Raw genomic sequence first — 119,522 nt, 5'->3', positions numbered from 1 at the left:
CCCTGGGCTTGTCAGGCACTTCTGTAAGACCTGAAGTTCAAAGCATTTTAAGGAATGTTTTCTTGCAACATATTTTGTTTAGCACAGCCAAGCCTCAAGTGAAGGTTTCTGGCACACTCTAAGCAGAGAAAGTTTCAGCACATATAATCACTTTAAAAAAACCCCTCGTAATTACTACATATACAGACATTTATGCATGACAATGGATGGAGCTTTTCTGTATAGCGCATTAAAAACTACCTGAGTTAGGAATATTGACTGTTGGTTAAAAAATTTCGCTGCAAGCATCATAACAAATCAAGAGATTGACTAGCTTGATTTTAGGGCACCCACTTATAAATCCATTACACTTACACTTTCAAGAGGAATTCCTTAAGCCTTCCCCAAAAAATATGGGTCTCTATAGAAGCTTGTGCTATGGCAGTCATGGTGTCTGAAAGGATCCTGAGAACATTCAGTACCTACTATTTTTTAATGATATGATGGGAAACTGTTTCATGCCTGAGAAATAAATGCCTTTTCTATACCGCAGGGGAAGAATTGTGCAACCCCAAATCATTTGCCATGCCTAGGCTAGTCATTAAACACTTGGTTCCAACTATATGAGAAACTGGAGCTCCAGAAAATCATGTTCCCATCCCAACCGCATGCCTTATAAGGAGCTTCTCTTGCCTGTCACGGTTTACCAGTCATGGAGAGTTGAAGCCAATGCTTTGGCGTGCTGCAGGATGGCCTGTGGGTGCATGCTTCCATCTGAACATCAATATGCAGATAAAGCTGATTCATTGATCCTATAATGTGACAGACCTTTTATTACTCTGTGATTGCATACTAATCCAGAGCAAAACAGGTAAAGTGCAAACCTCAGCCCTCTCTGTCTCTCAGCTTACAAACATTTACAGATCAAATACTGCAAATAAAGACCTGGGGTTCTGGTTATCTTACATCAACATGAGCTTTTGAATACCAAGTTCAGATTTATGGTGCACATATTCTTGTATCTTTTACTATACTAGTTTTTATTTTGGCTTCTCCAGGAGAAGAGAGGAGCTGGGCCTGTTCAGCCTTGGAAAGAGATGACTGAAGAGGGATCTCATTAGTGCATATCTAAAGAGTGGATGCCAAGAGGAGGGAGCCAGGCTCTTCTCAGTGGTGCCAATCACCAGGACATAAGGCAAGGGGCAGAAACTGATGCACAGGAAGTTCTACCTGAATATGAGGAAAACCTTCTCTACTTGTGGGGGTGACTGAGCACTGGAACAGATTGTCCAGGGAGGTTGTGGAGTCTCCCTCCCTGGAGATACTCATGAACCATCTGGACAGAACCCTGAGCAATGTGCTGACCCTGCTAGAGAAGGTTGGACCAGATGACCCACTGCTGTCCCTTCCACCTTGACTGATTCTGTGATTGTCTGAACACAGCAACTCCCCAGCCAGTGTATAGTGTTCTTCTGACTTAAATAAAAGACATGCGTGGCTGCTCTTGTTATAAATATTGTCAACGGCTTAGCCTAAATTAAGAATTAACGAGACCAGAAGGCGCAAATCCTCTATATATAGATTTCTGTAACTCTCCAAGTTGGCCCGTGTATTTCTGGCTCCCCAGGGAATGAATGCACGGCCTTGCGCCTGTTGAAGATGAATTCATTGCGCATTGGTGTCCCCGCGGCAGCAGTGGCAGGGTCAGGGTAGGGTGGGGGCAGGGTCAGGGTAGGGTGGGGGCAGTGGCAGGGTCAGGGACAGCGGTCCCAGAGCCGCCCGTGCCCGTGTCTGTGGATGTGTCTGTGGCCGTGTCTGTGGCCGTGCCGTGCCCATTTCTGTGCCCGTGTCTGTGCCCGTGACGCCGGGCCGCAGGCAGCTCGGCCCTGGCGCCGTCCCTCCAGCCGCTCGCTGTACGCGGTGAGGCCGGGCCGTGCCGTGCCGTAGCAACCGGGCGGTCTCGGTCTCCAGGCGCACAGCAGCACCCAGGGCGGCCGGGCAGGCGGCGGTGAGGCTGCGGCTGGAGGCAGGTGAGGGCGGAGGGCGGCCCGGCACCGCGCTGGAGGAGGAGAGGAGGCGGCGCAGGCGGCGGCCCCGGTCCCGCCGCAGGGCAGCGGCAGGCGGGCCCCGGCGCTGGCGCAGGGCTGTGCCGCCGAGCCGTGGTCCTTCACCCCGGAGGTCCCGGCTGCCCTTCCCCGCCCGTTGCCATGCCGTGTATACAGGGACGCGGCCGCAGGTGTAGCGCCGGTGAGCTACATGGCCGGGGCTCGCCCTGGCTCTTGTCCCGCTCTTCCCCTCTTCCTCAGGCCCCGCTGTGGTTTTGCTATGACGCCTCTGCCCTGTTTGAGAAGGGTCCCCGTCAGTGCGTAAATATCTAAAGGGGGGCGGGCGGGGGGGGATGTGTGCCAAGAGGAGGGAGCCAGGCTCTTCTCAATGGTGCCAATCACCAGGACACGAGGCAAGGGGCAGAAACTGATGCACCCAAAGTTCCCCCTGAATAAGAGCAATAACTTCTCTACTTGTGGGGGTGAGCGAACACTGGACAGAATGTCCAGGGAAGTTGTGGAGTCTCCCTCCCTGGAGATATTAAATAACACCCTGACACAATCGTGTGCCGTGTTCTCTAGGGTAACCATGCTTGAGTGAAGATTGGACCAGATGATGCACTGTGGTGTCTTCTGACCTGACCCATTCTGTGATTCTATGATTCCATGTCCGCAGTGGGCAGCCACCAGCCTTAGCCCTCTGCAGTCCCTTTATCTGGGGTTTGGCACTTCAGGTGGTGTGGGGCAGCTTCTTGGGCTGTAAGGTGTGTGGGCTTTCCCAAGGCATTCCCATCTGTCGGGGGCAGCCCAGTGGAGTGCCCTCAGCAAACGTTGCCACCTGCACATTACACACTCTGAGCCAGTGGTGGGTTATGGCTTTAGCAGTATTTTTGCACTGGCCAGAGCTGAAAGGGTAGAGGTGATCAGATGAACTCTGGTTCACCTTTTTAAAATAACCTGTTTGGATTCAGATCTTGGGCTGAAAGTTATCCCAGCTATCATTTGTTTGGAGCTCACTGTTTCCAAGACTTGATGTAGAACTTACTGTTTCCATTGGAAGATGCTTCATCTGCTTGTAAATGCTCCTTTTCATACAGAGCTAGCATTTCATGTTCAGGTGTTGTTCAAGCAACTGGGGGTGGTGCTGGAGGCTAAGGCAAGGGAAAACCTTTGGGCATCTGGAAAATGAGACAGCACACGGGATTCATTCTCTGATGCACACTACTGACTATAATGTGTCTTAGCTATTCCCGTGAGAATACTGTGTACTTTTTCTGCATTCTGAGAGAAAAATGGCACAAGCCTTGTGGCTTGCTGTGGCCTTTCACTGTAGGCATTGTCTGCCACAGCTCCCCTGTTCCAAGCGCTTCCTTTTAATGCCCTGATGCCAAGGCTAGTCAGGGATTGTGCTGCACAGCACCCGGAGTGTTAGGGTGCAGAACAGAGTCCTGCTTTTTTTAAGTCCTCCCTGCCCTTCACACTGTTCATCTCTTTCTTCGTGAGCAGGACAAAGACTGGAGTGGTTTATATGTTTCCATGTGGGTATTTAAACCCATATAAGAGGAATAAATAGCATATTCCATTCGGCAATGAAGAGGGAGAAGGCTAAGTCTTTGTGTTAAATATTTTATCCTGTTTTTGCTTTTACAGTGGGAAAAACGTCTTGATGACAATGGCTAACAGCTGGCCTGCTAGTGATTCATAATATCCCTCATTCGTTCATCTTACTTATTATTAAAAGAAAAACGAAAACATCGATGTCTCAAAGAAATACACTCAGTCACTATATACTACCTTGCTTTGTCTGACGTTTGTCTTCTGCTTATCTGCTGTGTCCTAGTCACACTTGGGCCTTATATCACATTCACACACATAATTCCTTTTCTTTGTGACTCATCTTGTAGTCTTATAGGCAAAGTTATGAATCTCTGCACAAAGTAGCATCTCAGATACTCCCAGGTTTAGTCATAAATTGGATTATAGCAAAGGTAAGGTATACTGCAAAGCAATGATAGAATATGATACAGCTGGCTGAGAGTGTGCCAAAGCAGCACGCTCATTTTTCTAGCATACTGGCTCTTTTTAATGATAATTTGAGGTGGAGAAAGGGAAACAGTATTACCAGTTTCCTGTATTCCTTCTTTTGAGCTTGTGGATCCCTGTCAGGTCTGACTTCAGCCTTTCTTGGGATGGGCAGTAGCTATCATTTTTACTTTCTAATGTTATTTTGCTTGCAGAAAATCCTGATCTCACCCCTGCAGTTTATTATTGGTTGGGCATGTGGAGCTGGTCTCCAGTTCATACTGACCTGTGCATGGCAATATTTTAATTTTTTTAAAACAATGGTTCCTCAGGGTTTTAGAATAAAGTGAAGAGGAGCTGCAAGTCAAGAGATCTATCCATGACTGCTAATCCATCTAAGAGACTTGCCTGGAGTGACTGTGAGTATTTCATCACTATTTTTGCATAGATTCCATGTTCTGCTAGGTAGCTTCCACTTTCCTTTGGAGCACTGTGGTGTGCATGCTGGCTGTGTACAAGCAATTCTGAAGCTGTGCCACTCTCACCTGGGCTTTATATGGGGTGCTGTGCTGGCCTTTGTGTATTTTTGGGGAAGGAAACTGAAAATGACTGTTCAATTGACTATAAACAATGCCTGACTGTATTCAAAGCTTGAGCAGCTGCAAACGTTCACTTGCCTTTCTCTAGAGTTAACATCTGTCACTGCTGCTTCTGCACAGAGCAAAGGAGGGCTGGTAAAATACCAGCCTCTACAGGCATGCCAGCCCAGCATCCTGCTTGTAGGACTGATGACTATGAAAGAACCCAGGCCAGTCTACACTTTATAGAAGCCCTCTGTCACTGAAAGATGATTTCTGAAGATAAAGAGTCTTACTTCCTTTATGTAGTGTTAACTGTGGAACTGTATATCTAAGGAACCTTTGGAACCAGGTTGGTTGTTATAATGCTTGAATTTATCAGGGAGTTCTGATCATATCCCATGCTAGACTGGAGGTTGTTTTGGAGGCACTAAAGGCAGAAGTACCTTCCTTAATATTTTGGGCCAGTTCGATGCATACATTTCTGACCAGTTTATGGTATATGGGCAATGGAGGACTGGGACACAGCAGATGATGTTGGTACTGGGGAAAATGTACAGAAATTTCTAAAGTCCATAGAAAGTAAACTTGGATATAGCAAGGGTATTTAATCAACTAGAGCCAGCTTAGCTCATGCAGAGTATTTTGGGAATGAACAGGAAATACCAAAGTCCTCCTAGAACCTCTGTGCTCAGGAACAGAGGCATTATTGTTGTCATTGCTTCCATTTTTGCCTCAGCACTCTGGAGTCTGAGCTGTTGCTGCTGCCAGTGCAAGTGGAGCTAGCCTAGCAAACCATACTGCCATGCTCAGGTGTGTTCCATGTCCTGTAGAACTTAAAAGGAACCTGGATCTTCATATCCATGATTTCTTGTGCATGCACATGATCCATCACAGCCCAAAGCAGAAACTGACAGTCATTTAAAGTTGAGGCAAGTGATGTGACCGGAGGGAATTTTACCAGCCTTGCAATAAAGTCAGGTTCTTCTGGGGACAGTACTATTGCATATGGTAGGAGTTCAACATACAATTTTTAGAAAATATGTGTTTATTGCATAATGCTTCTAATGTGTATGTAGTGATGGTCTGACAATCTTTGAATGCCTGTTATGTGTTCTGATTTCCAAGACTTAGGAGAGATGTCTTAGGAGTTGGGAGAAGTGTCATTTGGCACTTGGCCATTTGGCAAACTGGACTTACATTTCAGGGCTTGAATTTCAGCATACAAGAGACATTTTCTTTAATAAATTGAAGGTAAATGTATATGGATGAATAAAAAGATGTATCAGCAAGTGGATATGTAGGACTGAGAGCAGCTTTCCAGATTAAGGACATTATTCAGTATAACATAAAGAAAACAAGAGGTGAGCTACGCATATATACAGGACCATGGAATACAGGTCCTGCAGAAAGGAGGGAATGCAGGAAAAGAAAGAATAAATTAATCTCATTTGGTTTTGAAATTGGTTAAACTATAAATGTGGTGTTTCCCTCATTTCTCTTTACAGCAGATGCCTTTGATTCAAAGCACAGACAAGATCCTGAAGATTCCCACAAGGTCCACAAGAAGGAATCAAAAGAGAAGAAAAGGAGACTGGTGGTTGGTCAGTGGAGAACAGATGTACAATCCCTTGTTTCATCTTCTAAATGGCTTCAGCGTTTTGGTCTCAAAAGAAACAAATTATCCCTGTCCCAGATTTTGTCCCAGATTGGATTTCAGCACAGAAAAGGTATAAGACAAATCAATAATAGGATAATAAATCCCCTAACTTTGAATAGTCTGGAGAGTCACACTCATTCTGTGCCCCAGCGTACACAGTGGAGATTTCCGTATTGTCTCATATGATAATGGCAGAAATGGAAGCTCTATCCACAGTTGCTGACATTGCCAGTTCAGAGAACTGAGAAACTCCTTCTCCTTTTGATATGAGAAGGACTTAAGTCTGAGAATGGCTTTCCTTACTCAACTGTACTGTTTCTTTACCTTAGGCTGGAATTCACATCCTCACCAGTATAGCTGTAGCTGGGAAATAGCTGGTGCTGCTGAGACTGTTAATCTTTTTCTTGCAAATAACACAGGATAAGATCTCTGTCTCCTTTCAGATGGCAAACATAATGTATGCCATGCCATAATCTGTGATCCAGTATTGATCCTGAGGGTTAGTAAACATGATTTGGAATAGTATGTTATTTCCAGGTATCCAGCTTTAAGGAAAAAGTTAAATTTAATTAGAATTCAGTCTGCTTTTCGTGCAAAGTCAGACTATAGAAAAATGTCCCTTTGCAGTTATCTGACAGCTGGAGGGGAAGAGTTTGCTAATAATCATTAACCACTGCCATAATGGTGCTTTGCAGAGCATGATAATATATTCTTTTCTTTGAACAGCTTGCTGCGTGAGAAGTAGGAATTGTAATGTATTGCAATAGTTTTAAATTGCATAATTTAAAGTTTTGGCTGGCTTGTGTCCATGGGGCATTCAAAGATCACTAGTGCAGTTCCTGATATTTTGTATGCTGCAGATGAAGAAGGAGCTGTTAAGCGGGGTTAAAGTTGTTATAGTGTTAGGAGCAGAATGTACTAGCTTGGCAGGGCAGCATGGTGTACAGATAGCTGCTTTATGACGTTAACTCTTCCCACCCCTAATGTTTTCCTATCAGTGGAGATCCTGGAGAAGATTTCTAGCTACTGAAAGTGCAGAGTGCAGCCTTTTCCTTAGATGCACTCACTTCTGCACCCATTGAGTTGTGTAAGAGAACTGCATTATCTGTACCAGATTTTGTATTTGGTTTGACAGACAAATATTTGCAAGTCCTGTTGTGAGGTTGCCCAAACCTCACAATAATTAAAGTCCCATGTAGCTTTTTGGCCTATAAGTAATTAGATGTGGGATTTTTCCTCACTTCTGGCTGAACTGGGAGGAAGCAGCAAAAGTAGAGCTATTCTATGGGGGAAAATGAACCAGGAGCCAAAAGGGACTGAAGCCCAGGTAGTGCCCTCACTGAACAGGATACAGTCTTGCAGCAAGGCGAGGTAATTAGCCATGTCTAGGGCCCAGCCAGGAAATGCAGCCAATGACAACATGAGATGCAGCCAGAGGTTGAGAGCCTCAGGGCCCCATCATAGATATAACCAGAAAATAAAACAAAAGTAGAGTTAGAATTTTTCTCAAATTTCTTAATGTCAAGAACTCAATACTTATGCATGTGCCTCACACATGGATGACATACACATCAGCCTAAAAAATACTTGTTTGAAGTAGTCCCAAAGATTAGCAGCTTGATCTTTTGTAAATTTTATGTAGATTATGTGACCACCTTGGGAAAACCTGTGGCTTCTCGATATGCAGATGGTCTGTTTCATCAATACAAGAGAGCACAAGATGGCAGCGTGTATAATGTAAGTGTGGCTGACGTGCTAACTTCCCTATGTGGTTAGAAGTTATTATCACTATAGCACAATGATGAGACCAAAATGTCTTCCTGTGGCATAAAATACGTGTATTCTTTGTGAGAGCTTTATCTTTTGATATTTTTTCTTCTGTTCTGTCAAACTGTTAGTGCTAACTATCAGTGGTAGAAAAGCTAGGTATCTTTTTGCCTTTCTAAGTCTTAGTCTCTTGCCTTGGTGCAGCATTGCAGTAAATCTTTTCCAGACAAGATTGCAGTTTCTAAGCAACATCCACCCTGTCTTGAAAGAAGGAACCCTTAAAGAGAAGATGCTCAGAACCAGTTAGAAAAAAAATTGTAATCAATAAAACAAATGGGGATGCTGAAATAAGAAGACATAATGTGCTGTCATTGCCAATGCAAAGCAGTGCTTTGCTTAGTGCCAGCAGGTCACAAAAGGCTCAGCCTATTCTATAGAGACAGCTAGCTGGATCTCTGCCCAGGCTCATGTTCTAAGGAATGTCTTAGCAACAGCTGCTGGCAGTCCCATTGTTAAGAGGATGTATTCCGATTGAAGAGATGTGCACATGAGTGTGGAAGGGAGAGAGTTAATTTATAAAGGATTTTACAAAAGCAAATGAATTGTAATTTTTTCTGATGACTAGAGTCACTTCTGATGGCACAAAGCTTAAAAATGGGTAAAGAGCCATTTCAGGGAGGCCTTCTCCCTCATTTTATTCCCATTAATTCAATATGAAATATCTACGTAATGTCTTTTAATCTTAGGACATGTTGTGAGCATCATGAAGGGCATTTTTGCTACTATACAAAATCTGGTCAGATATCCTTTAGGTTACTGAATACCATATCGTATACAATTACTACAGGCTTAGAAGAAGCTGTTCAAACCAGAGCAGGTACTGAGAAGAGCTGGTAGGATGAACTGCAGTGGAGTGATGATCTTGTAAGAGGGCTTGTTTGATGCTCAAATGTAATCCTGAAAGAAGACAGAAGAAGGGTAATATTATTGCCCTTGAATGCTCTAGAAAGACAAATTACAGGGATAGGGAGAAGCTGTAGTTTTTCTATGCTTAATAGCATGCTAGTTCAAAAATAAATGGGTATGAGCTGAATGAATAAAATTAGGCTGGACAGTCAGAAGTTTTCTGGCCCTCAGAGAAATGGAATTCTGCACTTGCTTACTACACGTGAGGGAGTATTCTAAGAAAAGTGCTTTATTTTAAGATGGAGTTTGGTCAATGTAGTGCAATAAACCCCTTTGTATGAATCTGACTGTCATGGAAGGAAACTGGATTTCTAAGTGCTCCTTCTCAGGCTGACATTCCTTTGGCAGACTGCCTGAGACTCTGTATGTGGGAGGCACATTACAGGGACCAAGCTGATATTAAAGAACACAGAAAAATACAAATGAGAGGGAGAAGTGTGCAGACTGACACACAAAATTTATCCCTGAGAAATGTTCTTGTTTAAAAACATTTATATTTCCAAGGTTTTGTACTTAGTCCTGGAATGGATGTTGGGGTAGAAGGCAACCAGTAAATCAGCTCACATGGGCCAGAGATGTTGGGGGAATCTGTGGTGCATTTTTAGACCCACGGGTCATGGTGAATGTGTATACACTTATTCATAGTGAAGATGTGCTGGTTTTAATTTTAATACTGCTTCTAGATTTTACTGTAAAAGATATGGGAAGTTTTAGTTATTGATTGCAGTTATCTGAACTAAATTTGCCTAAGCACCTACCCACAAATAGTTAATCTGTAATGCTGGTCATTGTTAGTGAAATAATAGTACAACAAGAAACATCTTACATTTTCCTTTCAAATGCTAAAGACAAGGTGGAGATTGAAATGCTGTAGAACCAACCGTATGCTGGCTTGTATTGCCGGAATTTTTTTTTAAAACCCAGTCATAGTTCTAGCCTGAGAAGGTACAAAGTTTCAGTGTCCTTGTTTGTTCACCCATCTGCTCTGCAGCCCTTTCTACATCCTAGCCTGTGTTCAGCTCATTCTAATTGCTCCAGTTTTGAGATAGACAAGTCAGACAACCCACTGGCACTGTCCCATGCTCACATAAAAAAGATTATGAAAAGCAATTAGGACAAAATGCAGTGCCTTTTCTTTATGGCTTAGATGCATTTGTCAAGTATTTGCTCTTGAAACTGTGGAGGGAAAATTGTTTTTTTTCACTGCTACCTTAGCTGGCATATCTGACACTTACAAACTAGCTATGCAGCTGTGCTAAGCTTGGGGCTGCATTTGTATTATTTGTTTTGATATTCAATTTCCTTCTCTCCCTTATTTGAATAAAGCTGACAGCCAGAAAAGAACTGATTCTTCATTTTGTGGATTGTCTAATTGGAGCTATTGAGCTATATAAGCAGCGAATGGAATGGTTAACCAGTGACAGCCGGCAGATATTTGGAGTGATTCAAGAACAGTGCATTGTCATTGTGTTGGATTTTGGCACTGCAGCTCCAACTGAATTTGATCTATGTCGGGATGCACTTTCTATGGTACTTGTGGAGCAGGTGATACAAATTTCCAGATTCAACCTCATTCGGTAAGCAGAAAGAGTCAGAATCATCGAATGGTTTGGGTTGGAAGGCACTTTTAAAGGTGATCCAGTCCAACATGCCTGCAAATGGGCAGAGGCACCTTCCACTACACCAAGTTGCTCAAAGCCACATCCAGCCTGAATGTTTCCAAGGGTGAGGCATCTCCCACCTCTCTGGGGGATCTGCTCATGTGTTTCAGCACTCTCACTGTAAAAAAATTCTTCCTTTTGTCTAGTCTGAATCTAGGTTCTTTTAGTTTAAAACCATCACCCCTTGTCATATTGCTACAGGCCCTATTAAAAAGACTCTCCTAATTTTTCTTCTAAGTGTCTTCAAATACTGAAAGGCCACAGTCAGGTCTCTCCAGGCTGGACAAAGAAGTCCATGTCAGCCCATTGCTCAAGAATAAAAAGGAGTTGCTTCTAATATGTGTTTGGATAAGGCACTTTCTGTGCTGGAAATTGTCATGGTTAATGTCATGCTGGTATCTGTAGATTTCCCACCAATTTTCACCCATAGTCATGCTGAACTTGCCACTTCCATTTGACAGAAGGCCACTGTTACCCTGAAGAACAGATAAAGGGTAACAAAACCCAAATGCCAACAGATGTCCTCTACAAAATCAGAAGGATTTGCAACAGCAGTAATGCCCTTCAGATATTGCAGTATTAGTGAAACAGTGAGGTTCTATCTGACCACCTATTGCATTCCTGTGTCTTTAGACATTACAGGTTTCTGCCTTGTAGCTAAAGGTGCACTCCCCCTAATGCCATAGGCACAGGCATCACCATTTCTATTTCTATAGATTTCCATGGTCACAGAACTCAATAGCAGCACTAGGAAACAAAAGTAGATTTCAATAACAAAAGAAGATTTCCAAACGCTTGTTCCCTAAGAGGAATAAATTAATTTGCTTTTAGTTAGAAAAATAGAAGCAGCTATTCAAATTTTGCCTATCCGCAAAAATTCTCATACATGCATGAGAATTTGAATGCGTAAGCTTGGGTTTGGATAGGTGAGTGGGAAAAAAACAACACACAAAATAGGTTATATTATTTTAAAATGGGGTCCACAATGTTAACTTGCAATTACATGATGATTCTTAATGTTATTTTGCCCAAGCGTTGTCGTACAGATTTGATTCAGGTCCCCGTCTTAATTCTCTAGGTTGTGGTACTAATGAGATTTGGAAAGGAGAGTAATAAAATCACAGAATGGTTTGGGTTGGAAAGGGCATTGTAGACCATCTAGTTCCAATTCCCCTGCCATGGGCAGGGACACCTTCCACTAGACCGGGTTGCTCAAAGCCCCATCCAGCATGGCTTTGAACACTTCCAGGGATGGGGAATCCACAGCTTCTCAGGGCAACCTGTTGCAATATTAGATGTTTTCCAAAGAAGGTATTTTCTAAAGCATGTAACTTCCATAGTTTTTGAGAACAGAACTGCAAAGCCAAGTGAAAATTGAAACAATAATTATGTTCATCAAATTGTTTGTTTTTGCAGGAGGGGAAACAAAAGACAATATAGCATATAAATTACTACTTTAAAAGAATCTTGGGAAATGCATTTGTCTTTTAGATTTGCAGGAAACTCTTCAAAATAGTTCTTGATGGAAATGTCACAGATACTAGAACCAGCTGGTTTCATAGTTCCTTTCTATGTACAAATGCACAGTCAAAAGTGCTCATTGGCTTTGTACTTCTGTTCTTCCATTAAGACTATGTTTTTTTGTCAATTAAAATACCAAAAAGCCTAGCATCACAAATTTTATTTTTGATGGCTAGCTGAAGATCATCTTACTACCAAAAATAAGTGTCAGTTAAACTGCTCTGACACAAAGGTCATGGAGAAAGTTGTGGAATGAGACCTGTGGAAGACACTTTTCTTTTTTATGCACATATTTTAAAAACCTGATTGAGTTTTATGATAAGGAGAGTTATGAATCAGGAACTCTTTAAAAATACTTTATCTCTCCTGACCCTACTTTGGAAACAGTTGTCTCAAAAAAACTTTATAAAATTACAGTATTTTGCTAATGGTTTAGTTTTTTCTCTGCTTCCTTTATTGCAAGTCTAGATTTAGTATCTGTGGTGCATTGTAATTCTTATTTAAGATTATAAAAGAACTGTAACAATAGCAGAGCTCCACTCTCTTGTTCTGCCAGCATGATTCTCACTGTTTCTGATTTATAGTTGATCTCATTTTCAGGGCTGCTCAGGATCTTATGAAGTGGCAACAGAAATGTACTCCTGTGTCTGAGCATACTGTAATGTCTGCAGTTACATGGCTCTGGAAGCTGGACCATATGACAGCTGTCAGCCATACCAGCTCTGCTGAAGCTCTGCTGGAAGCCATGGGTGATGAAGCGGTAAGTTCATACATCTTTTCAGAAGCCCGAGTAAATCCAAGAGTATTCAGTTCTAGGATGGCTGCAGTGATTTGCCCTGTTCAGTGTTGCAAAGATAAATATTAATGACAGCATTTGGAAAGGATTTTTTTCCCCTCAAGTTTAGCTGCATACTGTGCTTAATGATTGTCATTTTATGTAAATGTACTGTATTTTGAATGCAGAAACTTGTTTATTTTCTCTCCTAGACTACCCAGAATAAATAACATTCAGTCATTAAGGGAAAAAGAAAACATCTTCCCTTCCACTTTCTTTGCCATATAAGTTTTTCAGGGCTTCAAGTTTATGAGAAAATTCCTAGTATTGAAATTATTGAATGCAGGGAAACTATTTTTATTTTGTTATGTATCCAACTTCCTCTTGAAAAGTTATATTTAAAATTCAAAATAGTGTGTACAGAGATTTATGGAAGTATTAGTTTATGGTAGGGCTACGCAAATCCTTTTTCATCAGCCAGGTGATAGCTAGACTTTCTTCTAGGACAGAGACAAAGCATGTACAGTTATTCCTACAATTAAATGCTGTTCATTTTTAAAAGTACCATATTACTTTTTTAATTAAAGCGGAGTCACAAGCAATGAAACATATATGCCATTATTTGAGCTAGTCGCTTAAAACTTGTTATTAAATAGATATTTTATGACATTTCCTTACAATGTATATTCTTTCAGGTTCTCTAACACCTGAATTTAATGGAAAATTTGACCTAATGTCTATGGAGAGTCATTGGTTTTCACTGCTATTAACATCCTTCCCTGTGCACAGATCCAATCCTAACTCCTTTGTAAATCTGTTTGTTTAAAATTTCTTTGAAAGAGAAGGCAAATTTTGCTTGAGTTACCTTCTGGTTCCTTATGCTGCTGGATTCTCATCCAGATGAACCTTGATATTTGGAAACTAATATTAAAAAGAAACTGAGTAAGGAAAAAAATGTTCACCAGTGAGACTTTTTTCTTATGAATGGTTTTTAAAATGCCCCCCTCCATAAATTTTATTAGCATTTTCAATTTGCAGTGTAATACTGATTTCCTGATGAGTAACCATAAAATTGTACTTAGATTTCAGCATTGTCTAGATGAAAAAAGTCTTGTTGGACCTGGTGGGTCTCTGTTTGAATAAACAAATATTAAAATCTCTCAGACAGTGAAACATCTATTATTATTTTTCCAGATATTGGTGGACCAATAGACAGTCTGGGGGAGTCAGTTGTGGCAGGTGCTCAACATAAAACAACTATCAGTCCTGCTTGCTCCCAAATAAGTGGAGTCTATAACGATGGCCCCTGCCTTCCACATGGAGTGTTTTACTCCTCCTCAAGATTCAGGGGAAGTTCAAGATGACAAAATGCTGCTTCATTAGTTTGCCTGATCCAGCCCAAAATTGGGTTGCTGCTTGGGAGAGACATCTCCCAGTGTTCAGGAAGGTGCCAAAAGGTACATGAGGGAGGAAGCTTGAAATGCAGAAATTATTCAGGGAGCTGGAATACAAATCAGTATCCAAGACAGTAGTGGAAATGTATGAGCACACTTGTAGGTGATACTAAATTTGCTTTACTTCTGCATGAAATTATATGAGTGCAGAGATATTTCCTCAGTGCCATGGCAAACTCAAATAGTTGTTGTTTGTGGTGCACATCCTGGGAATCCTAGTCATATTCATAGAATCATAGAGTCACAGAATGGTTTGGGTTGAAAGGTACCATAAAGACCATTTAGTTCCACCAGCCCTGCCATGGGCATGGACATCTTTCACTTGACCAGACAGCTCAAAGCCCCATTTAACCCGGCCTTGAACACTTTCTGGGATAGGGCATTTCTAACTTCTCTGGACAATTGTTCTTGGTGCCTTACACCCTCATAGTGAAGAATTTATTCCTTGCATCTAATCTAAATCTACCATCCTTCAGTTTAAGGCTGTTTTCCCTTGTACCTGTGTAAAGTCCCTCTCCAACTTTTTCATGTAGGCCCCTTTTAGGTCCTGGAAGGCTATAAGGTCTCCCCAGAGTCTTCTCTTCTCTGGCTGAACAACCCCAGCTATCTCTGTCTTCATAGGAAAGGTGCTCCAGCCCTATGATCATCTTTGTGGCTCTCCTCTGGACTCGCTCCAGAAAATCCATGCTTTCTTATGCTGGGAGTCCCAAAGCTGGATACAATGCTCCAGGAAGGGTCTCATGGGTATAGAGTAGAGGGGCAGACACACCTCCCTTGACTTGCTGGTCATGCTGATTTTGATGCAGCCTTGGATACAGTTGGATTTCTGGGATGCAAGCACACATTGCTGGGTCATGTTGAACTTCTCATCAGCCAACATCCCCAAATCCTTCTCCTTAGAGCTGTTCTCAATCCATTCTCCACCCAGCCTGTGCTTGAACTTGGGATTGCCCTTACCTGGAAGCAGGACCTTGCACTTGGCCTTGTACTTCATGAGGTTCCCTTAGTTCCATGTCTCAAGGCTGTCCAAGTGCCTCTGGATGGCATCCTTACCCTCCAGGGCACCAGACCCCACACAGCTTTGTGGTGTTGGCAAACTTGCTGAAGGTACAGTCAGTCCCACCGCCCTTATCACTGACAAAGATGTTAAAAAGTGCCAATTCCTCTACTGACCCCTCAGGAGCACCATGGACGTTCCACTTCAACATCAAGCTGTTCGCCCCAACTCTTGGAGTGCAACATCCAGTCAATTCCTTTTCCACTGAATGGTCCATCCACCAAATCCATGTCTCTTCAATTTTAGAGACAAGGGTGTTGTGCAGAACAGTGTCAAATACTTGATGCATGTCCAGGTGGATGAGATCAGTAGCCCCGTTGTAGAAGGTTTCCAAATTTTCAGCCATGGTTTGCTCTTAGTGAAGCCATGTTGGCTTCTTACTTTCCACATGCCTTAGCATAATTTCCAGGATGATCTGCTCCATACTGGGCACAGAGGTGAGTGTATTCAAGTGCATTTTTTCAGTTAAACAGTGATTTATCAGGTGTTTATCAGCTGATATGTGCCATGGTATAGAACTGATATACTGCACATATTGTCTTGAAAGTCATAATGGAATAGTTTGTTACATTTGTTTTTAATGATGGTAAAAATTCAAAAGACCTACTTACCATGAGGATGGTTACATGGATAAGTGCAGGTAAGATAAAATTCCTCATAATGTAATATTCAAGAAATAACTAAAGGGCATTTTTTTCAGCTTCTCTCTCTTTTTGTAATAACATTTTCAGAATATAAGTGTGTATGGTTATAGTAAACATGCCAAGCTTCCTTTGCCTTGGGAACTATAAAAAATACAAATCATCTGTAAATACCAGAAATTGCATTAAAAAAAAAAATCACAGAATCACAGAATATGCTAGGTTGGAAAGGACCCACAGGATCATTGAACCCAGCTCCTGGCCCTGCATAGGACCATCCCCAAGAATCACACCATGTGCCTGAGAGTGTTGTCCAAATGCTTCTTGAACTTTGTCAGGCTGGTGGTGTGACCACTTCCCTGGCTGTTCCAATGCCCACCACACTGAACCAATTCTTCATCAGGTGAAGAATTTTTCTAATATCCTACCTAAACCGTCCCTCACACAGCTTTTGCCATTCCCACACTGGTCACCACAGAGAAGAGATCAATGCCTACCCCTCCTCTTCCCCTCATGAAGAAGTTGTAGACTGCTATGAGGTCTCCCCTTAGTCTCCTCCAGGCTGAGCAGACCAAGTGACCTCAGACACTCTTCATACAGCTTCCTGTCAAGGCCCATCTTTGTTTCTCTCTCTTGGATGCTCTCCAATAGTTTAGTGTCTTTCTTATATTGTGGTGCAATTGCACACAATATTCAAGGTGAGGTTGCACTAGTGCAGAGCAGAACAGGAAAATCACCTACCTTTATTATCATCTTTCCTAACCCCAGAATACATACTGCCAGTAAAACTATGTCTGGTATAAAGCTCCTACTTTTCAGCCCAGGCAAGGCATCAACATAGTATATCTCTTGATAAAAGTGGCATATGGCACAGAACCTTTTTCTGACTGGTGATGCAGTTGTCCTTCCTTACACCTCTCTTTGGCTTTAGTTAACTTCTGTGGAAAGAGGCTTGCATTGGGCAGAATCAGACCCAGGGACTGTGGGATAGATTATCTCACTTAAGGCAAGTGAGACAATTCTCCTTTTAATTACTAGCATAAATGAGAGGAAGAACCAAAGGTCTGAAAATCCTATAGTCCAAGTAATGCATCAATACTGAGCACAGGACAGTGCTTGAATAAGTATCAGGCATTTATATAAAACAATGTCTTCCAATTACCTTTTTTTTTCCTGTTTAATGACAGGTTGAAGCTGTTTATTACTTTGCTGTGGGGGATGTTCCAGTAGACACAAAGCAGCTACTCCTTGAAAAAGTTTCAGATGGCTCCTGTCCAGTCAACACGGTGTCTTTCAATGCTAGGGAAGATGAAACTATTATTTTTCTGAAGGAGTTGAGCCACTTGGCCTCTGGCAGGTATGACAAAGGACAGTAAAGATTTCAGTACTCATGAAGTTCTTTGCTGATAGGAATGGTATTGGGACACACTTGAGTGTAATCCATGAGGAAAATGAGACAAAGCAGTTCAGTAAGTGATCTGGGGATGAGGAAATAGTCTTAGGAGATATGGCTAGAATGAAGACCCTATTTAATGCAGCTTTTTTTCTGCATGTTTTCTCACTGGCTTGCAGAAAGGCTGTTCCTTTTTTATGCCCAAAATTGTCGGCCATCTGCCTCTCTCTTGAAGTCTGGAAAACTGTTCAGGGGGAAATAGTCACACATAAACTGAAATAAGATTTTTTTTTTGTTGTGTTGCTATGTACATTAGCAGTGTTCACAAGAACCAGAAAAAGATCTAGAGTTTTGTTGAGTCAAGTGCCATAGAGACATGTCCTGAAAAGGAAATGCCTGTCCTAAATGAGCAGCTCATGGAATAACAGAAAATTGATGTTATTAATGGGTCTTATTCTTCAGGCCTGGTTGTGTGGAAAAGCAGTTCTGTAACATGCTCTCTAGCATCCTTTTGGTATGCTTGGTGGAAATTAATATATTCCACATGGCTTGTTGACTGCTTTATCCTGGGAATCAGCCATGTGGTGAGAATCAGCCTTCAGACGAAATGGATAAGACAACTTAAATCTTTATTCTGTTATCAAAATAAGGAAAACAAATGAACAAATACAAAACCCACAAGACCAAGCTCATGCTCAACAGCATGAAGGCAGTGGGAGTCAGTAGGTGCTTCTCTGCTTAACAGAAGTCACCATACAGTTATGGACTTGTGAAATGACTGCTAGCTTTTTCTGTTTCACTGTTGTTTGTGCAAGAGTGGGAAGCCCTCCAACAGTAGAAATCTCCCAAATGACAGCAGAGCAATTGGTAAGATGGCAGCTGCTTAGCTCTTTTATAGCCATCTGTGTTTAGAAATAGCTTTTAGGAGATGGAAGCGTCTGCCAAAAACAAGACTGTGGGAAAGTGTTATGTTTGCTCTGGTCTGATGTGTGTTTAAAATGATTGTGGTAATTTAGAAGCATGGTACCTCTATGGCACCAGGTACGTTGCCAGTCACTATCCCTCACTTTCTTTTGGCAGTGTTTATACCTTCTTTATTAAAATAAAGTGAATATTTCTTGTATGGTAGAGACAGAGGCAAAAAGGGTTGTGACAGGGAGCTGAGAGGAATTGTTTTGTTTAATACTGTTCTCACTGTCGTCTTTTTGCATTAGTCTAGTTTTTGTGCAGAGACTTACAGGACCAGTTAATAACTTGCAGGTGGATATTTGCCCAATAACTGTATATAAGTTTAAGTCAGCTTTCCCACAGGAACAGCCAAGTGCATGGACTTTTCATGCCTTGAACCTGTTTCTAGTTTAGTTCTCTTTTAGAAATGCATCATTTTCCTGCTCTGAGAGCTTCTCTGTTTTGACAATGAGAATAAATGAAGTCTGCTTGTCATCCTGATTTGTATGTCCATAATGAAATAAATGTTCCTCTTAGGCTTTCAACTGGGAGGATAATCTGATAAAAAGGTGTTAGTGTCATCTTAGACATCTCAAATTACATGCCTGCTCAGCCTCTTAAAAGCATTAATTAAAAATAGATTTCCAGGAAATTGAAGACTAAGGTGCCTTGCAGTAAGTAACACCAAAATATTCTACATAATAAGACTTCAGAAAATACATAAATGTGTATAAAAAGTTTGATAATATTAATAATCTTATTGTAGTTGAAGCTTTAGATATAATTCTGTAGTTGTATGTGTGAAAAACATCTCTTTAAAATTTGAGAAATATTTATGTATTTTGTGTACTGGTGGAAACTCATTTTGTATTACAGATTCCATGCTTTTGCTGAGAAGAATGACTGTAGAGACGCTACTGCACCTGCACTAAAATATGAAGAGGATGGAAAAAGATTAATTGCCCTGAACCCTGGAAAATTAAAAGGGCGAATGCCACTAGGTAGACAGTATAAACCCCAAGATTATACTGATATTATCAATGAGATGTCAGAATAGAAATGTAGTTTAGGAATTTGATGAGTGTAAAATCAAAATAAACCTGTAGGTGTGGGTGGGGTGAAGACAGGACTGGTCTGGAAATGGAAATTCTCCGGGTGGGAAGGAGAGGGCAAGGAAAAGAGAAAAATGAAGAGAGTAGAGGATGTGCATGTGAGAATGAAAGAAAGTGAAAAAAAGGGAGAGCATAATTTATTTAGTAATATGAAAAATAGTGCTTGTATGCTCATGCCAGTGACCTTGTGGAAATGTATGGAGAAATGGTTAAAAGGAATAGTGTGGCAGTCCGTATGATACAGCAGCCAACACCAATATAGGCAAAGTTCATAGGTAATATAAGGGGATTAAATCACCATGAATTTTACTTGCTTGTCCCAAGAATTTGTCACAAAGACAGGCAAAAAGCACAGTAAAGTGTCTGTAGAGAAGGCAGTGCAAAGTGGTGGTGGGAGGATTGATAGAAAAAATACCACGAGGAAACAACCAAAATAAACGGTTTCACTGGTGGGTGGAGCTGGGCAGAAAGCTCAGTGTGTTTCATATTAGTCACAGTGCTCCTTCCTTGGATCAGTGTTCAGTGGAACTGGACTGTGGTTTCAGCCAGGGTGGGTGGAGAGGGGCTTGTGATGTGAAGTGAGGCTTTGTGTCAAATATGATGTCTTTCTCAGAAGGACAGTAAAACAAAATAAATATTTCTTTTAGACATCAGGAATCATAAGATGTCTTTAGTCTAGTGGCTCAACACACCTACCCCCTACTCTCCCTTTGTGCTGGGGGCATTAGTGTTGCCCCAAAGGTAGAACAGTGTAATCCTCTTCTCACTCTTGGGGAATGTATGGCATAAGGTGGATTTGGTGTCTCGTTTAAGGCTGTTTGTCAGTCTTGGACTGACTGGCCCATATTTGGGTTATAATGAAGTTCTTGCATACTAACCTATCCTTCAGTAGGACCATGATTATAACAGCACAAGAGAAAGAACAATTGTGGGGAGCCAGAAATAAAGGAGTGAGGTATCACCTGCTTTTTTGAGTTGTGAATGGACACTCAAGCCTCACCCATGCAGAGTTTAGAAACCAACAGCAGAGTCTGCTTCAAAACACTATCATTTCTTACTAATGCTGAGCAGTATAATAATTGCTTTCAGTCTCCTGTGAGTACTTGCTTGCTGTACCACATTTGGGGGTGTGCATGGGGGAGCTGCCTCCCTCTTCCCCTGGGGCAGTCAGCCTGTTTCAATAGATGAACCCAGAGCTCCTATATGGCTGAAATTACTTCCTCACCACTGTTTCTAAAGCTGAAAGCTGAATAGCTTTAATCGGTCAAAAGGGCAGTAATCCCCTTGAAGTGCATTGTCTGTTGGGTCTTACTGTTATTATGGAGTAGAATTTACACATTAAAAAGGAACACAATTAGCTTTCTGCATTTACTGGGTATTACAAGCCCAGTCATGACATCACTGACAGCCAATTGGAGTGTTTTAGTCATATGCAGAATCTTAAGTCTTTTCAGAAAAGAAAACACATTGAAGACATTATTCTGGTCTGTGTCTCATTTCTCTTGGTTCAGAGACTCCTTCAAGGATGTAGTAATAAGGCAATAAAAGTGTCGATTACTCACTAATGGGCTCTGAAACTGGTTCTTGGATGTATGGCATAAACTACACAAGGAAATAAACAGAGAATGAACCAGAGATTTAATCCTTCAAATGTGGTGTTTCTAAAAATTAAAGGGAGGGCCAGGAATATTTTGATTATGTTCCTTTTTCTACCACAAATGTAACAGTTTGAAGCTGAAACTCATAACCATGTTATATGGACTGGAAAAGCTGTTTTAATGATATCTGATAGTTTCTGGGTATCCACTGAATATCAGCATTTTGCAAATACTTGATATCTTTATGTTTACTCTTTTTCATCTGCTTAACCAAAACAAGTCAGAAGTGAACTATTTAAAATTTTAGACAAGAGCTCAATTCTCCCCTAGTTTTCATCTTGAACAGACATTTAGAAAGCAAGTGTGAGAAACTGACAATTTTGAATTTTTTTGCACTCATTTTGAGTGGGTGCTCGAGGTCAAAACAGGTATAAATCATTAAAGAATTAGGGTCCTTATGCTGGCAGTCTCAGATTTTTTTTATGGGAGAGAAATGCTTTTACATAAAGCCTAATTTCACCAGTGTGATAATATCTCCTCATCCAGCACTAATTTTCCTGTTATTGCTTCTGCCTACATTCTTTGTGAAGTTTATTCATCTGCAAAAAGCTGCAGAATTAAGCAATCTTGTTATGCAGTGAAAATTATAAGTGGAAAGGAGGTGACAAGTAGGAACTTCAAGACATAGAGGGCAAGGAATGGTGGAAGCTGTGGAGAAAAGATGTCTTTCTGAAAAAGGGCACATTTGTGTCATCTTCTTGGAGTAACAGGGCTGTAAGTGCTACATAGGGCTTGGAAAGCAACGGTGCTTTGAATTTGATCCTGAAATGAATAGAGGGTCCTCCATGGCCAACATAGAAACAACACATTTCTGTGTAGTGGTTTCTGTGTGGTGGAGTGGATGAGCTGGCATGTGTAAAGAAAATTCAGATGGACCGAAATCAGGAATTTACTGATGTGATAAATCCAAACAGGGAAGTGTCTGACCTCCTTGCAAACAGTATAAGGCTCTGTTGTTAGGTGTACTTGATATTTCACATTTAAGGAAATTTGATAGGGAGCATTTCAGGTTGTTGTGTGTAAAAAAGGGAAGTGTAAGACCGTCATTCTCCTGTATGACATTGAAGTCAATGAACTCTGCACTGTTTATGTACACTGACATGGGAAAGATGGAACCCTCCCTTTGGAGAGCCAGGATAATGACTGAAGAGTAGCTACTTTACCTAGAAGCTGTAGCAAAGATCGTTGCCTCTGCTTTTTTATTGTGTGCTTTGTCTAGTCTCAGCAGCCTAACCTTGCCCTGGCAAATCTCTTTGCTAATGTGTATAGAATGATGCAGATAGCTGTTCCATGATACCATACGGGTTACAAAGTTCATTTGCTTTGTCCGTTTGCCCAGTGGAAAAGGGGAAGGATTGGGCTGCAGTGAGTTTCAGTGCTGTTTGACCTGGCAGGTATGCAGGCAAAAGCTGTGGACTACCCTCTTATGCTTCTTTGTGCCTTCATTCATCACCCTCTAAAGGGAGATTTTAAAAATCAATGCATAAGGGTATATTGCTGTGTTCTGCTGCCACGTGCAGGCTGAGAAAGGGACTGGCAGTGAGAAAATCAACTTCCTCATCTTCCCTTGCCAGCAAATTAATTTTCAGATAGATCTTATTTCATTATATTTGGATTTACTTGCTTCTACAGTTTAAGTCAGATACTCAGACAAGTAAGAAATGCATCTGTTTTCCATTATTTGCTTTTGCATTGGTATTTGCTTCCCATTTCAAAGATATTGTAGATATTTTGGATATTTTGTAGGCTTTTTTAAAGTTATACAGGATTTTTTTCATGAGCAATATGCAAATCAAATAGGTTACAGTGACTTGTCAAACAGGATGAGTTTGTTTATGGGGAGGTACATGTGGAAAAGCTCCTTCTTTTGAGATTGTCTGCCAGTTAAATAACTGGGAAATGGAAATGAGTTTCCGTGTACATGTGCAAGGCTGTGTTTTGCTTAGGTCTACCATCTGGCTTCTCAATTTGTGGGTGTCAGCAAAATGCTTCTGCCCCTTGCCACAGGCTTTCCCTGCAGCTTTCCTCATCCTCTTCCTCTTTTCTAGGGCCTCCCTTCTCCAGAGCAGAAACGCCTTGACCTGCAGGCAGGGCACTCCTGGAATATTATTCAGGGTGAGGTGCTCTGCAGAGTCAGGATGGCTGCAGGGAGAGCCCAGGGAAGCTGATGGTGCTTGGCGCAGGCTGGACACCAGGGTGTGCAGCAGGGTGTTCAGGCCGGTCCCCTCGTGTGTGACTGGCAGTCACCCTCCTGCCATTGCAGTGGGGTGAGTTTTCAACCAGAACCAGGGGGATCCCCAGAGGTCTGGCTGTTACACTGCCACCCAGAGCAGCTGGAGGGCTCTTCCTCTCCCTGGAAAAAATAATCTTTTAAGACAAGATTGTCCCTGGGACTTTGGTGCCTGAATGTGTACAAGAGACAGTGGCTTGGGGCTGCTGTGAACTGCACCCTCAAGAGGGATGACTTTCTTTGGTTGGGGGTCCCCAAAAAATGGCACATCTGAGGTGTGAGCAGAGGGAGTTTAAACCGAAGTGAGGTTCATGCTTTCTTGGTCATTTACAAGAGCTGTAGCCACAGCTGTCAGCCACATCTGGAAGATACTATGCCTTGCATATCTATGTAGATTTTGATTTTGGGGGTTCAGTTTTGAAAGACACGGGGGGTTTTTTGCCGCTCCTCCTTAGCTGCAGGGTCAAAGGGGCCAAGGTAGAGGTGCAGCTGAGTTTCCTGTATACAGAGAGGATGCTGCTGTGGATGTCACTGCTTGCAAGCTTCTCTCCCAGGTGAATCCAGGAAAAATGTTGTTGGAAAGAAAGGTTTTAAGCAAGTGGAATTTCACAATGTGCAGTTCTTGGTGCTTGTCCTGTGTAGCAAGTGATATCAAACATACTTGCTTTGAAAGGGCACAAAGTTTTACTTCTCTGTACTACAAGCATAAATGAGGAAAAAATATATTCTCATGTAATACAAATTAATTCCATCTACCTTAATTGGGACAGTAACAATAATCCTGATAAACTGATGCATCCATAACAACAATTTAAAGGAAAATGAAGCAACACAATGATATAATTGTTACTGTTTTAGAGGTAGTTGAAATGTGCATATTTCTTTCAATATTTTCAAACATTACATTAAAAAATTCATAAAATTAAATTTGGATGGCAGTAATTGACAGCTTATGGAGGATATCCAGATTTAGTTGGAGACAGCACCATTGAAATTGCATTCTTAACAGCCTTAAACTTAGAACTACTTTCATGTGTGATGTGAATGCATGTGTTTGCATTTCTGGAGAGAGATTGTTAATAAAATCAAAGTTGAATTATTTCTGAAATATTTGAAGAGAATATTTTTCTTAATCTGTCTTAACAGACTGAGATTACAGACTGAGGGTTTTCTTTCTCCCTTTTGTGTTTTATATTGTGGAATGATCTGCCTTACTTCTGAAGCTTTTTGTGATTTAGGAAATGTTGTTCTTTGTCCTAATGGCTGCAACTGATGTTTTGAAGTGCAGGAAGGTCCCAGGAGATGGCAGTGTACAATAACACAAGTCAAAATATTTATTGGAAACTGAAACCATTTAGCCATTAAAATTGAGTTCTTATTTGTATAATAATAATAATAATAATAATAATAAATAGAAGAACTGGCAGCCTACTTTAGTAGACAAGTTTGCTTATCTTTCATACAGTGTACCATCATTGCATATTAGCTGAACCACTGGATGATAAGATATAGTTTGCCTTGTTCAGCATTTTTATGTGCAATTCATTAATAGGATGTGATCTGCAATAGTTTGTAACCTGTATTTGTGGTTAGGATAGCTGATGATTCAGTTTCTTTTATATTTTTACTGTAACACTGCACATGGTTTCTCTGCATTGTCCTACATTCCAATTTAAACTCTGAAAGTAATCTAACACATCTTTAATATCGATCCTACTGCTTCGGTATACAAGGTGTCTCAATTTTAGTAGTTCCTTTTATGAAATAAAGAAATATCTTTATTATTTTCATCAAGAAAGACATTTCTATTGAAATTAAGAAACCATTGTCTCATTTCCAGCTTTGGATCTTTCTAATTATTTTTTTTAAATATAGCCTAGTAGTAAATTTTTTTGGTAGCATTTATGACTGTTTAGAATTGTTGGGATAAAAGTAAATTTATCTTTAGCAAAATTTCATCAGATAGTCATCAGGGAAAGAAGACTTAAATAAAATTAATTATGCACTTTAGGAAATGGAAATAGTCAAAAATGTCTTCTCTTTAAAATGTCAAAACTAGGTTTACTATTTGGACCCAAGTTTTGCAATGAAGTCCAGGGGGCAACAAGTGAATTTCATTGTGGATTTTCCTTATTATTTTCTGAGAGTGCTAAAATATATTTGCTTCCACTGTGAGAACAATCTGTGGCCAGCTTTGGAGGTTAGTTCCAGCATACTAAGCACTTCTCACATCCTGGAGCCAGGTTTGAGCCCTTTTTTAAGTCTGTCAGGAAACAGCACTTGTCATTGCAATGGGACCTCAAGAGAACAAGGTTATATGGCAAGATCTGGATATGTTGTAATTGAGGAGTTACAAAAAGTGGCAATTGTATAAAAATGTGTGGTTCTATTTATTATTTCTCTTGCAGTAGCTGGTGTCTGTGAAGATGTGTTTTTGATCTGGAAGGAACTGGAGGAAGCCAGGAGTACAGTGAGACAAGTTCAGAAAATATTATCAGAATCTGACCAGTCTGCTTCTCAAAACGGTATCATTACTGTTTCTTTCAAGACAGCTACCATTATACTAATGATCAACATCTTTTGTGAACAGTTTTGATTGCACATCAGTTTGGGGATGATTTTCTCAAAAATGTCTCTGTGGAGGGTATAGCACCTATATGTCTATTAGAGCACCTATAATTGTTATCTAAATGTAGTATTGCTTAAAACTATCCAATACAAATATCTGTTTACTGTGGCTTAAACTTGCAAAACTTTAAAAGCTCAGGCTAAAACACACCATTTTTAGTTTACCAGTGACAAGGTTTAGAAGTTACATGGATTGTAGGATATGGAAATTATTTGGCGTTTTCTTTGTGATATCCTCCTGTCTGCCTGAACCAGTAAATCTTCAGTTTTTTCTACACAGTTGGGGAAATACCTCATCCCTCTCATATCACAGTCTTCTTGGGATAGCCTCCAACCTGGTAGCTAGTTCATTACACATAAAGGGAAGAAGCAGAGGGGTTGCATTTTTGTCAAGGGTGGAGGTTTGAAAACAATTCAGAATAAGCACTCTGGAGACAGAAGCATAGCTGGTTTCTGAAGTTCTGTTCTGGAAGGCTTTAACAAGGGACAGTGAGAAGCTACTCATTCCTGCAAAAATGGAGATGCTCTATGTAAAGCATGTGGAAGAAAGAAAACAACAGTTTTCTTTTCAAAATTGCGTGAGCACATTTGTGACACTTGTTCTAAAGACCACAGGCAATCACAAAGTAAAGGTTTCCACATGAACAGGCTCTGATTGTGCACCTGCCCTGATGTTGGCTGATCTCTGTGTGTGTAAGGGGCAGAGATGCCTCCACAGATTTATTTACAGGCTCAGGATCTCACTACTGTGGTCATTGTAACTCCACCTAAACTGACTAGGCATTTATACCACCATGGTCCACCAGAATTAAAGTGTTATGGTACCCTGCTATGGGACCCACTGCCTCATCATTTGATTTAGGTGTGGTTTATTGGGATAGTGATGAGTGAGTGTAGAGTCCTGTATCCTATTATTTTGTCTATATTATCTGTTTACTATACTGGTGTCCAGAGGTGTGCAGTGCCCTACCTTAAGATAGTCCTTGGAAAATTTGTAAAACAGTATGATATTGTAGTTTGCCTTTTACTTTAAATAGCCACCTCTAAAACAATTAATGTTAACCAATGGTCTTGACTGTATTTTCAAGTATATAATCTGTTGTTTCATTTTCTCAAATGATTCTTCTTGAAGTTAGACATCTTATTCAGGAATACTTTCTGGCATTTTGTAATTCAACTACTAAGAAAATTCCTTTTGCATGTTGATCTTCTCACTATTTATTGTCTTTGCTCCCCATCTTCTGGTGGGTTTTTTCCCCAGTTACAAAAGAATTTGTTGCAGCGAGTTGTTGGATAAGAAAACCCCTACAGACAAAGTGTAGGCTATTAAAAATCACTCAGAAATATCTGTTCACTCCAATGCTGTCAGAGCAAGCAGAACAAGTTTGAAAATTTTGATTCCAGTATCAGTCCGTTTTTGAAAACTGCTTATCCAAAATGAATCATGTTATACAGGAGATGTTGTTTGTTTATTTTCTTTATTAGCAAACAAAGGTGATCATCCAATACCAAAACATATAACTGACAGATATTTGACTTCTGAGAAGTGGTTGCAGAAGTATGGCTTGAAAGCTCAGAAGCTCACACTGTATGATGCACTTGCTGATTGTGTTTTTCGCCATGTAGATGGGCTTGTTGACATAAAAACTAAACCAGAGAATGAATGTTCACAAACTGATGCTGTGAGTATTGTTAATTTTCCCTCATGTCATGTGAGTAGTTTTTTTTTTCTTTTAAAGCTTGAAAACTTGGCTGATGGATAAATTTATGGTATAGTGTATGGCATTGTTGTTCTGTAGTTTTTGTTGAAATCAGATTATTAATTATTGAGACATAGAAGAATGTTTCAAATAGCTTTTTGAGAATGACTGCTCTAAGGACTCCTTGCTGGTTCTCATAAAATCTAAAAGGAAAATCATGTCTGGCTTAAGCACTGCCTTGGTTTTCTTTGTATTTCTATGGGGTGGGGCAAAGATTTTACAGTTATCTTTAGAGGATGTGTTAGTCTCAGCTGCTGCAGTCTTCCAGTTTCTTAAGAATGTTTTATTAGTTTGTCTTCTATTTGTTTTTCTCAAGCTTTACCACTGCACTGTTTGGTAAGTTTCTGTTCTTTGCTAGCTGCAAGAACAAAACCAATTTATACTGAATCTTTCTAGAAGCAAATTCTGTGACCACCATATCCCATGTTTATTTCTATTCCTGTTCATGTGCAACAAGCATGTAACTCTGAAGTTTGTTCCCCAGATATTAAAGACAAAATAATATGTTTTCCACATGAAATGTGTTTTTCTTTGTTGTAGGAGACAAAGAGGAAGGTAATTCATGCAAGATACTGTGACAAGTTTGTACAAACCCTCTGGAAAGATGGATCTGTAGTTCATGTATATGTTACCACAGAAAAGTATAAGCAGTACAAAGAGAAAATGAGGACAGCTCTCAGACAAGTGGAAGGAAGGTTTGTGTTCTTTCACATAAAATCAGTTTGATCACTTTACATGGGCGTTGAAAAGTTTGACATTTACTGTCATAACAGTTGAAGTGGTTGGTAAACTGACAGCAGCAGTACTAAGCCAAAAGTCTATTTTAAATCAGAATTTTGTATGTTGGATTTCTTAGTAGCCATAGAAGAAAACTGATGAAGTTTTTGAACTTTTGTTCTCCTTCTGAAACACAGGTGTGAAAGTCAGTCTGCACATTTTTGAATTACTGATAAAAATTCCAAAAGTATTGGGACTATAAGGTGGCAGAGAACTTCAAAAATCATCAATAAAACTTAGTAAACATTCATCCTGTGTACCTAGGATGCCTTGTGACACCAAGAAGTACAGCTTGGCTTGTGCCTGTACTGATAGTGGTTATCTGTCCTTTTTGCAATTTTGTGTTGAAGACAAGGTTGAACAGTCTAGATCAGAGTCATGGCATGAGCTATTAAGTAATGCACATGATCAGAAGTTCACTGCTCAAACTAGCTGCCTAATTTACATTTCTGCAGCCATATGGACACTTGGGTTTTGTATGATACCTACAAAATAATAGGCAGTCTAAGGAAAACATATTGTAGAATAGAAAAAATAAATGTTGCCCTCTGGTTTGTATATTGAGACAACAAGATGCCTCACTAAAAAAAAGCAGGATGTAAACTTCCATTTTATTGGTGAATTTTTCTTCTTATTGCTCCTTTCCTACCAAAAATATAGCAGCTGGATTATATTTAGCAAGGTGAAACAGAATTTTGTTACTCCTTCTAGTTTATGTTCATCTTACTGTATTTAGGATAACATTTACATACTGTCAAAGGAAAATTTGAGATAAATAGTTTTGGTGAGTATGAATTTTTGAAATCCAAGTCAAGGTTAAGGGCTTGCTGTTTTGAATGTTTCATCTAAATGTTAAAATAATCTTGGTAGACATCATAAAACACTTTGGGTGAAATAACTAATGACAAAATAGCTATCAGTAGCTACTGCAGCAGTATCCTTAAATTTCCATTGTACAATTTTTTCTGAAACCTTTTGTGGAGATGAATATTTTTCCCAGGGCCATGATGTTATATGTGTTGAATATCTCTGTTTCAGTGTAGATGAGTATTTTATGACTCTCAAAGGACACCAGATTTGGACTTGTTGCAGCCATTACTGAGGAAATATTCTTGTGCAGAGCAGTATGTATGCATGTATTTAACTGGCAGGCATACTCCAGCCCTGTTTAAAAGATTAATCTAACTCTGTATTTAAGGCTCAAGGTCCATAAACCATTGAAGCATCTGTGTTATATTAAGATTCTTCAAAGTGTTTAAGATCCTTGGAGAAGAGGTTCTCAAGTGGTTTCCTGAGAAGGGAGGCATAGTAGTATAGGCTTGAATGATTTACTGAGATGAGGCTGGAAAACAGATACAGGGACCATAGTTATTGTTCCTTCCATACTGGATTTCTCAGTCCAAACTACCTGCTAGCTGACTTCATAAAGATGTTTTATTATTTTGTCTTTTTTAAAATTTTATTTATTTTTTTGTCTCCAGATTTCTATTGAAATAAAAAACTAAAAATGTCTTGTGATGTTATGTAGGAACAGGGGACTGATTCATCAAGGGCTTCTGATAGTATTTACTAACAGGTATTTAGGGAAAGAGAATAAAAAGTACACCAGTGACAAAAAGTTCTACCTTTCAGATTCTGATACACAAAGCTCCAAAGATGCTCCAGAACAGGTTTTGATATTTTTTTTCCTTCCCCAGAATAAAGTGGCTTCAACAAGGAAGCAGAGGGCTTTTTGGGAATGTGTTTGGAGATGATGTCTATATTCTTATTGATACATCCCAGTCTATGAAAAACAAGCTGCCATTAGTGAAGGAAAAAATATTTCAGCTAATGCAGGTATGATAAAAGGATGACTCTGAAGCCTGAGGAGCATTTTATAGTAAACTGAACTTTTCAGGATGGTTGTTACTGTACTTTTTGTTTATTTTTAAAAAGTTTTTTTAAAAACAGCAGCTTCACAAAAATATTTAGATTTTTCTTCATGTGATCATTTTTAGTTAAGAATTTCTATTTTCCCCTCGTTTATACAACTATTTGGGAAAAAAACTAGAGAAAATAATAAAAATTAAAAAGGCTTAAGTGGTTCTTTCCCTCAAACCACCTCCCTTCTAAAAAAAAGGAAAAAAAAGCAAACAAAAAAAACCCCCAAAAAATCCCAAACTAAAAACAAGCTATGCAAGGAAACACCTTTTGTCATTTTCCTTTTTGCTTTTAAGCAGTGTCATCCAATTCCATTGGCTTGTTGTGATTTGTAATGTGTGTTCTAGATTCACTTTCATACTTCTACAATAGAAGGTGTAGAACGTTTTGAATTTCCTTGCATCTTCCAGTGACTCAGAACTTTGCAAAGGGACTGGCAAGGTGCAGGAGTACCTCAAAAGCTGTGAGTGCTGGGAAACACACCTAAGACAGGATTTGTCTTGTCTAGTTTTAGAAGTCTACAATTATGTCATGTAATTCTACATTAATATTTCAGAGACATGCTTAATCTTAAATTTATTTAATCCTGAAAGAAATAACTGAGATCAAAATTCAGTCTGGCATTGATAGCAATCATTGATAGGACTAAAAAAATTATAACTATGATAGAGAGCTTTTTGAGCTAAGTGTTCAAGTCATAGGATGTAGTTTCTTGTGGTCCTTGAAGCAGTTCATCACTAGAAATATATTAGATATTGTGCCAGAAGGCTTCACAGGAAGCTGCACAAAAATTGTGCTCAAAGGGAGGCAAAGACTTCAGGCTCTGAAAGTCTGTACTCGTACAAATCTTCCCTGACTTATAACTTCTGTCCAAAAGCAGCTTCATCAAATTCTTGATTTTCTCCTGCTATCCTAGTTCGCCTTGACAGTGCTCTTTATATGATTCTTGTTCTTCTCCTCTAAGTGACATCTTATTTTCTTTCTCATTTCAATTTCCTCTGGTAGGCAGTGATAAACCCTTTCTTATATCACTGGTTATATCCGGTTTCATCTCTCTCTTTCATGCCTTCCTACACATTTGCTGTTTGAATTGTTTGAGAAGTGTGAGTATATGGAAACTTACTTTGGGAATTTCTAGCTATCTTAATAGTGGCAAGCAATAATTGTCTCTGGTTTTGTATGTCTCTCTGTACACCGTAACTTTTATTATATATGTTAGAATAATTTATTGTAATCATATAATTAATGACATAATAATTAAAATAATTTCTATTGCTCAGTATTTCAGGATACAAGTATTCTTTCTTTTAATAGTAGGTAAAATTCAGGTGCTGTCTCCTGCAGGAACAACTGAGGCACAAGAAGAGATTTAACTTTGTGAAATTTAGCGCCCAAGCAGTGGCATGGCAAGAGAAGCTTGCTGAAGTTAATGAGGAAAATTTGCAGGATGCTTGGCTTTGGATAAAAGGACTTGAGGTAATATGGCAGCTAATTATTACAAAGGGTGTTTGTTCAAAGTTGTGTGTGTTTCTCCACTTTCTGTATGGCTGGGGTGATTTTGCATAGACTCAGTATTTGACTTGAGTAAGCTGACAATACAGATGATGGATAAAATTAAGTAGCGCTGAATGCAATGTGTTTGTCAGGTGTAATAATCCATTAACAATGGACCTGTTTATAAAATCATATTAATTCAACTTGCAGCCTACTATGTTTAGTAGCCACAATGTGAGCATTGGCCAATTTGAATTCTGTAGGAATCATGTCATTGCTCAGACCCTATGTTTAAATTTGTCATTCTTGCTGCAGAGCTGCTGCATGGATGAGAGGTGTTGCTGGCTAACTTACATCTCATAGGTGGTATAGGAGACCAAAGCCAAAGAACTGGAGAAGCATTTCTAGTCCTGGATAGAAAGCTAACTTTAGGTGCCATAAAAACATGAGAACAAACATACCAAAAAAGCATACAAAACATACCAAACATCTGTCTACTCAGTATTCTATCTCTGACAGTGGCCAAAATCTGAGTACTTTTCCCTGAAACAAAGCAGAACTGCTTGTAGTCAGTCACTTGGCTCTGTTTAAGTAATGTATGTTGTACAGCATCATGCAAGTTCAATTATACTTTGAACTACCATATTTTGATACCATCTGGTATATGCATTAGTGAATGGCCTCTTAAATCATTCTTTAAAGTGAATTTTTGATTATAAATTTCATTCTAAGCTCAGATCTAGGTATCTAAAATGGAATAGGAAGGCACAAGACCAGTCTACTTTCTTTCAGGGATGGTATCTGCTGCTGACCCTGTAGCCTCTTTTAAGAATTGCACATATAAGTCTGAGATCAAAAAAGTTGTCTTTACAGTGAAGCTGAAATGAACAGAGGTTTTGCTCTGGGATATTATTCAGAGTAGATCCTTTGATCCCATTTTAGGCTCTTTGGTCCCAAGATTATGAATAAGGAAGCTGAGCTATAAACAGTAGCTAACTGCTCCTTAAAAACTCTTAAGATGTGATAACATTTAAAATTTTAGAGGTAGTACTGTCATACAGTTGAAATATGTCATTGTTGTTTAAACTCTGATAAAACTGGTGTTTATTTGTAACAGTAGCAATTGAGAAACCTAAAATGAACAGCTTTTACCATAAAGTACAGGGTTATTTTCTGCACATCATCAGCATCCACCCTATGTTCCCATGATGTGAAAAGATGTGAAGAAGCTGTTTTGTTTTAAATCAGTTTGGCCAATTTACGCATGATAACGAACAATGCATCTAAAACTTTATAATTACTAAAACATCAGGAGTATTAGATAAATTTAACAGCTTATGTTGGTTATTTCTTATGAGTGGGTACTGTTATAAATGAGAAAAAAAGTCTCAATATTTAGCAAAATTAAAGTTGCTTTATTTGATATATAGACGGAGCAAGCAGTGCTGGGGAACATGAGGGGTCACCGCCCACTCCACGCTCCATTGAACCTTGGTTTGCAGCTCCTTTTTATAGTATGGTTTTCCTTGTAGTCTCTGGACAGTTTGTCAAGTAGCCATGTGGTCTTGGTAGATAAGGAACAGTAGATGTGGGGGGTCTGGTCTTAACAGATAGGTTGGGATTGATTACACCAAGGCAGGAAATCTGGTATTGCAAAATCTTTCAGGTTGCAATTGATTATACAAAGGCAGGAAATCTGATTTTGCAATATCTTTCAGGCCGTGGGAAACCCCCATTTTACAAACTGGTATCAAATACAATTTACTAAAAACCACAATATTCATATCAGGGGGATTTAATCATATATATTTTTCTCTATCTAATGTCCATGCTTCATTTCACACCTAAGTATTATGGTTTATGCAAACCCCAATACTTTTATGATTAACACGGATCTTTTATCAATTATCATAGTACTGGTAAGGATTGCTTGTGAGTTAGAAGATAAGTAGATGAGTTATTACATTGCCTGGCCCATCCACTCTTATGTAGCCATACAGAGTAACTCTCAGAATGTACCTTCTATTCCATTTCACCTGATTTCCTCTGCCCTTTTTAATAGAATGGATTGCTGGCAGGGAGGGCTGGAAGAAATTTTAACACTGTTCATAGGACTGAAGAAATAATGCTATCTCTTACCATATTTTTGCATGCATGGGTCAATGTTAGATATTTACATTTATCTTCTGTAATGCATTATATACGTGGATCCTGAATCTTTTCTTACACCACTACAATCTTCACTGCCCTTCAGAGCAGTACTCAGGTATTATACAAGCATAAAAACAGACTCTTATCCTTTTCAAGGTTTTGCTTTGGTTCCATTAAAAGACTAAGACTTGATGAAATAGTTTTTCATACTAGTAAACCTTGCATGTACCATTAATTTGGAAGGTTTTGGAAGGTACACAATGTTTGAAAGGTGGACAGTTGAAGACATAAAATGTACAGCTAAGGTTCCTAACCCATGAAATGCATTTCATTGAATTTAGTGTAAAAAGAAGAAAGAATAAAGATCATCATCACTAAGTATGTGAATGACTTAGGAAAAGTGCTAGTATTAAGCAGTGGAAATTTTTAGTGAGCACAGCAGTAGTTTGCTCACCATGTTTTGTTACTATAGCTATTTTTTTTGGTGCTAAAATAGAAATGATATGTACATAAAAGTGTGAAGGGGGTAGATGGGAGAAACTCTGGAAAAATATGTTTGGAAAACCAAGAACTCCTTTACCAATTTTGGAGAAATACAATTGCACAACTCTTTTGAGCAGCTTTTGAACTGTTTGAAATGTGTTTCAAGGGAGTGTGATGAGTTAGCAAGCAGGAGCATCAGTGGTAAAAATTAAAAGAATGCATCTCTTGTCTTACTTCTTCCTATCTGTCTATTGTGTTTTAGTGATTCCTTTTTCCTGTACAACTCAGATTGCTGTTGCCAGCATTTCACTTCTGTGTGTTTGCATAAGCACTGAATACCAATCTGGTACCATTTATGTTACTTTGACTCTTGCTTAGCTTTCGTTAGCTACATAGCATAAATGTTTTCACCATTTTTAGTAATTTTGGTTCTGTATTATCCCTTGAATAAGTACACTGTCATTGTGAATTTAAGAACAGAGACAAAGAACTGTTAGTATTTTTAGCTGTTTCTTTATCTTTTTCTCTTTGATTTCTTAGGTTGGAAGTTCCACAAATACACTCAAAGCTCTCCAGATTGCTCTTGCTGATACTGACACTCAGGCTATTTATCTCTTGACTGATGGGAGACCTGACCAGGTATTTCAAAATGAGAAAACAGAAAATGCAGAAAAGAGGTGTCAGCAGTTGGAATTTTGAGATGAATGTCATACCTGCAGTGCTGAGTCTTGTGGAGTCTCTTGGATGTTTATTGGCATTCTTTCAGTTTTTCTAGCTAAGAGCATAAGTTAATGTTTTACCAAAGAATAATTTGGCTTCATGTACACTTATTAATATTCTTATTTTTAATATTTTATTAAGTTCAAAATCAGTGAATAACTAGTTTCTTTTTACCTTGTTAATAATGTCTTTTATACCTTTTTACCAGCTAAAGAAAGAAAATGGCCGATATTGCCTTTAACTATTAAAGTTCAACCAACACAACAATTATATTGCAAACATTGCTTAATTTGTCAAGATTTTTGAGTATTTTGAAGAACTGAAATGTTATCATGAATTTAGGGAACTGAGTTAGTAATTTTTTTCTACCAGATCCTTCATAATTTTTTGCAGATTGTAGATCTATGTTTTCACCTAATTTTTATTTCTTTAAGGGAGGAGGAAATTAGCTTTCCTTTTTTCTCAACCTCTACTTTGTTTCCTGGTATTGAATCAACATTTCTTTGAACTAATTTAGTTTCTTAAAAAGATCCACACTCGTATGCTTCCAAATATATATATATACAGTGATACTAAACACTAATGTAGTAGTTTAATTTCCTAAACATTAGTAATTTCTTTTAAAACTTCATAAACAAAGAGTACTGATTATATTACATCATGTGCTTTAATGCATTTATCAGTCTTGCAAAATCAGTTTTAAATTAGCTCATTTAGCTGATTTCTAATTGAAATAGCCATCTGTATAAAGTGGATGCTTTTAACTGATCTGTGTCCATCTCTGAGCAACAGAATGACTGATTAAATTCTTTCAAATTCTCCATGTTTTGATAAATATGTTTCTGAATGCCACATTTTTAACATAAGGTTTTTTTTTGATTTTCAGCCCCCCCAGATAATTTTGGCTGAAATCCAACTTCTCTGTAAAATTCCCATCCATACTGTATCCTTCAACTGTGATGATATAGAAGCCAATAAATTTTTGTATGAACTATCTACTAAAACAGAGGGACGGTTTCATTATTACAATGTTAATTGGAGTGATCCTGATACTACAGAGTTTATTGTTGTGAGTATCTGCAAATAAATATATTTGCTGCTTCATGCTACTTTGAAGAGCCACATGACTTGCATTATTGTGATTTCATATTACAATAGATTACTAAAAAAGTGAGGGTTAATCCTAGTCAGATTTGATGTGATATGAAAGCAATAATATGATTATTTTGCTTGCGAAATTTTTCTAGACCACAACAAAAAAGGCTAAATATAATGTAAATACATTTGTAGTGCTGTTGTTCCAAACACATTCTCCCTCTCCTGATGCCCTCCCAGTTGAAAACTAAAACCTAAAAATGCATGTAGATTAAATCAGCTCTGGAACACATGATCTCTGCTATTTCAGGAATAATTTACTGTTTAAAATTAAATATGGTTTGTATCCTTTTAATAAATAAGAGAAAGCAGAGATGAATTTGAATGGTAATGATTCTATGGATTTTCATTTCATTACTAGTTTGTTTTACAGTAGCTGCTTAGGAGAGATCGATAAGGACTGGGATGACTAGAGTAGCAGTCATCTATCAAGTGTGACTACACAACTCAACAGTCCCCAGCTGGAAATGTCTGAATAGACTAACAGAGATACCCATTTGAAAAATATTCTTGCTTTTAATTAAAATTGCCACTCAGTGAATTGGTTGCAAGGATTTCGGAAATGGTAGTAGTTGAACCATGAGAACAACCAGTAACAAGAAAATACTCGGAAATTTGAACTTTACAGACCAATTAGAAGGAAGATGTGACAATAACCCAGCTCTTGAAAAATGTCAGTGTACTGGGCAATTTCAGTGATTCTGCTGGTGTGGACTGTGTGACACTGCTCCTGTTGAAAGAATTATAACCAAGGTCTGTGTTGTACATCTCCAGACTTGGAGATGGGAGCCTGTGGCCCTGTTTGAGCTGTAAAGGGAACATCAAATTAAATAAGGGATTTTCCTTCCTCTTTGCTCCTCTAGCCTAAATGATTCCTAGTCAGTTCCAGTGTTGGCTTGAAGACTATGTTTTTTGCTTCCCTGGGTCTGGAACAGTATGTTATACAGTTGAGATCTGTAGAATGACAGGCTATCCATTTAAATGTACATATCTTGTATTTTATTTATTTGCTTACTTATTTTATTGCTTGCTTGAAATGAGTGGAGCTAGTGACCTCATTACCTTATTCAGAAATAGAGCTGTTCATATCTCAAGGGGTAACTGGGTAGTTAGGGAATGCTTGCCATTTTCCTAGAAAGGAAGAATCATTTCAAAGGTTATAATGGCAAGCACAAGAGCCTACTTGAAAAAGTATACAAAATTTGGAAGCTGTCCTGAGTCATTATTCAGAATTATTATCACAACTTACATAATTTAAGTTCAGAAATGAAACATATTTTGGAGTAACTGTACTAAAACATTTGATTTTCTTTTTGTTAGAATAAAGACATACATCTTTTGAAGAGAGAAATTGATCAAGGAGAGAAAGATCTAGAGAAAGTGAAGACTTTTCATGAGAAAAGTCTGATGATGAATTCTTGTAATGAAGAAAATCATCCAGAGAATAAGTATGTCCTTATTCTGTTATTATATTAATAATAGGTGGGAACTGTCTCTTACATTTCTCCTTTTAAAAAGAAGGGTTGTTGCTTTCTTACTCTCAAAGTTTTTTTAACAGCCAAGGTAAAGGAAAAGAAAAATCTGGAAAAATTTAGTAATACTGTGATGCCTGAAGCAAAATTATCTCAAATATACCAATAGCTTCAACATATTATGAATAACTAAAGCAAAGAGGGGAATTTATTTTTTTGCCTTCAACACATGGAAAAATTGGTCCCTCTGACATAGAGAATTCATTAAAAATTATTGGCATGTAAGTAGAGTGGGCTTGATACCTCATGACTAAATGACCACTCATTAGGATATGCTGATTGAAACATAAATTATGTACAAATATACTTGTGTATTTATTTGTGCAGTGATAGTGAAAACCATTTAAAAATCCATTAAAAGGAATCAGATTTTAAGGACAGAAATCTATTTAAAACAGTAGAGGAATGAAAACAAAGTAGAAATTATTAAAAGTGGACGGTGATGTGTTATGATTTCATGTGTGAAAGGGCAGGTAGGATGTCCAGTATGAAACATTTTTAAGTGTTTAGTTCAGAATTTGCATATTTTATTTTTTATTAATTCTGGGACATAGACATATATGTATATATATATTTATGTGCATATGTAGGTATGTGGCAGATATTTTCATTGCTGATGGTAGCTACTGAGCCCTGGGATTCAAAGTAGCTATTGCAGAACATTCTGTTCTTATTAAAAATATATGAGGGTGTTACCTTAAAAGTAATGAACATCTTTTGAATAAACTGAGAAATAGCATTTAAATAATTAAAAAACCTAACGATATTTTAACCTCCTATGAGCTCTCCTTTGAAATGCATATTGGTAAAACAGAAAAATATTTTGCACTGTTCGAAGCATTTGAAATCAGTGTTTAAATTGCCAGAAAATTTCAGCTTAGCATTTTTTAAACTGGTGTAATATATTTGCAGTAATTTCTTCTTGTCACTTACAAGCAGTAATCACAAGCAGATACACTCTGTGTCCCTGTATCCAGACACATTTAAGAGCTGAGTACTTCTCTTAGGATTAGGCTGAGCTGTGCTTCAGAAGAACCATCAGTGCCATCACATGACCAAAGTGGGCAAAGCACTGCTGCCAGTCCAGCCCGAAGAAAGAAAGCATTATATGCAGGTAAGACTCAAATGAGCTGTAACTGTCAGCAGAGTTCATTCACTACCTTGAAATGATTCTGTTGCAAATAGCAAAAGTCATCCCTCATTTTGGGAACAAATTTGTTTGCTGACTTAAGTAATCATGGTTTTGAAAATCTAAACTTCTCTTCATCTCTACTTTTCAGCCATCCTACTCATTTGGCCCAGCCAGACAAACAAATATCTGCTCCTTTGTGCTTTGCTGCAGGCCCTGCTATGAAAAAGTAGTATTTTAGTGGAATATTATGAAAGCTCTGTAAACAGGTTTTTAACAGTAGATATTAAACCCTCCTTTTATTCTAAGTAAGTATATAATTGGCAAGAATCTATATTATACCTATTACAGCATTACTTACACTAATGTTTCCCTTTACTACAGCCATAATACTACATTTCTCCTGGAAGTGTCCTTTGTATGCAGTCTGAAACTAAATTTACCCAGCTGAAGTAAAAGAAACCCTCATCTTTAAGGAAAATACAAAGTACAACTTAGTGTTGAAGTAGTTTTCTGTTTGAGGTATTGTGTAGGCAGTCCCTTAGATACTGAATACCAAAGAGGAACTCAAAAATCCCAGGCATGTATTTGAGCAGTAAATCAGCTCTTCCTTTCTTTCCTTTTCGACAACTACAGATCAAACAAACACAAGTCTGCTGCAAATCCTGAGCCAAGGTGTGAAATCTAGGGATGAAAGCCCAGAGGAAGGAGTATCTCCAGAGGAGAAGAAGGGTGTGAAAGGTAAGAGAATTTTCAAAGGCAAGTTGACAGAACAAGCTCCAAGTGGGGCAGATGAAAAGGTTCCTGTTGTTACATTTGTAACTAATGTTGCCTCCTTTGAGGCAAAACTGCAGATCTGTGGTACAAAGGACTGAAACAGAGATGCAGAGTTGGACGTGTAGTTGGGTATTGTGACAGTGAACTTACAGCTGTGGCCAGATTCCTGTCAGTTCCCAAACTAGAAGTTCACAACTGGGTTTTCAGTGGGGCTTACAAATACATGCAAATAGCATTAATTTCTTTGAATAATTAGTCCAACTCAGAACTTTATGATACATCCTCTAAGTAATTCTAAAAGCTTACCTATGACACTTGAAAATATTTGAATTTTTTACATTTCAGCATCTTATGTTTAGTTTTTTATATATCTTTTATAGAGATTTTCTGTAGAGAATAGTGGTGTACCTTAAATTAGCTACTCCTGGCCACCTCATTAGTGGTAGTACTTGGTATCACATTTTGACTTGGGAAATAAACTAGTTAGTCTTCCATCTTGGTCAAAAATAAATAAAGTGAAACAAATTTCAGTTTAAAAAACAAAATTGCCTTCGTATTTTATAAATTTCCTGACTGGCTGATTTGGCTCATGAGGCATATGATAACACTGTTACTATTGATCAAGCACAATGAAGGTGAGGAAAATGAATTTTCACTGATTAGCTAGTAACTGAAATGTTGTATAGTCCTTGTGCATGATGCTGCTTGTAGGTGCAAATAAAAAAATTGGTGCTGCTATATGGCAACTTATTTATGCATATTTTTGTGTCCACAAAATCTCTGAGATAACAAAATGAAAATGTTTTCTCTTAGATCTGAATATGCAGAATGTGAAAAGGGCATCTAAAAGGTATGTGTGTGCATGTACAAATGCATAACAAAACTGAGAGTTTACATATTCACTCATTTCTAACCTTTCAAATGTATTTCTGCCTTGTGCTACATCTCACAGTCTCTCCTTTCTAGCTCTCTAGATATCTGTTCAGCTCTTTGGTTAAAGACCCATGGCTTGGCCGCTAGGCGACTCACCATCATGGATGCCTTAGCTCCTACAACTGTAACTCACAGCACAAAATACATCCCAGTTCTGGACAAGCATGGAGTTTCTAAAGTATTTGATAAGGTAAAACTCCTATGCTATTTGAAAGCTAGAACCAAACTTGATAGTGTTTTCAAAAGGATTTTAAAAATTAATTTCTATGAATGTCATAATAACATTTTCTGGTACTGTAGATTGTTGATGTGCACTAAATGTATCATGCATATTGGAATATTCATTTATGCATCAGTAAGAGGATAAAACTGATATTTAATAATATATCTTGCCTACTTTACCCTTAAGTTCTTTCACAGTTACCAGCTGATGGCAGTGTGCAGCCATGGGGTTTCTAGAAATTTCTTGAGCACCACAGCCTCCACTGATACTTATTAATTCACTGGAGGATGTCTTTTATTCCATAAAGTCATCTGGAAAAGGGTGGTGGTGCACATTTAGTGGATTTATACATTCTCAACTTTTACATGTGACTGTGAACTAAGATCTTTCAACAAGTATTGTCATTCAGCAATTAAAATTAATTTTTGAGACATTTTAAATGAAATGTTAAGGCAGTTGTAAGATTCTATTAAGATTGTACAATAAAATTTAGGGGGAATTTTGTATCATAAAGTTTGGAATTGCCATTCCACTTACAGGAAATCCATTTCATGGCAAGTTGCTCTAATTTTTTGTGTGATGTATCCTAGAAGAGTCCTATGATTATGCTGCAGCTCATTTCAATTAATAAAAACTGTTTCTTTAAACAATACTCAAATAAAAAGCTAAACAACATTTTTTTTTAAAGAAAGAACAAGGGATTTGTAAGAGAATGTGTTATAGAACTAAGTAAAATATTTATAGCAAATGTACACTATTTGACATTTTAAAGTATACATGCTTATTTTTTAAAATTAGGAATGAGAATTTTTCCTAAAGCATGCAGACTGTAGAAGAAAAACCAGTTCCTCTCTTTGGTAGAACCAGTTTCTCTCTGGTAAAACCAAGTCAAAACCAAGATCTGTAAGAATTTTTTTTATAAGTGGATTTTTAAAAAATAGAATTAAAATATGTATTTTTATATGAGAACATTAAAAAGGTACATTTTAACATTTCAGATGTAAAATAGCCATTTTTCAAAAAAAATCCGACATCAAATAGTTACAAAATTGTGCAAAATAATCTACCATAAATGTCAAACAAGAGCATTGTGAATTTCACAAAACTCTTACATGTGACTTGTGAGCAGTTGCTTCTTTTTCTATCTTTTTCTGAATATACCTAAGAGGTCCTCTTACTTCCATGTTTCTCAGTGAACAGCCCTTTGAATCCTTTACAGACAACCCTTGCAAAAAACAAAGCACTCTGTAAAACAGACTGACTGTCTTTGAAAGTAGTCTAAACTATGATACAGCAAGTACTGTGTACAAGTAGCAATTCATAGGAACTCCTGGTAGTCTAGTTCAGGACTGATTTAAATTCAGTATTATTTGAATTAACAGGTGCTGTACAGAATCCAAACAGTGTTCCATGGGCTTTCTTTAGATTCAGGGATGTTAAGGCAAAATAATAATTTCTGTAATTTCTTCATACCTAGTCTCCATTAGTTGTAATCAGACATTCTGTTTCTCAGGCAGTGGAGAATTATTGTTCTATGTGTAGAGGAATGGATTTTTCTGGATCTGAAGCTGAGTATAGGAAAGAAAAAGAAGGTTGAGGGTTGCACACAAGGTGAAAGCAGTAGAATTTCTGAGCTACAGAACCCACTTCACCCCAAGCTTCACACCAGCATATCAATAAAATAGACACTAGACAGAAAGCTTGAATAGGAAACTTTAATGATCTTGATTATTCCAGAACTTCAGAGGATTTTGTTGAAGATAATAAGTTTACAGGTAATTTTGCATTGTTCCTTCTGAGATCTTAGTTTTCTTTGTGTGGAATGCAGACATTCTTGTTTGCTTTTCAGGGGATAGTATAATTTTTATTTTTGGCCTTTGCTAGCAGTGATGATAGAATAAGTATGAACAGTTTTCTTACCTTGAAGATGCAGCAAGAAAAAGGTTTCCATGACAACTGTTCATTAACAAAAGGCTGACCTGATGTTTTCAGTTTGGTGCTGTCGGTTTCACCACAGTTATTTTAAAGAGGTTAATTTATTAAACTGCCCATCCAGGTTCATATTCAGAAAAGAAATAATGGCTTGGGAGCTTGACTGAATTATGCTATGTCTGAATATGCTAATTCTGAGGGAAAACTTCCCTGTAGAATCATGTAAATATATGCTGCAGGTTGTGGCATCTAAGTACAGGTTTGCAAGTCATGGAGTTTTGACTCAGTGCTTTGCTCAAAAGAATCAGATTCAGACAACAAAACTATCTTTCATTGGTCTAAAGTAAGAAAATTTTTATAGGGTCATTGTGCTTTGTTTTTTATCTTTTAAGATTTTGAAACTTTTTTGAAATAAAAGCCATTTTGAAACAAGTGAATTATTTTGGTGTGGAATTTAAAGTATTTAATTTAGGAAATGAAAACATATTTTGGCAATTAGAAAATTCTCTTTGATTTCTATCAGCTGAATATGTCAAATTTCACTTGACTTTGTGAGCAGTTTTCATTATTCTCAAAGTATGCATAGTATTTCAAGTTTAGTATTTGCTAAGAATACATTCTGTTTTTTGTCTTCAAAAGTATAATAATGTGTTTATGCTTGTCTGCCCCTTCTATTCTGTACAAAGTACTTTACAAACTATATTAAATAGTCATATTGCAAATTATGCTGTTTGTACTTGAAATTCACTCTTGGGATTTGTGAGGCATCCTACACCGTGAGGCCCTGCTGAACTTCTGTTATGTTGGTTTGAGTAACATTGTTGACAACAATCATGGCAGTGCAGAACTTGAAGAGGGATCTTCACTTCCCTGCCTGCCAGCTTTCAAACTTCACCTGGAAATGACAAGTAGCCAGATGTCACAGCTCAGAATTATGGGCAGAGATTTACCTCATCTGTTTCTGCCAAGGTACTTTCACTGACATGTTCCTATTGTCTTTAGCTTCTAAGTGATTTTAAGATTAATTTCATATTAGGAGCTTTGATGTGGCCTGGCACTGATGTGACACAGGTTTATTAATCAGAGAGATGATGTCCTTGGACAGAGAGGGTGATATAAAGTCACACCACTGCTCCTAAAAGAATGATTTCTACTGTTGAAATTTGGAATCCAGCTATGCTGAGATGATTCAAAAACAAATAAAGCATCACTGAATTTTTTTCTCAATTAAATAATTCTCTTTATTCCTCTATTTTCTGATTGTTTGTCTTATTCCCACATCAGGGGTTTTAGTTTCATGTAAATTGAACCTCATGCATGTTTTTCTCATCTATATCCTGATCTCAGACAGGCACTTGGGGAAGATTCCCACTCAATCATAGGCATTGAAGACAGTTTTGGGGAGATTAACATTCTCTTTCTTCTCCAGTTCCTCCTTGGATTTTTTTTTAATTTTTTTAAATTTTTTTTATTTGATTCAGCATCAGGGCACTGATATGTAAAAGAGCTTTTCTTTCTTTTCTTTTACAAGCTCCTGAATAATTTCATAGGCTGAAAGATGGCGGGACTTTGGACTGAGAGTTTGGAAGGCATCTTTCCTTCTCCTTTGTCATGCATTTCAATGCTTTTCTCTGCCTTTTGAAGATCTACTCGCATCTGTATTCATTTTTATTTTATAATGACATTGACTTACGTAGGTGCTGTATTGGAAGATTTCAAAAATACTGAAGTTCTGATCCTGATGAACCTGATGAGGTTCCTAAGTAATCAAGAGAAGTTTTGGTGACCAATGTCCACTTTGTTCACTCTTTGGTGATCAGTGTGATCTCTCTACAGTTTTACTACTTGCTTTCCTTACAAAATAAAGTCCTCCAGAATAAGAGCATTAAATACATTTAAATTATCTAGTCTCACACCTGTATGGTAGAATTAGATGCTATAAAGTATGAGTGTTCTAAGGCAATAAAACCTGTAATATGGTCATGCACTACACGTATTTGTTTCCTTCTGACTTACAGTATTGGAGTGAATTGTTTGACAGTACTGATTAAGTTAGAATTACTTCGTATTTAGGAATCTTAATTTGTAATTTCTACATAATGGGATTGTATAATTTTAGAAGAACTGGCTGAAAGCTGTGTCTTAATTCTTACATTTGTGGTGCTTAGATTTTTTTTTCTGCAGCCTCCAGTTTTCCTTCTGGCTGTTCTGAGCCTTGGCATTCAGTAATTTGAAAATTTGTATGATAAATTATATCTGTGTCTTTTATTGTATAATAGATATTACCACTGGCCCACGTTAGCAGTGACAAGAAGGGGATTGCACTAATTAATTCTTGGGCAGTGAATCTTGATGCCTATAAAAAGAAGCTGGAACAAGCAATTAAATCCTATGAGAGGCAAGTCTACTCACCAGAAATTTATCATGGTTGCAGTCATGTTTAAGTTTTTTTTTCTCAGGTCCTCTGTATTTCCTCGCACATGCTGTGCTCTGTACTGATAATTCTGCATGTTGATACACTTTAATCCACCATTAACAGGTAGAAGAAATTTTATTTTCTTAAAAAAAAAAAAAGCTGAACGTGAAAACAGGTAGTAGGCAAGGAGATAATTAACAACATGTTGCTCGTATTATGTTTGTTCAGTGACAAAAGAAAATTATTTTACTTTTTGGCAGCAAACCTGAGACCAGTCATCCCTCAGAAGGGATTGCCCTTAAACAAATAATGCTAGCCAGACTTTTAATTTAAAATTAAGGTCCTTTATCCATAGGCTGACACTTAAATTAAGGACCTGTTTTTTGCTGCCAGCTCTCTGTCACCATCTATGCATGCAAGAATATAACTGAGGCACCAATAAGCAACTGACAATTTAAATTTGGTGTGGTTTTTTTTTGAGAGGCATATGTGTTGTACTTTTTAATTAAATCTTAGTAAAACCCCAAAACAGAAGTAAAGAGGACAAAGGCATTAGATGTCTAAGCTACTTCTTTCCATGATACAACTCTGTGCATTTTTTTGAAGTAATGCAATTATTTGACTACGGTGTAATTCACTAATCACATGAGAGCTTTGACTAAAATTATTTTATAAAATATTTTTAGGCTGTGTTCTAATAACATTTACAAATGTAATTATTTTATATGGCCAAAACTCCCTTGATGATAAGTGTTTAGTTCCCTTTTTTTTTTTTATTAATTCCAGAGGGGGTCGTTAAGCTTTGAGGGGGTCTTATTTTCCTTGGTAGCTCTATGGTCATACTAGTTCTTTCTAAAGCATGCTCTAGCTTTCTTTTTCAGTCCTATTGTCCTATATAGATCTTTTTTGGTAAAATCAAGAATTTTGATTTGAAAATGCTGCTTGCTATGTCTAGTATTAATAGAGATCAGTGAATAGAAGTCTCTTGTTTTGTTTGTTCTGTCACTGAGACAACACTGTTATCACTGATGTTATCAGAAGAATTAATAAAAATTGATTTGTCACTCATTTTAATAGAAAGTTCAAGTGGTGTATTTGTGACGGTGAATTCTGAAAAAAAAAATCAAGTTTTTTATTGCTGTGCCATACCATTGAGTATTTTACATTTATTGACTTTGATTTTAAGGGAAAGAAAATTGTTCTTTGGTTAAACTCTGATAGCATTTCCACAGTCTCCCTAAAACCTTGGTGATAAGGATTACTGTTTACTTCTGTTTACCAACAGAGATCAATAATCACTGTACTTACAACAGTAGGACTGAGTTCCTGCTTCCATGAAAAAGAGGTATAGAAGACAAATCTGCCTGAAGGTCCTTATAATTGACAATGCAAGAAAGAGATCTCTTTGCTTTTCCTCTACATATGAAATACCAAGCCAGTATTTTTTTTTTTAATCCAGATGTCACAGCCCTTTTCTAGTAACTGCATTTCCAAAAGATGCAGTTCAGCTTTGTAAATAGTGGTTGGTGACAAATTTATTCTGACATATATAAATGAAACAATGGATCAGGACATCCAGGTTTCAAGCACAGAAGCCAACATGCCAGTATTTTCTCCATATGCAGATTGAGTTCACCATTAGATTTAGAGGGAGAAAAGTGGCAGGGGCAGAATTGTTGTGGTTTGACAGAGAGAATATATAGTAGTAAAGGAGAAAAACACTGAAAGCTTCATAATGTGTATAATTTTGTGTAGCCAGAAGCTTTTATAACCAACTTATGAGTGTGCAGATTTAGAAGGATAAAATAGGCATTGGAGCATGTCGAGACTGTATATTGAGAATGAACTAAGTAGTTTGTATTCTAAAAATGCTGGAATTTAGTTTCTGCTGGATAAAATGAATCATCAAGAATTTAGTATTCAGAATCTGTTGTTAATGTGCTTTTTTTTTGTACATGCACTAGTAAATCTGGCAAGACTACTTGTAGTCAATCAGAATACAATCTGAATTTTTTCCTAGCAATGAATTTGTTCTCGTATCCAAAGGAAATTTGGAAAATTTTTCTAGAATTACAGTAATTAGGATCTATAGATGAAACAAAGTAATTAAGTGGTGACTTGTTTGGGATTTTAATAAAACCATAAGCTAGATGATCTTATAAGAGTTTAAAATTTATGTCTTAAAAGCAAAAGCAGAAAGTTTAGTGGTGCTTTTAAAAGATCTCAGAGATGCACACTTTGGGATAATCAGTTCTGTTTTCTTGTTAGTAGTTTTTCTTTATAGCCAGAGTTTAATGAATAAGAAACCTGAATGGCACAATTGAGGGGCAATTTTAGCAGGGAAAAAATAGAAATCAGCACTACTACATTCAGACTACATTTTCTGAAAATGTTTAATTGGAGGGACTGTGTAGCTTAACTGGCATTTAATCAATTTTGTTATTTGATTTAACTTGCTGGTGCTGAAGACAACCATCCATAGAAAATCCTGGCAGGAAGCAGCAGTGATTGCCATTAAACCTTCTATGACCCTGAAATAGTCATGCTGTTATTTGATGGAAGATACTGTTTTCCCATCTTCTTTTGCAGTTGATAATTTCATAGCTGAACCATAAGGATACAATTTGATGATACAGTGTGCTCAGAATACAAATCAGTGCAGATATCTTAAGAAACTGTGTTTATTTGCTAGTTTTGAGATGATCAGCTGCACAAGGAACTGCATTCCCTCAAAAACTGCTTTTCTTTCTTTAATAGGCACCTGAACCTAGTTATTTGGAGAGCACTATCTCAGGAGGAAAGAGACAAGTAAGCTATCACTTTTGGTTTTCTAATGTACCTCTGAAGGGCTGGTCATAAATATTTGGTAGTTTTTTATCACTATTTCTATAACCAACTGGTTTAATTTTCAAATATTTCATAACTATACCTTGCTTTCAAAAATGTATATATGATATGGAGTAATATTAAATTCTGGACCTCCTTTTTGTGGTGCTGATTACTTTTAAAGGAAAGGACTTGTGTTCCATTTGAATGTTTCTTCTCTATCCTTAATCAAATGCAGGGCCTTGGGAGGGCAGCATGTCACTGCTTTTGACATCAAAGTAAATATCTCATCCCATAAAGAGCTCTCCAGTGGCTGGTTTGTTAAGGTGTAATAAGCACCTTAAAAGCATGTGCTGGAACTGTATATCACTCTGAAAGTTTGTACTGTGTTAATTAGCCTGTTTTTTAATATTGTTTTAGAAAATTATTTGCTGTATAAACATCAGTGAAGTTAGCATCTATTTGTGCCAGAGAATAAAGTGAAGATCAGTTAATGAAAACTGAATGGGCCTGAAATAGTTCTTCACAGAAAAAAAATGGGAATGAAAGCCAGAATGCTTTTAAGAAGACATAAGCTAATGAGTGAAAAACCTACAGTTCTATCATTAATAGGAAGAACTAAAATCTCATTCTGGTGCATAGAGGAAATGAAGACTCTTGAACAAAACAGCATATAATGAAATAAAAAAGGAAATAGATATCTCTTGACAGACAATGAGTTGCAGAGTATAGAAATTTGACAGTGTCATCCATATGGCCAATTATGCATGTGATGAAAAAAATGTTAAAGCAGTCGCACAGTCTATTGCTAGAGGAGCATATTAATCATTAATATTGGTGCATAGATATTATAACATTTATTTTTCAGAAATTATGGATCAGCCACTTGAATTTCTCTGTAGCTGTCTTTATATATTTATACCAGACATGATTGGTTGACCAAACACAGCAGTATCTGGATGAAATGCAAGAACTTGCAGCATATAGAAAATAAATTGGGCAAATCTGATTCTTTGTTCTGCCTTCACAATTTGTGACTCTATCTGTAAAGCACTGATGTAATTAGAATTCTTCCTACTTGTGATTATTAATTTCTTAATATATATATATTTTAAGATTTAAAGAGGATGGGCCAGTCCAATATATACAGCATAAAGAAGCTTTGCTGGAGGCTTTAGAGAATTTGGGATGGCCAGTTTCCTATGAAGATGTAAAATTGTTAGAAGATGAGATATTGACAGCATTAACATATATACAACAAGCATCTGATCTTCAGGAAGCTGTCAAAAAGGAAATTGAGAAAAGCTCAGAATCACACATAAGCAACAACAAAAAGGTAATACATGGGAAGGGATTTTCCCCCCTTAGATATTCCCCTTCACTATATACCTCTTCAATATTTTTTTCCATTATTATAGATGATAAAGTAGACATGTAGCATGATGCTAGATAAAATGGATAGAGGAAAGAAGGTAGTTAAAAAGAGAACAAGCTTTCAGTTACTTTTTTAAAATACTGGGGAAGTAGAAGTTCTGAAGCTTCAGAGAAAGCCACAGAAATTGAGCCTCCTAGAAATCAATCACAGCAAAGGATCTTTATCTCTGCTGCAATGATAGCAGGAAGAACAAGAATAGATATATTAAAGGCAATTTAGATACAAGATCTGTGGTTGGGCTGGTAAACAGGGCTAAAAGATCTTGTAGAGATCTTGAAGTAGTTCACTGTAATCTTCCATGGTGCATTTCTTGTAAAAGAAAATACAGAGAAAAGAGGTGGGATACACCTTCATTTTTGTACACTAAAATTTAACTGTCCCTAAAATGTGGGTGTACATGAACTGGTGCAGTATCACAGCATTGTGAACTGAGTCAGTGGCATCTGGAGCTCATTCTGAAGTGGACACCCACTTTTGGCTAGGCAGAGAGGCTTTTTTTCTCTCTCCATTCCATTAATACATTAGTCTAGCTACTCTGAAACTATGATTGAAGTTAGTGGTTTTGTATATGTATGTGTGTGCGTTTTTGTGTAGTTTTTGAGTTTTTAAATTCCATTAAGACTATACATTTAGAAACATTTGAATGTCTTCAAAAAACATGATCTTGATTTGAAAATATTACATTGCTATTACAGCTGTTTTGATTATTGATTTACCTGCGCCATATAATATCCCAATACAAGAGCAGCAGAAACATGTTTATGTTTCATTTGTTGAGTATAATTTTACTGTTGCCTTGGAACAACTAGTGTGTGCTCTCAGACATGATATGATTAACATTGTGCAATCACTTATCCTGAGTCAACCCGCTTTAGGAGTCTAATCAGAGTAGCATCTTCAGTAATTGCTAATCTGCAACTGAAAGGCTTCAAGAATGAGAGGCAGAAATTCAGATGTAATTAGAATTCTGTTTATGTGGTAGAAAAACAGTGGGAAAAAAATGAAGAAAAACAGGGAGCCTTTTAAAAGTGTTGTTGAAGGTTTTGTGATACGTGCCCACAAAATGGGTATAGAGAAATAAACTGCCAACTGAAATATATTACAGCAAGGAAACAGCTGATATGGCACTGAATGGAAATTGTCATTGTGACACAGAAAAATCACAATTATCCTGAAACTACTCAAAAGCAGACTTTTAAATTTCCTGATGATTTTCCCACTGGATTTTAAATAAAACACCTTAGGTTTTAGCTATTGTTTTTTAGGCTCTTTCATAAAAAATGGGCTAGGTCCAAACAGAATGGGCTTATTCCCACTGGCACCCAGGCAAGAGTGGTGGTTGCTTGACTCTGCAGATGTCAGGATTATGAAAACCTGAAGTTTGAGCCAAGATATATGGAGATCTGTGCATATTCTTCATATCTGTTCTCACTTACAGTAGGAAAGTGCAAAGACTGTTCTTTTTGAAAGGGAACTTAAAAATGTAGCAGCTATTGGAAGAAGTAAACAAAGTCTCCTTCACCCATTGTGGTTTAATGCATTGCCTTCAACAGTAGCAGAGCAAAAAAAATGGTAAAAATCCCTGAGAATCAGATGGGGCTCTTTTGCAATAAAAATAATGAATGCCAGAAATGGCCACTCCAACAGTGTCTGGGTCAATCCTGCTGAACACCTAAAAGCTGTGTGAGAGAAAAGAAAGATGGATTTGAATTTAGACAGTGTTTCTGAGCCACCTGAATTCTGCACAGCTTGGAATCCTCATTGTGGATGCTTGTATCGTCTTTTGTATTTGGATTAATGTGGAGTGCTGGAAGTTGCCCAAGCTATTAGTCAAGCATTACAAATTAGTTGATAATAAATATTCAGCAGCAGCTGTCCTTTTGGAGCCTGTGGAATTAAGTAAATGCTTTACCCAAATACCTTGTGTGTCTGTGGAGCTGTAGGTCTGTTCTCAGATCAGCCTTTGTTGTGTTATACGTCAAGCAGTCAGTTAAGCACTGTGAAGAGCCCCTGGTTCTGAGTCTGAAAATGCAAACTGTTGATATAATTAATATTCTCTATGGATAAAGAATAATCTAGAAAAACCCCATATATCTCCTATGTAAAATATCTCCTTTCCTCTCTTGTGTGTTTTGCTAAATTTTAGAACTTTTTTCCTTGGGTTGTTTGTAATTTTTGAGGGGGAGTTTGCAAAAAAGAGATTGTGATAATTATAATGAAACTGAGAACAAAAAATTTAGTCAAAGTTATTAATATATTTTCCATTATTATTGACTGTTAGGGAAAATCAATTATCAAATCAGTTTTTTTAGAAAAGAAATGTCATCAGAAAGAGAAGCAAGTCATACACATCCTAGCAAGCAAGGGTTTTATTAAGAATCTGTGAGTTATTCAGTACAATGTCTAGACCTGTGGAAAAGTTTGAGATTTTGAGTTGCATATTTTTATGAATCAAAAGAACTGTGTAAGAGATGGATGCGTGCAAATTGTAGGAGATAGGCTAATAAATATTTTAAAAATTAATGGTGAAATTGATTTATTTAATTGTGAAAATAAATGCCACAATTTTCATTTACTGGTGAAACTGATTTATTATAAGCAATCTTTGCACTTGCTTGCAATTTTTATTTAGGAACATTATTGTGAGCAGAATGGCAAAAATAATTAGTCTATGAAGAACTCAAACTAGTAGGGCAGAATAATGGACAGGGGCCGGTCTGGAAGATGTGGTATAATATTTTGCTATACTGGAATCTTTTAAAATGGTTGAAAATTAAATTTTGAATTTAGAGTGTGGAAATAAACTTTTTTCCCCAGACAGTTGAAGATTATTTTTAACATTTTTTTGTTTCATATTTGATTTTTTAATGATTCATCCTGTATGGTGAGGTACTTCTAATGCAAATTAGATTACTGTGAAAACTCTCCTATCTGGACAAAATAAATGTGTACAGCAAATTTTCTTATTCTGAAAAAAGAGTTGATTTTTCCTTTACCTCATCTTTTAATATGAATTGTGCAACTTCATAAAATTTTTTTTTAGGAAAGTGGTAGACAGAGCTGCAATTCATCAAGATAAATTTCTGCCTGAACACATGAAAATATAGCTATTGTTATGACCATATAAAATAGGATTTTATAGTGAAAACTCTTACACGAGTACTTCCTGTACTGAGAACTATTCTGAAAGTTTAAAGTATTTCCAATTTACTGTGTATTCTGTACAGATCTCATAGCATTACTTTGCCTCAATTTTTAAATAATTCCAAAGAATAGATTAAGGCTGTTGTAGAGAAATAATTGTGTTGAATTACAGAGACTTGAAGAAGAAAGTGGGAAGCTGAAATCTAAGACAAGACAAAAATGTCCAATATTTGTGACTCACAAAAGCCAAAAGGTGATTGCAAGATCAAATGTCACCGGATTTTATTATCCGGGTATGTATTTTTGTCCGTATTTTTAATATTATTTAGTGTTCCTTAATATTGATAAAACATAAGTTATGGCCATAACTAACTACTTCTTTCTTAATGACATTTAATATTGCATATGCATAATCATGACAAATTAATACATATTTTGTATGTGCACATATACATACATTTATAAGAACACATTCATTTTGTAAAGTTGGACAGCGATTGTATGTTTGTCTGTAAAAAGTGTGGGAAAAAATAGTAAGCCAAGCTCTTGCATGTGTCCAAAAAGATCACTAAGTGCTGCTGCCTTTTTGTTGAATTTTAAGCCAGAATGGTTAGTAGGTAAAACTCAGTTCTGTTATTTCTTAAGAAAAATATTCTCTTATGTATGTGTTTATCTTTGTGTTACCTTTACTTGTTTGGTTGGGATTTTTTTCAATTACATATTTTTAATTGTGGTAGTAGTTTTATTATGTTTACTGACAGTTTTATTATGTTAACCTGATCAGCTTACAAATTTCAGACCTATGCTTGAAAAAGATTTCATTTTCTTTTTATAGCAGTATTAAGAAGGGTTAGTAAGGCAGCGTAGCACAGCTTATGGTAGCTAAATGAAAATGAAAAATTTATAGTATAGACATGTTTGACCTCAGTAAAGTGTAACAGCCTACAGGATTTTTAAAAAAAATAATTACCACAAAGTGTGAAAGAAAAATAATTTGAATATTTTATTCTGGTTTATTTTCAGGAACTGTGATAAGGAATATCAGTTCTACATCTTCACTTGTTGACTTCAGCAATGGGGAGAGCTGTGATGTCCCTGTCAAGTTCATTATACCTGTGGGAGGTGCTATGCCATGCCCACATCTGCAGGTGAAAAACTGTGTTTTTTCATGATTGCAGATATGCATTTTATATTTTATTTGCTCAGACCTAGAATAAATTATAGATGTAAAAAAAAAATTAAATACATTTATTTATTTTAAAGAAGTTTTTCATTATAGTAATATCATGCTATTTAAACATTAAGTTCTTCATTTGTTTGAAACTTGTTTTCATTGTAATTCTATTTGTTTATTAAAATTATTCTAAATTGTTCTAAATTAATCTATATTGTTGTCTTTATAAAACATGAGTATTTCTCCACCCACAGAAGAAAGGTGAGCTATTTGTTAGTAGAGTGGTTGTTTGCTAGCACACAGATTATAATTGTAAGAGAACCTTTTATATTTGGTGTGATTTGCAGCAGGTTTTAACCATTTAGTTTCCACAGCATGTTTTAAATCCAGCAAATAACCATGTACGAAGGCAAATAACAGTAATAAAAAAATCATAAACCCTGTTCCATTTCTAGTTTTCTTTAAAATTTATCAGCTGATTGTCTGTAATCACAGCTGGGTTTTTTGGTGATTCTTATTCTACACACCAGAAAGGTGATGGTTGCAGCATGGATCCATCTGTTTTGAATAAAAGAAACATGTTTGTAATTGCATTGCTACATATAAAACTAGAGACATACCATTTTTTACAGTTTGAGATGAAGGCAAATCCTGATATGGTAGCTCCTGATAATTCTGTAAGTTCTATATCCAACTCTAGAGACCTGTAGAATTTGATATAAAATTGTGACTTCCGTGTTAATTTTAAAAACAATTTTGGATAAATCAGTTACATCTGGAATTATCTAAAATTCCCGACGTTTGTTTAAAAGCTTGTTGAAAGCCTTAAAATTTGCATAGTGTCCAAGGGAATGCACAGTTTGTAAGAGTTTCCTCATTCAGTTCATCTTGCTAGCTAAGCCCAGGTACATTTAGTAAAACTCGGTCCTTTATTTTTGTTTTGTGTTCTCTTCCTGATTCAGTGGAAACTACGTGATCAGAACATGCAAGGACCAAGTTCTTCTTTTCTTTCAGTGGTCCATATTAAATCATGGGAACATGACAGAATGATGATTCATGTAAAAATATCTTAGTAGTTGCACTTTGTATCTTGTAAACCTCACAAATTACGTGGTTCTTGCATTGACACTTTCCTGGTGTGCAGGTTGGAGACTATGTGTTTGCCAGAATTGGGAGAAAGGCAGAAAATGAATATTATGTACCTGCCATTGTCATAGCAACACCAGAGAGGGTGGAAACAGGTGGCAGACTCTACACAGTACTGATGTTCAACAACAGGGAGGTAAGTAAACCTAGAAGATGATACCAGTCTGGCGATTTTACCATTATTCTGTTTTTGAAGAGGCAGATAGAATTTTCCAGGCTACTGAGCTCCCTGTCCCAATCTGAGTCTCCAGCTAGCCAGAGTAAGACTTCAGAGTGCAATGAAGAGCTCATATAATAAACCTGAACAAAGAAATTCTCTATGATAATTTATTCTTAAATCATACTCTGTTCTTCCTTCTTTAATACATTTGGTGGCTTTCACAAGTTCCATGCTTCTAAAATAAGAAACACAGAGTTTTAACACAGTCAGTATAGTCTGAAATTAATTCTATTATGTTTGTTTGGTTTGTTTTTTGTTTGTAAGCCATTATGATTAATTTTACTGCATTTTTTATAGCGTGCATTAAAGAAAATTTACTTTGTACTCAAAACTTTTATATTAATTATCTTTATTAGAGGCTGATTACAATTTCATTTAAAGAGTTGACTTTTTATGCATATGTATCTTCACTACTTATGAGATTTTGGTTTAAATTAGATGAATATTGATTGTGTTATTGCAGGAACTCTGTGCAAGAAGCGAGCTCATTAAAATCAGCCAAGCCAAGTATGTCTGTTCATGTCAGTACATAAGAACAGTGCAGACGGTGGATTATGAGATGTGAGTATGTGTCTTGGTTTGAAAGACAGGTGCTTGTTAAGAAAGGCAGGAGCCTGTCTTGAATTGGACAATGTAAACCCCTTCCCTCCAAATTACTGTAATCTTTAAATTAAGGGGCTCTCAGGCAAAGATATGGGAATAGGAATAACAGTTTTTTACTAGGAAAAATTAAAATAGAAATAAAGTATTACAAAAAAGAAACCTAAAACGCTGACAGTCAGAATCCAACCTGACACCCCATCAGTCAGGGTGTTGGTAGCAGTCCCATTAAATGGTGCCTGCAATCCTCCTGGAGTGACAGATGTGGTTCTCCTGGAGCAGTGGTCCTGTACAAGGGTGCAGTTTTCCTATGAAGGTCCAGTAACAATGTAGAAGGGTCTGTTTTTTCCTCTGGAATCCAGTGGAAAAAGGCTGCTCTGAACCTAAAAATACAAGTTTTTAAAATTTGAATCCTAAATGTTGCACTTTGTGTGCTGTCAGGTTTCTATACAGTATATGTATATGTAGTACTCTAACTACAGCTGTTGTGAACTGGCTTACTCTACACATGCGTTTATGTGAGAATTTATTGCCCTATTTTCACTCTGGAAACATTGTTGGGATGTGGTGGTTTGATGCTTAGTCCCAGAAAGTTGTTAAAGGGATTGCTGAAAGGTGAGATGAAGACCTTCTCTTTGTTGAAGACCTTATTTTCCTTTTAAGATAACTATTGTTACATAAAGCTGCACATTAAATCGCTGCTTTGTTCTCATATACTTGTTAATCTTCTGTGCTTAAATCTGGAGAATAATAGAGAGTGTGTAAGATCAGTATGAGTCCCTCCTTAGGTTCTGCAGAATTAACGTGCAGGAACATGTGAAGTGTGCACTGAAAATGCAGTGGCTCCAAGGGTTTATGGATTGCATGTTCATCTTGTATTAAGTTCTAGTTTAATCCAGTTGAAATTGTGACACCCTTCAGAGCACTAAACAACTTCAAGAAACCTTAGGATGGACAATAAGATCAGAACAATCATCTAGGGATCTTTCTCCTTCAATAATTTGGGATTTAAAAATTCTTTGAAGCAGAATTGGGAGTCTCTGTATTAAACAGCCTTGATGAAATTTTCTTCCATGAATTTATGCAGTTACTTTTTTTGAAACCATGTAAAACCTTGTCATCCGTAACTTCTTCCCAGGGGAGTCACATCACACAGTTTCACATTTTGTGTGAGAAAACATAATTTTGTTTTGAATCTTCCATTTGCCTTGACATTCACAGGATAAAGGATTTCCTGCTTCATGCAGTATAAGCATTGCTGCAAAAGAGTCTCATAATCTCCATCATGGGAAGTCTACTTCCAAGAGGAAACATGGACAGGAAAAATCATAGAATCACAGAATTAGCTTGGTTGGAAAAGACCCCTGGGATCATCGAGTTCAACCTATTACCCAACACCACCTTGTCAACTAGACCATGACACTGAGTGCCACATCCAGTCTTTATTCTTAAACACCTCCAGGGATGGTGACTCCACAACCTCCCTGTGCAGCCCATTCCAATGCCCAATCCCTCTTTCTGTGACTAATTATCTCCTAATGCCCAGCCTAAGATTCCCCTGGTGCTTCTTGAGGCTGCATGCTCTTGTCCTGTCACTGGTTACCTGGGAGAAGAACCCAAACCCCACCTGGCTATACCTTCCTTTCTGGAAGTTGTAGAGAGAAATAAATTCTACCATTCAAGGCAATTTTAGATCACAGAATCATGGGATGGGTCAGACTGGAAGGCACCAAGGTGGATCATCTGGTCCAACCCCCCACTCAAGCAGGGTCATCCTAGAGCACATGGCACAGGATTGTGTCCAAATGGTTATTTCCAGTGAGGAGACTGCACACTCTCTTTGGGAAACCTGCTCCAGTGCTTGGTCACCCACAGATGTTAATTTTCATTGAAATGTTCTGATATGATTGTCATCATTAAAGACTTAATCTAAGAATTATGGGTGAGGGTATCAGCTGTGGGCTGAACAATGGATTCACTGAGAATGACGTAGTGAAAAGCAACTGAGATTCAAGCAATATGATTCCCACATATTTTCTAGTAGTATCCCAGTACTGTTTAATGCTCAACCTTCCACCAGCTTTCAGACACAGCACACGGACAAATGAATGCCCTCTCGTTACTGAGCAGAATTCCAAATCTGGGAATACATCAGTGCCTTTTCCCAGGCCACATCATTGATACAACAGTAGCCTCTTCTCACCAAAAAGCAAACCTGAAGACCATGGTTTCCTTCTTAATGCATCCAACCAGTTGAAAAGAAGCAAGTACATAGCTGATCTGACTTCCAGCAAAATCAGCAGACTTTTTCCCTTCCACTGACTTAGATAGTATTCTAAATGAAGTACCATATTAAGAAAAAAATGTGATTAAATGCATATGCAATAAGAATAGTGTCCATTCTACATGCTTTGTTTCATGAATGAGTGCTTTAGTAAAAATATTCACTCTCCAAAGAGAATTTATTACCAAGCTGAATTGCCAATTTTATGTACAAATGAGGAGAAAATTGAGTTATGCGCTGGCAAACAGAGGTATTCTTTGGAGAATTAACTGAAATTAATGCACTAAATGGAGTTTCATTAGAACCCCTAACTTTTACGAGGGCATGGAAGTGTGCTTTCCAATCAAACTTGTTATTTATTATATTTCAAAAATAAATCCCTACCTCTTATGTCCTACCTAGAGGGGGACACTGCAGCATATTGCTCATGGGTGTTCACACATCTAATGAGAAAGTGCTGACAGTGTTGATAGGAACAATGCAGAAACATAATTTAATTGGAAAGGAACCAAAAATTCTGAATGCAATATAATATTAGAACCTCAAAGAGACCAACCCTTTATGCTAAGTGCTGGAGTAGTAAGGGAAAAAAATTAAAAGGCACTTCCCAGGTTCCCATGTTGACAGGAAGTCCTGAGTGCCCATAGATGTATTACAATGGCTTGGCTAATTCCAGCTCTGAGTTGTTTGGGATTGTCTTTTTATGTTTTTGTGGTATGTATTAAGGGTTATGCTTAACTGACTTATCTTTAGAGGTACTAATATAGCTCTTACGATTTTCGTATGAGACATTAGCATCTGTTTGGGGCCTGCCATGACTATGGAAAGAAATAATTGTGGCAGAACAAGCACTCTGCAAATGTAGCTAACAAGTTCCATATGCAAAGTAAAATGCTGTGTGATCTGGACCCACACAGCAAAAGGGTCCTTTTTGCCCACGTCCTTTCTGGAGTCAAAAGATGCAGATAAAATTAAGGGCCAGAGCCCTGTTTTAGGCTGTCCTTCACTTATTCTATTTGTAAAAGGGAAACTGAATTGTAGGACATTTATAGCCCTGTCAAATGGTCAAGAGTGTGAGAAGTCCTTATTTTGCCAGTACTGTGAGATGTGAAAAAAGGTGAAATCTATGTCCTATAAAAAAGGCTTTATGAGATATGTGCTTTTAGCTTTGTGGATTTCCTTTTCTGGTTTTCCAGCCTAGATGGTGAGACTACAAAACCCTGCCCTCACCTACCTGTGGAAGATGAAGGAGAAGAAGCAAAGAAAAGTATCGTGAAAGAAAAGAGGGGGGAAAAGGAAGAGAACAGAAGACAAAAGGCATCCCAGGGAGATGATATCAGACTTTGATAATCTTTTGTCTCCAGAAGTGAAGTAAAACAGAGAGGAAGAAATTCACTGTCTAGCAATAAGAAAGAATTTAGAGGTAAAGATGTAGCTCTGGAAAAGTATAAGTATTAGGAATTAAGCATTTGTGATGGGCCTTCAGCTATTCCCCACACAAGAAACAGGTTTCTGCATTTCTGGGTGTTAGCCGAGTTAGCTTTCCCATGTCCTATACGATGAAATTCTTTCACCTCCTGTAGAAGCTGTTCTTGACAGTTTCTCAGCATGTGTTTTCACAGTAAGGGCAAGAAAAGAATAAAGCAGATTCCAGCATATGCCACCTTAATTTCTCTAACAGCTGTAGTAGCAGTGAGGATACAGTAACACCAAATCTTAGTACCTGCTTATAAGCAGAGTATATATTCCAGTCCCTTTACTATTTGTTCTATGTTAAAGTTATGTCTGTGTTGTGGGTATTAAATTATTGCACCTGTAGCTCAATGCTTCAGAGGTTAAATTGCTTTTGGTGTATGAACTGGCTCTGTTAAAGCTGACAGCAGTACCTATACTCCCTATCATTCTGGAGCAGAGACTGGGCTAGTGTACCTGCCATTACATGTCAGTTAGCTCTTCATTTACAAGATCCTACTGTCAGTGGAAAGATAACAGGGTTTTTATCCGTACTTGCTAGGTGTAGCTCCTTGGACCATTTTAAATGTTTTCAACAGCCCCATTATTTATTTATGTCCAGAAGTGATGGGTTATAAATTCACTCAATCATCTTGTTTTCAATCAACTTGATTTGGCTCATCTGAATGTTCCTTCTCATCCTTTAAAGATTGCCTGCAAATTCCATTTACACTGCTTATAGTGGGTATTATGGTGCCCATTATATAATGGGCATTTTAAGAGCGGCCTGATCAGAATTATACAAGAGCAGAGGTGTTGGGCTTGTCCAGTAAAAAAACATGGTTTCCAAAGTTAGGGCTATGTCACTGGAAATGCTCAGTTATCCCAGACGCCTTCCTCTTGGACATTTTGAGATGCAGATGCTGAAGAAATGTGAAATAATCCTAATGTGATCAGCAAGTCCTGTAACTGATTCCCTGAAGTTTGGAGGAAAGATTACACGACAGCAGTGGTTATCTATGCATTTTAATCCTGCCTAGATTTAGCAAATAAGCTCATAGTATTCTAACAAGGCTTCAATGTCATATGCAGGTTGAACACGCTGAAGAAAGTACCTTGTCCTCTTCTTGTGACATCATAAATTTTGAATATGGGTAGTTTTTTTCTAAAATTTATTTTCATTTACATATTCTTCTGTGTTTTATCAGAAAGGGAAAAGTCAGAGCTGATAAAGATGTTAAGTAACACTATATGGTCATTCTCACATGATGGTTTCATTAGATACCTCTTTATCCAATCTGTCTACACAACTCTGTATTTATCCTCTTTGACTGTAGATAGTTGCTCCATTTTCAAACTGTGCAAATGTTTCACAGCACTCTGTGTATTTAATTTCATAAGTTATATCAAATGTGCTACCTGATCCCTGATATACACATCTCTTTGAACTGTGTTAATGCTAATTTCATTTTAAAGATGAAGAGAATAAAGAAAACAAATTGATTTGCCTGGCATTGTTTTTTTCCTACTGCTTAACTTCCAGTCAAGTATGAAGTATTAGTTTACGCTTACTGCTTGGCAGTTTGATATGTGTTGAGCACCAGATCTGTGAGATTCCCCTGTGCAGGTTAACACATTTCCTTAGAAGTTGTCATATTTGATTACATTGATGTGGGTAGGTGTTAAATAACATGGATAAGAAGTTGGAACGCCCTGCCATTCTAATGAATTATTCAGTTAAGTCTCCATGGAACAGGTATTAAAAATATAGGGTATCTAACAATGGAATTTCTGTTCATGGAGTTTTTGTGGTGCTGAAATAAAGCTGGATATTTAAGACAGGAGCCTAAACTGCACAAGTTAGGTGAAAAACCCTGTTTTCCTCTTCAGAACCCCATATCACTCTGAAGTCTCAAATATTATCTTTCATATGCTGGACACGCCAATGTTCATCAGAGTGATCCCTTTCCACATTTTCCTGGTAGTTGCTTTCATTACTTCATTATTTCTGGATTGTTTATAACAAAGGAAGATTTTTAAAAATAGTCTGCATCTCAGAGAAATGTTTTGAATAGCTGCAATATTAACATCTTTTGTAGTTAAATATCTTTTACAGGAATAAGGTTATGCTTAATTTTTTTAGATTTCTAAAAGCAGTCTGTTAAACTGGGTTAATCTGAAGTATGTATATTCCTCCCACATATTCTTTTCCTTGTAGTATCAAATACATAGACAATTTGGATATCATTTCACTTCTGAAAAAAGCTCAATAGTCATCATCTGTTTGACTGAAGTAAAAGCATTTTCTTTATATATATACATATACATATGTATGTATACACACACGCATATATATATACACAAAATAATCTGTTTCGTAACTATTTGATGTGTTAATCAACACTTCTGCCTATGTTTCTGCTGCCTTCATGTGTACATTCACTAATTTTATGAGGAAATAAGTTTCCTAAACTTGAAAGAGCATTGCCAGATACTAAGATGGATTTTTGTGCTCCCCAGGTTAATGCGGATTCAGGTATATGGCTCTTATACAGGTTGTTGATGAAGCCTTGTATTCCCATAAAGCCTTATATTTCCACAGAACTGTGGGCCCCATATGAATTAAGAGAATTTGGACTGTTTGTGGTTTGGTTTATCCTCAGCCAAAATATTTGTGTTAAGAGGAATCAACAGCCCATTCCTATTGGTCCCACTTGCAGAAACAGCATAAACAGAAGTGAATAAAGATTAATTGTGTTAGTTATTTAGCATATATTAGCTTCATTGCTGTATTGAAGTGAATTCTGCTTTATTTCTTCCAGAACTACTATATTTGAAACATTATTATTTTGATGTGTATGCCTGCCATTCTTACTGTGTTAGTTAGCTCTGTGTGTTTATAAAAGAGCAGATGAAAGCCTGGCAAATTCCTGCTGACTGTTGGCTAATGATTTTTTCATCATGGTTACTCAAATAATACTATTTAATGTAAGAGGACCATTGATACTTAACCCTGTCCTTGGTTATTGCAATAATTGTTTTTGTAGGTGCAATAAAATATCTCTTTCTGTAGAAAAATTCTTCTGCCTGTCTTTCTAGTTTTCTCTCTGTTCTGTAATGCCTAATGTTTTTTCCACATAACTTACTTGTCAATTTTCTAAAATGTGTATCTAGTAAAAAAAAAAAAAAAAAAAAAAGGAGGAAAAAAATTGGAGTGAAGTACAGGTATGATACACAGTAATACACAGCATTGCCTGATGGATCAGCAAATAATAGCTATCAGAGCCAAAATCTCCTTTTTCATTTATAATGAGATGTGACTTGAAGCAATTATGCTGATAATTACTGCAACTGCCAATATGGGGTAGTTGGGAGACCTTTGAAAATGAACATTTTCTTTCTATCCTTTTCTGTGGCAAACGTAGTTTGTCTGAATTGGGTTCAAGAGTGGAGCAGCTGTGGCACCTGGCATTCTAGTGGATTGGCTGGATTTCCTGCAGTAGGATTTCCCCTTTTTAGCACCCACTCATTTTCCAGTCTCATTTTCCATCTAGTTCATTCAGCATTTGGAGAAGGCTATCATAATAAAGCAGTGTTCCCATCTGTTGGTCATGGCTTATTTAATGAGCAGTTGATGTCAATTCAGCTATGCCTGCATCTGTTCCTTACTGCAGCTGTGTGTGGCTAAGGGCTCCCCAACAGTGGCCAGATTCAGCTTTTGTTTGTCTCTTCATAGCATGGTACAGCTTGGCTAGAAACATTCTGTCCCCTCTCAGGGTTGTCTGCTCATGTGTCTTGGTTTAGTTTGTTTGTTTCCTGGCCAATGCACCAAAAATGTTATAGTTTGGGTTTGCCAATTTAAAATATTTTTACCTTCTGTTGTAAATAGAATAGAAATAGAATTCAGAGTAAAAGTAAAGCAGGCTTAAAACTTAACAGGGGATAAAGAAAAACTCCATTAATAACACAAAGAAAAATAATAAATTCAGAGCAGATCTTCAGACCACTTCCTTATTCCTTTTTTTTTTCATATCTTAACATACAGAGATACTTCAATTCCTTACTTAAATAATCTTTTCAGTTTACTTTAGGGAGAGGAGTTCCTTTTGGTGTTTTTCAAGCTAAGAGGATCTTTTTAAGAGAGGAAATAACCAGTTCTCTCCTGACTCCACTTTTCCATGAATAACAGCCGCCGGGGACCTGTTATCATGAAACTCCTCCCACCTTCACAGTCCTCCTAAAGACTGTGGGACATGGTAAAAAGTCATGGGATATTTCTTTTAAGGATGAGCTACTTAAAGGTAAAAGTTCCCTTTAGCACACTTCTCTTTGTTCATACTTCACTCCCAGGAACAGAGATCCCCCTTTTTCCCTCGGGGCAAAGGATTTTCCAAACACTTCACTCCATCCCCCCACCCCCCACCCATGTCTTTTTTTTCCCCATGGCCTAGAAGAATTCTTTCGTGTAGTACAGTCCACCCCTGTAACTTACAAAAAGATTTTTCAGCCAACCTTCATGACATCTCCTCATTCTCCTTCCATCTAGAAACTTAGCTTTTGCTTCATTGACTTTGGTGTATCCTTTCTGTTCTTCCTCTCACCCAAGGAAAGATAGAAAGTCTGTAAGTCTTATCTGAGCATTGGTAAAAAAGTTAAAATCTCACACAGAAGTTGCAGGGGCTGTTCCAGGCCATGCCGGAGCTGTGTCAGGATCTCAGGGTGCCCAGGCCACGCGGGAGGGGCAGGACGAGAACTGCAAAGTGCAGGCAGAGGAGAAATGGGTGCCAAGGCCGTGTGTCCATGGCTTTCCCCCGGCGCTGCCCGCCCCCAGCTCCAGCCGCAGCCCGGGGGTTCTCCCTCTGCCCTGCCCAGCACACAAAGCCCTGGGGGCTCTCCCGAACCGGGCCCGGCTGCCTCCCCCCAGCCCGTGAGGGCGGCCGGGCGGGCTCGGCCACCCCAGGGCTGCTCCGAGCCGGGGCAGGGCAGGGCAGGGCCCCCCGAGCCACGGACACACCGGGAAAAGGGCCAGGATCTCAGCAATGGGCTCGGCTTCTTTTGGTTATCGGGGCTCCCGGTTGGAAACGGGGCCCGGCAGCTCCCGAGCCCAGCCCTGCCTGGCCCGGGCCGCGTTACCTTGTGAAAGGCCGGCAATGCAGGAGAGCTTTCCCGGGGTTTACTTGCCTCAAATGTGATTCGCAGAGCGAACCGACTTTTCCAATCGGTTTCTCAGGCTGTCAACAACTAAACCAGCCTCCAATTGGTCCCATCAATTCACAGAGGAAATTCTCATGGAGAGAAACTTCCTAGTATCCCTTCCCTTCAAGTGCTTCAAGGTAAAACCAGCACATCATGGAAAGAGGAAAGTGTGCTAAGCTCTCCTCTTTCCCCATGAAGAATGAGACATGGAGACAGGCAAGGGGGGAAAAAGTGCAGTTCCATTGGTTTAGGAGGGATGTTCGGGCATATCTGGGGGCAGAGGACAGTTCAGTCCAGATCCCAAGAGCAAGACCAGAATGGGTTCTCTCAGCACCTTAGGAAGAAACCTAGAGAGCCTGTGCACTGGCTGAAGACAGCAAACAGGCTGTGAACTACCTGTGATGGGGAAAACTCATTTAACAGTGCAGCTTTCGCCTGACTCAGGGAACCAGTATGGCCACCATAATTTTCAGTATTTTGTACTGCAGACAGACAGGACACAATCAAGAAATTTCCTGACCCTTACACGTGTGAACTCTAGATTTCTGTCTCTTAGGGTGCTGAAGAATTCAGAATGTTCCTTTGGTGTATGAAGTGCTGATGATACATGTTTATTAGGCAATTTTCAAGGGCACACTTTTAAACTGCAGCTTCAGAGTTTGAGTGGTAGCTACAGATTACAATCACTCCTAAAACTAGTCATACTCCAATCTCATACTTTATATGTATTCAGTCTGTGCTGTTGCTTCCCCAACTGGTACATCATATACTTATCTTTCTTTATTCTTTTGATTCCTTCCACAATATAATTTTCTAATACACAAATGGTTTTTATATGGTCATTGAAAACCAAAGTTTGAAGCAAAATAGAGCATATTCTTTTGTTTACTTTGTTTCTTCCTATTTTATTCTCTTTCATTTTTCATCCAGCTTCTGGTCTTTTGTCATTCATTATGATTGTCATCATTTTGTGCCAGGAGGGTGCTTAGTCATTGGTCATCTCATTTGATATGACTAAGAAGTGACTTTTCAGTGACCCTTCAGAGAAGGGTCAGACAAAGTTTGACATAGCCTATCCCCTTCCCCAGCAGTTCTACAAGCTACAGACTTAGAAAATGAGAATACTTAAAAATGCCTGAAAAACAGATTGGTTTGAACTTGTGAGGAAGAGAGCAAAGCATCTTTATGCAGAACTACTAATCTGTTAACATAATCATTGAATTATTTGCTTCATGACAAATTTCAGGGGGTGTTTGAACTGTGACACCCAAGCTCATGGTGGGTCAATGTGTTCTCTCACTAAAGAGTCCTGGTTTTCTCCTACCATCTTCCCTCTCCATTTCATCATCCTGGTGTTCATTGAAGTGTCAAACTCTGCAGTTGTCCAGAGCTTCACATTCCAGCCCACTGAGGTCTCCCTGATGCTTGCACAGTCCAGCTGAAGGAAATTCTCCCGAGCCTGGTAAAAGCAGCACCCCCAGGGTTGTTGGAGTCAGCGTGGAGCAGTGAGGATTGGCAAGACAGCCTCAGCACCACTGCACAGAGCAAAGGAAGCTGCAGGAAGGATGCAGGATGGAAGAGCATGGGAGGGATGGATGAAGCTGCAGATAGGAAAGATTTTAACACCTGTAATGGTGAAATTTTAGTTCTTGAATGAAAAATAAACTTATGAAGGAATATGAAATTATTTATGAGTTTGCAGACTTACTTTGGAGGTATGAAAGAGAAACAGCAGTCAGGTGTGCTGTTGAAGAGTATCAATATGAGAAGAGAAATAAGTGGACATTTACAAAATTCTCAAGCTTGATTCTGCAATTTCCAGGTAGATGTGTGTATTTATCTTTACATCTGAAGTGGTGTTGAAAAGATACATTTAACCACATAGAAATAGGTGGAAAATTAAAGTATACACATATATACATTGTAATCAGGGGTGCATTATATTGGGTGAATTCCAGATTTTGTGGTAGCCAATTTGATTACAGATCTTTATTGTGTACCAGATGCATGACACGTTTATAACTGGGTCTGACTACTAGGATATGACTCTGCTCTGATGTAGCAATAATATCTCAAGTCTTGTATTTTCCTTTATTACCTCCTCTACGCTTCGATTCTTCTATTTTAAATGCCTTTATCAGATGAAGAATATTCTTTAATTAATACTACAGTCTACATTATGTTCTGAGCAAATTAGCAAATACTAAATATTGCTGCATGGTTAAATAAAGAGTAATAGAGACAAAAATGAGAATAGCCTTGTACCATCATTTAAGAGAGAGAAGATACATATATATATATCTTCTGCTCTAGGTAGCTAGTTCAGGAGTACACTTGGCCAGGAAAACCCTACACAGTGTCTGTGCAGGAGAACAGTGGTTTCACTGGAGAAATTTTGGGAAAATCTTGAGGGTTTGATACCTGCTTTTGTCTCAGTGTGGAGAAAAAAAATAAAAAGACATTTTTATTTAGTAAAAGAGAAATACAGAGTTTGTACAGCCAAAATAACCATGAAGCCAGGACAGTTCAGTGGGGATGTGAGAGAGTGTGGAAATCTTTTGCCTGGCCTGATTTAGGAAAGACTCAAACCCAGGAGTATGGGTCAAATGGTCAGTCTCGGAAGTTGCAGTTTACATATTTCATATCAACTTCTGTTCTTTCCTTCGAGAATGGAGCTGGCACACACATGGAGTCCCTGGTTACAGGCAGTCACTGAGGGTCTTTTCTATACAGTGAAGAGATATCACTGTACCACAGCATTAATGAAATTTTAGGACAGGGCATCTGGAAAGAAATACTTTACTGTGGATATGAACATTTCATTTTGTAAAGGAAATGGCACTACCAATGGGTGGAAAAGCCTATACCTGATGGTAGAGAAGATACCTAAATGAAAAGTTTAGATATTTGTTTTATTCCCAAGAATGGCTTTCAGTCACACAGACTTTGGAATCGATCTGCTCCCATTTTTTTGAGGAAGATGTGTCTCAAATTAATCTAGCATTGACATGGTGATCTCACCTATGTCTTTTTGATTACTGAGTGTTTGAAGCTGAGCAGGTGCAATTCCAATGACATGAAGAAACTGGAGTGTGGGCCAATTTTGTATGTCAATACTGTTCAGTATGTGCAGATGGATTACGTGCCATCTCACAGGGACAAAGACTCAGATCCTGTTTCAAAAAATGGCTGAAGAAACTTACCTTAGTATTACACTGCCTGAAATGCAAACTTGTGAGAAATACAAACATGAATGTTAACCAAGCACAGGATCAAAATGGTCAGCAGAGTTATTCTGAATGGCTAATTCTTCTGCATAAAGGGTGGCCATCAATCACTGTTGGTTATTTAAACAAGTTGTGTTTAAAAACTGATGTATTATAGAAACATGGATGGTGATGAATGAGTTCCCTTTTCAGTTGTTATTAAGGATCCATTGCACTGTTGTGTTCTGAATGTGCAGTCTGACCTCAAGAAGCAACATTTATTAATTTTCCCTACTGTGGCCACAAGACTTTTTCCTGCCTGAGTTTGGTTAAATGTTTTGTTGTATTGCTTTTCAGTAAGCCTGGGAATTGTTAGAGTGATTTATTATTTTCCTTCAAACATTCCTGTTGGCCCATTTGCACAAAGTGAGCTCTCTCCTGATTTCTACACCCTGGTGTAGATGTATGGGAGGTTAAGTTTTCATATGCTTGTGTCTGTCCTCCATCTCTTTTAAAAAGACAAGTAGTGTTATCATGGTCTGCCAACAAGATGAATTTTCCATTTGGATTTACCAGATAGCTGAGGCTGACCAGGAAGGCCTAATTTCAGATTCTGTCAAGGGAGAATAACCAGACCATCAAAAATCCAGGTTGCTGCTTCATCACACTGCCTCACACAAAGTTGGCAGAGTTGGGGTCTGGGTTGCCAAGACTATGCTCAGACTACTTCTTTCTGATTCTTTTCCAGCTACTAAGATGGCACTTTTCCTGCCTGGCTAAAGAAACATAGCCTACACAGCAAAAACAACTTAACAAAAGCTCCCAAACAAACAAATAGAAAAGAATATTCACTTGCATGTGTATTCATCATTCTGGACCAAGCCTTGGACCCAGGAGTTGGGACTCAGCCCCTGGCATTCAGGTCTGCATGAAAGGCATAGGGAGAGAACACCTATTAGCTGTCCTGTTGGTAGCAGCTGTTGGAATGGCAGGAAGCAGAAAAGAGAGCCTGAATTCCTTTAGAAAGGCATCAGTAACCTCCTACTCAATTGTGAAAATGGGAAATCAGATCAATGTCCTATCTTCTGAGAAAAAGAGAAGCTTCATAGAAATTAGTATAACAAACTTGACTCAATCTGCACAGGTGTGCAACTGACCATTTCTTCCAGGGCTGTTTCCTTGCTTGCCTAGGGCTCAGCTGCTGCATAAATACACTAATGCTGTGAGAGACCACATAGCTCCTCTTAACCACACATTCCCATGTCTCTGAGTGCTCCAGAGCCAGCTGTAACCCTCTGCTGTTGATAAAGTGAGAGTGTTGGCATCAAAGCTGAGGTTTTCCTCCAGCTGGGAGGTGCTTCTCCTGGGAGAGGGGAGTGCTCGGCAGGAAAGGATGCAGGTTTATGCTGAGTGCCCTTGAAAACTAAGCAGTTAGTGATCCCCACGGTGGCTCTGGAGCCAGGCCAAGAGCATTAAGCAAGGGCTGTACCTGCCCAAGCTATGAGACAAGGTTTGCTGATGCAGCCTTGCTGTTTCTGCACAGGCAGACCTCAGCCTGGCTGAGTGGTACCCAAATTCCAATACAAACACACTGGGCAAAACTGTGAGGGATGATTTCAACACATTGTAAACTTAGTCTTCTAATTACAGGGCTGTAAGAAAAGGTCAGAAGCAAACATACAAACACATTTGTGGCCTAAACTGAATAGTAGCTCTGTTTGCCCAGTTCTTCCACTCCAAAACCTATTAAGGTTGGGGTTTCAGCACTGGCAGCATCATCTCTTCCTGTGAAAGTTGCCCCATGTCTTGGTCCTTAGCAGGTTTAGAAGAGGTAATTGTCCATCTCCAGTGGCATTCCCTGCTCCAGACAGTTTCTCTCACAGGTAACTCAGAGCTGAGCCTTACAGCATCCAAGCAGCTGCCTCTATGCCTCTTTTCCACATGATCTTTAGTTGCTTGTGGGTTTTGAGGAGAGGATGTTGGGAAATTTGTGACACAGGCTTTAGCATGTAGTGACAGCTACCTGTATGCACTGATCTTGGGCTCAGATTTGTGACCATAAACTGAGTTTTTGCTACATCAAACAGGGATGAGGACAATGGAGATCCCTGTACACCTCACCCATTTTATGTTGTATGTATGTAGATTTATTTTTTGCAAACACCTCTGTCAGTCCCCTGAGTCAACCAGAGGCCACCTGACAGTGGCTACTGCAGCACTGACACTGCATTGGTCAGCCCAGACAAGAAGCAGCCTGCACTGGTTTAAGATCCAGTCTACAGTACTGGCGCTACACAGCTGCTTGTAGGCTCAGAGTCAATGTAGAGCTTGAGTGCTCGTGCTTGAAAACAGAATCTGGGGCAACAGTAAGTAAAAAATATTTGGGGATGGCTTTTCAAGCCCAACATTCTCCTCAGATAGATCAGTGACATGACACGTTCCTTGGAGTGTCCTGTTAGCCGCTGCCTGAATGCACAGCCGGTGCTGCGGTGCCCCTGCCTCTCCTGCGCTCCGGGCGCTGCCGGAGCTGCCGCAGGCTCCGGCTCTTCTCGCCTTGGAGCACTGCTCTCCCTGCCGGCTGGGATGGGCGGGACCGTGCTGGGAACATGGCAGGCGGTCCTGGGGGGAGATGGTCATCCAGAAATTCATAGTATTTCTTATGCCAGAAATTCATAGAATCACCATTCCCCGTGCTCTTTCTAATATAACATGCTGTGAATCTACTCGTTTTTCACAGAGGAAATGGAAACTGAAATCTTTAACCAAGAAATGTGCGAGGGGAGTAAATTCAGGCAATGCAGTGAATACAGATGGAAAGTATAGCAGAATTGGGTTTTGTTTTCTTTCTACTATGCTTCATGTTTTCAACCTTCTCCACCTGTCTGCAGAGACTTGTTTTGTCCTGAAAGTATTTTCACACATACAGCATTTATTTACCACCCACAGATGCTGCCTGTTTATTCTCCTCTGCTGTTTTCATTGATCCAACATGAAAGTCACCTTGAACTGAGCTTTGTTCTTGCTAGGTGTGCGAAGTATTAAAAAATATAAATACAAGCATACAAAATACAAAGACGAAGCAAGTCTTTGTAGGAGTTACTGTTACAGGAAGTCATGGATACTGAATCTGAGTTGTCCATAAAAAGGCAAGATGCTCTTAGATTTCATAGATAGCTCATAGAATGGTGGAAGATTAGACATCAAGGCAGGGTGTGCTATATCTGTTATACCTTTCATTATTTATCTTGGTCCTTTTCTTCCTGAACCAAAGCATATTTTGGTATTTACTGACCATTTTTTTTTACTTACATCTTAATGGGTGACATGAGGTAATTTGCCTGTGGATAGATTATAAGAGGTATAGCACAAGAGAAAATTTCTTCACAAGAAAATTCATGCCAGGATTTACCATCAGTCATTATTTTATGCAGCTGCTTTGCAGAAGAAGGAAAGCCAGACCCTTCCTCAACAAACAAGAGGCAGCACTTCAGCCTAACAGCCTTGTATTGAGTGTCTAAATATCTTTTGCACATGAATTTAAAAATATGTTTCCAGATAATTACATTGTAAGTATGCCTGCAGGGCTGGCAGCTGAGTGTTGGCCTGTTTGTTCCCTTAATTAAATATATGGCTAAATGCATTCAGCCACATTAGCTCTGGCTGGGATGAGCAATGCTGTGCTTGATGATCCCTTCAGTTCTGGCAGCCCCTGTGGTCAGACAGCAGCTACACTCTGTCACTGTGTTTTCAGCCCGAGCACAAAAGCTACACAGACTTCCTTCCCTGTGCTAAAGGACAAAAATTACTTTTCTTTGCCTCTTCTTTCTCATTTTTTTTTTTTTTACCATGGAATCTTTAGTTTAATTCTGGCTGTAAGAGCAACAGGAGATTGCAGGTTTTAACTCCACAGAGGAATGGATTACACTGGAAAGCTTCAGGGGATGTGCTTTATAATTGGCACAAAACAGAAAAGCCCAAACATTTTCCATGGTTGGTGGGAATTTTGGGAATCCTTTCTCTCATAAATGTGTGATATTTTGTGCAGGGTGTCTGATCCACCAAAAGGAACTTTCCTAGTGACAAATTGGCAGCTGACTAATAGCCTATGGTCATTTTTTTCTCCCTTTTCCAAGCCTACCCACTTTGTGTTGCTTTAAGAGATCAATACAATCAAATGACTAGTCTGACCAGTTTCAACCATTACCCATACAACTGGGCTGCAAAAGCCTTGAAGTTCACAGCATGCCAAAGCATTGAACACAGAATTCCTCACCTCCCACCAGTAACTAAAACTTATGTTCCTGTATAAATGTGACCTTGTGTGTATGTGGTTTGCAGGTGCTATGCAGTGTCAAACACTTTTTAAATTCAAAGAAGACAGGGAGAAGCTGAGAGGACAAGGCCACTCCTGCACAGAAATCAGCAAAGACAGATCTCAGAATATTTATGCATCGGCTCTGGCAAAGTAGGTAATAATAAAATTTTATTATACATTGTATCTACATGCACATCTATTGCTGTTTGGCTTCTCTCGTTTTTATTTTATTTTCTTGAATGAAACTACAAACACTTCTACAGGGGCTTTTGATGTTTACAAGCTGTGAAACACTGAGCACAGTGGCACTGCCCTTCTGATTTTCCCAGCAGTGGCCCCACATAAGTGAGGGCTTGTTGTTATAAGAACTCTGGACACCAATGTATGTGACTCCAGTTAATTCCCCATAATACTTACCTGGTACTTACAACTGTACAATACTTTAAAAATGTGTCTCATTTGTGATGTTTGTGGGCTTTTATGAACTAAAATGTACATTGAAATGTACAAAACTAAAGGTAGCCAAGTTTGTGGTAAGACCCACGCATGATGATATTCATATGAGAGTTGAAATTTAAATGCAAGCACACAGTGTGTGTCTGGGACACTGATTTGGTATCTAAGTGAATGGAAAGGGAGGAAAGTCCCACGATTCAGGATTTCAGATGTGATGCTCATGCTGTAGCCACAAATATTCTTCCTGAGGAACTCCAAATAAATAAAGGAATTTTAAAAATCTGTCTATATATTTTTTTCTCTTCAGACCCACAAAATTGAAATAAACAGGATGAATTCCAGGTGCCCAAACATCAGCCCAAAGCTATCTGAGATGTCTAAGGGTGTCCAAGACATCTGGTTCAGGCTGGCATATATGAAATAAGACTTATTAAGGACTCATTTTGTCTGGCTGCTAGATGCTGGAGGAAATAATCCACAGCACCTGAAATAGCACTGAGCCCTGTCACTAAAGTCATTCCCTCTGGTGAGTACTGCAGGAGAGGCTTAGTCCATTTCTATCCATTACCATTTATATCTGCCTAATTATGTGAAGAGTGGAAGAAATTGTTTTGACATTAGGAAGCTGCAGAAAACAAAGGCAAATCTAGTGATACTGAGGCATGCTAAAATAAAAACTAGACTTGAAAACATTTTCAATTGCTGCTATCCAGAAAGTCCTCAAAAGAATAATTATCCAATCTGCAACCTACATTGAAAGATCATTCATGTCTACTAATTAGTCATGAATGGCATAAAAACAGGAGGGCAGTCTCTTCTGCCAGGTAACAAATGACAGAATTAGAGGAAATGGCCTCAAACTGTGCCTGGACAGGTTCAGATTAGATATCAGGAAGAACTTCTTAATTGAAAGGATTGTCAGACACTGAAACAGGCTGCCCAGGTAGTGGTGAAGTCACCATCCCTGGAAGTATTTAAAAGATGTGTAGATGGGACACTTGGGGACATGGTTTAGTGGTGCCAAGTTAATAGCTGGACTCAATGATCTTAGAGGTCTTTTCCAGCCTCAATAATTCTAAAATTCTATGATTTTAACAGGGATTTGTTTGTAATTTTTTTTTTTTTCCTTTACTTTGCTCTTGAGGTGAGGTCATGGACAGGTTCCCTAGTGCCATTTACACCAAGAGATAAGGTACTTCCCAGCACCTGATTTTTCCTTGTTGTGAATTGTATTAAACAGGACATATTCCACAGAGTTAACTCACGTTTTCCTTTAAGCTAACACCCTCTACTGTTCACTCCTGCATATTATCCTTAAGCAAAACATAGCCACAATTAAAGTGACTATTGACTTGGGTGTGGGACAGCAATTTCTAGACTATTGTCCTAATTTTAGTTTTGTTATTCTTTGAAATGAATGCAGCAGTGACTTAGTCACCCAACCTCCCTACATCTTTCAGAAAAAGAAACACCCTGCCATGTCCCTTTCCAACAGTTTTGATGCAGCGTACATCTTTATGATTTATTTTTGAAAATAACTCTGATTGCTGCAGTGCCATGATCAGCCTAATCACAATTTGATGTTGTTGTGTGCTGGGGCTTTACTTTAGCAGCCAGAAGTTTCTGAAGTTGATTTCTCTCATTTTTTATGCTGTATTTTTGACATAGTTATGAAAGTTGAATGGAGTTTCCTTGTGAATGATGATTGCCCACTTTTCAAGGTTTTGATTTTGGAGAAGAAAGTCTTCTGTATTTAGAGTCCATGTGAATGAGTTACCTGACTCAGAATTGCCATGCAAACCAGACATCTGTGTTGCCTACCTCTGAATTACAGCCACATGCTATTCACCAGCTGCTTCTATACTGATCAGTCCATGCTTTGGGGATAAGGACAATGTAAATGAAATAGCCCTAGAATTAAATATTATTTGTCACTCAAAGAAGGGTGCTAACACCAAAAGGACTCTTAGCTCTTCCCTAGAAAAGACACCTGCATGGCAATGGAAGGGGCAGAAGAAACTGCAGAGATCTCTTTCCTAGTCTCCCAGTAGCGTTGACACAAGTGTGTGAAGTTCAGTTTAAACCTCCTTTAACAGTGTAAGTCTCATAAAGTCTTCTGTCTTACTTCCAGCCTCTGAAGCTTTTCCCAAAAACTCTCTGGGTCTACCTCTATCCCTCAGAAAAAAACACTCAGGGTTTTCCCTGAGTTTACTCTGTGCTGAAAAGAAGGCACCGTTCTGGGAAATCCCTTTTCCCAACAGCAGCTGTGCTGCCATTTCTCATTTGACTTTCAAGTGACATCAGAAGATTAGTTGCAATCTCTTTGCAGGCTGCTAATCCACTGCTGCATTACAGTGCCTTGATTTTCTCTGAATATGACATTAAGTTGAGAAGAAACAGGACAGTCTTCATAGGTGCTACAGAGATATTGGCAACGACATCTTGATACCCCTGCCTTGAGCCCCATAAAAATAGCTGTAACAATTCCAAGGGTTTACTTGGGGAAAGTTTGACAACTTGAGGCTGTTGAGGCTGGTTTTCCTGTCCTGTCACTGGTTGCCCAGGAGAAGAGGCCAACACCCATCTGGCTGCATCCTCTTCTTAAGTGGCTATAGACACCAGTAAGGTGCCCCCCTGAGCCTCCTCTTCTCCAGGCTAAACAGCCCCAGCTCCCTCAGCTCCTCTTTAAAAGTCTTCCTCATTCCTCATGCACTGGCAGCATCAACTTTGAAACTTAGTTTTTGCTGGTAGTTACTGCTATGGAAGGTCTTTGACCACTGTAATAGTACTTTCTAGTGTGCTACTAGTTCGCTGAAATAAAACTCCTGTTGGTTTGGAAACCAGGATGATTTCACTGTCTTGGGGAATATCTGCATTCTGGTAAACTCTGATGGGCTACGCCAGGCCATGGTAAGTTATGCTGTAGCCATGTGTGTGTGTAAGCCAAAAGGAGATAGGGCACAGGTAGCCTGGCACTCACACTACAAAAGAAGGCATCTCCCCAAAAGAGAGACAAAAGAGTCATCCAGCAGGAACCTGTCCCTCCCATCAAGATTACAGTGAGAGCAAGTAACACACATTCAGGCACATCAGCAAAGGAGCACATCAGTCACTGACCCCAGCTCTCACACAGCTTGTTTGTTCAAGCAAAGCCTGTATACAGAATGTTCCCATTGCCAAAGATTTCCTGAGTCTTTACCTTTGTTGTTTGTGGTTGTTCCCATTTCATAAAACAACAGTTCCCACCTGTCCTAGCCAGTGATACTTGTTCCTTAAAAGCATTTCTTATTTCAGCATTTTGCCTTTGTCTTATCTAACTTGTATGAGCGGGACTGCTTCTGCCCTGCTTTAATCTCTGGTCCACAGAAAGCCCTAGAAAGACATTTAACAGTGCCAGATAAATGAAGATTCAGCAGAACTCAGCACTCCACTGAAATATTGAACTTTCTGTCACATTTTCAAATGATTGCTTTTTATGACTACTGTAACATACTGTAACATGAGTATTAGTGAGACATATCTTACACCTTGAGCCTTGTATACAGCAGATGGAAATAAAGGGTGTTGCTTAAAAAAACTCCAAGGCAAATCATAGAATCATAGAATGGCTTTGGTTGAAAGGGACCTCACAGGTCATCTAGTTCCAGCCCTTAAAATGAAGTGGATAGGATTTTTTTTCTTCTCCTCTTTCCTCAGTTGTTAAGTCATTTGACTACTCAAACTGCTGTTGAAATAAGGGTCAGAACAATGAGGGTCAGAACAAGGACACTTGGAGCTGCTAGCTCCCAGTCGCCCTCCCACACACTTTCTAGTTCTTTGATTTCCTTATTTCTAAGTTTACAGTTTGACCCAGTGCTTACAGACAGCAGCCAGAGATCTACCACTCATCATTTGTCTCCTGTACCTCAGAACAGTCTGTCACAAAGCCTGTGCAGGCTGTTGTTGGATCCAAGCAAAGATATTTCTGAGTTCATGAAAGAGACATCTTTAATCTGTGATTAGCAACATTTGGCTGCAAACTGTCACCTGGGTTTCCTTAGACTCATTAGTCAGGCCCAGCAATGGCAGTGACTGCCATCATATAGCACAATGGGAAAGGCTTTTATGCCCTAACTTGTATTTCACATAAGTGTCTCTCTTCCCATTAGCTTGCTGCTAATGGACTGCCGTTATGTGACTGGAAATGTCAATTTATTCTGTTTGGAGGATCTGGGCTGTCTCCCTATCAGTGCCTCAGGCCTGACTAGCTGAAATTTTGCTGAAATTCCCCTAGGGACAGCAGGATAGTTTTATTTTCATTAAGGGATAGGATTGTCCTGAGAACCAGCATAACAAAATAAGTTCTCTTGTGTATACTTATTATCTGAAGCCAGCCACTTGGGGAACATTAACAAGGCAGCATTTGCAAATGTGTTTTTTTAAATAGAGGAGCATGAAAATTCACAGGAGGATTCCACAGCTCCCTGATCATCTGTACTGCTTCTGCATGGCTCATGGAGCCTGTGTGTTCAGGCAGTTTGACTCACACAGGATGGTAAGGGAGCTCACAGCTAGGCTTGTAGTCAGCAGGAATTTCCACACCTCTTCCTGACCGTGACCATGTGCTCCCCATCCCTCGGGGCTCTGTTCTGACAGAGAGTGGCCTGAGCACTTGTGAAAGCTGTGTGACAAAACTGACACACCAGGTGGGAAGGCTCCTCACCTGTCCATACCCTGGGCTACTCTTGTGCAAATGCCTCCATTCCCTGTGGCAGGAACACCAAAGTTGGAGGGCTACCATTCATGCCTTGGATAGTCAGCCTGTAATAGCTTGCACTGGGATTTTGCTTGGAAAAAATGACTGGCTTTAGGTGGATGCTCGGGCTTCTGTGTATGTAACAAGGACCCAACCCTGTTACACTAAAATCTGTGGGATGCTTTTCATTGATTTTGAAGGGACACAGCAGCTACTTTGTGTTCAGCATTTATTCTTGCTCAAGCAAGGTAAAAGCTCATTAATTTTGATGAATAAAGAGTACCAGAGTCCTATCTTACCCCCTTACCATACCACACCCCAGTGGTGCTGAGTAAGGTAAAATAAATAGAGCTCATTCACTTATAATTAGGACAACATGGAGATTACTGTGTAGAACACCAAACAGGTATGTGTGGCCTTTTATTTATCAGGACATCCTTGGCTTTAGTGGGGCTGGTTTATGAAAGCATCTTGGCTATGTTCAGTTTTCTGCAGTAGTCAGTTCATCACAGGATCAGGCAGTTCAAAAACTGTGAAAATACCTGCGATGTGGACTTCAAATGCCTCATTTGGATGTTTCTAATCTACGTTTCTATTTATTCTGTCTTTTGAATCTTTTTATCTTGCATTTGCATATCATAACTTCACAGTTTTGTTCAGTGGAGCTCAAATTTTGCAGGTCCTCTCCAAATCACAACTCACATTGTTCAAATGAGAATGGCTTTCTAAGGCAGATATAATCAGTGTTTCTCTCGGGAACAAAATCAAATGAGCTTTTCTAAAGTTGGCAATTCAGTCCAATTATTTCACAGATCTTTGTTCATTTAATTCCTCTGAAGTGGAACAATCAGGTAGAAACAGAGCAGAGCTACAATGCAAACAGGAAATGATGATTTTTCAGATTGAAGAAAATGAGATTTTATAACACATTTATTTATTTAGCCTTATTCTTCTATCATGCATCCCAGCAGTGCTTTATTGCAGAGCACAGGAGTCTTGAGAGAACTATCAGAATAACTTGAGACATATCAGAATAATATCAGTGCTCCTCAAAATGGAGCTGTGCAGACAAAGCCACAGATACTGTAAATAAGCTCAACTCCATTGATTACCTGGGACCTATATCAGTTTAGAACAACTAAGAACTTGCAGTTTACTGCAGTGAAAGGATGCTTTTTTTTCACTCCTTGGATAACATCATTATACAGAATCATAAAATATCCTGAGCTGGAAGGGACCCACAAGTATCACTGAAGTCCAGCTCTACTGAAACTCCAGATTTTCCTTTTCTTATTAATTCCCAGTCACAAACTATCATGGATGCTTTGCTTAATTCCAGGCATAATGGCATGAAATTAATCTTTAGTTTGCATATAAAACTGAAAAATACTTTATTGCAATCAGACGTGGTAATTCATGGTTGTGTTTTAAAGAGGTAAAACCAATAACCTTAGGCCACTGAAATAAATAATCAGTAGTGCCTTGATGAACACAATAATTTTGATGGATGATATCTTGCAGCCGTCATCAGGTTGAACCTATTTGTTGATGGTTCTCAGGGGACTGGCTTAATGATTGCACAAATGAAGCAAGAACTAAACTTGGAAAGAAAATTTCATGGAAGTTATGAAAATGTTGGAAAGAAGCAATATTTACTCCCTGAATAAGCGTGTTTTAATTTATACCTAACAATTCAGAAAATGGAAAATGAAAACAGATTTTTTTCTGTCATCTTCAATTCCTAGGCAACTGCTTTTAAGGTACTGTGAAGATGTATTACAACTTTAATACAGTAATTTCTCCAGAATTTCCACTGAATGCAATGACAGACTTTGGACAGAGATGCCATTCTGGATGTGGACATTCATTTTTGTTGATTCAGCCTGATCCCCTTACTGTCCAGATCTGGAAATCTCCACAGCTTTTTCCTATGTTCTATTCACAGGTTTCCTTCACGTGGCAACCAGAACATAAGGGCAAGATGTACAACCAGACCTTGTCTAAGGAGGAAGCCGGGGCCTGTAAGGGCACATATCTACTCAGAACACCTGGGAAGTGGAACCAGTGCTCGAGCCTTTGGAGGGACAACAGCAGCCTGGCACTTGGGGCACACCTAGTTGGTTAGCTGCAGTCCCAGTGCTTCCAAAATGCTGCCTGGAGTACTCCTGAAGGGTCAGCCCAGCAGGAAATGACATGAAAAAGGATGCTCTTGAAATGCTTTCTGCCTCCTGTTTTTCTATATAGGGTTCCTATTCTGATCCTCAAAAACCCTGTTACTCTGAAGACTGGTGTGACAGCTATAAGGAGGCAGACACCTCGAGTTTCTGATGGGGTTTTAAGAGTTTTAGCCATGATCTTTTCCTTTCCTCAGTCCTTTTTGTGTGATGCGATTCATCTTTCTTATGTAAAGTAACCCGAGCACTTAGAACACATTTCTAACATCCCGTAGTGCTCAATCTGGCTCAGTTGACATGCAACAAAGTGCAGCAGCCTTTCAGTTAGGAATGACATAGTTTCTGCTGACATTTCCCGGCTGAAGAATCATTTTATGAATCATACACACTCCTTGTTTCCAGCTCTTCGGAACCCTGTAAAAAGCAGAATCAGAACGGAACGGGTGAAGTTCGGGGGAGTGTGAAAGCCTTGAGGGAGCTTCAGCAGAGGAAAATGAGGGTCAGCACCCTCAAGGAGGTCAGCGAGCAAGCGCTGAAGAAAAAACCTATCTATCCATGGGTACCGCGAGGAGAAGCGCCTCTCATGATGGAGAGGATGTCGGCCCCAGCAGCCGGGCTGGGAGCGGCTGCGGGCAACCATCCCCTCGCGGCTCCCCTCGGGCAGGACGCTCAGGGACGGCGGAGCCAGAGGCTCGGGAAATCCACTCCCCGACGGCTGCCGGGAGGGACGCGCTTCGAGCAGGCAGCGGCACGTCCGCAGCCGCCTTGCCGAGCACCGCGCTGCCTCGGGCCCTCCGCCGGCGGCAGACGGAGGAGCCGCGGGCGCTGTGTGCGAGGGGAGGGCGGCGGGGAGCCGGCTCTGCCAGCCGGCCCCGAGCTCTCCTCCCGAGCGCGGCCGGGAACGCCGCCGCGTCTCCCCGCTCCGCACGGGCTGTCTCTCCCGGCGGCACGGACCGGACCGGACCGGACCGGGGCGGCGGCTGGTGCGCAGCAGGAGGCGGATGGCGGCGGCCGGACCCTGCCCGGGCCGGGGGCGCTGGGGCCGCGGCCGGCAGGGCTGAGGGCCCGCCGGGCACGGCTCCGCCCCGCCGGGGGAGCGCGACTGCCGCGGGCACCGGGGCCGCGCATCCTCGCTCCGCCGGCGGCCCCGGCCCGGCCCTGTGCTATCCTGTGCTGTCCTGCCCGCGGCGGGCTCCCAACTTTCTTCGGCGTGGCACGAAATGTGCCGGAGCGCCGCCGAGCCCCTTTGACGTCTTGATCCTCTCCGAGAACTTAACAGGATCGCAAAGCCCTTCGAGCGGCTTTTCCCGGTGAGCCGGGCTTAGGCGCTGGGGCTGCGGCCGTAATCCGCCCTCGCGGCGCGGAGGGGCGGCTCGGCGGGCCCTGCCCTGCCCTGCCCCGCCCCGCCCCGCCCCGGCGGGCCCTGCCCTGCCCCGCCGCCCCCGCCGGGCCCGCCGGGCTGCGCTGCCGCGGCTCCCGGCGCCGCCGGAGCGCGTCCGGGCCGGCCAAGGGCAGCGCTGCCCGCAGGGAGAACGCCCCGGGGCCCCGCATCCAGGCAGGCGGACCGACGGACGCACGGAAGGACAGACAGACGGACGGAGCTCCGGGATTCGGATGCTGCGGAGGAGAGCGTGGGCAGGTGAGTAAGGAGGCAGTAAGCTTCCCTGCCTGTCATGGATGGCCGTGAGAGTGGCACCATGTCCTGCATCACACTTGAGTTCCAAGCCTTAGTTCAAAAGCTTGAAATGGGAACGTAAACTTTGTTAATTTATTTAATTTTGAAGAAAAGTGTTCATTTGGTTACTCGATGCAGAGAGCTGTGTGCTTACAACGAAATTGGATTCAGGGTACAAATCTGAACAGAAATGGGGCTGAGGAGACTTATTCCGCTCCTGTTGACTGATGCTTAATTTTACTAGCTTGATTCATGTGTCTCTTAATTTCTCCACTGTCTGGTGCCTGTGGTGTAAGCATGAGGCCGTCAAATCCTATATATATATAAAAAAAAAGCTAGGAAATATTACAAGCAGTGAAAGGGAATAATTTTCTAGTGATTCCTTGGTGCTTCCAGTAAATTGACCTTAGTTCTAGAAATATGACATCTTTTGCAAAAGTCCTGTACTGTAATCCAGGCCGTAGTCTGCCTAAGAATGTGGAAGATACTGTAATGACTGATCAGTGTCTTTCTCTAATGCAAAGTCCCCTCATTTGCCAAGAGGAAAAGTCTAAAGAAGATAAGGAAAAATGACATGAATATTACTTCAGATCTCTGAAGAAATGATGTTAAATGTAGATGTTGATACCTGTTGATCTACCTGTTTTAACTGTTTTGTTTTCCAGATTTGTAGTTGCTGCATTCAAAGCAAATAGTTAAAGGATTGTTGTATTTAAAATCCGTAATTTTTATTTTTACAACTGAGTAAAACTACATCTGTAGTTTTAGTACAAATGCGTAGTTACAGATTTTGAAATAGCATAACGGTGTGTCTTCAGTCAGCACGGTCTGTTTTTTTCCCTCTGGTATTTTTCATGTTGTTTTCTTTGAGAATGCATGCTAAAACCATCTGATTAGACAAATACATGTTGCAAATGAAAATGTGACTGTCAGAATGTTGACTCAGCAAGGGTAATCATGGTAAACGAGTAGTGAATGACTAGAGGGAAGAACACATCAGCGTTAAAAAATTATACATCATCCTTCCGTGTCAGCATGTCTCATCTTTGCCTTCCATGTATCCCAGCCTTTGTCATCCAATTTGCACCCAAGCTCAGTCACTTCGGTTCAGCACGTTGTCCTGCAGCCTCCTCCAATGTTGCCATCTCATTTCATTAGCATCTCTTAAATCCTCTTCGGTAGGATGCCTCGTTCCCGCTTGTGAAACGTGACACGATTTGCCTCTCGTGTTTCCCTTCCCCAGCCAAATGGGATGGCTGCGATAGTTCTACATAAAGCGGTCAGGGAGTGGATTTGAATGGGAACATTCACACGTATGCACGTGCATGCATGCAAACACATTTTTTTATAGGCACACATTCAGGAGTGTAAACCTGCTGTGTTTGCTTTTAAGAGTTAACTATTCGTGAATGCACTGACAGGAGACATTGGCTGAACCAGTGAATTTTAGAGTGGCTACAGAAGCCTTGCACAGAGCTTAATTTGCTGGATAGAAACATGAATACTTGCAACGTGTTTACCCATACTGGCAACAGAAACAACATGATGTGGCTTGATTGTACAGTCAGCTGAAATTTTTAATTTACTGTGTTTTAATTTACAATGTTAAATGCAATTTCCACAGCTAGTTTCTCCTGAAAAGTTTCCAGTCTAAAGAAGAATTAATCTGTAGAAAATGGTCTGCATAAAACTTCAGTAAATCTTAGAAAATTGAACTATATTGCTAATAGTTCATAGTTACAGAAGGGAAACTCGGTCCAAATAATTCAATTTATTTAAATTATAATTTTGGTACTGCAGGGTGCCAGAGACTCAACCATCAAATAGATCAAAGGTTATCATATGCATTTCATTCTAAAACTATAAATTATACATACATGAATAATGCAGTGCTTTGTGAAGTGCATGAACATCTAAAGTACCTGTGAAAGGTACAGTATTTGACATTCTTGGTTGGTACTGAGGCTACTAGACTATGCATATAAATTATATGCATTCTCAGGAGATGTCAGTGCTCACAGACTGTAGAAAATGCAATATGATGTAGTAGAGAGTAATAAATTTTGAAAAGCATGCTTTTAAAAGAGGTCCTAGAATTTAAGAATTGTTGATTTAAACTGTAATGGATTCATGAGGGTAAGTTGGTACTGCTGATTGTTTTCTCAACTTCCTGAGCTTGATCTAATAGCCTTCATATAAAGCTGATTTCCATATGAGTGTGCCAGAGTCCAATCTGCAGGTGAATTTGCAAACCTCCAAATCATTGAAGAAAACATTGTGCCTTGTCTTCAAATCATGTAGTTATTTAAAAGTTCCAGTGTCCAGTCTTTGATGTGTTGCCATTGCTGGTTGAATCATTGGAGCTGCAGCCTGTCACACGGAACACACAGAAGATACATAATGCACAGCTGAGCTACAACTATTAGCAAGTGATATAACAAGGATCATGTAGGTGGAGGTCAAATCCCAGAATAAATCCCAAAGACTTATCAGGGTTGAACCTGAGAGGCTGTGTGAGGATTTGGAACATGTCTTAACTAAAATGATGTAAGTGATCCTATGCAGCTTATCACTGCTTCCATAGCAATAAATAAAATGCTGAAAGCTTCAAGAACAATATTTTAACAACTATACAAACACAGAGGATGTATTATAGAATCATATGTAAAGTCATCTTTTGCTTTGTGATGGTGATACATATTTCACCTTGAAAAGCACTTTTTAAAATTCTGTCATATTTTCTTTCTGTAGTCATTTTACTCTAAACAAATAAGCTTTGAGGATACTAAGTGGTGGTGTAAATAGCTTGATCTGTCATTATTACTTGATGAACAACTACATTGACTTTGTGTCACATGTATTAATTCTTGTTTGGTTAGCAGTTTTGAATTATGTTAGGATGGGTTGATGTATTTTGCCCCAAAAGGGTGCTGCTGGAGTAGCCCAAACATGGACTCTCAGTGCTCTTGAGAGGGAGACTACAGTAATTCAAAGATCCCTCACAGATATTTGACAGGATGCAGAGCTCACTTTGTTGCCGTAGTGGATAGGCATCAACTTCCTAAATTTGTTATAATTTGTAATAATAAAGTGTGTGCCTATGTGTTGGGTTTTTTTTTTCCTGCTGAGAAAGTGCAAAATGCTCTGAAACCCAGGTCACAAAGCTTCTCAGAGGCCTTGACTGTCCAGATTGCAGTGGGTGCTGAAAACAGATATTCCTGCTGCTATAAGTGTTCTCAGAGTGCTGGAAACGCATGAGAAAGTTATTAGTATCCCATAATTTACTGGTAGCGGGCTCTGAAAAAGGAGGAAACTGGTTTTGTCTTGCTTAATTTGAAGCAGACTTGAAAGGTTTCTCATTTTTGAGGTGCAGCTGCTCAGGACAATGCATTTTGCTGCAAACAGGTGAATCAGCTTTGAGAAAGAGGAGAGTTGTGGCTGTGAATTGGTGCCACTCCTCTTGGCCTGGAGTTACAAGACCAGTTATTCTCAGTATCCCAGTTTAGTTTCAGTCATTTCACATCTGTAGCTTCCTTATTTGCTTAGTTGCGTCTCTGCATTCCTGTTTCAGGAAATCCACTGGATGGCAGAGCTCCTAAAATTTAGATACTGCAGCCTTCGTAGGTCTAGGTCTTTAATGATGTAGTTCTAAAGAGATAAGTAGGACCTGATTTTCAAAATTAGGAAATACTTGTGTGAATCTGAAATTTTCATATGTAACTTGAACTCATATTTGTTGTCAAACAACTGTCTGTATTGTTAAAAATACTTCTTTTATACCAGGCAATGCCTTTAAAATAATTTGACACAAAATCCCAGTTGTTGTTGAATCCAGAAGGAAGAGGATAAAAGAGCTGGCCCATGTGCATTTCAAGTAAGGAGTGCTGTTGCTAATGTGTGTAATGTGTTACATTTTTAGTAGGATAATGCATCTGTGTCATTTAGCTGTAGTTCCAGTCTCAGTGATTTAGGCACTGAAAAGCAATATTCTTGAGTGTGGAATTATTAATCTCTTTTGGGTAAGTACATTTGGTAGCAAGGAAGAAAAGACTAGGTGAGAAAGCATGTTAAAATTCTGCTTGAGGCATTGATAAAGATGCCAATCTTTCAAGAGCTAAGAGGGATTCAAGTTTTATTTTGCTGGCTCAGAGGACTATGTGTCTGTCTGTCTGTCCATCTGTTTCTCTTGTTAAATCACTTGTGAGCTAAGTAATTGTTCTAAGATCCTAACGTGGTTCTACCAGACTTGTCAGCCTTTAGGTAATCAAGTTTTATGCTCAGTGTAGTTATTAGCTTTAAATATTCAGAGCAGAGAGTATAGTTCCTATATGGCTAGGAGATGTTATTTATAAAGGGCAGGTACCAGAGTGGGGTGGGTGGAGCTGGCAGGGGCTGTGGGGCCCAGTATGAGCAGCATCCAGGGCTCATCCCCTGTGGTTTTTCTTTCAGGGAAAAAGCACTTAGGAAAAAGTAGGATGCCACAAGGGCAGTGTGTGGGGACCTATGGGAAAAAAAAGGGTTGAAACCATCTCTGCAGAAAGCAAAGTTGGAGAGGGAGTGGAGGTGGTGTTGTGGGCACTGCAGTAGGATTCCCCTGCAGCTCTTGGAAGGCACCACGATGGAGCAGACATCCAGTGTGGGTATCCATCCTTTAGTGGAGCCAGGCATTTCCTGAAGCAGACTGCAGGCAGTGAAGAGGAGCCTGTGCATGAACAGGTTCTCCTGACGAGAACTGTGGTCCATGGAGAGCTCACACTGGAGCAGGTTTATCCTGCAGGACTGCAGCCTATGGAGTGGACCCACACTGGAGCAGTTTGTGAAGGACTGCAACCTGCAGTAAGGCTGGATCTGGGGGGACAGTGTGAAGAGGAAGGAATGGCAAGAAGGAAATATTATGGACTGATTCCCGTTTTCCAGCCCCTGTGCTGCTGGGTGAGGTGGAGGAGTTGGGAATGTAGGGGTAAAGTTGGATCTGGGGAAAAATGAGTGGTAGGGTGTTTTGTCTTTGTCCCTCACCATCCAACTCTATTTTAATTTGTACTAAATTGAGTTTTCTCCAGTTTGAGCCCATTTTACCTGTGATGACAATTGGTCTCCCAGTGTCCTTTTTTTCCCTTTTTTTTTTCTCATGAGCCATGGTGAGCTTTCTCATCTTGCTTTCTCCCACTGGGCTGCTGAGGAGGGGAAATGCAGTAGCAGCTGGGTGGACATCTGGAAGCCAGCCAAGGCCAACCCACCACTCTACCATTAACGATTGTGGTTTTAAGTATGAAGCTGAGCTCTGCTCACTTCTTCAAACTGCCTTGTGAGAGGCAGTGTTTAGTTGCAGTTTTGGGATTGCAGGTCCCAGATGGTTGCAGCCATCTCTCTGTGGCCCTGCAGAAGGTGTTTGCGGAGCCTCATGACTCTTCAGGACTTTCCTGCTGGCTGACTCCTGTTAAGCTGCTTCTTAGTTGGTTACTTGCCATATTTTGTATCTAATGTTGAAATGCCAATCTTCTCCCTAGACTATTAAAAACATTTGTAATTAGGGTTCTCAGAGGTCTGGAAATAATTCTTAATCAGATAGCTAGTAATTTGTAAGAACATTATGGGCTTTATGCAGTGCCAAACCATGTTGCTTCAGGGCGTCTCAGCACCTGCACTGTACCCAAACTACCTCACTGTTTATTTCTATCAGTCCTGTGTTCAGTCTCTCTCTACCACAGAAGGGCACATGTAACACACTTTCATCCACTCTCCTACCTCCTTCCAAAATATATATTAATGTATTTTATTGCTTGATAGTCGAGTTGTATTTCTGTGAATTTTTTCCCCCTTCCTTTCCTGAAGCACTGTGCAGAATAGCAGCTCAAACCACATTGTATATTGAATGCAAATTTTACAGCTGAAATACGTGTAAGGGATCTGAAATGAGCCAAAATTTTACCTATATACTTTTATTTTATGACTTTTTAGTCTTTACCTTTCTAGGGTGAGCAGGCCCCATTTTCCTTTCTCTCCCTTTTCCATAGCTTTAATCATTCTTGCCATGCTGTTACCTTTCTGCTGATATTCTGCTTTATCTTTCTGTCTAAGGGAAGGACTTAGAGTGTTTCAGATAAGTGTGCACTGTTGTTTCGTGGAGCAGTTTTCATGTTTTTTGTGTCATTAACATATTCTATGTATACATTGTCAGTTGTGTCAGCAAGCCTGCCCTGCAGTGAGCATGTTGTTTCACTGAGCTGTGCCTGTGTCGTAAGTTCATAGGTTGGTTTGGGTTGGAAGGGACTAAAAGGACCATGTAGTTCCAGCTCCCTTTCCACTAGACCAGGCTGCTCAAAGCCTCATCCAACGTGGCCTTGAACACTTGCAGGGATGTGGCATCCACATCTTCTCTGGGCAATGTGGTACAGTGTTTTAGCACCATCATCGTGAAGAGTTCCTTCCTAATATTTAATCCAAAACTACCCTTTCAGGTTCACTTTCTGAGAGCATGTGGTTCATTTGGAAGCATGTAGGGCAGTAGTTTTCATGCCTTTCATCTGTATTCATGGGTTTCCATTTGCCCATGTTGCACATCACTTATCATCAGATTGAGAAATTGCTGTAGTTGATGTTGGCCACCTTGAGGTTCCCTGCACTCCTTTTGTTTCTCTTGCCTATACAATTTTTTGCTGTCCTGAGATCTTGCTGTATCACCAGTCCTTCTTTCCATCAGCATCATTAACAACAGCTTTTCCTACAGAGCCCTGAGAATACTGTTATTAAATGTCTGCAGTGGTGAAGGTGGCTATTTAGTCCTGTTCTTGCTTTCTGTCTTCTTGTTTTTTTAATCCAAAATAGTATTTGGCTTCATATGCTATTACTTGTTTGGCTTTTTTTTTTCTTCTTTAGTAGCATAGCTTTTGAAAGTCTAAATAAGGTTTCTTGTATTCAGTGCTCCACTGGCACACTCAAGCCTTTCAGGAGGTTTGGAATATCGAATTCCAGTATCTATTAAAAGTGTTTAATTCCAGATTAGTAATATCCAATTTCAGCCATTTCAGTTTGAAGTTTAAAGAAATACTGTACTTAATGCTTTTTAACCAAACTTGCAGGAGCTGATGCACAAATACATCTGGAAATCCATGTGCCACAGCCACAGCATTTGAAACGTAGAGAGGCATTGTTCACTAATTTCCAGTTTCAGAAGCAATGTGTCTTCTCAGTGAGGGAATCCATGGTGTTGGTAGCAAGTCAGTTATCATCCCAAGACTTCAGAAGTGTTTTATTATCTCATACTTTTATCGTTTTAATTTTGTTTTTTTAATAGAGTTGCTTACTTTGTTGGAGACTATAAACCAGCTGACCCTTGTTTTTAAGAAGTGCTGTAGGTAGACATCAATCTGATTGTGAATCACTAGAACTGATAAGTGTAGTTGTTAAGTGTCATAACTAGTCAAATACTTAATTCAGTACTAAATTTGCTCTGAAAGTACATCTCTAGAAAAAAAGGTTAATGCTTTGTTACTTATCTTATGAATAATTCTTCCCATCATCAAGCTTTTAAACCTCTGAGTTATGTCTTTAACATAAATTATCTGTGCTTTAGAAGTTAATTCTTCTGAGTGAACATTCCAGTCTGAGAGTAGGTTGAAAGAATTAAGTTTTTTTATATCAATAAAAATGCCCATTTTTCTCCCCAGTAAAAAAATCAGCATGAACAAGGCTCAGTTTAAGGTGAGACACAGTTAGACATTAACTGATTTACACTGAGGCAAAATTAGTAATGGGGAATACTAATAAAAATTTGAATATTAAGTGATGCCCAAGGCTGTTTCTAGAAAAATGTAATTATTTCTGGATAAAAAACCTACTTTAAAATATATGAAATAATTTTTAAAATTGTGTATTATTTCTTTAAATGTATGGGAATTGAGTGGGGGGTAAGTCAGGTATCTGATTTTTAAGAAAGTGGGTGTATAATGTTCTAATAATGGATAATGAGCTTTTCTTCAGGAATAATTCAGGTCACAAAGTCAGTTTCTGAAAGATCTGTATTTCGTTTCGTGTTGAAGGTGGATCTTGTGTGGTCAGAGACAGAGGATTACAGGGGAAAAATGAATGCAGCCTAGTGTGAAGGAGTTGATTGATCCTGAGATAATTTCATTCTAGCGTATTTTAAACAAAAAAGGCTCCTGAATGGAGTTTCAAAACCCTTTTTTCCCCCCTTTTTTAAAAATTCAAGGCTTTCACTGAAAGTCTTTCAGTCCTTCATTTGTAAGACACTTGTCTTGAGTCTTAAAACTCATTTTGTAAGTGGTAGATATGATATGAATTTGGAAAGGCATTGAAAGTCAAATCTGGAAAGGAATTCAGACAAATTTTTTAAAACTTGTAGGAGATGAACTGCTCAATATCATAACAGAGACTGTTTTGAAGCATTATAATAAAACCCCCTACTGTGTGTTTAGTGCAGAGTTTTAATAATATCGAATTATAGTATGGCCTGCATTAAGCTAAGGGGTAAATGTAATTAATTATCTGCTTGGTTAATATGGATTTTTGGAATAAAAAGCTTAATCATAAAATAGATAAAATTAGCACAGGGGAATCAATGTAAAGTGGAATGGCTTGTCCTACCACATGTATTACCTGGCTTTTTTTGGTTGACTTTCTCACTAACCTTCTTTTAATGAGATTTTAAATGCAATTTCACTATGCATAATAGGTATGTCAGTGTAGGTAGTCCATAAAGCCCAGAGACTAAAAGAATATAGTGCCATGTAACCCTTTTTCTTTGGTCATGATAAATCTTTACTAACACTTTTTTTTTCTGTCTACTGCAAATAAATAAAGAAACACATGTCATATATGTATGTAAATATCACTGACTGTTCTTCAAATGGTTGAAATGGTTTTTTTGTTGTTCCACTGTTTTGATAAAGAACTCTTTTTGAAATGGTTTTTTTGTTGTTCCACTGTTTTGATAAAGAACTCTTTTTGAGTACTGAGCAGCCTTCATATTTTTTTTTCCATTTCAGTTGTCATTTAGATGTTGATATGTAAAATAAAATGGCAAAAATCAACACCCAGCACTCCTACCCTGGTATGCACAACCTGTCTGTCAGAACTGCTGATGAAGATATTGAAAGGATTGAAAATGGCTATATCAGGTAATATTTTCCTTTCATCACAGTCAAGGGGACAGATTGCTGCATAATTTGTGGCACTGCTGTAGCTCTGGGAATGGGAGCTAGAATTACAGGAATATTGTGTTGTGATATGTTAGCTCAGTGCACTTTACAGCGCACCAGACTTGACAGCTTTTATCCAAAGTACAGAAGAGACAGACACAGGGAGGTTGTCATGGCTTGCTGTTTTGGAACCAGGAGCTGTATTACCTCAGGAAAAAAGCCAATTTTCACATCAGGGGGCATTACATTAACTCATTAATATATTATTAAAGGGAAACCTCTTTCTCAAGTCACCACACAGATAGCAGGGTCTGTGCTTGGTGAAAAAAAGAGATCCTTCCAGCACCATGCAGTGAAGGCTTGGGAAGGTTTTTTGTAAAAGCAGCCTCTGCAAATTGCCTACTTCCTGTAATAGGGAGGGAAAATTTGTAATGTATAAAGAATATCAGCATTTTTGTCCTGGATTTTCAGAGTGTATCACTGTATGGAGGAAATGTAATAGTTTCTTTACATTCACCTTTCTCTAGTTTTGGTAGTTCTAAAGTGGCTGTTAGAAACATGCCAGTGAGCTTGCACTTACCTCCTGCACAGTGCCAGTCATTCCTCTAGACTGGGCAAAGTCTGCTGGGCCAGTGGAAAGATGCCTGATGATCCATGGCACCTGTAAAGGTTGGAAAAAGTTTTCTGCTTTTGACTTGTTATGGCCAACCACCTCCTCTATGTGGACCTTGTCAGACTGTCTCTTGCTGTTCAAATGCACACCCAGATTAGAGCACCCAGAATCCTGATGGGCTGATGGGACTCCCTGCATGATGGTGATTTTTGGATTGCATGTCCCTAGAAGCTGCTGTGGATGCATTGTTTGAATTGGTCCTTTTTAAATTCTTGCTTTGCTTGTGTAATACCTTCTGTGACATAGATGTACCTACAGCAGAGAAAATGGATCTGATTTGTTCTGCTTGTTCTGGTTACACTACCCCATGGTCTCCTTAGGGAGATTTAAAAGAGCCCTGTCCCCTTCTCTTCATTAATAGTGATGTGTTAGAAAAAGTGAAAACACAGATTGAAATGAGCCTCTTCCTTTCCTTCTTTTTGGCATCCTATTTGTACTGGATATCAGTGCTTGGCAGCTCACAGAATGGAATTACTGGCAGGGATGTGAGAGTGGGGTTATAAAGGTTTAAATGTAGAATTAAATCCCTGTGATCATCTGCAATTTCAGAGGCAATGGCTTTGACAGATAGAGGGACTGAAATAGGAATTGCACTTTATTATCATGGTGATGATCTTGAAGAGGCATTTTTTTAAAGGAAAGTTTGATCTTATCAGCATTAATTGCAGGACTTCATAGATGGGTAAGAGCATACAGTCTTGCTCTGTAAAACAGATCTCATATTTAATATTTTTGTATTGTTGAAATGATTGCTGGTAAGTCTATACAATATCTTTATAATACCATTCAATTTTTTTTTTTAAATCAGATTTGCTTTAGGATATGTAACTATATGCAACTATATGATATGGGAAAAAAGCACATTTGCTAGAGTAACAGCATTTCTTCTTTGCCTTTACTTTCCTCCAGCTCCTGTTGGCTATAGTTCAACAAAGCAATTAAACACATTACTTAGTTCTTATTGAAGTCAGTGGGTGTTAAATTTATGCTTAATACTAAGGATGTGCTTTAGCATTTTTCTGCTGTGAAATGAGGTGTTACCAAGAAAAAGCATTCACTGCAACAATTAAAAGAAAGCTCTACTGATCTTTAAAATGCTGTGCTCATCTATGCTGCAGTGATTCGTGTGCCCATATTCTTACTCTGTGTAGTCTGTTACATAAAAGTTGGATCATTTTGTTCAAAGAAAAATAAAAAAACCCCGCAAAATAATAAATGAATCTCCATTTTTAAAACCCAGCCTCTGTATAGAAACAGCTCAAACAGAAGAGGCAGCATATTAGCTTGTAGACACAGGCTGGCTATCTAAAGTTGAAAGTAGAACCCAGCTGTGCCCTATGGACATCTGGATTTCAGTGTCTTTATGTGAGCAGGTGCATACGTTCCTGCTGTCCTAAGTAGACATGCAGTCAGTACTGATGGTCAGCAGCACCCAGGGAACTGCTCAGCTTACCCTCAAATTCAGTAATTCTTCAGGCTCCTTTGGCTCTCTTGATTACAAGAGGTATTTAGTTGCCTAAAATAGGCATCTGAAGCTATTTGAGATACCATGGAGTATTTGAAGCATTTAGCTGGTGCTAGTGGATGTCAGGAGTGACCTGTGTGCTCTAGAGAGGTCTAGTAAAGCATTCTGAAGTGTTCCAAATTGTACCAAACTCCTATTCTGAAGCAGCTGAATCAAGCCCTGAGATGGCCATTGGCTATAATGGGAATTTAGGTACTTACTAGGAAGTGCCATTAACAATATTGGAATTTATTGCTAAGATCACACAAAATGTGTATTACTTGGTGTATAAACAGGAATAAAAGTACTTCAAACCAGGCATGGTAGTGCAGTCTAAAACACTAACTAGTCCAGTATCCTTTCTCCAGCAGCTCTGTTGGCAGTTTCTCCAGGAAATACTAAAAAAGGTAGACAAACTCTGCTATTCTCCCAGCATTCAGCTCAAGACAGTTCTTGGGCTGAATGTGGGCTCTGTATCTGATAATCTGTGACAAATGCCTGTGCCATAAGTTTGTTCTTTTTACCTTAGAAGGATGTTAATTTTGACAACCACAATATTCTCAGCACTGGCAAAATAAACTAAGTTGTAAAAGTTTTCAGTACTAAATGGTGTTTTGTTATTGGAAGAGAATTAGAAAACAATTAACAAGTTGAGAATACTGGGACAATTGGGTTCTATTTTAGCATTGCTCTTTGAGTAGAAATAATAAAGTTTTAATTATTTGTCTGTTAGTTTCTCAGCTGTGAGTGCACATAAAATTGAGCTGCTAATTATCCTCTTGTGGACATTCAGAATGCTGCTGCCAGCTCTTAGGGAAGATACTACAAGTATCATTTTAGTCAGTGTTTTCCTGGCAATACAGATTAATGGACCCATGTGAGAATTCTTGTTTGCATTACAAAGGGAAAAAAAGTGATCCTTAATGGATGTAACAAAGTCTTGTAAAAGTGAATACTAAAGACTGAAAAACACAGAAAAACAAGGAGTGCTATAAAAAAACCCCCTGAACCCTCATAAAGTTCAAGTTCCAGTGAAGTCAATTTCAGAACTCCATTACTGGAACACAAGGCTAAAATTTATTCTTTTTATTCCTCAAATGCTAATTTTTAAAGTGTTAATAAGTAGTATTTAGCTTCTGAGATTGCTGGCCAGTTCATATTGGATGCCTCCAGAAGAATCATAGCACCAGGCTTAGCAATATGGTTATCAAATATATGCTGTGTTACTAGAGAGAGGACAATTTGCTGGACTATTGCTGATGCAGTGGTGGAGAGAACCAGATGGGGGTGAGTCTGGTGAAGACTGCATGGAATTCCTTAAAAAAAAAAGTTGTTTTTGCAGAACCCATTCACTTCCTGAGGATGCATGTTCAGAGCTGCAGGGAGTCATTTCTGTGGGAGGAGAACATGTACCTGAATCCCAGACGAGCTCCTTCACTGGCAGGGGGGCAATGGCAAGGTAAATTACTAGCTAATATAATTTACAGTATTAAGTTAAATTTGCTGAAAGAGATTGGTCACAATTTGGAGGCCAAAGAAATCACTTTCCAAAGAAAATGGGTGGAGTCCAGCTGAAGAAAGTCTGTAAGAAGTAACAGAAGCTGCATTTGACCTTGGTTCATCACTTATTGCTAGTAAAAGTCTTAGAATCTGAGAGAGGCTGAATAAGCCCAAACAAATTTGTCAAATATAAAAAAATAAATTATTTTTACATAACTATATCTGAAAATGCACTGAATGCTGGGGAAATGCATGAAGTGAGGCCAGACTGTAAAATAAATGGGTAAGTGTTTGGTTCTGGCTGATAGCTGATGTAGTGTTTGTTTCCTATTAAATAAAACTTAATGATTGTTTCCTTTTGGTAGATTGCTCTGGAAAGGGAGGAGACAGGGGGGTTTTTGTGTTTTGAGTGCAAGAATTTATCTCAGTTTTTAGAATCCAGTTATGTTTATAATGGATTTAGAGGCCTAGTCAGCAAATTTGAAGCTGACCATTGTCTTAAATTGTTTAGATTACTGGGACTTAAATATAAACCTGAAGTGGAGCTTCAAGCCCTTATTGTGTCTGCTTTGTGTCTGAGACTGCAGGGCTCTGCCTTCAGATACCATTGCTACACACAACACAGACCACAGTCACTTTAAGCACAGTGTATTTCAAAGAGCAAAGAAAAAAGTTCTTGTAAAACTAGGGTAATTTAAAGAGCATTGTTCACACTTCATTATTTTGGATAGTGAAGAATAAACTTGTATTTCCCCACTTGGTTTTCAGATAATGACACCACCAGATGTAGATGACAAAGTCTGCAGGAAGTTGAGTTTAGATGGAAAAAGATTATAGGTGTGTGTTTTGTAAACATAATGCACATGAATATATAAATTTGTACTGAGAGCTTCCTTTTTAATCTTTGTTTATTGTTTCCTTTACCCTTTTTCAGGATAAATTGAATTACATATGCTCTGAACATACAGGGAAGTTTGTGATGTAAACATGAATGCCTAGCAGTTTAAATATTAGGGTAACATAACATGATTCTTGAATGGAAATTCTCAAGGATGTAAGACAACTGCATCTGATGGACTTCACAGAGTATCTCACTTTGAGATGTAAAGGCCTCCACTCAGCAAGAATATTCTGTTGGTCCTACCATGGTGATACAGTAGAATAGGAACTGATGTGGGAGGTATTTTCCTGATCCAGTGCAGAAGGTGATCTACAAAACTGTGGCAAGTGACTGGGTTCACACAGTTACTCCATCAAGTTTAATTTCATGACAGGTGGAGATGTGGAGAAAAATCTCGGGGTGGTGTTTGCAGGGATGTTTTAAACCACCTCATGTTTCTGTCTGGCTCAGTGGATTTTGTGTGTGTGTTCCATGCAGGCTGTCACGATTTGTCTTATCTGTAAGGTCATGGGCCACAAGACACTCACACCGTGATGACCAAAGGCCTGATTCTTTCTTGGAACGTATCAGAGGGCCAGAGCTTGTAGAGGTGTCCACCAGGCAAAGCAACATCCGCTCCTTCCTGGGTGCCCGTGAGCGGCCCGGGGGAGCAAACAGGTAAGAAGAGGTGTTTATACTGCAGCTGAAGATGACTGAGGTTATGTTTTCTTGGTAATTAGGATGTAAGTTGTATTTTAAGAAGAGGGTAAGGAGCTTAGCATGGGGGATGAGCAGAGTATTTAATGCTGCCCAGGAATCTTCACATAACTCAAGTATTGCACTTTCAGCAGACTTTCTCTTTCCTTCTGAAAGACTCTGTGACCATGATCTTGAAGTAAGGATTTTGATCATGCTGCTTCAGGCAGAACAATTTCTCAGAACTGGAATTTTTTCAAATGCAACTTGATGTTGCTAAACTGCTCTCAATTGAGGAAAACGGAATTTTTATTTCAAGAATCTAGGATGTTTTGGCTTTTCAGGATCTTAATGTGCATTATCTGCAAGTGTTAGGAAACTGTAAAGAAGCAGTTGTGCAAAATGTGCAATTGCTTTGTTATATCTACTCAGAAGTTCATCTGATAACATTTCAGAAAGTTTCTGATGCAGAAATGATAAAATCCTTTGGATGCTGACTTCACTTATTAGCAGATATGCAGTCTTTGGTATGGAAGGCTGGTTCAGTCCTAATTTTTTTCCAATAAAACAAAAGAGAAACCTTTATGTGTTTACAGTTATTTGACTTGATGAGTTACTATTACTTTATAAATGTATGATACAGTGTTTTAAATTTAACTCTGGCTAAAATGGGAAAATGAAGCCCTAAGACAAAAACTGATGTTATTTAGCATTAGATGCTGAAGCAGAGACTTCTATATTTTTTTTTTTTTTTTTTTTGCTAATTAACGATTGGTAGGTAAGCAAGTAACCAGTTTCAAAAATCTCAACAAGCAATTCAGATTAAAGCAAAAACCTTTGAAGGTCTGTGCATTATGTAGGTTACTTTGTTTTGTTGTAGTCCAGCACAGCCTTACTATCTTCACTTGATCTCCTCTGTAGAAATTAATCTCAAGAGCACATTTTATTGAATTAGACAGACAGTTGTCTGATTTCTCAGGTGTCTGGATCAGTAGCAACTGCAAATGGGAAGTAATTAGAACAACATTGATCACGGGCTGACAAAGCCTGTATAAGGCTCTTTGAAGTCAATTTGAGAGCACCCATCCTTGCCTTCTCAGTTTTATGTTGTTGCTGGTTGACAGTAACTCTAAGTTGTTGTATCATGAAGGCTTAATTCTACAGCAATGGGTGGGTATGCTCATTACTTATCCACAAGCCTTGACACTGCATCTGTGAAGAGGACTTGAAAGGATTGAAGAAAGCTTAGAATAGTAGCCTAATGAGTACAGGGCTAAAAATAGTGAGGTGCATCTTGCCATGCACTAATACGCCTAAGAACAGACTTTGGACATCAGATGTGGTCACAAATGTGTATGCCAGGCACATGACAGAAAGGAACTGGTGCCTTGAAGCAGTTATGCAAAGGGGCTTATCACAACAGTCAAAATTGACCTTGCTAATCTTATCAGTGCATATGTGAGAAGCTCGTGAGTCAGTCATGTCAGTAAACACGTGCATGAAATACCAGCAGCCTTTACACTCTTTAATGTGTTTTATTTAATTTGCTTGCAGTCACTGGCCCTTGGCCAGGTTTAACGTCAACTTTAGCAACAACACCAATGAAGAGTAAGTACTGTTAACTTCCAAAGACCTTTCTACTACCAGCACCTACTCTTCTTCCCTGTCCAGCCTAGTAACATTTGTAGTATAAACTCCTTAGTTCTTCCTAATCCTTTCCTAAGAGTATAGTTTTATTTTAGAGAAGGTCTAGTTTTCTTAGTATGAAAAGCATCCTTTGTGCTCCCTGTGAACTTCTTTTTGTCTGAAGTTACTCCGTCCTCTCAATGAATGAATTCGACTAAGTATTTAGTCCCTACCTTCTGTAGTTCAGCTGGCTGATTTTACTGCATTACAAATTGATGCATTATTTTTTCAGTTTTTAAATTAGATTAATGTATTAATTTTCTAATAGTCATTTTCCTCTTTTAACACACTGGTCCCTTTTTGCAAATCAAGCGCCCCAAAAATTTCAGGTTATCAAATCAGAAGTGGATACTGATGAGGGCACCAAAACCCATTTATACGTCCCTGTTTTAAAAGTGTGTGTTTCAGTTCAGCAGGGACTGTTGTTTTAGAGAGACAGGCACCATAATAAGGCTGGTATTGCCATAGAATGTCTGACAGAAGCTGTCCTTCTGTGTCTATTTTATATAATTGACAAGCTATTTCACACTGTTACACCAAAGAGAAATATATTAAACAACATGAAGAGCTCCTGTAATTTAAAATTGCCCAACATCAATGTTTGTTGCTTGTCTTAGACCACAGCAATCTGAAGACATACGTGCTCTTTAGTATCCAGCTGCAGTTCTCATGCATAATGATAGTATTATTTTCATTGCTTTCCAGATGAAAACAAAAAAAATCATAAGTAATCAGTACATCTTCTGATTGTGTCAGAAATACTTCTAGAAAACTCTTGGGTTCTTTTTTTCCCCCAAATAATTATATCATAGGCAAGTTAAAACTGTACATTTTAAATGATGCTGCAAAACCTTTGAGCATGTAGCTGAACAAAAGATCTTCCCGTTCCTAAAGCAACTTTTTGGTTTGGTTTGCGTAACTTTTGTTCAAAAGGAAAATCTGTGTGCAGTGAACAGTGACAGAAATATGCAGACTTTTATTTAGACTGATAGAAAAGAAGTGCTATGAGCTTGGAGCTGAGACTGCTAGATGGAGCCCAGAGGACTGGTTTGGACAAATATTTCTGCCTTGCTTTGTTTCTGATGAGGACGCATGCACCTTGGGCAAAACTTTCCTCCTTTCAATGTTTCACTATTCTTAAATGAAGACAAGACTTGTCTGTCTACCTGCCCAAGAGTCTGAAATATACTTGATTTGCAAAGAACTTGACAGATGAGAAATATGCAAATATTTAAGTCTTTCAAAGACTATGACAGTGCTTTTATAAGGGCTGATGAGGTAGGTTGCTAAGTCTGAAGCTGCATACAGCTTAGAAACAGCATGGATGCTGTTAGGGTCAAAGAGGACAGACAAAAACTGTTTTATTAGTTACTGGATTCAAATTTACTTAATGTTACTGGTAAAGAAAAAGAAATGTGGACTTTTCATTATGCAAAATACTTAGGTGTGCCATGCCTTGGGGAATTGTACACGATGCTTTCAAGTCTTTGATTATGGCCAACCTTTTCCTCTGAGCAACTTCCTTTGCCAGACTGCAAGTGGACGGGAGTATGATAAGATGGGAGTTACCACAATAGAGAGATGAGCAGAGGCAACATAAATGGAAGAAAATCTCTTACAAAAGGTACCTGTAGTTGACAGATGAGTTTGTAGGAGATCTCAGGTCAGAGAAAAATAAGTATTGGTATTAGATGCTCTGTGAAATAAAGTTTTTTCACTTTTTAAAAAATAAAACACAAACATAGGAAGGACTTGGAATTGTCAAAATATTCCCTCCAAAGTTTGCCACCACTGAGACTTTTTTTGACTAATTCTCCATCTCAGCCTACTTTTCCCTGCATAACAAGATCCACAAATATACAGTGGCCCTACTCTTTGAAAATTCTGCTTATTTGTAACTCTTCTGATAAGAATGTCAAGCATTTGAAGTACTGAGAAGCTACATTGATGCTAACAACAGAAAGTGTGCATTTGCCTTTAGATCAGACACCATGCATGGCAATCTGCAGTGAAATCCTGATATATTTTTTAAACAGGAAGGAGTTTTGGGGGCAGATGGGAAAATGACGTGGTAAAATTCTGGACAGTCAATCCAGAGAAATAAATTCCTGAGAAGCAGCTCCTACTGCTGGGTAGGTATCTGCCTTGGTAAATGAAAAAATCTTTCTTTGATTTGAGAGGCAAGTAGAAATAGAAGATTAGTCTATCCAAAGATTTTTTTCTCCTCCAGTTCTGCTCCCTTGTACTGTGTACTTTTGAAGGTTTCACTGGTGTTGGTCAATTTGGTAGGTATTCCCGTGGATGTGGCAGAGGGGGGAGGATCTCAGCTTTTTTTAGCAAATGAGTCTTGACTTTTCCAAAGTACACTCTGGTGGTTCATTACTGTGGAAATGTCTAAGGGTAAGAACTGGAACAGGTGCTCATTGCTGATTGGTGAAAGCTGCTACTATCTTGAAATTGGTGGCTGTCATCTCCCTTGGAGTGCTTCTTTCTCCCTGTAACAAGCACATTGCTAGATGTGACTGCCATTTACAGCACAGACCTTTCTGGTTTGAGCAATATGAGGAAGTGTGCATGGAAATCCCAAGTCCTGTAAGCAGCATTATTCCATGTTCTGTCTTTGCTGTGGGATGTTGCGGTCATTAAACTCATTTGTCCTTTCTTGACACAAGTGCAAAGGGAGACTCAGACTTGAGTGAAGTCTTGGCAGTTCAGAGGAGAAGACAAAGCTCCCATGGGAGCAGGAATCCATGGCTTTCATTCAAACCAGATATTGTGTGTGTGGAGTTTTTTTATCCACATATACTGTAGTGTGGGGAACACTCTTAGGCTTTTCTGGGTAAGAAAGACACTTTATTGAAGGACTAGACAAATTTCAAATAAAAAGGAAGATCTCAGATGATGGATTTTCTGCTTGTGCGAATGAGCACTATTCTTCACATCACATTACATGATTCTTAACCAAGGCATGTAGCAAATCTAGCTTTAAGATGAAGTATTATCAGAATCTCAAGAAAGATGTTAACTTCCTGTAGGCTTGAAAAGTGTTTGTGGGCCTGTCTGCAGAAGGCAAGACAGGAAGAATATTTCAAGACTCTTCTGTTCAAGCAAACCTGAGAATTGGGCAATTCAGATCCAGATGCAATTAATTAATTAAAATTTTGCTGGTTTTAAAGACCCATGAGAAAAGATTCATCCTCATTTTTTTGATTACTGTGAAAACTTCAGACAGTCACATTGAGGTTTTGGCTTTGCAAAGAATCTTGACATTTTGTTACGCCATTTCACATTCTGTCATCATTTGGTATATTTATTTTTAAATGCCTGGGTTCTTTAAGTGTCAATCAAACTGAAAGCATTTTTTTTAAAAGTGTTGTCTAAAAAAGTCAAGAAGGTGTAGGCGACTAATGCAGAGAATCAGCCAGCTGGTTACCTGATGTGTTAGTGTGGTGGTGTCAGGCTGAGAGGTCTCAGCCAGTAAACTTTTTTCCAGTTGGATCCCTGTCCTACTCTGTCTGGAGTCTAGTCTTGTTTCCCAAACCTCCACCCTTTCCCTGAACTGCTCAGTGTTGGTAATATTGCTAAGCCTTGCATTATGTCGTACAGCAAAAAGGAAGAAAAGAAAGAGGTTAAAGAGGAGAAAAAAGAGGAAAAGAAAGAGGAAAAGAAAGATGACAAAAAAGATGACAAAAAAAAGGAAGAGTAAGTATAAAGAATGAATGTGTGATTGTAGCACGTCTCCTACACTACAAAGCATGGTATAGCATTTCATTGTAACATTTACAATTGTTCTGTAGACTGCAGATTCTTAGTCTGTCAAATCTTTAATGCTTTTTCCCCTTTGGGAAGGTTTCAGCTGCTCAGTGAAGTTGATGTATCTTGAAGACCTGTGTTTAGATGTTTCAGAAACAGCTTCCTATGTCAGTCGTAGGGAATTGAAACACCTCCAGTCACTTTAAGTTGAAGATCACTTTTTAATGATGACAACACTTTAGGACAGCAGCCTGCTTTGCAAAGTTGCACAGACTTTTCATTGTTCCAGAGTTTCCATAACGATTCAGAGTAGATGGACCAAAAGTCTGGTTCATCTTACCATGTAGAAATATCTTACGTGTAGAAAATTAAAGGTTTGCTAGTAAGTTTAGTTATTTCACTGGCTGGTATATTTAATTAATGTGGTTCTGTTCATTGCTAGTAATCACTAAAACTTGCTTCTGTTGGTTAGGGGATGGTGTATTTCTGCAACAAAATGAGGTAATTTGAATGCTTTTGGCAGAAATGGATCCTGTTCTTGCATTGTTCCTGTAAAGCTGACCCAAATAGAGCACAATTTAGTATTATCAGTGATTAAAAATAACAATGATGTCAGATTAAAAGAGAATGCATTTGGATGGCCTTCACAGTTAAGGAGTATGTTAGAGTAATATACTCTAGGTTTATATGTATGTGTATGGTGGCACCTGCTATATAGACATGAGGGAATTCCAGATGGAATTTGATTGATCTCAGGATCTTTATTAATCAAAGCTTTTAATTGTTTGTGGTTCTTTTTCCAATTAGAAAGCACTATCTTTTGGCTTTAATTGCTGTGTAGAGAAAGCCTAAGCTTTGTAGTAGCCAAGAGTGTTTTAAAACATTTAATCAAATAAAATCCATGTTTTAATGTCTACAAGGTAGTATACTCTGACATATAATGACTATATTTCATGGTCACCAGTTTTGAGGTGGTGGCCAGTTTTCTAGAAGAAACAGTTTAAAACCAGTAGTGAAGATGCTTAAGTACATACTTTTTAGATTAAAGCTGCTTCCTTTACTCACATTGCCTGGACATTCAGCTGACAGCAATGGTAGTGCCAGAAATACACACAGATTTGAAATAAATTATAATTACCTTTTAATATATTGCGTTCTTGGAGATTAGGAAACGTTCCACAAATATAATTCAAGCAATGCCTGGTCCCATATTCCACACACTACTGCACAGTCCACAGACCACACTTCTACTGCTGAAGTAATTTTGTAGGTGTGGACCTCAAGTCCATTATTGTATATGTCCTCTGATTACATGCCTAATTGCTGTCTATTCTATTTCAGCCTTTCCCATGCTGGAGGTGGGCACTTCTGAGCATACACTGTGCTGTTAGCCATGCTGTTCTTTAAATCTTTACATTCCAGGCCTGTGTGCTTCCTTTAGCATCACTTCATTTTTGTGAGGCCTAAGGACCAGGACTATGAATGCATGAAATTTCCCTATACATACTAAGACATATTTCAGCTGTAGTCACAAACACTGTATGTGCATATGCATCCAGAGAATCTTACTTGTACAGACATGTATTTGAACGCATACGTGTTTTACTTGTTCAAATGCATGCTTTTACAGTCATTTCCGTAATAGAATTTGCTAAAAAACAGCAATTAGCCTGCAAAAGAAGGCTCTTTCTCTAGCAATGAAATGTAACCTTCTAACTGGAGTGATAATAAGAAACATTTAACAATTAACTTTTTTTTTCAGTGTGGGGCTTAATACAGAGGACTGTGGGTTTCAGCCTGGGAGATATGAATGTCTGTGTTTTTCTTTCCACTCTTATTTACGTTTTCCAAAGTTGAGTCAAACAAAGAAATAGAGCCTGTCAGATGGGATGCCTGGTATTTTATCTGCACTGCCTGCATGGATACTTGCTCTTCTCAGGCAGCTGCGAGTTCATGGTGAAATGAGCAGCCTCAAGAAGAGGGAGATCTGTCAGGTTGCTTGCTTACATTTCCAGCGTAAATCTCTATGTTTTACTTTCCAGGCCGAAGAAGGAGGTCTTTGTGATAGATCCTTCAAGCAATCTGTACTACAACTGGCTAACCGTAATTGCAGCACCTGTGTTTTATAACTGGTGTATGCTAGTGTGCAGGTATGGATTAATAACAATTTACATTTCAATCATTATGTTTCCTATGTAAATCACCCTCTTATCTCCCAGCAGAATCTTTTGGGTGACTTATCTAGAGGGCTTGCAGTTCATATGTCCTTAGGGATGCATGACATGTGTACCACTGGGAACAGATTGCCAATGTTTGTTTGTTTTTTCTTTTTCTCTAAAAGCAGGGTGGATGTAACTTGCAGTGAGTGTCCTCATGAGCGCTGGTGTGGCCTTTGTGTGCCATCTGCCGGCTGAGCTGTGTCCTGGACCCTGCATCCCTAAGCACTGCCAGGGATGAGGGCTTCCCACCACCTGGGAGAGAACAGAAAGGAGGCATGTGGGCAGTGATGGGGCCTCTTAAATTCATATAATGCATCTTTTGGCTACTCAAAGGGCAGAAAGATTTAACTCAAGTATTTCTTTCCCATGGTAGAATGTAGAAATCGGTTTCAGTCAAAGTGATGGAGGGCTGTAGACATGATTTTCTTACACTGTGTAAGATGGTCGGGAGAGACGAGGATGGCTTGCCACTGAGAAACCAATCTTTTATTTGGGAATTATCTTCATGGAGATGTGTATCGTGTGAAATCTGATGCACTTTTGATTGTAGGGGTATGTATAATCCTTTACAGGTGCACTAGTGTGGCATCTGTGTGTTTTAGTTTTACTCCTGTCCAGAACACCTTTGAATTCTGAAAGATCCTGTGTCTCTTTGGACACAGCTCTAGTGTGCCGATGTCTGGACATGGAGATACGCTGTCTGTGATATTTCTGTTCCAGAAATGTGCACTAATGTGCGACTAGGGCACGTAATGCAAGTACCTTGCTTATGCAGTTGATCTAATTTTGTTTTTAAATCTTTGTTACTTTAGAGCCTGCTTTGATGAGCTACAAATGGACCATGTTAAAATGTGGCTCTTCTTGGATTATCTCTCTGATATTATCTATATTATTGACATGTTCATCAGGTTCAGAACAGGTGAGTCTTTCTGGGATTTTACAGTGTTTCCAAATACTGCATCTATATAAAGGATGGAAACAAAAATTCCCCTGTGGGGTCTGACTAATGTAATATCCTGTCAGAGCACAGCAGTGGAGGTTTTTGGAAGATGCAGTGTCTGATCAGTTTGGATTTTTTTAAGGCTGTACATTCCAACACTTGCTCTTCACTTGTCTCTAAATTCAGCTCTGTCAGTAATAGTTGTGCCAGATGCTGAGTGAACAGCCACTGTAACAGGCTGTGTGGAAAGGACAATATAGGGCACTTGGGGCAGGAAACCAACTGCACCTCACAAGTGCTGTTTTCTTAACCAAGCTGTGCAGCATCCTGGTCAGAAGTGGTTATTGAGTTGGTCAAGTGCAAGACCTGGCACCTGTCTCAGCCTTCAGTCTGTGGTCCTATGCCTGGAACAGGCAGTGCAGCCCCAGTGTCACCATCTGTGATTCCTGCTTACTCCTTCTATGAGGTCCTGTCTGGCATTCCCACTGCCTGGTGTTGGGATGGGGTTCACCCAGGAACCTCTGCCTAGGCCCTGCCTTCCTGAAGAAAGAATGAACCCAGAGGATCTGTGAGGGCTGTGCCATGATATGTGTGGAGTCGTTCTCTTCAGCTTCTTGTCTCTGTTTCTGTAATCCAGGCAGGCCAAGATTCCAGCCTTAAAGTGGTATCTGTTTTAAACTGAACAAGGTCATAATGATAGACCTAAGCAATGACGTACAGTGATCCATGTCACCGTTACTGAATAGTCCTTGATGCACTTTGGTGCTTGCACTTTGGTCCATGCCAGTGAGTACCCAGTGTCTGGGGACAGCTAGGAGGACAGCAGAGGTTAGGTGTTGTTCATGGTGGTGTTTTTGGAGGGGCCTGGAAGAACTCATATGTGAATAGAAGCTGTCATGGTAGCTGGTCTTGGGCCAGAAAACATCTCCAGTCTCATGCTCTTCACTGGTGCAGACACAGCTTCAAAATGTCCTCTGAAAAAGTCCAAAACAACACCGATCATTAAAAAAAGTGAGAGTAATTTTAAATCTTTCATTTTAACATCATATCCTTTTTATCTGTTTATTTATTTAAAGTCATGCTGACAGCTTGATGTTCATTATGGCCTGTGACAAGTTGTAAACATAAGTACAAGATGGGCTAAAAATGCTATCATGTGGGAAGCACACAACCCATGGCAAGCCAAATTCTTAAATTTAGCAAGTACCTTGTTCAACAGGAAAGTCAGTTTCAGGTACCAGCCTAAATCAGAAGAGTGCTGTATTTGGGGCAGGATGGGGGTGGGGTGGTGTGTGTGTTCATCTTCTTTGTGTAGTTAAAATGTCAACTAAATTTACCTTCTGCAGTTAACATGTGTTAATGTAATGAGAAAGAACAGAGTAGAAATTAGGCATGTCCTGGCAAAGCAAGTTATAAATTGCTATGGGTTGTCCTGATAATGATTATATGGCTGTTAAAGCCTGAGTGGAATTTGAATTTTCAGGGCTGGCTTGCAACAGCAGAATTGCTGGAGCCGTCTCCTGAATGCTTCAGTGCAGGTGTCTGCTGTAGTTCCAGGCACTCCAAGAAAAAAGTCACTTCTTTTAGGTGGCAAAATCTTTGTCAACTCTCTTAACAGCCCCTCCTGACTCTGCCTTTTCCTGTGAGTCGGCAAGGTCCATCTGCCCTGGGGACAGAGGTCCTGTAAGCCTTTGGGGAAGAGTGAGACTTTCTGCTGTCTGAAGGCAGGGTCTGCCTTTGAACTGAGATCTAGGTAGCCCCATGATTGCTCTGATCATCAGCTTCTCCATGGTGCATTTCTGTCCAGCTGCAGGGCATTTCACCTATTTGGTGACTGTGCACTGTGAAACATAAAGGATTCATGTCTCAGCAGTTGCTCATGTTTATCATACACTGTTCTAATGCTTTCAAAAGATTTTGCTTTAAGACTTAGTTGCATAAGGGAACAAAAAGCCAAGAGATTTTATATCATTTCAGGAGGAAGGTGTTTTCAAAGTTAATTTTCATAACTGTGTTATCAGAAATTCATCATTCTGGCCAGCTTTTCTGTGTAGTTGTATAACTAAAGGGCATATTTGAGGCATATTTGACCAGCTTTTTCAGCAGATTTCTGGGAGGCAACACATGCATGGTACAGGAACTACTTCCATTTGTATTCACTGTCAGTTTGCAGATCCAAAGCCAGATACACAAAAATAGATGAGGCATTTATGGATGCAACACACATTCCAGAAATACAGCCATGCTGTGTAGGGCATAAAGAAATGCAGCTTGGTGCTCTGCATGAGAGGCTTTCCTGAGAAACCTATAGAGGGCTTTTAGATTACAAAAGGGTTAGTAAAAATGTCATAATCCTGTATACACCAGGAATGCTTTGGTTTTTTCTTAGTGGACTTTTTCTCCTGAAGGGCCTAATGGGCTGACAGTTGGATATATCCATTGCAATGGCAGCAAGTATTTTGCAGGGCATAGGCTGTTCCTTGTGGAACTTTTTTAATGATGTCATTAGAGGCACAAAAGAGCACTGTGGCTGGACTGTCTGCAGTAAAGGTCTGTCACTGCAGTTTATATCTACTTGTAAATTTTTAAAATCTAATACTTTTCAAAGTCTTTGGAATAAAGAAATACTGATATGTGGAAGTTTGCTTAGCAGCTCTCTCACTAGAAACACAAAGTGCAAACCAAGGAAAATCATGTCAGTTGTAACACTGGACACAAGAGGAAAAAAATTAGAGGGGGGGGGTAACTTAATTTCTTTATCTCAAGGATATCTATATTGTTCGGAAAAAGTTTCCAACAATGCATTGTACCTACTTGTTATTTCTTTTTAAATATTCCACTCCTATTTTATACACAATTGCTTAACACTTGCTTAACTTTATTATGACTCATGCCAATGATTCATGAAAAATTAGACACTTGAATCTCCCTCTCTTTTTTTGCAAAGATACCTAAAAGAAAAAGAGAGAGCTGTCACAGAATAGAGTGGAAAGCCTCAGGGAGCACTGTTCTGATAATAGTTATTGTTCTTAGTCATTATATATCAGCTTTGAAACTTAATTGAAATATTTAAACATGCAATTAAATGGCCTCAGTGTCAGGCATAACAGTACAAATTTTAACATTCTTAGGCCTGAAATGTAAGTCACTCACTCTGTTGATAGTATTTTTATTCTGACAAGTAAAATCTTTTTATTCTCTGAAGGCTTCCTTGAACAAGGCTTGCTAGTTAAGGATGAGAAGAAATTACGAGAACATTATACCAAAACTACGCAGTTCAAACTGGACGTGCTGTCTCTTGTGCCAACAGACCTGGCATATTTCAAGCTTGGTTTGAACTACCCCGAGCTCCGATTTAACCGCTTGCTGAGGATTGCTCGGCTCTTTGAGTTTTTTGACCGTACCGAGACCAGGACAAATTACCCAAACATGTTCCGTATTGGCAATCTTGTGTTATACATTCTTATTATCATCCACTGGAACGCGTGCATATACTTTGCGATATCGAAGGTGATCGGGTTTGGAACTGACACCTGGGTGTATCCCAACGTGTCTGTTCCGGAGTACGCACGCCTGTCCAGGAAGTACATTTACAGTCTGTACTGGTCAACGCTCACGCTGACAACCATCGGAGAAACACCACCCCCAGTGAAGGACGAGGAGTATCTCTTTGTGGTCATTGACTTCCTGGTGGGCGTGCTCATCTTTGCTACCATTGTCGGTAACGTCGGCTCCATGATTTCCAACATGAATGCTTCTAGGGCAGAGTTCCAGGCCAAAGTGGATTCCATTAAACAGTACATGCAATTCCGAAAAGTGACTAAGGATTTGGAAGCCAGGGTCATTAAGTGGTTTGATTACCTCTGGACCAACAAGAAAACAGTGGATGAGAAAGAAGTTCTCAAAAATCTGCCTGACAAGTTGAAGGCTGAAATTGCCATCAATGTCCATTTGGACACACTGAGGAAAGTGCGTATATTCCAGGATTGTGAAGCTGGACTTCTGATTGAGCTGGTGCTGAAACTGAAACCTACAGTCTTCAGTCCTGGTGACTACATTTGTAAAAAAGGAGATATTGGAAGAGAAATGTACATTATTAAAGAGGGAAAATTGGCTGTGGTGGCAGATGATGGCATTACCCAATTTGTAGTCCTAAGTGATGGCAGCTACTTTGGTGAAATCAGCATCCTAAACATCAAAGGTAGCAAATCTGGCAACAGGAGGACAGCCAACATTAGGAGTATTGGTTATTCTGATTTGTTCTGCTTGTCTAAGGATGACTTAATGGAAGCTCTCACAGAATATCCAGAAGCCAAAAAGGCTCTGGAAGAGAAAGGACGTCAGATTCTGATGAAAGACAATTTAATAGATGAGGAGGCAGCAAAAGCAGGAGCTGACCCAAAAGACTTGGAAGAAAAAATAGGGCGACTTGAAGTAGCTCTGGATACGCTGCAGACTAGGTTTGCAAGGCTCTTGGCAGAATACAGTGCATCTCAACAAAAGGTGAAACAGAGACTTGCCAGAGTAGAAACCCGAGTGAAAAAATATGGTAGTGGCAGCTTATCAGTGGCAGAAGGAGAGGCTGAAAAACCTGAGGAGGAGAAAAAGCAGTAATAGAATATTTGTATTTCCTCATTTATTGGAGAAGGTTGAAGCACTGAAAGCCATAAATGTATGTAAATATGTGTGTGCATACATAGACATAATTATTTTTATATGAACTCAAGAGAATGGTTTTTAGCATTTTTAACTGAAGCAGTATTTTCTTGTAAATAGAACACTGTCACCTTCTTCTTGGGGGGAGATTTGGTCCAGCACTTGGTACTTTTTTTGTACTGAGGGTGGGCTTCTTACAAGTCATGCTCAGAATGTCTGTTGTATTTGGTACCTGTAGGTCGTGACACACTGTCTCTTCCCACGCATTGTGTGCTAAGAAGGCATTGTACTTGAACTAGAAGAGACTAATTTTTTTTCCTTTTTAAGAGCATAAAAATGTTTGTAAGGTACCCTGCTCTAACTTGCCACTTTAGTACCTGATTAAATGTGTGGATGGATGTCTGGGTTTCTCAAAATCTTCATTCTTTCACAGACTGTGCAAGCAGTTGGATGACAGCTAAGCAGTATCAGGTACCTGGCCATTGCAATGCAATGCATTGGATATGCATGTGTCTGAAACAGCTGTGCATTTGGATGCTTTAGTCTGATTCTCTGTAATGAGCTGGGCTCTGCATAAAGGACCTTGCTGACAGAGTAGCAGTGCTCATTCAAGTCCCTTCTGGCAGGGTCTGTGACAGCTTTTGCTGCTCTTCAACTGCTTCACCAGGGGAGAGAGCGGGGGACACTCCCTTGTGTTTTTTTAGCCCAGTTCCATCTACACTTGGAAAGGAGTTCCCTAAAGCTCACTGGTGGAAGGGTAATAAGCCTTCATGGAACCTGGAAAGAGAAAAGAGAGCCCTGGTGTGTGCAGGTCCCATATGTAGGGTGCTGAGTGAAGTCCCTGGCAAGTGGGCAGTCCTGAGGGAGGCTACTGAGAAATCCCATGGGCTGGTAGGGCAGGCTGTCTGTCCCTGCCTGCCAGGCAGCTTGCTCCCACAACAGGGTTTCTGCAAGGCAGGGAGAACAAGCCCTGTGTTGCGAAGTCATTCCAATCACTTAGGCCTATGTTTTCTTCCTTTTTATTTCTTATAATAATGTCTACTCCATCTCCCTTTGCTGTTTACCACCATCTTTTCTCCAAAGTAGTTGTCACACTACCTTGTTTCCATTAGGGAGAATGCAGAAGACACTAGCTTTCATTTTTTTGCTGTACGGTATTTTTTTTTTTTTTGCTGTCATGCAACTTTTCCTATGTTACTTTCATCCTTCTGTATCTCACTGGCTTTTGAAAAGTATGGAATAGCAGAGGCTGTTCAGCGTGTATGGCATGGGATCCTCCAATGGCATTAGGTATTACTATGGACAGTGCTCTGATTTTAATTGTCCTCAGGCCTGACTTGCAACAGCATCTGGGATTGATGGCCTGTTGGAAAATTGGTGAGAAACCCACTGAGAAGAGGGTGGTTTAACTGAGTGGTAGTGGAATGAAAAGAGACAGTTTTGCTAAACTGAGTACAACTGCTCAGAGTAAATTCTCATCTCCAGGCAAGCAGCTGTTCCCTTCTGTTGATGCTTCTGAGCCTGGTGAGGGAGACAAATCTGTCAGTGATTAAGGAATGGGGCTTCGCCAGCAACACTAGCAAGGGGACAATTGGGTAGTAATGTCCACACATGGTCCTCGTCTAAACTCCTGCTATCATTAGCCTAGAAGCCAACTACACTTACGGATCTTCCCTAGATTGGGCTTAACCTCAATCATCAAAATCTCCACTGATTGTAACAAGTGGTTTGGAAAGTAGCCAAGATCAGTTTGTGGCCAGTGGCTCTCAGGAGTATTGGTCCATCATCTGAATCTTGTCCTTACTTTCTTGAGAGGGCTTGAGAGAAATGGGGGAGCTCTGAGAGGCAGGTTTTGGCAGGGGTGTAGTGCCCTTGGTCCCACGCAGAGGCAGGCAGGGCTGAGGTGGAGCTGGGCTCACTGCAGGGTACCCTGTGATCACAGATGATGCCGTCACAGGCTGCTCAACTTGAAATTTTAACCTCCTGACAGAGGCGGGTACCACACTTGGCTTGGCTGACATGCACTTCTGTGTGACTCAAACTCACTGTATCTGGTAGAGGTTTTGTGCATATTGACATGTTCTCCATCAGCCATCATTTTCTGTAATTACCTATCTACCCAACATAGCACAGCTGTTCCCAGCCCACTAGGTATACATGAGTAAAACTTTAAAGTACTCTATACCAAATTCATACCTGTTTAAAAACCCCAAAAAAACACAGGACTGCTTCTTTACCTGATGGATTAGAACAGCCTAATCTATCAATTAAATACATCTTTGCACTTCCCTTCCTATGCCTCTTGATCTGGTTTTCGTACACCAGAAAAGAGCATTTTGATGCTATTGGCTTCAGTCACTTTGAAACACACAGCTTCTGGCATGATGAAATCACATCCTTTGGTATCTTTCATCTCTGTAAGATGTTTTTTCCTCTTTAATGTGGCTACACATGTACATTAAAATATTTTGAGTAATGTTCAAGCAACTCTGTGTTTTCTCTTATCCATATCCCTCTAGATTTTAGTCTTTAATGACAGACTTTGATCATGTCACCGTTACATGGCCTGGAAAATCCATTAACTGGAACAGAGATCTGAAGTGACAGGAAACTAAGTGGGAATGGTGGTCTCTCCCTCACTACAGGGCAGTTGGCACACAGCTTTGGTCCTGGGCCCAATTTTGACACCATCCCTCTGTTTGCAGATACCACACAGGCACAAGAGCCTGACCCACTGCCCAAGGGGTGCCAGGTCCCATGGGACACAGAGCCTGTCAGGCTCTTCATGTGCTGCAACCCACCTGTCTCCTGTCTTCCCCTTCCAGCTCCAGGCTCGGCAGCACAGCAGGGACAGTGGCTTGTCTAGCAGAAACAAGTGTGTGCAGCTTTCTGCTATTTGCACACATGTCATCTACCAAAAAATTGCCTGGTACAGGCTGGGCTGGGCTGGGCTGATCCTTCAACCCTGCCACAAGAGAAAGCAAGGCACAGGGTAGTGCTTATAGAGCATTTGAACACAGGCCCTGAATCTAGAAATAGGGTTAATGGCCACAACCCTCACTTGACGTGGGCCTAAGCAGGTAGCCATGGGCTGGCACTGCTGCTCCAAACTGTCTGTGCTGAGGGAGATACCAGGTGGGCAAAGTCTGAGAGGTTTGAAGGTCTGCTCCACATGCAGAAGAAGAGGAGAGGTGGTGGAGTGGCACACCATGCTCCAGCTGCTGCTCAGAACAAGCTCTTCCAGGGGGAGGGCCTCAAACCCTGGACCCAATACCCTGATAGCAAACAATTTCAGCCTTGCTCCTCTCTGAAGTGTTCTCAGTGCTCTCCCCATCCTTTTACTCTCATCCATTACTATTATTTTACTTTACAGTTCTTACAGCAGAAAAATGCCCTGGCAAATTCAATGATCTGGACTTCAGAAGCAGCAGTAACAGCAAAATGGCTCATGTATTTGTTCAGCTGAGGGTTGGGATTTTCTTGACAGTGCAGCTCTTTCTTCAGAAACAGCCCAGGGAAGGTACAGTCATGCTTTTAAAACTCTTCTCCAAGGCAATGGCTTTAGAGTTTCATTACTGCCAAATACTTATTAATGTACAGTATGAGGGCTCTACTTTACATTAAAAACCAAACTGTTCATTGTCTTTTTCCCCACAAAAGCATTAGTGCTTTCTCTGAGCTGGTCCATATGTTGCTGGCTTTGGAAGACAAACTTGTGTCTGTATCACTGCTGACATCAAGGATGAGATATTCACAGGTCAGACCTAGGCCAGGCTGTCCAGTGAGATGACACAGCAGACTAAAGGAGAGCTACTCTTCACCCTCAAGATTTGCAAGATGACAGCACTTGCACTTCACGGTCCCCCAGCTCTTCTATTAATTTTTCCAACCTGGAACAAACAGAAGGAATCAAACACTTGTCTACATAATTCAGCACTTACAAAACCCCTCATATATCACCGAGAGCAAAACAAATTATACCCTAAAAGGATCTGGCAACTGTACAGGCAGTTAAAGCATAAGATTGCAGCTGTGGCAGCTTTCCCTTTGGGAAGCCATCAGTCTGGGACTCCCCTCTCCTCCCCAGCCCCATTCATAACCCAGAGCTCCAGAAGGGTGCCTGAGGGTGGAAAACAACACCAGCTCTGAGGAACAAGCTCCAGAACTGAAGATGGTCAGGCCTTTTGTTTCTGAAAGTCAGGTTTTGCAATAATTTCCAGCTCACAAGGGCCGAGGCTTGCTGCTGCCAGTGGCCCTTGCAGCTTCACTGCAGCAAATACAGTTCTGCTGTTCTGTGTTCACAGTCCTCCCCCTTCCACTCACTAGGAGCAAAGGGAGGAGGAAAAGCTTGCACTCTTTAAGCAGTTATTTAAGGATGAACACAAACATTAGCTTTACTCTAGAAGCAGCAGCAGTTCTCACAGATTTTCTTCATCAGAAGCTGGGAGATCACCTGGGCTCCTGCAAGGAGAGTACAGGTTGCAGTGCCAATGGCTCAGCTTCCATGGGCTGTCTTCCCAAGAGGCTGAGGACACTAGCCAGCTCTAACAGAGTCTTATTTGTACAGGTAAATCAGGGCTAGAGTACTAAAACCAGAACTGCAGAAACATGGAAGGAATTTAGTAATGGATGCTATTCCATATTTCTTTCCTTAGCATTTGTGGTGCCTTGTATCAATCTTTCTTTAAGAGGGCAACTGAAGAACACTAACATGGAAAACTGGGCAAAGCATGGCTGTATTCTAGAACGATAGGCAGCTTGATGAATAGCTATTAATTTAGTTGCTTTTTGTCTGTTTTAACGTATCATTTCTTTAGCTTTCTGACAAGGAAAAAACCCACACCATTCTGTTCTTATTGCCAACAGTTATATCCCCTCATTGCCCTGGAAGGGGAACTGCCCCAAAACGGTCACACCTAAGCAGCCCCTTCAGGTGAGTAGCATGGCAAGAACCCATAGGCACTACTTGTCTTTCAAGAGAATGAGACAGAGAAGCACAAAAACTTTTTTTTTGTGTGTCGCCTGTCTGCTGGGCTGATGAATCAAACCAACCATGCTGTAAAGATCTACTGTTTTAGGAGAATCAGTTGCCTGGTTCTCATCAAAGTACAAATAATTTACTTGCAGAATAGTGCAGATAATTAATCCAATTTACTGCAATGGCGTTCCCACTGTTTTCAGATTACTTGTAGGTTTAGGCTGTTTAAAGCAAGTCCTCAGGCTGCTTATTCACAGGTTGGCATAGGAAAGCTTCTCTTATGGCAGCAGCTTTGGGCACTATCAGTGAAGGAAATGATCCAGAGGTGGGAATTTTAAGTTCTGACTATTGAAAACCCAGTGCCTCATCTCCTTGCAATAAAAGCTGCCTCTGACCACACTTGCATCAAGGTTAGGAAAAAAGCTTATGTGTAGCAGCACAAAGCTGCAGAGCTTTTCTAGCAAAGCACCTCATGCCTTTCCAAACACATTCCACAGCTCATTTATCCTGTCAGCCACAGCCAGGCTTCTCGGTGTATGGCTCAGACTGAGCACTGACAGCACAGGGAAGGCTCATGGCTCAAGGCAGATTGACAAAGGAGCTGCCCCAAGCAGAAACACTTTCACTTCAGGGCTTCAAGGCTGACAGTTTCATTGCCATAACATGACTGCACTAGCTGTGAGCACTGGCAGCCCAAGAAGGGCGAGTGTGGTGAGGAAGAAGAGGAGCAAGAAAAGAGCCATGCAGCACCTCCGGGCAGCTGGTGGCAGTTCAAAACCACAGCCAGGAGCAGGAGTGACATGTGCTGGGCAAGGAAGACCCCAAGAGAGACCCCAAGCTACTCAGCTTCCTGCCACTGTGGAAGGGAGGCTGGTACAGAAGGGATGCTGCAATCTAGAGTCAGAGAGAGAAAGCAGACAGTGGAGCCTCTGTAAAGTTTACTAAACTGATTTACACTGATGGCCAGAAGAGGCCCAAGCCAGACCAATGGGTAACAGGAATGATGCCAGAAGGGCATGTTCCCCCTCCCCAGCCACTGCCATGCTGAGGGCAAACCTTCTGTGCAGCACAGCAGTACTGCCTACTCCATATAGGGTTTAGTCCTACACAGCTTCAGTCTTACATGGGCAGGGCTATGGGAAAATTTCAGACCAAACTCAGGAGGTGCTGAGACCAACTGATGCTGCCATCAGCCACTAGGAGACCCCAGAGACTGCAATCATCCTCAGGATCCAAGATTCCCAGAGGAAAGGTAAAAAACAGCAGAGTATGGCTGTTGGAGGCTCCCACCATGCAGATACCGAGATGGAATTGCTGAAAGAGCCTGTTTTTACCACCCACAGATCTGCAGCAGTGAGGCTTGGAAGTAGAAGGCAAATCATTGCCACCAGCTGCCCCCAGTGCCACTGCTGGGCTGCAGCAGGACATGGTGTCCAAAAGTGCTGGCTCCAGGCCAGTTCTTGTTCTGCAGCAGAAGGCAAGAGCATAAAAGAGAAAGAAGGGACTAATCCACCCTCTGAAGGTGGCAACAGAGGGCAGGGGTCATCCCAGAGAGTCACAAACCCAAGAAACCTTTCCTAAGGCTTAAACACTGAGAAATCCTCTCCTCCAAAATCAAAGCTAGCACAAAAACTGGTTTGGATGACAAAATATCTTGTCCAGACTGCTGCAGGTCAGGGGCAGGATTGCTTCTGAAAGGCCTGAGGATGTTATCTGAACAACTCCTGGCACAGGAACCCAGGCTGGCTGCTAGGGCAGAAAGTAGAGGCTGGTGGTTCCCACCCTACACCAAATGAGTCAGGAATTGTTAGAAAGGATATCCTCTTGGGGATATTAGTTTGGGAATGAGATCCGCCCCAGAGAGATTCACGGTGTAAAAAAACAGTGCAAGAGCAACACTTACCAGATGCTCACAAAGAGGTCTGTGTCATTCTTATAAAGGTAAGTATCCATACTGGTGAAACCAAAATGGAATTTGTTTTATTTCAGTTGGCTTGCTACAAAATTCATAGTATTCTTCGTGCATAGATGACAAAAATTAAAAATCAGCATGCATGGCACAATGGCGATTTTTCTTTTGAAAACATCCTTTCATCTAGAAAACATTCTTATGCTGAGCTTCCCATTTTTATTAAAACCAGTTATTTAGGAAACAAAACCCCTTCAATTGTAATATTGGCTTACCTGATCTTTACCCCTTGCTGCTCAAACACAGAGTGCTTGCAAAGGGAAATATTAAATCAAAGGTAGCAACACATGATGTATGGCAGCTCAAAACCTAGAAAAGGGAAGTTCAACTAGCTGTCATTTCATAGCCAGTTACTCCTAAGCACTGCTACTCCCTCTGCTGTCCTATACAGGTCAGGAAGCAGAAGGATGCAGCTGGAAAACAATTTTAAGGGATTTTCTCTGACCCCAGTGGCACAGTAGATACACCTTTGGTGATATTAAGAAAGGCTTCATGTCAGCTTTGCATGTAGCAGTTGAGCCACAAATCTCTGCAGTTTTTATCTTCACTTGATATTAGTCAGTCCAAGCTGTGAGCCAAGGCTGCAGGAGCAGCAGGATCCCTGTACATGCAGTTGTCTGTGGTTGAGCTGTGCTGCCTGTCCTTTGAAGGGCAGAAGTCTAACTCCAGCAGTTGCTGTCTAACTTTCACAATCAGCCCTGGTCTCAATTTTAAAATCTCAAAACTATGCACAAACCTACCCAACAAAATAATGTAGGAGTTCCTAATGCAATCTTATTGTCTGAAAATAGAATAATGATTCCCACCCTCCACTTGCATCTCCAGTATCTTTGTCTCTTAGACTCTTGTCTTGAGCAAGACATCCATAAACACAAGCACACTACGTAAACGTCTCCTATTTTTCAGAATCACTCTCTTGATGTATCCTACAAATACTGCAGAACAGAACAAAACTACACTTGTAAATCTGCAATTAAAACCACCCTCCCACACACTTTTAAACTGGGTTAATGAAGAACAATAAAAATCAATAGCAGAAGACATCTTCAGATGGACCACTAGAGAAAAATACAATGACATTTCATGGGTATTCCAAATTAATTCATCTGGGTAAGAAATGACATGTCTAAAGACTAATGCCAGTACCAACTCTTATTTCCAAAGTAGTGTTCCTTCCATGATTCAGTCTAAATCTGAATTTTTTAAAATTAATTTTATTAAATCCCTGATTGTCTTATGAATTTGATGACAATTTAATTAAACTTTCAACTATGAACAAGAACTATAAGTAACTTATCACAAACCCCTGTGACTCAGACTAAGCATAATAATAAACTCAGCCCTTGTTAGGAAAGGCTTGATTTTGAATAGCTTAACTTGGAAGAAAGTCCTGCTCCATCTTGCATACTGCAATGATGGAGTTTTTGTGTATAATAAACAAGACACAGCTCAAACATTCCACCCAATTCATATTCATCATAAAAACTCTTGAGGCAAGCAGGTAATTTTTAATCCTCTTGTGGGATTAAAAATTTACCTGGAGGTAACTGGCTACAACAGCGCAATGGCCACACCTTAAAGCTGATGATGTAGGGGTTGTCCTCTTCTGGAACATCAGCAGCATGGGAACCTGTGTCCAATTCCCTGCTTCACAGAGCATTAGCCCAAGCAGGCACCTGGGCAGCTCACACTGCAGCTCCCTGGAGGCTAAGCCCACCAGCTCCATCACACCTGTGTGGTGAAATGTGATAGGAAGCTCCTGCTTCAGCAGTGAAGCCACTGTTGGATGAGAGACCTGGACTGACTACTGTAACAAGGAGCTCCTTGGAGCATTGGGCCCATTTTAGCATCAGCTTTCCTCAGAATGCAGGGCTGGAGAGGTTCCCCTTGGCTGCTGCCAAGAGGGAACCATCTTGTCACCATCCTGTCTCAGGCTGTTGCCTGCCAAATGGAAGACAAGCCCAGTAAGAAGTCCACAAAACACTACTCCTTAGTTAACTGAACTATGCTCACTCCTGACAGCTGCTCTTGAAATCTTTTCAGCAAGAAGCAAAAGCTTTAATCTTGTAAAAGGTGATGCTCTGTTTACACAGCATTATGTGCTAGCCTGCCTCAAGAGCTAAACAAAACCATTTATTCACTCCTAATTAAATCTGGAACAGTGCCACAGGGCATTACTTCTCTTGCACTATTATCATTTTTGAAGCATGTGATTGTACAATGCACAGAAGCCTGATGGTCCCTTTGCACTAAGGTTGAAAACATCCAGGCAGTCTGTTCGGGTGCAGAAGGACATACTTGAGGTATTTTTCATTTGTCAAATGAAGCAGTGCTGAGAAATCCAAAATATTTTCTTGTCAACATATTCAGCACACCCTGTGGAGAGAACACCACCATACTGGCATCAGACTATTGCCTTGGAAGAGGCATCTTCTGTCTCACTCAAAAGAGGTATTTCCATCACACATAAGTACTTTTAAGTCACCAAGTTTTGTAGACCTAAACTTTGCTAGACACTGTGAAAGACATTCCAGGTGTCCCTGGAGCCCAGAAAAAACCCCAAACCAAACCAAACCAAACCAAACCAAACCAAACATGACATTTTCCCCTTCAAACAACAGAACACTGGCTTGAGTCTTCTGTAGGACAGGAATGCAGCCTGCAGCTATAAGGCTTCAAGATTTACTTATGTTAAACCTTATCAACTGGTGCTGCTGAACAACTACTGCACATACACCAGCACTAAGGAGATAAGGTTTCAATACAGTGGTATTCAGGGGGAGGCAGTATATATTTACATGAGAAATCAGTCAAATATTAATGACTTATATCTTACCTGAAAATGATTCCTTGAAAAACTTATGCTTTTGAAGGCCAATGCAATAATGTATTATTTTAATCTTAATGCTAAAGGAAAACAGAAAGAGCATATTTACAATGTCAACAGCTGAGTTAGGAGAACTTTGTATTGCTATCCAGTTATGCTGTCTGCACAGCTTTTACACCTATATAAAAAACCCCAACATGAATCATGTACACCTGTCAGCTGGGTGAGCCACAAACCACAGCTAAATCAGTAGAAGAGTTACAGGGATAGAATTTAACAGCACTAGACTGTGAACACAGTACATACCACACAGCAGTATCACGATGTGTTCATGCTGGCAGTGAAGCACCTCAAGGCACTCAGCAAATGTTCTTACCACTTACAGTAAGAGTTGCTCCAAACTTGAAGGGCTCAGCAGGCACTGTTGTCAACCACTCTACACTGAGAGGTAGGGTATCTTGAATTTTCCTCCTCTGGGACATACAACAAGGTGGACATACAAGAGGGCAGGCCCTAAGGGCCACCTCTGAGATCAAAGGCCTGAAGAC

General features: G+C 39.5%; 2 protein-coding genes across 3 annotated transcripts; both read left to right on the top strand.

Annotated features, from left to right (window-relative positions):
- The first annotated feature begins 4,425 nt into the window (after window positions 1-4,425).
- VWA3B (von Willebrand factor A domain containing 3B) lies at window positions 4,426-59,784 on the top strand. Its single transcript, XM_062515023.1, is given in 29 exon segments — window positions 4,426-4,465; window positions 6,133-6,354; window positions 7,927-8,021; window positions 10,344-10,594; window positions 12,800-12,959; window positions 17,314-17,483; window positions 19,344-19,468; window positions 25,876-25,992; window positions 27,581-27,777; window positions 28,396-28,550; window positions 30,330-30,468; window positions 31,897-32,028; window positions 35,221-35,319; window positions 36,287-36,469; window positions 37,876-38,003; window positions 39,095-39,201; window positions 39,853-40,022; window positions 40,821-40,843; window positions 40,960-41,116; window positions 45,361-45,479; window positions 48,255-48,305; window positions 49,440-49,659; window positions 53,075-53,195; window positions 53,926-54,050; window positions 55,221-55,358; window positions 55,906-56,003; window positions 59,523-59,633; window positions 59,635-59,675; window positions 59,678-59,784. Coding segments are annotated over 29 exon segments (3,801 nt in total).
- Window positions 59,785-90,571: 30,787 nt separating this feature from the next.
- CNGA3 (cyclic nucleotide gated channel subunit alpha 3) lies at window positions 90,572-109,158 on the top strand. Of its 2 annotated transcripts, XM_062515020.1 has the most exons (8): window positions 90,572-90,672; window positions 94,213-94,329; window positions 95,749-95,928; window positions 97,501-97,554; window positions 101,239-101,334; window positions 103,428-103,535; window positions 104,417-104,523; window positions 107,750-109,158. In XM_062515020.1, the coding sequence occupies exons 1-8, from the start codon at window positions 90,572-90,574 to the stop codon at window positions 109,156-109,158; spliced, it is 2,172 nt and encodes a 723-aa protein (XP_062371004.1). The 2 variants fall into 2 exon arrangements, with proteins under 2 accessions (XP_062371004.1, XP_062371005.1); XM_062515021.1 differs by lacking the exons at window positions 97,501-97,554; window positions 101,239-101,334.
- The last annotated feature ends 10,364 nt before the right edge of the window (window positions 109,159-119,522 follow it).

The sequence above is a fragment of the Cinclus cinclus genome, chromosome 2, assembly GCF_963662255.1.
Source record: "Cinclus cinclus chromosome 2, bCinCin1.1, whole genome shotgun sequence".
In the NCBI taxonomy this organism is placed as follows: Eukaryota; Metazoa; Chordata; class Aves; order Passeriformes; family Cinclidae; genus Cinclus; species Cinclus cinclus.
The sequence above is the reverse complement of the archived record's forward strand: the minus strand, read 5'-3'. Positions and strand labels throughout refer to the sequence as shown.

Excerpts from the sequence above, each read along its gene's own strand:
- CNGA3 (XM_062515020.1), top strand. The coding sequence starts at position 90,572 with ATGGCAAAAATCAACACCCAGCACTCCTACCCTGGTATGCACAACCTG. Across the intron at positions 95,929-97,500 it reads CGGCCCGGGGGAGCAAACAG|TCACTGGCCCTTGGCCAGGT; the intron begins GTAAGAAGAGGT and ends ATTTGCTTGCAG. Across the intron at positions 104,524-107,749 it reads GTTCATCAGGTTCAGAACAG|GCTTCCTTGAACAAGGCTTG; the intron begins GTGAGTCTTTCT and ends TATTCTCTGAAG.